The sequence below is a fragment of the Lytechinus variegatus genome, chromosome 3 (genome assembly GCF_018143015.1).
Source record: "Lytechinus variegatus isolate NC3 chromosome 3, Lvar_3.0, whole genome shotgun sequence".
In the NCBI taxonomy this organism is placed as follows: Eukaryota; Metazoa; Echinodermata; class Echinoidea; order Temnopleuroida; family Toxopneustidae; genus Lytechinus; species Lytechinus variegatus.
The window spans coordinates 29472486-29595921 of NC_054742.1; the positions used below are offsets into that span (position 1 = coordinate 29472486).

The 123436-nt window shown below is 36.0% G+C and overlaps 3 protein-coding genes across 3 annotated transcripts; 2 read left to right on the plus strand and 1 right to left on the minus strand.

Annotated features, from left to right (window-relative positions):
- The first annotated feature begins 7204 nt into the window (after positions 1-7204).
- LOC121410714 (ankyrin repeat domain-containing protein 6-like) lies at positions 7205-19258 on the plus strand. Its single transcript, XM_041602969.1, has 4 exons — positions 7205-10054; positions 11767-12241; positions 17099-17328; positions 18197-19258. The coding sequence occupies exons 2-4, from the start codon at positions 11979-11981 to the stop codon at positions 19027-19029; spliced, it is 1326 nt and encodes a 441-aa protein (XP_041458903.1). The 5' UTR covers positions 7205-10054; positions 11767-11978; the 3' UTR covers positions 19030-19258.
- A 3294-nt stretch (positions 19259-22552) lies between these two features.
- LOC121410715 (calcium-binding protein P-like) lies at positions 22553-55119 on the minus strand. The gene is made up of 4 exons (XM_041602970.1): positions 54906-55119; positions 32628-32917; positions 30919-30997; positions 22553-27827 (listed from the first exon to the last, which is right to left on the minus strand). The coding sequence occupies exons 1-4, from the start codon at positions 54933-54935 to the stop codon at positions 27807-27809; spliced, it is 420 nt and encodes a 139-aa protein (XP_041458904.1). The 5' UTR covers positions 54936-55119; the 3' UTR covers positions 22553-27806.
- Positions 55120-67724: 12605 nt separating this feature from the next.
- On the plus strand, positions 67725-71938 carry LOC121410717 (ankyrin repeat domain-containing protein 34C-like). The gene has a single exon (XM_041602971.1). The coding sequence runs from the start codon at positions 69504-69506 to the stop codon at positions 71157-71159; it is 1656 nt and encodes a 551-aa protein (XP_041458905.1). The 5' UTR covers positions 67725-69503; the 3' UTR covers positions 71160-71938.
- Positions 71939-123436: the final 51498 nt, after the last annotated feature.

A 123436-nucleotide genomic window follows, 5' to 3' on the forward strand; every position in this document is an offset into this window, starting at 1 on the left:
CATTTACCCAGCTATTCGAGGCACAGTTTAAAAAATATCTTTTTATAAAACCCTATCATGCCAAGCTTCATATAGCAGGGGGGAAAATTAGGCACATGATCATTATGGAAGAAACAAAAAGTTCTATTAAAAAAGAAAGAAATAAGAAAGAAAGAAAGAGAAAAAAGAAAAAAAGGAAGAGAAAGAAAGAAGAAATGACCCCCACAATACTAAGAAGAACGAAAAAAAAGTGGAGAGAGGAGGAAGTAAAAAGGAGACATAACATAGAAGTTTTTTTATACCTGAAATTGGTATTTGTTTCATTTTATTTTATTTTATTTGCATTGATCTATGTTTTTCTTTCTTTGTATTACTTTGGCTTTTTTAATTTACTCGATTTAAGCTGACATCGACGTAAGAATGAAGATGTGTGTAGATGACCAAAATATGTATTAATGTATAATTTATGTAGGCTATTATGTATACCCTACATACGCGGCTAAGTGGGGGCGATGTATAGGCTGTATGATAATGCATGTAGCTTACACTTCTGTTCCTTTTTATATTTTGTGGTTTTTTTTATTTTCTGTGGTTTTGCCATATTTGTATTTTAACCTGTATTCTTTCTACTGAATTCCGTCTTTTGCTTTTGTTTGTTATGAAAAAGGAAAAATGAAGAAAAAAGGCCTGAATAACCGAGATAAAAATAATAAGAAAAGGAGTGAATATTATTTTAGAAAGAATGCAAACGCCGTTACAATAAACACCAACCAACCATCCATATAGTTGGACTGGCAAGTGATTTTTTTTCAACAAGTGGAACGCCCTTGGCAGTCTCGCCTGCATTACGCAATTTGATAAAGCAGCAGTGCTACCTTTGAAACAGCTAATGAATAATTATTCAAAGAAGAAAACACTATATACATGATAATATGATAAGAAAATATTATGTCAATCGACCCAAAATGACCCTTGGCCAAGATCATGTGACCTAAGACATGTGCAAAGCAATCATTCATACTTGATTACACTTATGTCGATGTTTCATGAGCGAGATCCATTCAGCACATACTCAGAACACCACCAAGAGTTCATTGACCTTTAAATGGCCTTTGATATTGGCAATGTTCCTGAAACGCGCACAAGTTATGATGACAATTCCTCAAATACCCCCAACATGGCCAAAGTTCATTGACCCTTAAGTGGCCTTTGACCTTGATCATGTGACCTGAAACACGCACATGCATGGTTGCTCTTATGTCCAAGTTTCATGAACTAGATCCATAAACTTTTAAATTATGATGACAATTCCTCAAATAACACCAAAATTGCCAAAGTTCGTTGATCCTTAGCGACCTTTGACCTTAATCATGTGACCTGAAACTTAGGCAGGATCTTTAGTAGTAATACAACGTTACCCTTATGTCCAAGTTTTATGAACTTGGTCGATATACTTTTGAAGTTAAAACAACATTTCAAAAACTTAACCTTGGTTAAGATTTCGATATTGATTCCCCAACAAGGTTAATTTCATTGACCCTAAATGACCTTTTACCTTGGTCATATGAACTGAACTGCAGGCAGGATGTTCAATAATACTTGATTACCCTTATATCCAAGTTTCATGAACTACAGGGCCCACTTACTTTTTAAGTTATGATGACATTTCAAAAACTTATCTTTGGTTAAGATTTCAATGTTGACGACGCCGTCGCCGTCGCCGCCGTCAGAAAAGCGGCACCTAGAGCCACGCTCTGCTATGCAGGCGAGACTATAAAACAACTGCCAGTCTACCGGAGGAGTACTGAATTCAAATATGTTATAATTCATAAAATACCCCCCAAAATGTGATTGACATCATCAACATCGTTATCTCATTCCTTTCAATATCAAAATGTGTAACATTATGTATTTTGGTGAAAGATAAATGCAATTAAAAAAAAACTTTCTTCTCTTGTATCTGATCCTGATGAAATTTTTAGCCTATTGTTTGTTTGATTTCTCTCCTTTTATTCCAGTCAAGATTTGATAACAGCTAAAATCCATTTAAAAAATATGTAGACCTATATTATCGTCAGTGAAATGAGTGAATCACCTCCCCTGAATTTCATTTTAATTGTGCGTATATTCCAAGTGTAGTGAATGTGATCAAAATTAATGATGGGTATGTGAATTAAAAGATACAAAGGCAAACTGATTTTTTTTGTAAGGAACTACTGTTCTCTGTGCTTTATTTTGATTATGACCTGGCATAAATTGTATCGAATCTTATCTATGATAACCATCATAACAATAACACTTGTAATTGTACTTTTAGTTTTACAGGACTGTCGGAAATTGATATGCCATATGAAAGTTCTTTAAAACTTCCACAGAGAGTTCAAGGCAAATACTTATACTCTAACCGCACTAGGAAGTGGTTAAAACAATTAGGAAATAGTTGAATAAAATAAAATATCCTTCTATGGAGACTAACTCCAAATGACAACGGGAATTCCCCTCTGCTTGATCGTGTCATGTTCTTGAACGTTCAGGAGGCAGAAGGTTTCCACTGAAGCGATTTCACCCTTAGATACCTTCCCGATAAATTTCCACTGATATTCGACAACTTTCGAATCCAGAAATTGATGATTTCGCTACTAATGTTCTCGTTGTTACATTTTTAATGTATCATCACATTTTTATAATCAGAGTGGTTCTTTAAGGGGGGGGGGTAATAAATCACAGACGTATCTGCCATCAGTTTGACATGCATGAACTTTGCCACTGATAAGGCTTCTATTAAATGCAAAATTATCAAAAATAAAATGAACTACCGGGCTCGAATTGGCGGGAAAGAGTGCCGCAGGACTTGCCAAAGAGGATGTGGTATCGTTGAATTCAACAATGCATGGAAACACCTTGATACTTCCTCTGATGTTCATATTCTTGAGAAAACATCAAAACTTTAAGATCGTTTCCCACAACGATGTTGTTTATGATAATGTTATTGGCTTTAAGATTGTCAAGAAGTGGTAGATATTATGGATTAAATCCTTCTTAGCCATGTTAGTGACCAGAAATACTTGAGTCAAAGAACCTCACTTTGAGCTTTAACCTCCAGGTCAATGACCGTTCAGTGCATTCGTTCATAGTATTACAATGATTGTTTTCCATCACGATAAATTAAATGGTGGAAATGATGATTTATTATCGTCATATACCATCATCATCCTCACCCTCATCATCATCATCTACATCATCATCCTCATCATCATCAGCAGCAGCAGCATCATCGTCATCATCACCATTTCCCTAATCCTCCTCCTCATCGCCATCATCATTCTCCCCCTCCTCTTGTTCCTTCCCATTTTCATCCCCTTTATCACAACCCACCTCCAATACCACCAGCAACACCATCACCACCATCAAAATCATCATCATCATCATTAGTATTAGCATTACTATATATCTTGCCTTTTTCTTAAATCATTATCTTTATACTTTCTTAAATTTTGCTTCATTACCATCATTGTCGTCGTTATCGTTTGTGTCATCATAATCATTTTGTCAAATTATCTTACCATTTTGTCAAATTATCTTATCAGCAAAAGGAAACAACCAATGAACATTTGAATAATGATGATCGACATTGCAGTAGCACAGATGCAAGTGAGTGAGCAAAGCGAGCAACCCACATCAGTGATTATGATAAAAGTGTGAATCATCCAACTGGCCTGTATGCACTTTTTGTGCTTTAAATGTAGCCCACTTTTTTTTCTACTTCCATTATTCATGTTATTATTTGCACGTCGCAAGAGCAACACAAAGTGTACGATATTCAATAATGTTTAATTTATATGATGATATTGAAATAGCACTTGATGTAATCGACCTTCTGTAGAGGCACCCCTAGCCTACATGTCCCTGTTATTGAAATAATTGCTGAATTAAAGGATAGAGTTATCTTATTTATAAGAGATCCTGTTTGATTCTCCTATAACAATATATAATATCAATGTTTATATCTCTCTTAATATCACACTCACTCAATCAAAGAATGATCCGGGTTCCTCAACAATAACAAGTTGGAATATCAGCGGAATGTCTGGTCTTAAACACACCATTCATTAATAAAAATCTATTTAACTTGAAATCATTTTGCCCGTTTTTGTCCGTTCTCCCCACCCCCCTCTATCCTTCGCTCTCTCTCTCTCTCTCTTTTCTTTTGTCTCTTCCTACCAATGTTTTTTTAAGGGGGGGGGGCAGAAATAACGTAAACGATCAACCCTGCACGTATTCACTTAATTGCAAAACGGACTGTGAGAAAGCTTTATGTCATCGGTATTTTGGACTTTCTGTACACAGTAAATAGAAGACTGAAGCTTTACAGACTGTTTTTCAGAGGTGTAGCAAACTTATTACATTCTAAACATCTTATCATGCTTATAGAACATCACAACTTCTGCATCTTAATCGAACTTTATATTAACGTGTCATTGGAACGAACGTTAAAGCTTTGTTTGGTCTGTTGTCTGTTGATCAGATAATAATATTTAATTCGTTGGCTTGCATGCCTGTATAGGCCTACTGATCCTGTGCTCTCTGTCAGTAAACGTTTGAAGAGAATAAACACTTAAAGGGATGGTCCGGGTTGGAAATATTAATATCTAAATAAGTAGAATAAAATTCACAGTGCAAAATGCTGAACTTTTTTCGAAATCGGATAACAAATAACAAAGTTTTTTCATTTTTAAGCACATCGTCATGAATATTCATTAGATGAGCTGATGATGTCACATCCCCACTTCCCCTTTTCTTGAGTTATTACATGAAATCATAAATGCTTCATTGTTTCATACATTTGTAAATGATGCATGTGTCTCCGTTATGATGAAATAAGATGTGACAACAAATAACTAATGCACTTAATCAGTTGTCAATCCAATCGTTTTTAAAACGATTGGATTGACAATTCCTTTTTTTCTACCAAGAACTAAATTAGTTCTTGGTAGAAAAAATGGAATAAACCTAATTTCATATAATAAAGCACAAAAGAACAGTGATGATATGACATCATCAGTCCACATAAGGAATTTTCATAAAGATATGCCTAGAACTGTTTCATCGGAATAATGCAAATTTTGAAATTCAATAACTTTGTTACTTGTTACCAGATTTTGATCAAATTTTCAGCATTTTGCTCTGTGAATTTTACTCTATTTATTGATATATGAATATTTCCAGCCTAGACCATTCCTTTAACAAGGACATTATCGTTAAAACGATAAGGCAGTAAGCTTAACCAAATTGTTTGAAATCCTGAATTTTACAAAATAAACCAAATAAACGTCCTAGCTGGATGCGACATCCGTATTTGCTGAATAAACCGACACAATGGACAACAATTATTTTGTCTCCTTTCATTCGTGATGTTATGACAAATATTCACTTGTAAAAGTCATTATGTTATAGTAATGTCCCTCCTTATTTGTTCACTTCATATCTTGTGTTATATATACTCACGACTATAATGGGATTTCGGGTATGTGCAGCCAACACCCTTTTCACGCCTTGTCAGCAGGATATCATTCTCAACATATCGAGTTTTATTGAAGAAATCGTTCTCCTCCATTGTCCGGGCTGAAAGTATTTAGATATTGAGTAGAATTCGCTGAACAAAATGCAGAAAATGTCATCAAATTTGGATAACAAATAACAACGTTATTGAATTTTAAAGTTTAGCAATATTTTGTGAAAACAGTCGTCATGAATATTCATTAGCTGGGCTGATGATGTCACATCCCTACTTGTTCTTTTGTATTTTATTATATGAAATTAGGTTTATTCAAATTTTTTCCTCCGCGAACTAGAAAATTGGATTGACGACTGGTTTAGTGTATTAGATATTTATTGCTATAACTTATTTCATTATAAGGGAGACATATTATTCACACAAGTAATACAGATATATGAAATAATGAAAAAATATGATTTTATGTAACAAAATAAGAAAACGGAAAGTTAAGTGGAGATGTTATATCATCAGACCACCTATGAGTATTCATGACGACTGTTTTCACAAAAATTGCTAAACTTCAATAACTTTATCATCAATTTTGTTATCTGATTTTGATGAAATTTTTGGCATTTTGCTTAGTGAATTCTACTCAATGTCAATATCTAAATATTTTAAGCCCGGACCATCCCTTTAAGCCCCTCATTTCAGGTTCCAGTCCTCGAAGTCACACATAGGCCTTATTTCAGGTTAAATTTCAGTTGCAAAGCACCCCCATTTGCAGACAGACTCGAGCCATTTATTTCTCAAGCCCCTCATTTCACATCAACTTCTCACTGGTTCTTCAAGGTATTGTTCCGTACACCCCAACACCTTATTTAGATCCATAAGCCCCCGGCCAACGACTTTCTCCACACACAATCACTGTACAGGCAACACCGTAATACCTTTTCCCATTTTTTTTTACCATTTCCGGTTTCATGAAATTACATTTTAGTACATGCAGCTCAATGGCATTCTGTAATGAATCATTTAATTTACAACTCCATTCATTCAGTTCCAATTAAAAACTATATCACTAAAAGTATTTTTATTCGGTACTCAAAACTGATTCACAATATACAAAATACAGGTTTATGAAAGATAATTAAAAACAATTATTAATGGAATACATGCATATGAACACCGATTATAATATTGCTTTGAAAAACTCCTTGTTTGTTCGCGAACGTAGATCTATGACTACTGTAGTGGAAATGAAGATAATGTGGGCCAACTTAAGACATAGTACTCTTTCCCCTTCCCAAACAGAACAAGATGTTATTTTCCTATAAACATAAAAAACATGGTAGTTTATGAATTCATCTGATGTTGAATCACCAGGGAATGATAATAGAACATTATATCAAATACAGTTATGCATGCAGCGCCATCTGAATTTTAATTTATATTTACCATACGAATATCTTATCACAGCCCCTTATTATCTACTAAGTTTCAAGTGACTGTCATGCTTATCATCCTAGTATTACCGGGAATTCCCCCTCACACCCCCTGGCAAGGTTGCATGCTATGTATTGACAGAAGTTATCTTGTTTGCTCCAGGATTTACTAACCACTATTGAACATTTTGTATTTTGTTACTATCAGACTATGTATTGGATGAAAGTCATTCAAGATGCAAAGAAGGTTGTAACCAATAACTACATTCGTTGCTTCACATTAAAAATGTGTGTGCACTCTGCCCTATATGGAATACCTGCTATTACAGTGCACCGGCTTTTATTATTATTGTTATTGTTATCCTTATTATTTTGAGAAACATGCATACGCTTAATGCATTCTGAAAAGAATAACATGTTTTGAAAATAGCACGTTGTCTTTTCACATTTTCTTCCCATTGTAGTGTCCATATAAGTACAGTGATATCAACAAAAGCACTTTCAAATTATGGAGCGGCGATAGGGAATTTCGAAAGCGAAAAAATATCAGAAAATAAAGGGAACTGGCGGTTGGATAATGACATGTTGTGATTCTGCCTTTTCTTTCTTAATATTAATTTTATTCCTGCTTTCTCTCATTTTCTCCTTTTTATTCTTCTTTGATCAATGTGGAAATTCACATGGGACAGTCTCCTCATGTCCCCGCATTATACAACTAATTTGAGTTGAAAAAAAACTACACAGTTCTGTTATTTTTTCATGGATTCTCACCAATCCTTACGTTTCTATCATTTGAATACGGTACGGACTTCCCTGTATAAGGAATAAACTTTAAAGAAAAAAAGTACTTTGGGACGAAATTGAAATTAGTTTTTATAATTCACCTCTTTCCCTTATCCACTGCTTTTAATGTGAAAGTGCTATCATCTTAGATTAATAAAGTCATTTTTATAAAGATATAGCACATAGTTTCATTTTTAAGTATTTTTGGAAAATAAATTTGATTTCCATGGATCAAATGTCAAATTATGAAGTGGTAAGGTGAGGTGAAATCATAAACTAACACATAGCAAGATAGTCCCAACTATCTGACTCTGATGGAATTGTCAATATTTTTCTTTCTATTTTAATTCAGGCCGATGTCATGCCCTATTACTAGTAATTTACATGCCGTTTTTATTGCAATTCATGAAACTTTTTATTTCAATTAAAAGTCACAACCATTCCTGTAAACAATGAAAAAATCTTGGAAAATTATGTTCCAAAACAATGCGATTTTAGAAAGTGAATCCACCCCCTTCCCTCTTCCATAAATCAGCCTCAGACCACAAAGAGTTGCGACGAATTTCTGCACACAAAGATAATACAGAAAGGCAGAAAAAAATGAATTATAACTTTTATATATCATCTTTCATTCACATCCCGTTTGCCAAGTCCCTGGAATTTGTTTAGAGCCCCCCCCCCCCACCAGAGTAATTTCTACAGGCACAATAAACCATAGAGTTTATATAACTCTATGCAATAAACTGATTGTTGCGCGTGCGCCTCGCTCGGATTTCCCCCATATTAGAGGATGACGTCATTATAAAAGACGGGAATTCCCCCCACTCATTCTTCTAAGCGTCACACGCAAAGGGATGTTTCAGGGGAAACGAAAGTCAGTTATGGTCATTGCGGACGTGTCTGTGCAATCAGGTAGCAATTAAAATATCACTTCACTCTTTTGCAAGGCTGTCAAATTGTAAATTGGAAAAGAGAAAGCGGTCTTCAAAGAATTTTCCCCAACCTTTTCCCTGCATTATTTTCAATCTGTGTTAGTGAATTATATATCCAGCAGAATCAGTTCAATGTAGACATGTCGGAAACATTGGCACTGAATTATGAAAGACAATAAAACATTTTTTTCGTCTCCCCGTTAGCTTCAAGTATACATAATTTTAAATTCAAGCTCATGTAACTCAAAACGATTTCATATTTTAGTGATAGGCCTTCAGTAGCATGTTGCATACACTTTAAGACATACAGTGTGCGATTAAAGCAGAATTAGAAATAATATCATGGATGCTATCTGTAAATACATTTCAAAACCTATTCCTTTTAGTAATGTTTTCAGGCACTTTGTATTTGGATGGTAACATTTGTACTAAAATATTTCGAGAAATATTATCATATAAGTTTCATCAAAATAATGCAGAAGAAGGAAACTAAAAATTGTAAGAGATTTTAGTCATTGTGATCAAAATTAAATGATATTTCTAAATATTTTACAATTTCCCACATTACAGTCCCACCTTTAAATTTAATCGTATACTTACTAAACAACATGCAACGAGGATATGACCCTTGTGTGTGATACTCAGCTGACTATGGACAAACCCGGTCGCAAGTCATGAGTGGTAGACGGGAAAATAGGGGAAAATACCTTGTAATCAGCTTCATCGCGGAAAAAATGCCTGATGTGACCCATTGCGGGCAGTTCATATCTAGGATCTATAGACCTTTTCCAGTTAAAGGTCACATGATCAAACCAACAATAAACCCGTATAAATCACAAGGATGTTTGTAAATATTCATTTACTTGGCAAAGTCAGCACTTGTCCGCCTCTGTATCAGTCGTATATACCGGATTTCAAAAATCGTATTTTGTCTCCTTATTATGAGTTTGGGTATGAGTTGCAACATTTCGATAACAACCGTTCTGGTTCTGGTTATTGTTTTATCATTAACGAACCGATGACATGTAAATGTTCATTATGGGGTAATGTTCTAAAACCAGACAAAGGAGAATAGAATGAGGTCGGGAGATTGTCTGCCTTTTCAATTCTGAAGTTGCAATGTATACGGCTTCAACATCTGATTTCAGAATCATCTTTTTCTGACCATACTTCGAAGGACCAGTGGACCGTGTGAAATAATCCGGACTTTCGTTGACAAACGGAAGACAAGACAAAACTCGTTTAAAATCGGCAGGGCAATCCCGTCAACCTGCCATTTCTGTATTTTGAATTGTTCGATAAGATTAATGTGTGTTTCTCCCTGTGATTTTTTTTCCTGCGATGCATGACAAGAGGTGGAATTGTTTGATGCAGTGCTTAATTGTCCAAAGTACTTCCTTCGGTGACAAGTAGGCCTATTGGTGAGTGTCTGTCATATTTTTATAAAGCGTAATTTTAGCCCCCACACGCTTTCACAACATACAGTTTGATGATATGCCTTATGTAATAGGTCTTGCATGGTAGGTGTGAAGGAACGATAAATACTAGACTTGCATTGCTGGTCAGAAAATGTTTCAATCCCATAATCGTGGTCCACTGTATGATTTCTCCGTTTTTTGAACTTTCATGGGCCGAAATCTGACCCAACTTGAAGGTACTGTAGGGGACCAGGGGCTGGAAAATTTGAAAGGTTTTCACCCAAAATGTAAGGTCATTTTAGTCCAAAATACATGTATTATTTTGATTGTGGATGATGAATTTTCTCCATCATAAAAGACCAAAAATAGTAGGGGGGACATTCGATCACACTGGTCGTGTGGTCCAGTGGTTAGAGTATTGGACTCATAATCGCAAGGTTGTGAGTTCGAATCCCAACTCTGCCATTATCTCCACTTTGATAAAAAGGCCCAAGAGTGATATCTGTCGTCTATTACGTCAGCCACTATGACTGATTAACCTAGACGTAAAATGTTTCCAAGGTAATTGGTTATATACCAGCTTGGCGTTTACCAGCAAAAAAATGCTGTCCTGCCGAGTTCCTACGGGAGTTACCACAAACAGAAAACAGATATTGTCCCCCTGCATGAGATTTACGCCCACGGGAACTGTACTGATTTATAATTTTAATCATTCATATTTGACACTATTAATATGAACTGGTCCTATGATTCTAATCCTTCAATCAAATTATTGAATAAGAAGCAGAAATTGAGCCAAATAAAGTCTGTAAATTCTCACCATACGTAGCAAAGATTGAATATCAATGGACCAAATTGCCTAACTCGACATGCAATTATTCTATATTACAAGTCTAACCATGACCGGCCACAGAATCCCTTGCACAAACATGACCAATCAATTATTGTTCAAAGTATACTTCTTTCACTTTTCTTCATAACACGCATTTTGTAATAGTTATTTCTATATACCACGTACTACGAGTTATGACTAACATGCATACAGTCCATTTCATGATTCAATGAAAAGCGGAACTTATATAATAGGCTTTATTTTTTTCATTACATTTTGTTTGAAACATCCGATGATCTAATTTCAATGACCTTATCACAAGTATAATGTCTTCTCAGGTCTGTTACATGTATAAACAACAACAAAGAACCACCCACTCACACGTCGTGTCACCATACTAGTACTGTTCTAAAAATCGGTGACCGATGACAAATCAAATATATTATAATGGGGGTAAATATATGTGTGTGTGTGTGTTTTAGTGTTGTCAGACGTGTATCAATCAGATATGATTATTTACGTCTGGGACCGACCTTGTAACGTCACCATCCGAAAGATGTGACCATGCAGGGCTCGAACCTCTGCATCAATAAATTTGTAACTTCCCCACATAGCTTGGATTACAGGCGCACGCCACAACGCCCAAAAAATATACGTTAAACCACCAATAGGCCTAAATGGTTTTCGTATGATTATATAGGACTGTTATTAGTATTTATGTTGTGGTAGTCACATTGATGTAACTTGTGGTAGCCTCAACAAGATGGATACCTCGCTCGAACTTTTCACTCGTTTGAGATACGTGCAAAGTGATGATTATTGCCTTTTTTATGGGGAAGGGTATTGATGATTACTCTAATTATTGAAATCTCTGTACACACAGGTTCATGATTGTCATCGTTTGATAATTAAGATAAGACGAATGCGTGGGAGTTTGTGGATCACGTGACTAGAAAAAAAGCAGACGACATTCGAGTTGTAGTCCGCGAGGGATCGAGTCAGCAAGTCAGTCAATGAGCTCTCGCAAGACGATAATTTCGACGTACAAACTGGGGCTCCTAAACATCAGATCACATCTGCATTTCGACTGGGACAATGAATTCTCTTCTGCTTGCCGTGAAGGCCAACGATGTCAGCGAAATCCAGCGTCTCTTGACATTCTCTCCTATTTGTCGTAAACTTGTCAACTACCAAGCACCGCAGAACCATGAAACACCAATTTTCGTCGCCAGCGTACGGGGCTACACCGGCGTGGTACATTGGCTGCTCAACAGAGGGGCTCGGGTCGATGTAACAACAAGCTGGGGTGCGACTGCCCTTCATGCTGCAGCCGAAAGGGGTCACGATTCAATTGTCAAGTAAGAATGATATTTGACTTTTATTGTCATAATACTGTTGTAAAACGGGTACTATAAACATTAAAAAAGGTGCTATGTGCGTAAAAAATATATTTTAAGTATTCCTAAGTTTCATTATCATAATATATAAATAGATGTTCAATCAATTTTAAATACACACATTAATCTGTTGAACTCTAGGTGGAGCTAGGTAAATTGTCAATAAACTGGCTTTTGTAAAATCTTTGTCAATCTTGTGATTTTTTTGTTATTGAAAGAAAATAATAGAAATGCAGAATTAAAGCTAAATCTGTGGAGAATGCATTGATAATGAATTGGAGAATGCTATACAACAATGATATTTATACATTGTACGATCAAACAACCAGTCAATCACTTTCTTTACAGTAATAGATTATATACATATTAATCTACACCCTAAAAACACTGAGTAAAAATTTACCTAATATTGGGTAGAAAGGGAGCATGTTTTCTTGATAATATTGGGTAACCTTTTTTTTTTTAGAATGTAGCCAAAAATAGATTTGTAAATAATGACAAAATACCAATATAAGTAATAGAAACAAATTAATGACAAAATCCTTTAATTAGACTCCTTTTATCATGGTTCACTATATGCACTCGCTTTACAGGAATTTTATGGGATGGGATGCAGGGGTGGCGAAGCGCGAAAGCTTTGATATTTAAAAAGGGAAAATGGTGTCTCGTTTATGGCTTTCTGTTAAGAAAAATTATCAGTCACTTGAAGCTTTATTTTTTTCATATTTCCTCCTCTGCTCCTATCAACGTTTATACTTTTCAATCAATGATTCTTGGGTGTTTTATGTGTGCGGTTGGGCAAACCCTTTACAGTCTCATCAATCTATCATAGCAGTGGTATAACATATAGTCCTACTGCATAGAAGACCAGTATAATTTATTCTTACAATGACACATAATGTGTCACTGATCAACTGGAAACGAGAACCGGGATTAGAGACAATGAGTTGATTAATTTAACCAATTAACACAGTGTCTATAATTATATCTCTCCACTCATAATGAGACTGATGTCATTCGTGTAGAGACAGACTTATAGTCTATTATATAAATAACCTATTGTCATATAAGTTTTCATTTCAAAATAGTCGAATGACCAAGAGGTTATGTCATGAAACTCGGAGTGAATACCAACTGAAATATTGTACATTTAATTTTGTAAGCCGAAATTCCTTTACAAAATAATGATTTTATCTATGAATGATATTAGAGATAATCGTTGGATTCATTGATCAAGATTAGGTCGAGCAGCAGCTGCATTGATTTCTGGACGAGGGGGGGGGGGGCAAAACACAAAGGACTCATTTTCGTATTGAAAGGGGGCTCATGTCACTAATTTTTGGCGTCACATAATATTATGTCAAGGTGGTCAGAGATGTGTAATACAGTTCAAAGAAACTATAAAGCAATGAGACGAAGCAATTAAATTGTGCCCAGTTTTTAATTTTGATAAACTTTAGCCCATAACGCGTAAGCTTGCACTATTTAGATTTTAGTCATTTATTATTCTTATTATTACTTTAGATTGTTTTACCATCATGATTATTATTATTGTCATTATTTTTATTATTATTATTATTTTTTTTTTTGGGGGGCTGCCTTCTTTCCCCATCCAACGCCGGAGATTGCTATGAATTTTATATAAATTAAGTTCTTTTCCCCAAAATGTAGAAAAGGCGACTGCCCCTCCTACTTCTATAGTCATTAGTATAAATCATGGCCTTCAGAAAGCTGCAACATTGTTGAATGTTCTCTGAAAAAGATCTTTCTTGTGCGAAGTGTGCGGCGAAAAGAAAGTAGACACATTCTATACCCTATTTTCTTCTTTTTCTTATACACTTTTTCACTTTTCTCATTCTTATTTTCCCTCTTTATACTTTAAAGAGGGGGCGCAAAAATCAGTACAATTGTAGTTTATTGTAATCGATTTATATGATTTACAATTTCTGATATTTATAAAAGAAATAATTTCATGTACATTTATTTCAAATAAAATATGGAAATTGCAAAAATATGGTTTCTAATCACTATATCAGTTCTAATACTATTATGCAATGTTGAAGTGGACTTGGTATGGCATATTGGAAGTGTATGTATTTCCCGAAGTATCCAGTTTTACGGATGTTCCCTTTTCCTACGAAAGGAGCACTCATTCATCATAAATATACCATTTTGACATGTCACTATTATATAGTAAGGGATCCAGGATTTTTCGAAAATCGAAGGGCAAGTTTCATCGTATAACTGAGTAAAAATAAAAACAGCAAACAAAAACCCCGAAAATTAAAAAGAAAATAATAAGACATGGAAATGATAATCTCTATATACCGAAACTTGAGAAGGAATCCTGCCCTATATACCACCAGTGGCGTATATAACTCAAACATTTTTAGGGGATGCATCGTAAACTGGGGGGGGGGGCTAAAAAGTCGCGAGCGAGCCAGATTTTGTGTCAGGTTTAAAATAATATCCAGAAAATAATTTCACACCTTACACTTTCCCTTTAATTTCGTTTCTCTTTCCTTTTCTTCACTCGGTCGTGGAACCCCACTCCCATCACGAGCTGCTTCTACTGACTACATTACGCGTGATTGCCAACGTCCATTAAAATGAGTTCGGTAAACAGGCGAATTACCACCACCTTTCCCACCGTAATGAATTAAACTCAATAGATAAGACAATGAAATATTACACTAAAAAAGGGATTTTAATAGTGTTTGATGACAAAAAAGCACAGGAAACATGATAGTTGGGTAAAATGGTGTGAGCATCATAATTACGCAAACTCGTAAAACACGAAATTGTACACGACAAACCGATGTCCTCTCTATATTATAGATCAGTTTTCACTCAACTTTTTTTAAAAGAGAATTGCGCGTTTATTTCGATAAGCATAAAGTGCCTTGGGATTTTTTTATACAGATATGAACACAATATCGCTATCTTTTCCCACGCCTTGATCTTTCACCTGCTTATATTGGATTGAAACAAATTCATTTAGTTTGTTTGGTATATTAAACAATAATTGTCTTTTCTGAAAATTTTACACAAATCCCGGATAGTAATGTTTATCTTTCAGTGCCATTCTTTATATCAGCTCATGACAATTGACATACCTGCTTGACAATAATGAAAACTAGAGAACTTTCAAAATACAAAAGAATTAATTCAAAGGCATATCCTCTTTTCCAGGTATACCCGGTTTTAGTTCCGCATATCATGTGGAGCTGTCATGACCCGTACCTTTACGCTCTGTAAAGTAACCCGGTATCTCTTTAGTTGAATCATCTTATTTCATCATCTAATATATTGTCATACCTTTATCTAACCTTCGGTTCGTTATTGGTAAAGTGCCATTATTAACATCCTTGAAGCAAGGCACTTGAATAAAAAAGGAAGGACACCATTATCATTAAAAGAGGAGGTCGGACAAACGAGTTTCAGAATAATTAGAATATTGAAAAATAAAATTCCGCAAAAATGGTATGTGTCTTTGAGGGCAGGATGTGCCACTGATAATAAACATTGAAAATAGATTTATTTAAAATACTTCAAAAAATTTTATGATGAATCATTAAATGTTTTAAGAAGAATTGATACACGGATGGAAATGACTGGCAAGACCCACATTTTTAATGGCAATAGAGCATTTAGAAATTTTGCCATAATGCCCAATTTTATTTTCTCCACACCTCCCTCTTTTCTCTCCTCTCCCCTTTTCAACCCTTCACACGCCCCTCTCGTACATGGGTATTTGCATGATGGAGCAGCCTGTCGATTTTCTGATAACTTGTGCTATTTTTGAAGATTTATCAGCAAAGCAAAGTGAAAGCGCAAACAATCAAAATAATGTAATCAAATCTCTCATTTGGTATTCATAAGATTCGATTCGATCAGAATTTGTTTGCCGTGATGATATTCAATACGATACAGCGGTTTATTAGCAAATACAAATAAACGAAATATTAGCATGATTGGGGCCCTGGGCCCCATCCCCAACCAGTACGCCAGAATAAATAATTGTTTCTGCATTTTCCCTTGATCTATTGGATTGATGAGATGTCTGCTTACCATCAATACAATGTATGAGATGTTTTAGAGTGAAGGTTAAACCGAACGATAAATAATATTCATTCTTGTATTCAAACTATTGATAGGACAGGATAATGCATCGATTTTAATTGCTTGACGAGCATGAAAAACGAATTATGAAGGGTTTGGGGAGTTTCAGGCGATTGGCGTACGTTTAGAGTCTTTAGGCGGTCAAAAATAAGGCAAATACATGCGAATCGAATTGAATTTAAATATTAATCGTAAAATTTTTCACTTTAATTTGGTTGTTCGAAAGATTAGGTTTCCCCTGTTTATAGTAATTCCCCTTTTTCTGAAAGTGGCACCAAGGGCACGTATCCTTCTTATCCCCGCTATTATGATGGCAGCGATAGGATTTATGATTTGGTAACGAACAAAATCAAATATATTGGATAATTGGATTGATCTGTGTTTGAACAAGATCATTTTTGTAAAAACTAAATACTATTGACTTGAAGTGAGTGTATGTCACCTCGAAGTGATTATACAATGACAGGTAATTTGAACAAAAATATTTTGAAAAAAGGGAGAATGCATATTATATGTTTTGCAATAAATCAAAAGGAGATACGAGTAGTTTTGTCATAACACTTATGATCCATGTAGGCACAATGGCAAAAGTTGATAATGAAGGGGTATTATTCACCCTTTGTGTAGTCTTAATATCAAATACCCCCCCTCGAATTTCGATTGCTCCTGTAACCGACTTCTCTCCATTTGATACAGGCTTCTTGTTGAGCAGAAAGCACCCCTCCACATCCAGACACAGTATGGAGACACTGCCCTCCATCTTGCAGCCTATAGGGGCCATCATAGGGTCATCTTACTCCTCCTCGCTGCGGGAATAGACACCACGATCACCAATTCAAAGGGTAGGACAGCCGTGGACGAAGCCGAGCTCGCTGGTCATCACATCATCTCAAAGCGGCTGAGATGCGAGAGACCCTCGCGATCAGGTCAGTTGAGCAGAAGAGAGACGAGCCACCTTGTATCAATGAACCATTTATCATGGATTTTCATTCTATCATTGATGTATGTTACAAGCTACTGAAATCATTAAAAAGTCAGTCTTCATGGATGGGGGAGGGGGGTGTTAGTCATCAGGAGTCAACAAGATGATTTCGGGTTTTGTATACCAATGATCGATCCCCAGCCGACCCCCTCCTTCCACATGTTTGTTTGCCATAACTGGAGAAAAAAAATAGGGTTGGTCTGTTGGTATTTTTTTTTGGGGGGGTATACATCTATAGATCTATGAATATCATTCTCCTTCTATCTCCCGTCTGTTATTATTTCTCCCAATCACTCCCATTCATATCACCCTTTACTTTTTTACTTGCCCTGTCTTCATCTGTTTCTGGTATTTCTGATATCGGTACGACTCTATATGAAAGCCATCTTCTTCATGCTTATTACCATGCGACCACGCCCTCATGAATGATACATCGGATTTACCTGATAATTGAAAAAAATACATACATAATTTATTTTTACAACAAATATTACTGAACCCAATAACAAATGGATATCCAGATAAACAGTTGACATTTGTCCTATGTGATCAAACAACATCGTGTTTATAGGTTCAATTTTTGGATTGGGCGTAAACAAATATTGTGATTGCGTCCCGTAAAGCTGCTTTATAGACCCTGCACATATTTAGGGAATTTCCCTTGACAGGATCGGCGCCAAGCATTATTGGCTCCATATGAAAGAAGGAAGTAATATGTTTCCCCTCCCGATCCCCGGGAGACTAAGGAAAATACTTATTTTGACAATCTAGGTCCGTTCTTGATTGCATTTTTTAAATGCCTTTCTTTTCAGGTGAAAATCTGGAGGGAGATAGGTACCCAACTGCGTTTGGATCTTCGAGAACAGAACTACTAAAAAATAAACCAGCACCGCAAAAGACAAACGTGACGGCGTGGGTAGACAACATTCCTGGCGAATTTTTACCGTGTAACCCTCCTTGTGATATCGGGTTACCTGACGAGAAATATCCTGGTCAACTGGACACCCAAGCCCGCACGAAGAAATGGGTTCTAGACGCTTCGGCTGAACCAATGAAAACATCATCAAACGTCCAAGGTTTACAGACGAAGGTTGAGTTTCCCTGCGACGAGGAGACCGTGTTCACTCGTCCTACCCCAGTGACGTCATCTAATACCGGTTCCAAGGTGAAACCGATGAACTTCTCAAGGCGCAAGGCAGCCATGCTAAAAGACCTCGGAAAGAGCCATTCATGTGAAGGAATCTGTATGGAGACAAAGATTCCTCGTGAAATGCTGCTACCAGATATTGACGATGTCACGACAAGACCGCATGCACGATGTCGACGCGTCAACAGTCTAGAACGCGCCGTGGAGGAGCTCCAGGACGAGCTCAGAACGACACGTGATGAGATGGAGCGCGCCAAAGCCGACATCATTGACATCCAAGACATGATGAGGCTATGCTGGGCACGGGGTGGTGCTGGAGCGGTAATCAGCGATCGCGCTGCAGCCTTAGAAGCATCAAGGATAGGTCAACGATTTGTCATAAGCCCTCTGCCTAGTGACGTTATTGATCCATTTTCGTCAAGAAGGCATTCGAATCCATTTCAAATAGACCAAAGCAAAGAAGTTTCTCAAAGTGATGCCGAGTGCATGTCTGAATAAGATCCCAATTAAACACTCTTAATTGGGCAACATACTTTCCACAAAACAATTGGGTTAAAAATAAAATTTATCCAACTCTGGGTTGTTTTCAATCAATACTGTGTACATGGTGTAATTTGTAAAAAAAACTCCTAATTAAGATCACATGCTCGATCTTTAATGAAAATCATAAGTCAGAAAAATTGGAACCAGTTGGATTCGAACCTGCCATCTACTGCTTTCCGGGCAGCGACTTAACCACCATGCAGGCTATTCTGGTTCACGGCTAAATCACGATGAACTGGAATTCAAATACCCTCGATCCTGACTTATGATTTTCATTAAAGATCGAGCATGCGATCTTAATACATAGGAGTAATGCCGAAAATTTGTTTACATATTATGATTTCCTCTTATTAAAGCCTCTTTATTTACCAATACTGTGTAGTTTTTCACCCAAAGCACACATTATTGATTTAAAATTACCAAGAATTTGATAAAGTTTTAACCATTATTGTTGTGCGGACTGTACATGCTGTATGTTGCCCAACAATTTTAAGAGTGAAGCCTTCACTAACACATTGGAAAATTACATAAAAACAACACATTATGGTAACCACATAATTATTATGGAACTTCAGAGGACCCTAGTTTTGTTAAATATCGCTTCGAATACTTCTATCTTTTGTTGGTGATAATCGAAACATTTCATTTGGGCTATTTGCCATATAGCTTTTGAACGTACGGCAGAATCATTCATGTCCCTGTATGATATGTTATTATCTATGCAGGGTTTTTTTTTCAAGCAAATAATCTTTTTATTTTCTAATATTGAATAAAGTCTACTAATTTTCGGGGGTTGTTTTTTAATACTGAGCATGCTGAATGGTGATGGAATAAACTGAGCAGAACCATGGAAATGGTATGAAAAATGCAATACATGTAATTGGATAAAAATAAGTGAGGTTATTAATATGCTAGTTATATTATTAGGTAAAACTGTATGATCATGAAATTTTAGTTTTTAAAGACGGTCTTGAATAAGCCTTTTATTATATACGTTTGTTGAGGGTTTTTATGGGGGGGGGGGGGTCAACTCTTATTAGTCGTTTACACATGTAGTTAGAATGTATATTCTTGAATTAGAGGAATAGCATAGGGTATTATAAACCTATATAGAAGAACGATGGGACCTCTTTTAATTGGAATATTAAGTGAATTCTGAAATAAGTATTTCAGAATTCATGACAAAGTCAGGGGGTAGCGAAACTGGATGGTAGAACTTAACTTTCTTTCAATAAACTTGTACAACACCGTAAAAATTGCAAAAATACGGTATGTTTTTTCATGGTCAGCCCCCCCCCCCCCATTTCAAAACCGTTCCGCGCTCCCTGAAAGTTGGCCTCTAAAAAAATCGCGGCGAAGGAGAGTGAATACATAATGAGTACTTATTCAACCGAAATATTATTCAAGATGGACTTATGAATTTGGTAACACACGATGTGAACGTATAAAGAATGGCATAACTCTTCCAGTCTTTGAGTAAAAACATGGGATGATATCAAAAATACATGACAAAGTTCTTGCGAAAATGGGATCCCATCCTATTCGTAAACCGGGTTCATAAACCAATGGACACCAATGAACCGGACTCTTTCCACATTAATTTTGGATCGAACCTCCTCAATCAGTCTCTACACATTGATTTAATCAACCAATAGGCATATTTTTGTTCAGATATATATTTTTTATTTGCATTGTTTCTATGGTCTATACTACATTAATATGAAAAAATGTGTGAGTGTTGTTTTATATATACATAATGAGCGTGTGTGAATATAATTATAATGCAACAGATTATTAAATTGAACATTTAAAACACTATTATAACGAGTGTTGGATGCAGTATTATGATGTCTCATGGAGAAAGACGGATTGGCTGATATTAGAAGGGTGAGAGTGTAATGGAACAAAGGATATACAATAAGAAAGAGAAAAGATAGAAATGTCAAATAATGTGGTTATTGATAAACTCGCCCCCATTAATTTGGCCTGCTGTGAATAGGGACATCTTCGATAGCAGTTTTGCTTGGTTTTATGTCGATAATATGCCCCTCAGTCCACGATATGTTCAGATAGTATTCTGAGAAAGTAATAAAGGTCGATCTATCCCAACAATATTTTTTTGACTTCAATAAAGAGAGAAAACACAAATGGGCGATTCCATACGGGACATTTCGACAACAATCTCTTAGCTGAATGCTAGAGTGATAAAATTTTCCTTTTCAGTTGTCAGTGATAAAGTTTTAGGGGTTAGTCATGTGAAAAACCGATAACCAACAAAAATGTTTGGTTATGGGTAAATTACAAGTGAAGGTGTTGTGTATCGTACGGGACTCAGAAATGTCCCGTACGACACACAACATTTTCATCTCTAATTCACCCATGGACGACATATTTGTTGTCATATTTTTACATGACTACCCCATAGTACTTTATTATTATTGCCACATAACAAATTGAAGTTTCTCATTTGTTTAGACAACAGGATGACAAATGTGAAATTGTTGATTTTTCTAGCATGAAATCGCCAAATTAAGCATAATCGCTGACATTTCTGATCAAAATCTGAATTAAAATTGGAGAGTTATGACATTTCTAAATTTTCACAGAACAGTTATTCTTTTGCCCATCCTGGACTGTATGCTAATTATGAGCACCTATTATTGTATTTTATTGATATTAAGTGATACAAAATGTTTAAATTTTGTATCTTTGGTGAAAAGAGGGTCGTCGAAGAACCAAAATAAACCAAATAATGATGACTAGCATGTTCAATGAAGAGTCAAAGTAAGTTTTACATCGTAAAAGAAATTATGGAAATGTTTGATTAGATAATAAAACATGTGTTACATCGCCGTTTCCCTGATTTGTAAACACTTGATACATTACAGTAATGTGACATTAATTAAAGATTTAGAAGAAACCGTATAGGCCTAAGTTTCTTATTTCACATCCAATATTGATGAATTCTCAGTATTGGACCTGTTTTCATGTTTTAAATTCAACAATTTTTTGATAGGGTAGAGTTGACCTTTAACGAACACCAAAGCTCTAATTATTTGTTTTCTATTCCTAATTATTGTTATAAAATAATAGTAGCAAAACTGAGTTTAAGTAATTGTCTTGGTAATTATTACTTTTTAGCAAAACAAGTAAAATCTCCGGAGTCCCCGCGTCTACCCCCCCCCCCCCCCTCTTTCTCCCTCGGCATGGACCTGTAGGTCCATGCTCTCGGGCATATCAACCACATGATACGAACCAACCCCTTGATCGCTTTCATGCTAATTAAATACATCATCAGAAGAGGGCGACATTGCGATATTAACTTTGTTCAAGTTGATGACCAAAATCTATTCCAAATTTCCATTCTTTTCCCCGACTTCAATCCTCCAATACAGATGGTGTTCAAAACCCCTTTCAATTGATAACACGAATACGAATGAATAGAACTATAAAAAAAGACAATTCGACACATTAATAGTTAGATGCTAGTGAAAATACATTTATTTCACAAATAGATTATGATTCTGCATTATAACAGAATATCCTCCTTTCTTGAATAATACATGATCAAAATAGTACAAAGAAATCAATTCAGATATTTCTATTTAGGAATGCTCATAATATAATTCCAAATAAAAGAATCAAATCAGTATTTTCTTTAAAAATGTGCAGACAACTGAGGTTGCTAGTTTTCACTACACATTTACAAGGCATTATCAAGAATATTAATGGAATGCAAAACTGCAGAAATTAAAGGTCAAGTCCACCTCAGAAAAATGTTGATTTGAATCAATAGAGAAAAATCAGACAAGCACAATGCTGAAAATTTCATCAAAATCGGATGTAAAATAAGAAAGTTATGACATTTCAAAGTTTCGCTTATTTTCAACAAAATAGTTATATGAACGAGCCAGTTACATCCAAATGAGAGAGTCGATGATGTCACTCACTATTTCTTTTGTTTTTTATTGTTTGAATTATACAATATTTCAATTTTTACGAATTTGACGATTAGGACCTCCTTGCCTGAAGCACAACATGTTAAACTAATGGAATTCCACCTGTTCAGGGCAAAATAAAACTTTGTTTCACAGGACAATGAGGAGAAAATTAGAATATTTCATATTTCATATAATAAAATACAAAAGAAATAGTGAGTGATGTCATAAAATATAAAATATTTTTCTCTCAACCCACCCTTATCATTTTCACTAATTTCAAAATAAAAACAAAAGTTGTGTAGTAAAAGATTTTGAAGCTCTTATTTTGTTAAAATTCTATGTTCTCCAGTTATTATGAGCTATATTAGAACCTACCGTAAATAACTGAATAAAGGAGCAAAAAAAATTACTGGGTATTATTATTTTAAAAAACCCCTCATAGTTTTGTATTTTTCTTGTACTATTTTTCAAGTTTCACTTAAATATAGTTGTGTAGGTTTTATAGCCTTTAATTGATATAGAAGGCTCATGAGTAAATATTCAACATTGAGTACAGCAAAATACCTTGGGTATAAACACATCAAGCACTACGTGACACTACAAGATGAACCATACATTTATGATTTACATTGGACCTCCTCAGCAAACATACATTGTATACTACCTCCATTTCATTCAGGAACCTCACATACAATCATACAATTTGCAAGAATTTTACTAGAATTGAAATATTTTGCAAAGATGAAAGACAGCTGAATACATTTCTCACAATCAAACCTAGGCTTAACTCCAGACCAAACAATTTAAGTCCACACTTCCATGAAATGTAGTGTTTTATACATATATTCATTAACATTCATGACAAGCAAAGTACCAAAGAATTTAATCAATTCAATTATAGTCCAATGCTGTTATTCATTTCATGTTTACTACAAAGATAAATGAAAGGAATTGTAGTAAACAATGATTTCATGAAAGTCTCTAAGCTAATGTTAATTGCGTGCACCATCTCATCCTAGACCTAGATCTGGTACAGTTACATAAAATGAACTTAATAAAGCCATGAAATATAAAAAACCACTTACACTGAAGATTTCTTACGCAGGAAAGCACATGTGGGACATTGCATTATTGCTTGAAAAATACATGACAGTCTGGTGAAATGTCATGATTATTTAACTTATTTCTCAGTTTTTGTTCCAGAACACTTTGGTATATATTTCTTATTCATAACATACAGATACTTGGGTGGAAATTTCATAATATTAACTAATTTAATTACAAAATTATTTTGAGTTATTTCGATGAGTTAACAGTTGGCACTCCATAAAAGTGTGGTGTAAGTTAACTTAAGAAATACTCACCAATGTGTTTATCATGTTTGAAGTAATCTACACACTTTGCAAAATATGTCAAGTCATTGAAATTTCAATATCCTGAGGTTTGATAACTAATTACCATGTCACCATTGGATAATATTTAGTATTGAAAACATTTTTCAAAAATACAGTATATAAAATGCATAATCATCTGAAATACAAAAGTTCTCTCATTTCCAAACGTTTCAGTTTAATCAGCATAATGATTTTCATTTATTTTTCATCTAGAATGAATCTTAATGACACAAACTGTTCTCAATCAAATTTTCATTAATTTTTAAGGAGGTTTATCACATGTGAAAATATATATAAAATATAGTAGTATATGCACTATCACATACAAGCAAAGGACAGAATTAGAAAACGGTTTCAGCTATGTTATAATTACTTATCCATACAACCTAACTAAAAACATAAAGTGACACATAGAAACTGGGTATCAGATCTCTTTCAATATTAAAGCTCTCAATGGACAGAGTAATTGTGCTCTCTTCACATATATCATTGCATAATACTATATATGTTTGACTTTAAGCTCTCTTACATCACAAATAGTATATCACAAATATTACTATTCATATTTCATACAAGTAAAGTTTGACTTTATAACATCGGCTACTTTATACATACACTCTACTGTACTAATAAAACCAAAGCAAGATTAAAGAAGGCAAGTCTACAATGTTTTTTCCTTAATGTACAATCAACCGTGTGTATATAGTTCCATTGTTCATATTTTGTGTGACCAATAAAATCTAATAATAATCTACTTTCTTTTTCAAGTACAGTGAAATTACCTATGCATGCATACACCATAACAACCATCTTTTAATAGTCAACAACCTCCTTTAAAGCAAACGATGCACCTGCTATTAGAAGTCATTTCGTTTAAAATTTTGCATCATCCATGATTTGTAAAAAAAAACTGATTAGATGCTTCATGATTCATTAACATTATCATAGTACTGTCTCACTTATGACTACTGATGAATTGGAGGCCAGACTGTATCTTTGCTTTTATTTGATCATCATTCTAATCTACATGGGTTGGGAGAGGGGGTGATCCAGCCTCCATGGTGCTAAAAAAAAAGAATTTGAAGTTTTAAGTCTGAAAGGAACCTCATTACTACTTGTGACAATACTAAACAACAGACAATTATTTTACATCCTTCAAAAATATTGCCCCCAAACAAAAAGGTAAATGAAAAGTAACAATAAACGATTCAATTTTCTATAACCTCATAAGAATAACTGCAAGAAAGTGAATTTGAGTAAGACAGTGTGACTACAAGCTTGCTCTTTTAAAATCTTTACATATAGTCTTCATGCAGGAAAACATGGAAATGTACATTTTGGCCACTTATGAAGAGTTAGACTTTGGAACCAAAACCACTGTATCTTCCTGAACTAGTGTAGTGTATTTGTACTAAAAGGCCAGAAACCTATTCTGTGGTATCATAATCAAACAATTTTACTACTTCACACTATGAATACAATAATTGTATAATTTGGTGTCAATATCATGCGATATCAAAACTAATAAATTTACTGGTTGTTTCTTTGGACACATGTACATGTATAATGCTATCATGCTGATCAAATCATCATTTCCTCATATGTGTAATGCTGAATTAATGTAAGGTGGGGGGAATTGACAATAAATGAACTGCAATAAAGTTCAATATTATCATATCTTGGCTTTTTGTTTCAATCTATGTTATTCACCTTAAGATCTAACAAAGGCTATTCATAAAGTTCAATATTACATGGCAGTTGAATTTCAATATCAAAAACATTTCTTTTAACTTCAGAAGGTGATCACAGTGGAGGGTACCGGCAATTTTAACTGAAAATTTAAAAATTAAATTTCACCATCCAAGAAGACATGATTAAGAAAAGCATATACGTATTGATAAAAATACATGTTGTGAAACATGGCACATTTTATGATCTCAATAAGGATCTCTTTGAGGTGTCTTTATTGCAGATATATATTTTCTTTAAACCGCAGTAATTTCTCAACCTCTTTTTTCATAATTTTTCTTGATAATAGTTGTATCTACTAGTCATGGGGAAGGGGGGGACAGGATGGGTCATGTTAATGTGCTACAAACGTAAATGTACCTTTGCTTGGTATACTGTGTGCTAAAAACTAAAGAAAAAGCCTACAAAATAAGTACTGACATAAAGAACAAAATAAGAATGTTAAACAAAAAGGCAGCAGATTCCTGTTACTAGTTTCAAAATATACAACATTTATAAAACTTCAGCCAAACATTTATCAATTTTTAGATTTCATAATGAGCTCAGCTTTTATCTTTATTTTGGCAACAATTAACTTTATATCCATATTATTGCAACCTTTATGTCTGAGAAGCTTCTCACTAGTAAATAAAGTCTTCGTGTTTTTTTAATTTGTATAACTTACTACTTACTGCTTCCCAAAAAATAGATATCTAGAGCTCATAAATCAAAATGATAGAGTTAAATTTTTCACAGAAGACAAAAAAAAACGAGATGGTAAGAATAGAGGGAATTTTTGTATGATGTCCATGTATGCAAGTATTTACATGTGCAGATGTATTCTTTAGCCTCTCTTACCATGATTGAACAAATACAATGGGGCTGTGGCCAATTTATACACTGTATATAACCACTGGGTTATAACTATATACAAACATGAATTACTATAGAGAGAAAGAGGAAACATAGCCCAGTACAGAAAATATTCATCTCCCACTGACATCATTAAACAATTATACTTGTATATATTGAATGGAAATGAAATTGATACCAAAACCTGTTTTAAGAGTAAATGGAGAATTCTCCATGTGACATACAACATTTTAAAAGCTAAGCTACATGTAGCTTTCAGTTTACTGTAATAAAAAATATGAGTGCTATAAAAGTGGTTGTCATCATCATTGTTATTCCTGCTAGACCTGCTGATCTCAATACATACTCCAAGCACAGAGTCAGTGAAAATAAAAGTGAAAGCAAACCATTAAACAAAGTACTTGGATTTAAGTATGATTTCGAAAGTACTCATATGATCATTCAGCATATCAACTTTTGAACAGTCCTTGACAGCAGGCAGCCGCTACAAAAGGATCGAGACCTACTTAAATATGATTCCTTTGTCGGTAATACATAAATCATGAAGCATACCTGAACTAATAACAGAAAATGGTACTTTAAAATTAACAGTAAATAATTATAAAATGACCAATCAATTACCACAGAAATCATTTTTCATCTTCATACTTTCCAAGATACCAGGAGCAACTAAAGGCACATACCAGTCTTGGAAAGACAAAAGATTAACTGCATAAATGAAAAAGAGGTAAAAGGTGAAAGATTGTGTGGTGACATGATCTGTCTTTGTCTTAGCCAAGGTGCTCCAATCAGATTTCTAGGCCCCCTCAGTGATGCACTGTAAAAATGATACAAAAGAGATGATTTGAAGTAATTATTAATAATTTTCATGTTGATTCAGAACATTTGGAGCAATTTTTGAAATATCATATTCACATTCCAACTTTACTAAACATATATCCCGGGGGAGGGGGGGGGGGGGCACTCAGTATATAATGCATATTGGTCGGGTGGGTACCGGCATGTGTCGCAGATGGGACCCCCATTTTTACACTCAAATTTCCGTTCCACGGCATATAATTTTTGTCATATTGAGAAAAAGAACAAAGAAAGCCGCTCCAAAACATAGCATTTTCTTCGAATCGAGAAAAAAGAAGAAAGAAATCCACTCCAAAGCTTTGCATATTTTCCGACTGCATTGATCTGCTACGAGCCGCAATTTTGGTGAAAAGCGGCTGCATAGGGTAGCATACACACTCACACGTTGGTGACCCGTTCCAAGGACCCTATTTTCACAAACATTTGTAGTTCTGAAGCCCGTTCTAGGAACCTCATTTTTACAATAAGCCTGTTCCAAGGCCCTCGTTTTTTGTCTCGCCCGCGGCACATACCTACTACTTTTTTGGTCGAGTACCCCCCCCCCCCGGGACATAAATAGAGTAAATAGAAATTATTTAGCAAGAAAATGACAATGAATATTTACTGGATTCTGGTAATCTAAAAGAAAAACACATAAAAAACTGTATGATTAAAAATAAAATCTTAAGAACTAGAAATGTGTGTAATTTTACAACACAAAACCTGCCTTTGCATCTTTTACAGAAAACGGAATGCACTATGATAAAAAACATGTGATTTTAATTTCAATTATGGTTAACATGACCCATTAACTAATACCCTTTTTAGACAGGCTAAAATTTCCTTAACCCCGTACTATTGGTGGGGCTAAATGGCAATTTAGCCCCACCTATAGTACGGGGTTAAGCTTAGCCCACTTTCGTTTTACACAGCGTTTTTGCAAAGTGGGCTAACCCCACCTATAGTACGGGATTATTTGGCCCTGCAAAAAAGCAGGGTTATCCCACCAATTGCGGTGCTAAGAGCAATAGTACGGGGTTAAGATCGCATGTGTAAAACGAAAGTGGGCTAAGCTTAAATAGTACGGGGTTAAGGAAATTGCGAGTGAAGCACTTGTACTACGAATGATCGACAAAAACCACTAGTCCGGGGTTAGCGAGTTTCGTGTGTAAAAAGCAAGCATTCCTTATCCGGGGTTAGCAATAACAATTTGGCATGTGTGAAAAGGAAAAAAAATAGTACGGGGTTAAGGATAGTACGGGGTTAGCGATAGTCCGGGGTTAAGAAAATCCTGTGTAAAAAGGGCATAAATTTGATACAGCAAAACAATGTAGCACTGAAGTCTCTTTACCAAATAATGTATGTGATTTTAATTTCAATTATGGTTAACATGACCCATTAACTAAATTTGATACAGCAAAACAATGTAGCACTGAAGTCTCTTTACCAAATAATGTACATGCAGAATATAATAATAATAATCTCATATACTACCCAGGGTAGCCACTTCATTCCAAAACTGTTCTACCAGCGGGCCCTGCTTAATATGATAATGTTATTACACCAGAATAAAACTAAGTTATTCTTTACAACAGAGATGGATCCAGGATTTTTTTTACAAAGGGGGGCGGGGGCATTTTGTACAGGAAAATTTTGTCAACCAAAACAAAAAAAGGTCTTTATTACCAAATCAAGGTTATTTGTTCCAGGAAGAATTCAAGCAATAAAAAAAGTCCTTACTGGCATAGCAATGTTTTAGCCTCACAAAGGGGGGGGGCATAGGCTGGATGTGCCCCACACCTTTGATCCACCACCATTGGCAGTGGAAGCCAAAAAATTTAGGGGGAGTCCACCTGAAATTTTGGGATGGACACAGGTAAAAAATTGGACAAGCCCCCCCCCCAAAAAAAAAGGTTATCAACCTAAATTTTAGGAGTGGCTAACCAAAATATTTTGACAAGCAAAAAAAAAAAAAAAAAAAGGTCATCAACCTAAATTTTAGGGGGGGGGGACAACACACGTTTCAGGGGAGGGGTCCACGTGAATTTAGGGGGGACGCAGGAAACAATATTGACAAGCCCCAAACAAAAGTTATCAAAAAAATTTTTAGGGGTGACCGTCCCCCCCACCTAAAATTTAGGGGGGAGGGACACGTCCCCCCCCCATCCCCCCTGCCTCCTCCGCCTATGTCCACCACTGCTTTTGAATAACATAAATGTACTTTGTTTCAATCTGATTCCCCCCAAAACACCCTTGATGTTTATTTTTTGGGGGTTGGTTTTTGCATTTATCTTGTCAGCAACCATACATGTAAGGGAAACACACTCTATTGTATGTATCAATTTCTCATTGAAATCTGTACAAAATATTGCATTTGTTCCAAATGGATATTTCTAGTCTGGTAAACAATGATAACCTCTTTGAACCGAGGTCTTTATAATAGAACAGACGCAATAACAATCACATGTAATAAAGAAATACTCCCCATGAGTTCTGCCTCTATAAAGCACAGATTCATGATTCTTCTCAATTGTGTACAGTACATTATAAGACCTGTATTGGCTACCATCCATGGTTACAAAATCAAATAGTTATCTGCTATTCTTCATGTACGTGGGTAAACACCAAGATTTTAAATGTATGTAAACTTTGATCTCTCTGGTCTATTACATGTATAATCAAACTTTAAATTCTTATGCCTATGTTTGGCACAGGTACTAGGGCAGAGCCAGAGGGGCAGTTGCCCCTCCTATGATTTATCAAAGGATGAAAAATAAATAATATCAAACAGAAGAGGGGGGGGATTGGAAAAATGAGGAGGAACTAAAAGAAAAGAGAGGGCTAGGTTGTGGAACAATCAATTACCCCTATATTTCTTTCAGAAACAAAAAGTGTCAATTTCCTTTTAATTTGCCCTTCATATGTAATTAATTTAACCACAACGCAGATTGCACAATGAAATATAATCTGTAGAAAGGGTCCAAACAACAATTATTAAAGTCAACATTCCAATATATGTATTCATATAAGAAAGATTTGAAGTGATTGAACTTTTGAAGAGTATTTCTTACCAGGATGATCCAGACGAATACCCATGGCCAGAAAAAGAATGTAATGATGCAGTGCAATACATGGTTCACACCACGACGTCTGCAAAGAAAGAAAAACAGTAAAAATTACAAATATGACACCATAAGAAAACAAAGTGAGACATCATATGTTCAATATTCAAGAAGCAACCAAGCTTATCTATAGCACCTTTTTCATGAAATCAAATGAACTGGTGCACACTTGATTTTGGTTTAATAAATTTTCAATAAAAGAAAGGGCTTTGAAAGAAAAATGGAGAGGGGAAAGGGGTAACTTGCTAACTGCTTCCCTGCCTCCAGGCTATGTAAGACCATTATTTGATAAGGATAGTTTTCTAGACTTCCCTAATAGTCCATGCTAGAAGAGGCATGACCTTGATTTTTCATATATAGCCATGTGTCATGAGATGGTCAACTTTTGCATTTCATGGTAATTTTTGCTTTTGTGTTGCCTTTTTAAATTCAAAAGTGTTTATCTCACTAAGTATGCACCATATCTTTGTAAAAGTATATATTTTCTGAAAGGAAATTGCTCAATGAACTTAAATCGTCGCACGCACCACGAACCGTCCTCTCTGCACACTTCGATGAGTGATAGCGCACTGTATCTATTCCACGAACCGTCCTCTCTGTTACGATGCCCACTGTGGCGTAAATAATTAATTTAAAGAAAATATAAAGATACGGGATGAAACCTTAGAACCTGAACTTTTGAACGAAGACACCGGTAAACAAGTGGCTCTCCTTGTAGGTGCACTTATTGCTGGTTTTAAAAAGCTTTCTTTAAATGCGTTTTCTGCAAAACTAACTTTCGCCTCAAAGTGCGCAGAGAGGACGGTTCGTGGTGTGTGCGACGAAATATGCACTCAGATAAATAGCATTTGGAGTAAGGCATAAGTGTTATATACTGTTGAATAGAAAAATATTAATAATTGTTTAAATATCATATTTGTGATCATAATAATGTGTATAGTCCCCCTATAACCTCCCCCTCAAAAAAAAATCATATTTCTGTACAGTACAGAGTCAGACCTTTCTAACAATGTATAATTTTATTGGGTTCATCATCAAGAAATTACTTAGAAATCAGCCAGAACTTATTTACTCCAATTTTTTTAAGAAAAAAAGTTTGTTATTGTTTGTATTACCATTTAAATGTGGTGGGTACCAGTATCTGCTTTGTACATCTGATTTAAAGTATGAACCAATTTAACAGACATAACAACATTTGACCAAACAATGCTTCTAAGCTTCTTCAAATATTGTTGGTCTGAATGTCTCTGAACTGTGTCTGACCTATAAGATCTGTAACAAAACCAAGTATTGCTTTAATCCTACAGAACAGTAAATCACTTCTTTTTTTACACTAAAGGTACATGAAAATGAAGAGTAACTAAAGAAAATATGCATCAATATGGAAGAATTGTTGTGAAAGTGAAAATTTTTGACAAGTGTTCTTTCCTTTTTTAATGTTTTTGACCTTGTTTTTCATTTTACATGACAATGACATTGTCAAACTTATTTATCAATCAATTAATAGCAATAAGAATGTTTTGGCTTTGATTTGCCACCAGATTTGCAGTTGGAAGTCAAGTTTTCCTTAAAAAAATATTGTATACATGTATATGAAAACACCAAGGTTTGGTCCATTTTCTATGGGGCCTAGCCTGGACTATAATAAAGATACTCACTGCTGCTGATGAACCACTACAGTGCTCTGTTGAACAGGTGGTGGTTGTGCTACAACAACTGTGTTAGTGGCCATCATTTGATTCTGAGGAGGGGGTGCATAACCAGGTTGAGCTGGTGGGTAACCAGGCTGAGGTGCATATCCTGGTTGAGGAGCATATCCTGGCTGAGGAGCATAGCCAGGCTGCTGCTGCGGAGGGTATCCTTGTTGCGGAGCATATCCAGGGGCAGGCTGGCCTTGGGGTGGAGGATAGCCTTGCTGGGGTGGATAACCGGGTGCAGGAGCTGCACTCTGAAAAATTACACAAAATTGCATAAAATTGCAAAAAAATTCTGCATGTCAATCATTATCTGTTTATGATTCATGTCTTTGAATAACCAAAAAACTCATAATCATGATCATGATTTAAGAGAAATGCCAGTAGTTTCAGTAAACACTGATTTCATGAGAAAGTCTGTAAAACCAGGCTTAATTGTCAGTATATCTTTGAGGATCAAGATCTGGTACAGTTACATAAACTGAACTTTGTGAAATCTTGAAATCTACACTGAAAAATGTTCACACTGAAGATTACTAACACACATAAGCGCACGTGGGACAGTGTATTACTATTGCTTTGAATGTCAGCCCGACGCTTGACCCGAATCCTGTGCTTATTTGCTAATTTCTCAGCAATTACCCAATATCTTCCAGAATCCTTTGGCAGTTTTTATTTATACAAACAGACACTTTGGTGGCCTTTTCATTGGATTCTGTACAAACTCATTTTGATATCGTTACCATAACTGGCATTTGCCTTTAATTGTTTTTGAGCCCCATTACACAACTATTTGCAATAAATTAAGACATTACAAGGAATTAATCTGATTGGTCAGTCTTACGTATGTTGAACAAAATGAGTATACAGCTACAAATTTTATTGGCTGATCTGTGACAGATGGCACCATTTTTGTGTTTCAGAACCCAGAAGGGTGTTTCGCAAGACACAACGTTACAAAATAATGTTTATAATTGACTACTGCTTGCATTGCCATGGATAGATAAATAGCAAGAATAAGACCCTAGTACATGTACCTGTACATCTAGAATATATTGCTTACACACTAGTTACTGTTTAGTGTTAGAAGCCAGCAGGAAGACTCTTAAGTACCTTACAGTCACACTTGCCAACTTAAATACATGTACCTACAAAAGATTTCATATACTGCAATTTTTTAAACTAAGTTTTGCATGTACCATGTTTTGCTTCGACAATTTATGGCAAAACACCCCCCCCCCCAGCCAGGCCTAGCTACTCATGAATAGATGTATTGTACAACTCAATCTATAATTAGCTTGGGGAATTCCAGAGCATAATTTGAAGAAGAATGGCTGTGCAGGGCTTCACATTTGGGTATGCACATGAAGGCTATTCAAAAATTCATACTCATGACCAAGTACAGTACACACAAATAGAAAAGTTGTTATCACCATATATCGCAATACATTTATACTTAAAAATTTATCAACTCAAAATTCTACATGTAATTTTATTAGTATTTCATTTTTTAAGCAGCCACAATTTTTTTGTTTCTCATCTGGTCTTATTTAAAAAAAAAAAAACTTTCACCATTCCATTCTTCTCATATCTTCCTTCCAAATCATTTTAATACAAAGTCCCCTTTACTATAGTACATGTAAATATTGAAATATGCATACAAGGTAAAAGGGGGAAGAGGACGAAAACAGAAAAAAACAAAACAAAAAGGCAATATTGACATAGATTATGAACGTGTAATAACTCCTGGTACTACAATAATTCCCTGCTGGGTTCTGACATTTTTTTAAACAATACATATTTTGTTTCTCGAATATGGTGTCTCAAAATAATATACATGCATAGTAAAAGGGATCTACCCCCCTCCTTTTGCCCACTAAGAAAGTGGGTTTTGCCCCCTCCAAGACTGGAATCTTTAAATAGTTTGTGAGAGAGTATGTTGTTGATCATGTGAATAGACAGGGGTAGATGGCAGGGAAGAGAGAGAGAGGGGGAAAGACTAAAAGGGAGAGAGAAGTGGAAAAAACAAATTAACATGAACAAGAGCAAAAGGAAAGAAGTGGAAATAATGAATTAGCATGCTATACTTGAAGAGTGAAAAAGAGATGGAACGAGTTCAGGCAATTGTGCGTCATATTGAATGTGATTGCCCTTCATTTAAAAACTCCTGCTAAAACCATTATCTGCAGACTGTAACCTCACAAATTAGAATTCAAAAGAAGATTATAATTTACATACACAGACAAAATGATAATCTTAATTTAAAAGTCATCATGTTGGAAAAAAAGGATTTGCATGTATGCTGTGTATAGTTACTTTGAAATTCTAATTGATATATTATGCAATTGTGTTTGAAATCAACTATCCATAATACATGTATTTATGAGATTTCTTTATCAAAACAAATAAAATTCCAAATTTAAGAACTGATACAGTGTGTGATAACAGTGAAATGCAGGTCACTTTTCCTTTACATGTAGGTCATATATTTTAGGACCATTCAAATTGACTTAGGTTGTGCTCATGCTTCCATTGCAGAGACAGCATCAGCATTTTTAAACGTTGTTTCAGATCGCCGATCGCAAACATGGTTCTGGGACTTTTATTCTGGGACTTTTATTCTTTGTTTTCAGAGGCGAAATCGCAAGTTTTTTTCCAAGTGAGGTTATGGTTAACTATTATTTAAACTTCGAAGAATTTCTGATCTTTTAGTAATTGCATGGAGCTACTTGACATAGCCCTAGAATTTCCACCATGGTGAGGATAATAATAAGACAAAATAAGAATATTAAAGTACACATAAGAAAATAACAAGACATCTTTTTGTTCATGCTACTGGGGCTTTTGGCTCAGTGATGTCTCCTCACCATAACTCATGTTCCGGGGATTTTTTGTAAATCCCTCAATAGTATACATGTTGATGACAAATTCATGAGTAGTAATTTTATAGTACTTAACCTTATATTCACAAATGCAAATTATACACAATTGGTAATGATTAGAAACAAGGAGATGAGAGGTAATTCCGTGGAGGTAAGTCCCTGATTGCCTGATTTCCTCTCACCAAAAGCACATACATGTACCAAATGATGTCATTTAAACATATTGTTACTGGGGTTCTGTTTATACTTCCACAGAAACCCTTATTCTGGTCAAACAACATTTTGAAACATGAATTTTTGTGAGTTTACGCTCAACATTCTGAAACATTGATAAATGAAAGTAATCATGGACGCAATCATGTTTTGGACTAAATATGTATGAAAATGCTGACTTTAGCCTGAAAATGGAAACATAAACACGCCCTTAGATGAGGTAACAAATGGTTTGCATGGAAGAAGTTTAAATTCAAATTCAAGCTAGCCCTATAGTGCAATGCAAAGCATATGAGAGTATGCATTGTTCCATTAGTCATTCAGTGATGTTTTCTAATTCAAGGATTGAATCCAATTAGTCGAAAGTTATGTGTAGTTTTTTTTTCAATCTCAATTGTTTTTTCTTAGGACATTCAGTTATAGTGTTTTGGCCCAAAGCTGAATTTTTTTCTGTGATTTTTTTGAAGAAATAAAAAAAAAGTTTGTGCACTCCACAAATCTGAGCATTATCATCAATATATAGTACCAGTTCACTCACTGCTGTTAGTTTATCAGTGCAGGTAAAATCCTTCCAGTGAGTCGACTTCCACCCTAATAATACCATGGACCTTCTAGCAAAACACACATACATGTACACAACAAGGAAACAAATTTCAAAATAACGCCCAATGTTTTCACCACCAGCACAGGGTTCATGACAACTGCTCCGGTGACAATTGATCCGATGGAAAACATACACGTTAAGCCAAATATAAAACCTTACCTCCAAAACTAAATAAACCCTAATCCTTATCTTTGAATTATTCTGAACCAAAAACTCTATAACAATCCTTATTCCTGACTCTAACCCTATAGTACCCTCTCAGATATTACGACCATGTTACGACCATAGCAAATGTCATGTCACCCACCAGGGACCCACAAAAATCAATCCAAAAAGAACATCATGTTGAGTGTTTCAGCAGAAGATATTCAAGAACTCTCATAGGTTTAAAAAATCACCACAAACTTAACAAGACTGATTGTAATCTATATACATTCCACTCTGTAGAGTACCCAAGACAAAAGGGGGGGGGGGTGGAAATCAGGCTGGTGTTGGATTGACCTCGGAAACTAAGACGTTTTTCTGGCAGTTCTATTTGCAATTTCCCTATTCACCAACCAACACCAACCCATAGGGATTGGAAAAATCGTGATTTCAAGTTCAGTGTTGGTGTTAGTGTTGGTGATCTCAATCTCAAACTCGCGAACAGGCGGCAAACACGATGAAACATCCCGTAAAATTAGCGTTTACAGTTAAGATGAGTACAAATCATTTGAGCTTTATATATTTTGATGAAGAATGTTTACTCTTGGATTCTTGAATTAATTAAAGTATTGGTATTCTGTATGATGAGAATTTAATGATTTCTCTCCGATTTCATTTTCGTCGTTGAGACTTCTTGCGTGAAGTTGAGATGATTGAGCAGCACAGCGCAGAAGCATGACATCATACATGTAGGCTATCGATAATGCAATTGGTATTGTTCCTCTGAACCCAGCTCGGTGTTGGAACTTGGTCCAGTGGCCTTTTTATGCTCTCAACACCAACACCGAACTTGAAATCACCCACTGTGTGTAGAATGCCTACGCTGCTTTTTCAAATTTCACCCAGAACATGAGAACCCACTGAGAGCATTCCTATGGTAACAATTGCCCACTTTACATGTAATGTACATGAAGTGGTTTTGAAAACCTATTTTTGCTGATCAAATGGGAACACTAGCAAAGCAATCTTCCAAACTGGTTTCCTGAACCGATTTCCTAGTGTAAATTAGTTTTAGAAAGTGTAATGAGAATGGTCTCATACATCATTCTTCACAAATATGACCCTGATGTTGTTGCCCTATGTTTGCAACGTTCAAACCAACACCCCAAGGGGTCATGCCACTGGCGTATATCCGGTCCAAGAAGTGGGGGGGGATGAGAGCAATATCTTTCGTTACCTGAAATTCAAAACTTTTGGAGACACCCTCAAAACCAAGGGCTATGTATACGGGGGTATATCTGTTCATACCTTCTTTCAGTTAAAGCCCATAACAATTTTTAATGGAGTGATATGAATCAAAGTTAATTACAATATGCGAGCAAGCAAATTTTCAGCCGTTAGAAGACAGAATGGTGTCCAAAAACCTCTTCATAGTGCTTCCACAAAGATGGAGATATGACCCCCCCATTCACACCAGTGTTTATTAAGATATTTTGATTGGTTTATGATCAAAGTCATAACCATACTTAAAAGCACATGGTATCATACAATCTATAAACTGACATATCATAACCATACTCTCATGATACAGCAGATCACCTTTGCAATAACGTGGGGATTGGTTATGGCCAGATTCTTCTAAGAATAGACTCCTCACGTGGATGCTCCGCTGTTGTTTTTGTCTTGAAAAATGGGGGGGGGGGATAAATGCCACTCCCCCCCCCTCTCCAAAAAGTGGGGGGGGGGGAACTTCCAATCCCCCTACCAGGGCTTTACAGCATGCATACGAATAGTAGATCAAGTCTTCCTAAGCTTGTAAGCTGGCACAATAATGCTGAAAATAGAATTGTTTTGTGGTAACATAATGAAGAATATAAATTCTATCATGATTGTGTTAACACTTAGGTCCCTCTGATCCCCCGGGCCCTCCAACTCTTCAGATGTCTTTACCACCATGAGCTGATCAGTCATTGGCTGCGTTTATGTGACCTCAACCCAGAATCATGATTGGAATCACGATTTGAATCATGATTCAAAACAGCAACATGAATCACGATCCGACAGAATCAGCGTTCATACGACCATCTTTTTAACGCTGTTTCTCCCTGAACTCGGGCCGATCCAGTGCGCATCACAGTGCGCAGTTTGACACAGGAAGTATAGTTGCCTAAGGAACTTGAAGACAAGATTGATGAAAACAATGAAATATACAAATGATGCTACAGTACAACCCCGGGGGTACAAATGATAATTCCTAAATGCACGTGACAATTGGCATATACCGGTACTACACTGGCAATACTGCTCCACGAAAATTAACCTGCACGAAACACAGCGCGCGCCTTTGTTTCGAACCCGGAAGAAGCACGACACAATGACATCATAGAATCATGATTCAAATCACGATATCGTTCATACGACCTCTTTCGTTCGTGATTCTACAGAAACGTCTTTCAAAACGCCCCTTTTTCCGTGTTACATGTTTGTGATTTGAAAGGGGTTTATTTCCACTTTTGACTAAACGCATTCGTGATTCTGCAGAATCGTGATTTGAATCATGATTCTAATCATGATTCTAGGGTAAAAAAGTGTCGAATAAACGCACCCTTTGATAGAAGAGCATTACGAAAATTTCCCGTTTGATTCTCGACCGCACTTCGGACTGCAAACTGCGGTCGGATACCCCGTTTTTCGTTTGGAAACTCTCAAACAACATTTCCAACCCCGATAAACCCATCTTGGCCAGGTAATCCCCTTGCCTCAATTTCACCACCATCGGCCAGCCAAACGAGCGTTGAGCCAAGGACGAAATGATAAACAACAGCTGTGCTATTACGTAAGACTTGTCTGCCTGTAGAAGGATCTTCGGAATGAAATGATTGTATTCGATATTAATCACGTTTTCAAAGGCATATTACATTCAGACATCCAATACTAGTCCATTTTCAATTTCGAACGAAGAAAATCGACCTCGAAATAAGGAAAGAAAGCGAATAAAAATGACGGCATGTTTTGCAGAAACCGAGCTCAGCGCTGCGCATGCATCCCGTCGTGTGTGGCCCCCTACTGTGACTGTATATGCCGTGCTCTTGCGTTATCTTCGGACCGACGTCAAGAAACAGGTGTTTTGAAACTTAAATTGCTTGCTTTGGGCATGTTAGGGTTTGTTGTATTTGGAGAAGAGAATTGATGAGAAGGGAAACCAGGGTATAGTGATCTCAAATGGAAGTTTTTCGTCATGAGTATGTATGTACCACTCATTCAATGAACAAGGTTATGATATAACCTTGTTCTCACCTATATCTCCATGTGTGGCAAAATAAGTGTGGCAATGTTTGGCTCAGTTATTTTCTCTTTTTCTTTGGAGCAAATGCTTGATTTTTTTTACTCTGAAAGTTTCCATTACACCTATTATTCATACAACTTGACTCTTATTTAAATTTGATTCTTTAAATTATTTTTTTCTTAATTAAAAATAGAGATCAAAAAATGAAAATTTTCTAGCCATATTACTTTCCACCAATAGAGGGCGTACAAAAAATATCCCCAAAATTCATGTTTTTGAGCGCTCTGGTAAATACAAAAATTATTCCAAGTTACTAATGAAAAATAAATTGCAACTGTATGGAAATTAGTAATTCGGTTCACAAAAGTGATATTTTAATGTTTTAAAGTGTGTGCTATGTACAACATTGGCATACCATAGTCCTACCTGTAGATTCCCCACAGGCAGGGTGGTAGCAGTGAACAAGTGGTATGTACAAGAGAAGAGCTAACCCAGATGAATGCCTGGGCTTAATTTTCTCATTCTTTTCGGTTAGAGTCTTTGACAAGAGCCTGCATCTTAAACTGAACCTTGGCTTAAAGAATTTTTACAAAATAATGATTGGGATGTGGAATATACAGTGGGGGCAGCGATCCTAAGGGGTCAAGGGGGGCATTGCCCGCCACTTTTTGAAGCACTGAAAAATTGCCCTTTTTTATGCAAGTAAAATGCCCCTCATGAACGTATTATGTGCCCCTTTCACCTGAGGAGGACCCGTTTCAGGTGTTTCAACGTGCCCTTTCTCATACAAATGCCAATTTTTATTTTAAAAATGCCCCCTCTCGATTCTCAAATGTGTTCTGTGCCCCTTTCATATAAGAAGGGCCTGTTTTATGTGTTAGCAAGTGCCATTTCTTGCATCAGTGACAATTAAAAAAAAATGCCCCCTAACGAACATGTTCAGTGCCCCGTTCACCCAACGACCTATTTTATGTGAGCAAGTGCCCCCTTGCCTTCTAGTACATGTACCTTTCTTGCATCATTGCCACTTTTTACCCAAGAATAGTGCCCCTCATCGTCTCTACGAATGTGTTCTGTGCCCCTTTCACCTAAGGACCTGTTTTATGCCGTTAGCAAGTGCCACTTTGCCTTCTTATAGGTTGCCCAACCCTTTTACCAAAGAAAAGTGCCCCTTACAAACTAGACCAAAAGCTTCAGTCTCTGTATCTTGGTTGTTCCGCTGAACTGCGTTGGGTTGGCTCACTCACCAATACATAGACTGAAGAGCTTGGAGGATCATACGTACAGACAACTTATTAGCAGTAACGTTAGATCTAACATTCGGCGGAAACCCGATTTTCCGATCGTTTTTTGTGCATGAAATGTCACATTATGAAAAAGAAATCACATCCATATTTACGAAAAAATGTTTAAATTCAGAAATATCGTACCTTAGACCGCAGTTACCGCTAATTCCTTTCAAATGATGATCGAAACATCGTCATCTTCGATCCTTTCGTCGGCAACGTAAGTTGCGATCTTGAATGACGTCATCATCCTTACAGACGTATTTACCAGTCGCTATATATCGCGATTTGTGCCGCTGCTTTGCGCTTGTACATGTAGATGTGCGTGCATTTGGAACTTGTTGCTCGCATTGATTGGCCAAGATATCGAAAATTTAATCGGAAAGCCTTGATAAAAGCACAACTCGTTGACGGCTGCCATATTTTCCTCTCCGGCAGAAAATTAAAAAATAAGGAATAACCCGGGGAATAACTCATCGGTAACGTATATTTTTGATATTTTATATATTTTACATAGTATTGTTGCATAAAGGGTCGTTAAACAATGTCGCCTGGGTTTAACCGGCCATATAGACGATTAATAGCCCTTAACTCACCTCCGTGCATGAATGAACATTACGCACGGCGCGCCCGCAATACCCCCAAAATCAACCCCCGACGATCGACAAGTGTCAAGGTTAACCAGTGAGAGTTCTGTGTCTGGAGACTGAAGGTCAAGTCAAGTACGTGTTCAGCCGCAACAAACAGGACCTCTAGACTTTCGCTGGACACCACGTACTACCGAGGGATATTATACACCTTGGAGCTCAGGGGCATTTATTCAGTAAGTGCCTCAATCATACTTAAATAATACATTAATGGCGCTGTCCGAGCAGCTCCAGCATTTTGGTGATCAAATGTTAAACACTGCTCACCATTTTGAACCCGTTTAAGGAACACGTTTTCTGCACGGGATACCGGATAGAATTAAAACTTGTGTTAGGAACTTAGGAGTTAGGTAGGGTCTAATATAAATACGGTACGTTAGTAGTAGGCCAATAATAATTAGTTTGTGTACATATTAAATAGTTATTGCTGTCACTGGCTAGATAAAGGGCGTAAATTGCTTAAACTAGCTATTTATCTAAACGCAAAACATTCCGCCCTAACGTAGCTGCCGCCATTACGTGTGGCTGCCTTTGTCTTTTGTGAATAGCCTATTGAATTCGGGCGTGACTCACATGATTCGAATTTCGCGCCAGCGGTAAAAAACGCGGCTCGAATGATAATTGTTGCCAATTTACAATTGGAGGCAAAGTATAAATCTGTTAAATAAATTTTCCCTTTCTCATATTGGCATCCTTTTAAATAAAATTTAATATTGGTCGAGTAATTTAAATATAACTTTCCCTTACTGTTCTCTATAAGTAAATATAAAAGGAAAACCTGTAGTTTAAATTCTTTATGCTTATTTAGGTTCTCTGCTATCACAGGCGGTCTCATTTAGCATTTAATGTAGATTTAATTGTTCTCTTTTTGCAATTAAATTTTGTGACCCGATTATTGTTTCCATTTCATGATATTTGCTCTTATTTTTGGAATCAATATTGTTTCCTGATACTTCTAAATCGGAAACATTGGCAGTGGTAAAGATCAATTTATCACACTGCACCAGAAAGATTACAATAAATAAGTTGATGAATGATAGATAGGAAATTTGCAATTAATTATTGTTATTTTGTCATTCTCTACTTTAGGAAATAATTGCAGATAATTGTTAATTGGAGAATCCGCTCTATTGTCACCAATTATTTGATGTTAACTTCATAACTTGCAAATAATTGATAATATAATTGGATGTAATTTTCTATTTGTATTTGCAATAGTTGAATGAATGCTTACAGCTTCAATTTGCAAATAATTGATTAACTGTTAAATTGCAAATCATTTGAATTTGCGATTGGTTTACTGAATTAAGTGGATAAATTTTAAATGATTATAGCTGAATGTAATTGATGTATTTCTCCACTATTTTCTAGCGAATATTCATCAATTGTCTTTGAATTAATTTTATTTGCGGATTTTAATTTCAATTTTCTTCGCAATGGATAAGATCCGTATTAATTCTTGTGATAGGGATGACTTGTTACGAGTACCAGGCATTGGCTCCGCCACTGCCGATCGCATTCTTGCGTTACGCGAAGCTACCGAAAACATCACTCCCGAATTATTAGCTTCGGTCCCGCATATTCGTAACTTAAACGAAGTGATAGATGCTTTTGATTTTACACCTGCTGGTGCAGATGCACTCGCGCATATTTCACCGGTGCCTCAGGCACGGAGGAGAACTCCTCCACCGCCTATTGCCCCGTATCCTTATGATCGTTTTCCGGCACCAGGACATCCTAGGGCTGCATCCCTCCCGATAAGACTCTCTGACTCTACTGTGTCATATGGTCAGCAGGGACAATCCCTACCACTTGACATCGGTAGACCTCAAGCTACTAGGCCCATTGCGACACCGCGGGCCACAGTAGCTAAACAATTACAGGGTGCTCAGCAAGGAGCCTCCACACCCCAGAGGAATAAGGTTGAACAGCCCTTAATGGGAGAGGGGGGAAGGCAAACCCAGGGCGTGCCGAGAGATCATCTTGAAACAATCCCCGATTGCGGGGTACAACCGCACATCAGTGGCGATCCCAACGAGCGCCATCGCACTGTCTCCATGGACGAGCTACAGCATATGTATGGCGAGCCAAAGCATATGTATGGCGAGCCAAGTGGTCCCATGGACGAGCCACTGCATTCATATGGCGAGCCAATTGGTCCATCTGCCTTCCAGACTGTAAAACAGTCTCGCCTTCCAAGGGAGCACTCCATCCAGGAGGCTTCACATCTTTTGAGAGAGTTACTTTCTCTGTTTCAGATGGAAGTGCCCCCAAGGCAGCTGAAAGAGGATCAATTTAATGGGTCGTTTCCCCGAAGACCAAGGGATGATCTCTATTATGATCGATGTACTCATATTCGTGATCGATATCTCCCTGACGATCGTGATTGTTATCATACTCGTCAGACTTACGATCGGACCCCAACTCATGCTCTAAGGGATGATGATTTTTATCCCAATCAGGGTGGAAACCAGAGGGGATATTCAGCATCAGTAAAGGTGTCGCCGCCACCTGTTCGCCGGCTCTCACCACTGCCTCATCCCGAACTGAATCAGCCTCCTAAGCCGGCTCCTAGGTCCAATCAATTTAAGCTGGGTTCTGGACCTACCCGACAGAAGAATGTCTCTTCCGTTACAGTTCCAAAGTTCAACCAGCCAGAGCCAAGGCCTTCACCCAAACTTCAGGGCCATAGTTCAAACCGGCCCGAGATAGTTCCCCCCACCATTTCCTCAGGAAATTCAGGAATGCCTCCCAAGCCCGCTCCCAGGACATATTTACCTAGAACAATTGTTTTTAATGGTTCAGGGAGCTGGCACGCATTTTTTGCCAAGTTTACATCATTTGCCAATGATAGTAATTGGGATGAACAACATAGGCAAAACCAACTGTGTTGGGCATTAGATGGGAAAGCCAGCGAGTACTACGCCTCACTGATTAGACGTGAACCTGCCATAAGCTACTATGATGTAGTTCTGAAGTTGGAGAAACGATTTGCTCCACAGGAACTCCCGGAAGTCGCCCAGGTGCATTTTAATTATGCAAGGCAAACTTCCGAAGAATCATGTGTAGAGTGGGCCGAGCGACTACAGGCTTTAGCATCTCAGGCATTCCCCAATCTGCCCGATAGTTACGTGCAGAAGCAGCTTGTGCTGCGCTTCTGTCAGGGATCGACTGATCGCGAAGCGGGGCAGCACACACTAAATCATCAACCCCTAAATCTTGATGATGCCTTACGAGTTTCCCGAATGTTCCAGCATGCCAGACAGGCCATGCAAGGCAAACCTCGGAAGGACATCAGACAGTTATCTACCTGTGTAGACCCCTTTGAGAAGAAAGTGCGGAAGATGGAAATACCTGTCCCATCTTCACTTACTTCTCACTGTTCCGATCTTAGCCTCGAAACTCGAGTCTCCCAACTAGAACAGAAATTTGATTCGTTTCAGAACTCTGTCAAAGGGCAGCTAGACTCAGTCGAAGCAAAGGTGGGAACACTTCACTCTTTGGTGCAAGGGCTCATCACAACCCTTCAAATGAGGAGTGATCCTCCTAAACCCAGATCGTCCCCAGGAAGGACGTCCCCGGCCAGAGGAAAACTGAGGTCACCTGGCCCAGACAATCCTTGCTTCAAATGTGGCAAATCCGGCCATTTTAAACGGGACTGTCCAGAAGTTGAACAAGTGAAGACTATTTCATTTGTTGGTGACGAACCGGGAAACGAGTTGGGATCGGAGGAACTAGCCCGACCCCGATCCACATAGCCCAGGGCACTAGTCAGAATTCTTCGCAGGTTCGTACACTAGTCCAGAAAGATGGAGTGCCCCCATTCCCTGCCTTACATAAAGTGACTGACGCAACTGTTGAATATAAGTCGGTAGTGTGCCCCACTTCTACTTCACCTACTCTTGCTTCCTCAGCAAAGGTAACTGAAGAGTTGAGGAGTAATACTGGTGCAGACTTCCGAGGACATACTCAGTTGCAGTCTACCCTGGTAGAAAGGAAGGGACAGCCTTCATCTAGTATAACCTGCCCATGGGTGCTACCTCCATGGCCCCCACCAGCTGAACCAAAATCGGATCACAGTTCATGAAACAGCAGGAGCCATTGAACTTTTGTATTTAATGCCACTGGCCGAAACCTAAGTTGGAAATAAGGCATGGTAATTGGGGAAGCCTTAGGAGCTACCGCCATTAAACCAGACTTGGATCCACCAAATCCACCAACCTAGGACAGTAAGCAAGTGCGGGGTGTCGGTTTATCTTCGCCGACTCCAATCCCTGCTCACTTACAGGGTCTTTGGGAACAGTCTATCGAACTCTCAAGGAATTACTGTTATAATTCTTTGCCAGAGATAAATTTGACCTCGGGAAATTTACCGAGATAGAACATTACATTAACACGGGAAACGTAGCGCCAATCAAACAAAGAATGAGGCGCAACCTTATCACACCTTATCGGCCATCTGCTAACCGACAAGCTGGGCGGATTAACCAAAATCTAATGCAGGCTATAAGGTGTTCCATTGGAAAGTCAATTGGAAAAGTAAGTCTTTCAAATAGCAAGGCCTATCACATCCACCCCAAACATGTTCATGCTTTGCCGAAAGACGAGCTAGCCATCGGATCTGATCTTCCGTCCGCAGCAGAATCAGGCTCAACGGAGGAGTTTGTTTTTCAGCTCAAACAGACTCTTATCCAAGCCCATGAAACTGCAAGGACTAAGCTCCGGACAACCCAGGAGCGCTTAAAAAGAGAATAAGATGTCAGAGTTTATTGTCGTGAATTCCAAAAGGGGGACCGAGTTTACTTACTCGACACGGCCACTCAAAAAGGGGAAGACAAAGAAACTGTCTCCTCCCTGGAAAGGCCTATACCGACCAGGCTTATAAAACTCCCTCCCTACCTCTATTGCAACTCATATAGGAATTCCACGTCCGTTGTTAATCATGACAGGCTAAAGAAATGCCATAAGTAAACAAACGGACAATTGGATATTGATAATTAGTCCGATTGATCATAACAGGGGAAATCATGAGTAATTTACAGGTATTTCCACCTAATTTTTATCCATCTCAGGGAAACTGAGGAGGAAGTCATTGTAAATATTGTATATAAAAGCATTGAACTTTGTTTTTGTTTACAATTGGGGATTATGTGAATTTGTTTTGATTTGGTTTGTTTTTATTCGATTTTATATCTAGAGATTGGCAATTTAGAATTCACAATTTCAAAATATTTGCCAATCTATAGGGCCGGGGGGTGTGTTGCATAAAGGGTCGTTAAACAATGTCGCCTGGGTTTAACCGGCCATATAGACGATTAATAGCCCTTCACTCACCTCCGTGCATGAATGAACATTACGCACGGCGCGCCCGCAATACCCCCAAAATCAACCCCCGACGATCGACAAGTGTCAAGGTTAACCAGTGAGAGTTCTGTGTCTGGAGACTGAAGGTCAAGTCAAGTACGTGTTCAGCCGCAACAAACAGGACCTCTAGACTTTCGCTGGACACCACGTACTACCGAGGGATATTATACACCTTGGAGCTCAGGGGCATTTATTCAGTAAGTGCCTCAATCATACTTAAATAGCGGGCCTTCGTTCAAGATAATAATGTCATTTAGAATCTAAAAGAAATAAAAAATCTGGATGAATCCCTTTCACCTGAAATTTAGGACACGTTACGAGTGCCCCTTTGTAACAAGAAACAATATATTCCCATTTCTATATGTTACTACTTATGAAGGAAGAAATTGCAAGAGTGCAATTCCACAAAATTGGATTTTCATTATATCAAGTGTCAAATTTTTTGCTTGCTCGCAACTTCTTACAAATATTACATGATGCAACATATCTAGCCCCCTAAGAATTTAGGGCCCAAGTTACGCCACTGTAGATAAGTCATTTTTTCTTTGTTTTCAAATACTAAAATAGTGCCTTTTTCAAAAGAAGGAAAGGCTTCCATATGTCCCCTCCACTAAGTTTTAAAAATACTTCTCCAAAACCCCCTTCTGTCTTTCTCTTTTTAGGTGGTCTGTCTTTGACAGATCACCTCTTAATTTCGTCAGGATTTTTTTTATTTATTTATTTTTAACGATTTTTTTGTCGCCAAGTTATCTCAAAATAGACTTGATCAATTTCATTGAATTTCATATCATTTATAGGATCTGTCATGGACACGTCAAAATAAGCTTTTCAAGGTCATCAAGTTATGATGACGTCATCTAGGCGCCATTTTGTAAAATCACATTATCAATCATATCTCCATTATCAATTAACAAAAATCAATCAAATAAACATCACATCAACTTCAGGTCAAGGGTCATCAGGTCATGTCATCAAAGGTCACCTGGAGGTCACGACGCGCGCGTATGCGCGCGTCAAAATTTTAAAATGCTCAAAATCACTTTTTGACCAAACGAGAGTACGTTTCAGGTCATTTTAAGCATTTCGAAATCGCGCGCGCATTTCCGCGCGTAACGCCTTAACGCAACGCAAAAACACCGTTTTTTTACATCATTGCATTGATAATAAAATTCTGAACAATTTGATACCTTGATCAACCTTCTACGACCATTAATAACGAAATTAACACCCGTTAAAGTTTGCAGCACGTGTGCGCGCGAGCTCTCACTATAGGCCATATATGGGCAAAAACATGCCTATTGAAAATTCACTGTAGCTCTTTAAATAGTCCATTGACCCCCAATTTTTTTTTCATATATCGATAGAGTATGAGTTGTAGATTTGATTTCATGTCACCATTGTCCCTAAATTATATCGTGACGTCATCAAAATGGCGCCTAAACTAAAAATTTCATTTTTTAAAAAATGACGTCATCAAATTTATGCAAATTTGGTTGTAACTTCTCGAATATAGATCATTTTCGATATGTTGTAGTTTAGAATGTATTCTTTCTCCTCAGTAAACATAAATTTTCGTTTTGAGAAACGCATCATTGCGTAAAACAGCGATGAAAAGAGGCATGTCATTTTTCCTCATTTTGCGTGTAATCTCTATGGGACATGACTTTTTCTCAAAACTAGATTCGACATTCCTCTATTTCGTGAGCCATATCTCCATTTTTTCTTGTCGGTTTTCCCTGAGCTTTTAGTATGTTGTAGCTGAGATTCTAAGCTTTCGCAAGTGTGCCCTCCATTTTTTGATCAGATGCCGGGATCATGCCCGTATTTCGCTTGCAAAATTGGACTTGTAATTCTCAAAATTGCTTACGTGTAATCTCTATGGGGAATATCGTGGCTCAATGGATAACGCATTTGACTTGCTTTCTCGAGGGCGGAGGTTCGAGTCCTGGGGTAGACAAGATGATTTTTTTTTCAATTTTTTTTTTCTTTTTACCACCTCGTACATGATCCTTTATGATGATTTAATGGTATAAAAGTTAAAATTGAGCAAGATAAAACAGATTATAATTACTTTTTTCATATCACATGTATTGTCATACATCAAAGAGACCCTTTTCACAGTGCTTTATCATCTCCCGTCTTTCACAAGTATTCAATCCATAATGAGCATTCCGTTGTCATCATGAAGATCATATTGATATGCATGGACATGGTAATAGTAATCATGATGCCGAGAATAAAGACAGACCACCTAATTCGTCCGCATGACGAATTAAATTCTAGTATTATTATTTGCCTGATAATTGGACTTTATTAACATCAGGGGCCGTCGAAAGTTTTGGGAGGGGGCGAGGTGACCGTGGAAGCAACTATCACAATCAGATGGTAGTCTATTTATTCCATCAAGTGTGTGTGGGTGTATGTGTGTGTAATTTTATTAGGTGGTCTGTCTTTGACAGATCACCTCTTAATTTCGTCAGGATTTTTTTTATTTATTTATTTTTAACGATTTTTTTGTCGCCAAGTTATCTCAAAATAGACTTGATCAATTTCATTGAATTTCATATCATTTATAGGATCTGTCATGGACACGTCAAAATAAGCTTTTCAAGGTCATCAAGTTATGATGACGTCATCTAGGCGCCATTTTGTAAAATCACATTATCAATCATATCTCCATTATCAATTAACAAAAATCAATCAAATAAACATCACATCAACTTCAGGTCAAGGGTCATCAGGTCATGTCATCAAAGGTCACCTGGAGGTCACGACGCGCGCGTATGCGCGCGTCAAAATTTTAAAATGCTCAAAATCACTTTTTGACCAAACGAGAGTACGTTTCAGGTCATTTTAAGCATTTCGAAATTTTGCGCGCGCGAATGCATGCGCGCGCGTTTCCACGCGTAACGCCTTAACGCAACGCAAAAACACCGTTTTTCTTACATCATTGCATTGATAATAAGATTCTGAACAATTTGATACCTTGATCAACCTTATACGACCATAAATAACGAAATTAACACCCGTTAAAGTTTGCAGCACGTGTGCGCGCGAGCTCTCACTATAGGCCATATATGGGCAAAAACATGCCTATTAAAAATTCACTGTAGCTCTTTAAATAGTCCATTGACCCCCAATTTTTTTTCATATATCGATAGAGTATGAGTTGTAGATTTGATTTCATGTCACCATTGTCCCTAAATTATATCGTGACGTCATCAAAATGGCGCCTAACCTAAAAATTTCATTTTTTCAAAAATGACGTCATCAAATTTATGCAAATTTGGCTATAACTTCTCGAATATATATTATTTTTCGCCCAGATTTCGATATGTTGTAGTTTAGAATGTACTCTTTCTCCTTCATTAACATGAATTTTCGTTTTGAGCAACGTATCATTGCGTAAAACAGCGATGAAAAGAGGTATGTCATTTTTCCTCATTTTGCGTGTAATCTCTATGGGACATGACTTTTTCCCAAAACTAGATTCGACATTCCTCTATTTCGTGAGCCATATCTCCATTTTTTCTTGTCAGCTTTCCCTGAGCTTTTCACGTGTTGTAGCTGAGATTCTGGGCTATAGGAAGTGTGCCCTTCATTTTTTGATCAGATGCCGGGATCATGCCCGTATTTCACTTGCAAAATTAGAATTGTAATTCTCAAAATTGCTTAGTGTAATCTCTATGGGGAATATCGTGGCTCAATGGATAACGCATTTGACTTGCTTTCTCGAGGGCGGAGGTTCGAGTCCTGGGGTAGACAAGATGATTTTTTTTTTTCCATTTTTTTTTTCTTTTTGCCACCTCTTACATGATCCTTTATGATAATTAAAAGGTATGAAAGTTAAAATTTAGCAAGATAAAACAGATAATCATTACTTTTTTCATATAACATGTATTGTCATACATCAAAGAGACCCTTTTAACAGTGCTTTATCATCTCCCGTCTTTCACAAGTATTCCATCCATAACGAGCATTCCGTTGTCATCATGAAGATCATATTGACATGCATGAACATGGTAATAGTGATCATGATGGCGAATATAAAGACAGACCACCTAATTCGTCCGCATGACGAATTAAATTCTAGTTTCTTCTTTTTTTCCTTTTTACTTCTGGTGGGAACTTGGGATTCAAACCTCTCGCTGCAGAACAAAGCATCTCCAATCTGTCGCCTTACTCACCGAACTAGCAGGAATTGTTGAAAGCCATGGGTTTCATAACGGTTATCGTGTGTGTGTGTATTTGAGTTTTGTCAGACGTGTATCAATCAGATATGATTATTTACGTCTGGGACCGACCTTTAACGTCACCATCCGAAAGACGTGACCAGGGCTCGAACCTCGAACCTCTGCATCAATTTGTAACTTCCCCACAGCTTGGATTACAGGCGCACGCCACAACGTCCAGTTATGGCGTTATTACGACTAGTCTACCGATATTACGACTAGTCTACTCTCCAAGAGTATTGGGTATTTATTTTTCTGACTAAATAAACCGATGCCATTGGGAATTACACACACTCAAATTTTTGACGGAATAAAGCCATATTTTGGTATGTATCCGACTTTTCCTTCTTAAATCTCTTAGATATATATGTTAGATAATTCTTGATAAGCCTTCTCCAGGCGCGTACGCAGGATTTTTGAAAGGGGGGGGGTTTTCGAGCTGATTTTTTTTTTTTTAATCTCCCGCCCAGTCTCTAAAAAGTGATGAGCGGGGGGAGGAGGTGATGATTTTTTTTTGCAGCGCTGCAAATAAGACAATAACATTTAAGTGGGGATGGGTATGTAACAGTGCGGTCATGACCCACGAGCGAGCAGAAATGTTCTCGTTTTTGCGTTGAAAACATAGCCTTTTTGTCAATAGTTTGTTGGTATCATAGTCGATGGTACATGTCCTTCGGATCGTAGCACTCATGATATGGCCAACCGCGTAGCCAGGATTTCATTTTGGAGGGGGCGGTAAATGCACGCAAAGCGTGCCAACACTTACAGAGCGCGCAAAGCGCGCTCCCTAGGGGGTGGGTGCAGGGAGGGGGAGTTTCCCCCTCCCTCGCGAAGCGCGAAGCTTTTAGTGTTTCATAAATTAAAATGAAAAGGAGCCGTTTCTCTTGTCTCTAGTACCTCCAACTCGGTTGACTATATTGCGATTTTGAACCTTGTTTTCAAAAGTGATTGTAAACGCACAAAAGAGGTATACAATGGAGGAAATTAAGATGATAATAACTCCGCGCGAAGCGCGGAAGCTAAAGTGATTTATCAATTTTTCTTGCCATAAAAAGGGTCCCGAGAAAAGGGTATTCTCAAAGATATATTGAAACTTTCTTTGGAAAGATCAGATTTGATTACAAACAATTTAGCATCAGTGCATATTTTTAACTCGCAAAACAGAGGAGAGGATTGGTAGAGGAAGATATTCCTCCCCGCGATGAGCAATGAAACTCTGAAATTTCAAAGGGCGGACGTTTCATCAAATGTAGATATCTCTAATACCCAATCGTCTCTAATTCAATAGATTTTCTACGATTATTGAACTTCATTACAAGGAAAATAGTGCGCATATAGTTGAAACTTCTGTGATTTATTGAAATTATATATCTATATAATAAAGAATGATTAATTTTTTTTTACTTATCCTGAAGCGCTTCATTTTGAATATAAAGAAACTTAAGTGTCATTCAAAATTTCAAACTGAGGGCGCAAAACAGGACAGGAGATGAATGTATACAGGGAAATGACATGAAGTATAATACAATTTGATAAAAAAATATTGTACTTTTTTATTTAATACGACACGAATTCCATACCTTCCTCTTTTTAAATTAGGAACCTGTTTGCCCCCAAATTATGGTTGTTTATAGTAATGAGCTGAAAAGCGGGAGAAGCTGACTTTATGGAGGTGACGGCAGAAACTGATATAAAGATTTTACCCGCTCGGAGCCGACCAGACCAGAAGTTGCGCGATCAATTGAAAAAAAAGATAACTTCATACATTTACTTCGGCCTAACCTTACTCAAATTCATGCCCTAATGTATACAATTTTAACTTTAACTGGCAAGAAGCACATAGCTGAGGTGGAAAAACAGGGTTAGAGAAAAGGTGGGGGAACAATGGAGAACTTCAATATTGTCATTTAACCGCGCGCAGCGCGGAAGCAATATTCATATATGAATTTAAAGCAAGAAGAGTGAAGGAGTTTCTCTTTTGAGAAAAAAATAAAGAATAAATAGAAAAAACACAAAGCTACCTTTCTTCCCTTTCCTTCCTTCCCTTTTCCTTTTCTCCTCTCCTTTTTTCCCTTCTTTTTTATTTCTTTTTGGGGACGTTTTTTTCTTTTGGGGGGCGACCGCCACCCCCCCCTGGCTACGCGCCTGGATATGGCCTTGATCAGAACACTAGAAATAATAAAATAATTACGAGCGAGCGGAGCAAACGAGCCGAAATGTTTTTCCGTCAAAACATACAATTCTTCTCAATAGCTTGTTGGTAATGATTACATATTAGTTGATGATACATGTCCTTCTGCTCGTAAGTCTCATGATATGGCCTTGATCAAGAGACTAGAAACTTAAGAAATTTCATAAATGATTACGAGCGAGCGGAGTGAGCGAGCCGAAATTTTCGCGTTTTCCTGTCAAAACATACATTTCTTGTCAATAGTTTGTTAGTAAATCAAGTACATGTATTAGTCGATACTACATGTCCTTCTATTCATAACACTCATAATACAGCCTTGAACAGGAGACTAGATACTTATGGAATTTCATAAATTATTACGAGCGAGCGGAGCGAGCTAACCGACATTTTAGCATTTTCCGTCTTTTTGGTTTTCATATTGGTAAAACATATTTTGTAAGAAAACGTATGTCTTTGTCTTGGTTCACTTGTATTCATAAGTATACATCATGATAATCATGTATGGCCTTGTTAATGGCGATACCGTGATCATGTCGGCGACATGCGGAAATAAAAAAAATAATAAAATGGAGCGAGCGAAGCGAGCGGAAATTTTTTTTGAACCCCCGAAACCCCCCCCCTTGCGTACGCGCCTGGCCTTCTCCATATTTTTTTTTTCAATTTTAGTGGAGGGGACATATGGAAGTCTTGCCCAAAAGCAGAGCTACCAAGTCTCACGCATTATGCGTGAGACTCAAGCATTTTGGACTCTTTTTCACTCCCTCAAATCTCTGTCTCACGCAACTTATCACAGCCTATCCCCATACATTTGTACACAATGTCTGTGATCTCACTCAGATTCACAGAAAATCTCACGCATAGCTGATATTTGAACTTGGCATCTCTGCAAAAGGGAAAGTGCCCATTTTTCCTTGGCCTTGTGCCCCCTCCCCCACTTTCAACTTCACTCCCACTCCGCCGCCCGTTTGTTATGCCATTGGAGTGAGCATGTGTGCTACATCATATACACACTAGTGTACCTAGTACAAGTCACTACCCATGCAAGGGATGTATCCCTGCCCCCCCCCCCCCCGAAGAGCTTGAAAGTTGAAGTCTGAAGACCTTTTTTTTTTGCTTGTCCAATTTTTTAGGCGAACGAATTTGCCACCCACCCCCCCCCCCCTGTGGAAAATCCTAGGTACGCCAATATACTTCATCACACTTCATCACACAATATCCTAGTATTCCTAGGTGATTTTAAATTCAAGAAGAAAGTGGCTCGCGATCGCGCTATCATCAATCTCGCTGTCGCATACCGGTATATCCCTTCGTATACGGTATGTGTATTGTCACTGAAAGTAAATTAGCATGATTAACGTTACCGTAGTGATCGCAAGCACTGAATCTCACTTACCGGGTTATATGGAGGTGGTTTATCAGTCATAATGGTAGTTTCCTCCAGGAGTTTCCTGCACTTTTACTAGAAGGGGCAAGTATATTCCCGATTCTACCAGAATCTGCAAACTACCGGGGCAAACGATACCTCGGAAAAGTAGACAGCTCAGACGTTCAAACGACGTGAATAGATCTACATGTACCTTCAATCCGGAAGCGCTGCCCGGAAAATCCACACACTCGTACTCGACTCGCATGCGTTGTGCTGTGTTATGTTGCGATGATAACCAATTTCGTTTTCCAGGGGCCGATTGCATGAAAGGGTCTTTCCAAGGACCGTCTTTCGTGTCGCCCATCTTTTATGATAAGCTATTAGCGGGGGTGTTTCTGAAATTTATGATAAAAAATAAGATTCGTTAGCTTGCTTTTAAATCAAATTTTATACAATTTCATAATTATATCACATCATTTTGACGAATAGAATATGTTTGCAGATGATTGGTTTCAAATGCGTTTCACAAAGCGCATCATAAAAGATGGGCGACACGAAAGACGGTCCTTGCAAAGACCCTTTCGTGCAATCGGCCCCAGGATACCACACTCCTTGCCAGCACCGTCGTCAAATTGCATAGAACTAAACCGTTATGATATCACCCCACCATTTCACACACGCACACACACACAAAAAAATCATATCTCTTATTGTAAGCTGTTCAGAACGGGTGAAAATATTCGCAAAGTATTATCATTATATCACGCAAACCGGCACGCAAATTGAAATAGGATCATATCTGACAGACACAGGTATTTAACTTCACAGGGAGGGGGTGGGGGAGGGGCAGATTAACCTGGCAGATTAATTGCTTCCAAGTTCCAAAACATTCAAATTTAGAAACAATGTAAGGCCATTGAGCTGACAACAGCAGCTTTTGCATCTCTTGATCTCAAATGGATTGATGTTGTTGAAATTTGCATAAAAAGTAGCCCGAGGTCTTGAATATGGTAAACAATTTGTATATTATTACTTATCTATAACCCAACGATAATTGGAAGCCTATATCTATTTCACAATAACAAGTTGCACGTGGAAAGAAAGGGCGTGGTTCAGACTTAAACAATACCACCTTGAAAATATTCTCTAAAAAGTAATTGGCCTAAATCGTATAAAAATAAAATGAACAATCTTCCATAAGCCTTGAAAATATACCATCCCCTGACAAGGTAGGAACCCTTGATATCTTGATGCAGATCAGACGCACTCTTCAAACCACGCCCCTTATGAATAAGCCCCTGCTCATTTTTCAGGAATAGGCTAGCCGTTATCTAGATGCAGCTCAGATGCCGAGTCAATAATGATCTCATCGCTGAATTCGCTTGATTTTCTCAATATCGCCGACAGCGGCAGCGATGCGATTAAAGGTAAATATTATTTATAATATATTGTTCCAATTCTAATTTTAAAAGTGTTGAAATTTGAAAAAAATTAAAAATAACATAATGCATATTAAAAGGACAAGTCCACCCTAACAAAAAGTTTATTTGAATAAAAAGAAAAAAAAAATCAAGCATGACTGAAAATTTCATCAAAATCGGATGTAGAATAACAGAGTTATAATATTTTTAAAGGTCAAGTCCACCTCAAAAAAATGTTGATTTGAATTAATAAAGAAAAATCAGACAAGCACAATGATGAAAATTTCATCAAAATCGGATGTAAAATAAGAAAGTTATGACATTTCAAAGTTTCGCTTATTTTCAACAAAATAGTCATATAAACGAGCCGGTTACATCCAAATGAGAGAGTCGATGATGTCACTCACTATTTCTTTTGTTTTTTATTGTTTTAATTATACAATATTTCAATTTTTACGAATTTGATGATTATAGGACCTCCTTGCCTGAAGCACAACATGTTAAAATAATGGAATTCCACGTGTTCAGGGAGGAATGAAACTTCATTTCACATGACAATGACGAGAAAATAAAAATATTCCATATTTCATATAATAAAATACAAAAGAAATAGTGAGTGAGTGATGTCATCAGTTCTCTCATTTGCATACCGAATGTGCATATAACTGTTTTGTGAAATGAAGCGAAACTTTATAATGTCATAACTTTCTTATTTTACATCCGATTTTGATGAAATTTTCAGTGTTACGCTTTTTGATTTTTTTTCTTTTTATTCAAATCAAGTTGTTGGGGTGGACGTGTCCTTTAAGTTTCGCTTGATTTCACAAAAGAGGCATATCCCGGTCGGTGTGCAAATGAGGGAACTGATGACATCACTATTTATTTTATATTTTATTTCATGAAATATGAAATATTTTAATTTTCTTTCTTATTTTACATCCGATTTTGATAAAATTTTCACCATTACGCTTATCTGATTATTCTCTAATGATTAAAATGAACATTTTTCTGAGGTGGACTTAACCTTTAATTTTTGAATAATTAATGTATGATCAATATATCATATTTCTTCATCATTATTTTGTTTCAAATTAAAAAAAAGTATAACCTTGGTCATTCTATGATTGAGCTTGCCGGTATATACTCTTCCTTAGATACTTACTGAATTATAAATACCTTGAGCCGAGAGTTGACAAGATTAATTTCATTGTCTTAAAACGGTCACTGTAAGGTACAGCTCTAATGCTAAATATTTCGGAAAGATTTATAAGGGGTAAAATAATCTCATTTTTTAAGAAGAGAGAAATTCGACAGAGAACAAAGGGACCATTGGAGTCGAATTTGTCTTGAGAAGAAGAGAAAGAGCGCCAGCCTTCGTCGAAAAACAGGACGATACCTCAGATATCGAGCAGTCACGTTGATGTCATTTATCTTTGTTTTTAACAATACAGTTGGAACTATTTGAGCTCTCCTTTGAATATGTCAATACAGTGGGGGCCTTCTAAAATAAAATGTAAACTGACAAATCGCATCAAATCGTATATTTTCGGTTACACTCTTGAAACAATATTTTGGAATATGAATAAGTTTTGATGGTTATTTTGATCTTCAATGATTTTGTTCCTTAGCAACATATTTGTTGTATGTAGAGTGTTACAAAGAGTTAAGTTACTTAAGTTAAATAGAGAGAGAGGGAGACAGAAAGACAGCCATAGAGATGGGGAGTGATAGAGAGAGAGAGAGAGAGCGAGGGGGAGAGAGAGATTTCAAGTAAATAAAATGCATGTATTAGCTATGTCCATTGCAATATTATTATGTTGCCATGCAGTTAAAATATATTTTTACGCTAATTGAAAATACGGTGCGGCATAATCTGAACGTCCTCAGCATCCGATGTTGTCACTATTCTTTTAGAATTTCATATACTCTGGAGATAATTATGATGAATTCCACTGTCTCCATCTTCGTAGACCATCCTTTGGGATACTGTTTCCATGGTGACAGCATCATGTAAAGAACATACGAGTGACCGGATCCTAGCGGCTCATAATGAACCTTTTATAGAAGAGAAGAACTGCTTATGCCAAAATCTTTCATCGAGACATAGCAGGAAGGAAATTAAACAAAATTTTACATTAATTATGACTAACTACATAATCTTCTTTCCTCTGTAAATATTTTGTGTGTGTGTGTGTGTGTGTGTATATATATATATTATATATATATATATATACATATACACCCTCTATCTCTGTTAGTCTCGTTACATCAAAGTACACATACATGATGAGAGGGGACTTCAAAGCTGAGTCCTTTCATCATAACTACACTGTCATGTAATTCTATATGCATCAGTCAAATTTTACATTATTAAAGACGTATTGTCGGCGTGAGGCAAATTGTAATTTCCGATAACCTTTAGCAACTACTAATGGAATTATCTACTACCTTGATTTATTGCCATGCTATATGGAGTCCGGACTCAATGAAATTTTATGTAGATTATCATTTCTGTAACACCAGTATAATGCACGCAGCATTTTTGGTCATATACATGTAAATATGAAATGACAGGAAGAACATATTTGCTAGTGATGAGTTGCAAATGTTAATATTTTTGTTTGTGTATAATTTATATTTCGGCCTACATTATTGTGTTTCTATACAGTACGTTCAAAATATGACTTCGCGCGGCGAACAAGAATATACTGATTTGCTTTTTTGTATATTTGGTAATGCATGAATAATATGAGTTTAGCTTTCTTTTACATACCAAATATTGAGATGGAATCTGCATGGGTTCTTATCCTAGTGAGATGGGGGCCTATTGAAAGTATAGGCCTCCAAATACTATTTCTTGAAGAGTGATACCCATTAACTCGCTGATGACTGAAAAAATTCCTCCTGGAAAGAACACAATATCCCAAAGTGTGTCTCACAGTGTACTCATACTGATGTTTCCATATTGTGAAATCACCTTCACGCTGTTAAAGGTCAAGTCCACCTCAGAAAAAATTGATTTCAATCAATAGAGAAAATCAGACAAGCACAATGCTGAAAATTTCATCAAAATCGGATGTAAAATAAGAAAGTTATGACATTTCAAATTTTCGCTTATTTTTCACAAAATAGTTATATGAACGAGTCAGTTACATCCAAATGACAGAGTCGATGATGTCACTCACTCACTATTTCTTTTGTTTTTTTATTGTTTGAATTATACAATATTTCAATTTTTACGAATTTGACAATTAGGATCTCCTTGCCTGAACCACAAGATGTTAAAATAATGGAATTCCACATGTTCAGGGAGGAATGAAACTTCATTTCACATAACGATGACAAGAAAATCAAAATATTTCATATTTCATATAATAAAAATACAAAAAAAATAGTGAGTGAGTGATGTCATCTGTTCCCTCATTTGCATACCGACCGAGATGTGCCTGTAACTGTTTTGTGAAATGAAGTGAAACTTTAAAATGTCATAACTTTCTTATTTTACATCGGATTCCGATTTTGATGAAATTTTCAGAGTTATGCTTGTTGAATTTTTCTATTTTTATTCAAATCAAGTTTTTGTTGGGGTAGACTTTTCCTTTAAATTTGAGCATTTCAAATGAGTGAATCACATCTATACATGGTATTTAAGAAAATCTGTGCTTCAAACATCTTTTGCATTCTCACCTATATGTTTATCAGCAAATGTATCAGTATATCATTGTAGATGTGAATACGTGAATACGTGAATATTAATTTTTCACGGTGAAATAAAGAAAATACAAGACATAAGCGATTTTGTGTCTCGCTCACTTATGCAAATACCCAGAAATATCGTGATATGTGAGGCCACGCAACAAAATGACTGGGATGGAATATAAACACTTGTCATAAGAGTCTTGCCCGTAAACTTTAATGTTGACCTCAAAATTAACTTTGACAATACTATGTGACCTGCGAACACAATAAAATGCAGGTCTCCTAACTACGTCTACAACCCAAGTTTGGTCGGAAAGTGACTTACAGTTGCAGAGTTATGTGTCATAAGAAAGTCTTGCACGTAAACTTTAACGTTGACCTGAAAATGGCCTTTGACCTTAACATATGACCTCTGACTGCAGCATAACATGCAAGCCCCTATGTATACCATCCAAGTTTGGTTGAAAAGTGACTAATGGTTGCAGAGTTATGTGTCATAAGGTTTGTGACGGACGGACGACATTTGGATCCCTAAGCCTCGCCTTCTGACCTCTGGTGGGCGAGACAAAAAACAAACAATGAAACTTTACTAGATATAATATGATTACACCACACTTTACGCAAGAAGATCAATAAACGTACAAAGTGTATGTTATATATATCATGACAAATATATATATATATATATATATATATATATATATATATATACTGTATATATTAAATATGTATATATATACACATACATATGATTTAATTTGGTAGAATGTATGAAAAAAAATATTGCCAATACCACAGCAACACCACATCAAGTAATCTCAACAACTCGTCATCCATCATTCATGTCATTTGAATACCACAATGAAAATAGAATGACGAGATTATTTCTCTCCAGATTTTTGTCTCAATGGGCAATAAAAGGATATGTCATAATGGAAGATATTGAATAAATGAATGAACAAAGGAATGAATGGGTGAGTGAGTACGTAAGTGAATGAATGAATGAACGTTGTTATTGTAGTCTATATTTCGGTTTAATTAGGTAGTCTTGTTCACCCTTGAGAAAATTAAGAAAAATAGATAGATTTTTTAGTAAAAAGTTATAGAGATAATTTGAGAGTGAATATGGGATGGGGCATATTTTCTACTTTATTACAATTTTTTAACAATTGGAATGACGAACATGATTTGCTATTGCCCCCAAAATTGATGAAAGCACAAATACGGGTAAAAAAGTGACACCTTCTAGAACAAACTGGTAATTTTTTTTACCTGGGGATGCTAATGTAAATTTGAAAAGCAAAAAAAAAAGTTTTCACTACAAAATGGATGTCAAATGGATCCCGAGAATTTAGAAAAGCGAAAACAAAAAGAAATCACTACAAAATGAAGGTGATTTCTTTTTGTTAATTTTTCCCGTATTTACTCATCTTCTAGAATACCTGGGATGCTGACTGTGGAGAATACACACAGCACCCCTGTTTTCTAGGGCCATGGCTGTCTATACAATGCGTATAAAAAAATCGGGACAGTTTTGAAAAGTCTATAAAAAATTTGTTTCAAATCATTATAACTATATTTTGATGTTAATAGATGCTCTAAGATCTTATCTTTGAAATGCCATTTAAAAATAAATTTTGTTCATGCTTCAGTGAACACAGGACGTTTTTGTCGGGGTTCAAAAAGAGCTTGCGCCAAAATCGCAGAAATAAAAATTTGATGATTAGAATTTTGGCTAATCAGCAGACTTCCTCTTAATGTTTTCATTATCTTTGCCATAATTTTCGAATTATGCTGTCAAATTTCATTTACAAATGTATTTATTTACCTGAATTATATTGTTTTTCATTTAAACTTCTTTTACCCTTGACTTTTCCTTCATAAGTAAGAAGAGACTTTTTGTCAACCCAAGTAAGAAGATTTGCATTATTAATTGGGAGATATTTGTAATTATTCAAATCCTTTTATTATGTGAAACAAATTATGTAATAGTACCTTTAATAACTATTAGGTGAAACAAATTATGCTATGGAACCTATAAAAGACATGAATCCTATTTTCAAGGGGTTATTGAATCCTTCACCAAGTTTAATTATGTGCTTCACAGGACAAACAGGAAAAGATTCATGTCTTTCAATGGCAATGGTGTATTGAGTCAATTTTGAAGGAGCAAGATATGACAGATCGGATAAAATGTATTAAAAAGTTGTGAAGCGAGCAAGCAAAAATTTCCACTTTTTATCAAAATATCCAATCTTGTGATTTTGACATAATATTCAGAAAATGATATCATATTTCACTTTCTATGTTTTCTGTGATTTTTCCTTGCCACTTTTTGTTCCTTGGTCATAATTTTTCATTTGGGGGGAGCCCCCACCCTCAGTATGCCACTGTTCATAGGCACCATAACTTTTGAAGCACACAATGAAAGGATTTGAAAAAAAAAACACGCTCTCCCATACTTTGGTTTAAAAAAAATGTTCTTGCCTAAAGAAGGAATATTCAAAGTTAAAAGAGAACATATTAAAAAGAAACAACAGAACTATTCAAGCAAATAAGTAGATTTGGAAATGAATTTTGACCGCATAATTCGAAAATTATGGCAAAGATAGTGAAAAGGTTAAGAGGAAGTCTGCTGATTAGCAAGAAGTCTGACCATCATATTTATCATTTTATGCCATTTTGGCGCAAGCCTCCTTTTTTCCCCCAGACAAAAACATTCCGTGTTCGCTCAAGCATGAACGAAACTAAATTATTTCAATGGTATTGGAAGGATAAGACTCCAAAGCACGTATTGACACCAAAATATAGAGATTATGATTTGAAACAAAAATTATACAGACTTTTCAAATCTGTCCCGTTTTTTTTATACGCACTGTATACACGTAGCACCCCCGAGGAAAATCTTGGGGTGCTTCAACACCCCCGCTTCCCAGGGCCATGATGGTACTGGAAAGATGGACCAACTAAAAAAAAAAAGTGAGTGAATTTAAAGGTCAAGTATACACCTAAATGAAAAGTTTATTTGAAAAAATAGGAAAAAAAAACAAACCTAATACGGAAAATTTCACCAAAACTGGGCGTAAAGTTATGACGTGTTAATGTTTCGCTTTCACAAAATAATTACATGCACAGCATTCAAGATGCAAATGAGTGAACTGATGACATAAACAGTGACTATTTCTTTTGCATGTACTCTATTATAGTCGGTAGTAAATATTTCATTTTTTTCTTCAATATATTGTAAAATAAAGTTATCTCCTCCCTGAACATGTGGAAATGCTATTGTTTATGATTTTTTTTAATTATGATTTGATAAAAAGTCTTCTTATATCAAATTGTAAAATTCAAATATTAAGATACATAAGAAAAAGTGAGTGAGTGACTTCATTGACTCTCTTATTTTAATATCACTGTGTTGTGCATAAGTAAACTGATTCGTGAAAATAAAAATTAGCACAATTTCAGCAGTGTCATCAGAAATTACAAAGGGGAAAACGAATGTATGCTTGCCTTGGGAGCTCTTTTACGTAGATATATGCCGTTGATGAGACACAAGTGCCCTTCGAGCTTTAACTTAAAAAAATTAGTGCGACTGAAAAGACCCTTACCAAATCATTAACCGATTTTTCAATCATTAATCGGTGCTCCAGAGCTCACTAATGATTCATTAATATATTATTCACAATTACAAACAGTGGATGGTTTATCAATAAAAGAAATAAGACGTATTGATATAAAGTGACATGTTGATCATCAACCTTGAAATCTCTCTCCCTCTCTCTCTCTCTCAGTCCCTCACTCTCTCCCACACTACACCTTTCTATTAATCTCACTCTTCGACAAAAAAAGTTTCTTGAGGGAGAAAAGAAGAAGAAGAGATGGATTATAATCATTATCACAATAATGATGATAAAAATAGTTTTAAAACCTGTTTAATTTTCACAAGAAAACATGGAACAAAAATCGAGCCAAAATAGAATACTGACATGAATGCATAGTTAATGAACAACAATGCCAAATTGATTATGTAAAATAAGTTTTAAAATACAATGATTTTTCAGAGGCAAGCAGGATGCATTGTCACAGAACCATGACGACCTCGTATGTGTCGAATACTGACAAAAGAAAGAGCCATGCTTAAGGAAGTTGATGATTTTAAGTGTTTCGGTTCATACATGCGACTTAAGAGAAACTTTCTATCTATGGAAGTTTAAAGGGATAGTCCGGGCTAAAAATATTACATCTTAATACATAAAGTAGAATTCACTGAGCAAAATGCCGAAAATTTCATCAAAATCGGATAACAAATAATAAAGTTATGGAAGTTTAAAGTTTAGCAATATTTTGTGAAAACAGTCGTCATGATATTCATTTGGTGGGCTGATGATGTCACATCTCCACTTTCCGTTTTCTTATGTTATTACATAAAATCATATTTTTTCTTTATTTCATATTTGTGCAAATAATATGTCTCCCTTATAATATTATATATATTTTTCTAGGTCTTGGAGGAAATATTTTGAATAAAACTAATTTCATATAATAAAATACAAGTGGAGATGTGACACCATTAGCCCACCTAATGAATATTCATGACGACTGTTTTCACAAAATATTGCTAAACTTTAAAATTCAATAACTTTGTTATTTGTTATCCAATTTTGATGAAATTTTCGGCATTTTGCTCTATTAATTAAGCTATTCATATTTTCAGCTCGGACCATCCCTTTAAAATCCCATAGATAGAAAGTTTTTCTTAAGTCGCATGTATGAACCTAAACACTTAAAATCATCAACTTCCTTCAGCATGGCTCTTTCTTTTGTCAGTATTCGACGCATACGAGGTCGTCATGGTTCTGTGAAAATGCATCCTGCTGGCCTCTGAATCCCTTTGAGGCATGTATAGAAAGAATCATTTTGTATGGTTAAGAAACATGGACAATCAAGAAGCCCTTAAAATAGACCATATATGGCACATATACTCGACTTTTAATTAGGGTACAAAATATTAATTGGAGATAATTTTATTACAAAACAAAAGATGAAATTCATGGAGATCTCCACCACGGTCACGTAGAATAAGATAAGCTGGTCACTGTGTCCGTAGTGAGAAGGAAGTTATTTATGAAGTACTTTTGTTACCTGTCCCTCATTGAACCAGAGGACGGAGAACTTTAGATTTTTTTTATTTCATAATTGTAGTAAGGATACAAAATTTGTTACATGATTTACCTACTCTCATGTCGGATCGCAAAGCCTGGCGTATTGTTGATTCATTCTCGGATGCGTCCGATTAGTAGTAGTATGACGACCTACCTACAAATAGACACGGTTAATTGGAAATCTACCCTGAAACGATCCCCTTGTGTTTTTTTTCTTCAACATTTTCAATTCATTCTTAACATCTTATTGTATTACGGTTTCTGTATCAATATGTACATTTTTAATCCAGTTCATGACTGTCTCCAAACTGACCGCAGTTGCGCATGCAGAAGTCTCCTCAACTGACTCTTTACAATACTACTTCCGTAATTCTTTTATGATTCCATTTTCATTGCTCCCATTGCTCCCATTTTTCTCTCGCACTTTTGTCTCATTCTTTTGCTTCTTCTCAACACGTTGTTATGGATACCAAGTGTTAATTGACTTTCTTCTGTAAGACATTACTTTTTTGTCCATGCATTTGGAGCTTGCAATTATTATTCAAAGCGGCGTATCTAGTTGGGAGGGGGTAGGAAAATCCACTAGGTGGAAAATTTAGGGGTGCATCAAAACCTAGTCTTTCAAATACTGTTAAAGTTTTTTAAGGGCAATTAAATTGTAATGCTCGGTCTCTTTGACTTCTTGCAGGATTCCACTCAAAGTTGCATAATTTCGCCTTAAAATAGTTCTGTTAACTATATCAATGAACGATTCGAGGTCAATACTAGTGTTTACAGCGTTGTAAAGGTTAATAAAAAAATTCAAAGTAATACACGCTCTGAGGTTGGCAATTAATAGGGGCAGAGAAAACATAAAAAGATATATAAAAGGGGGAATATTATTTTTTCTACATCCTGAAAAGGGTGTAAAACGCACAAAAGCTGGATATTTAAGTACGTTTTAAAAATAATATCTAGTTGTCTATCGTTTTACTAAAGTGTGTATTTTGGTGACACGACATTTGCTCCGAAGACAATTGCTCTTGGCTTTATTTTTTTCTAAGATATGCGTATTATGATTATCATTACGAAAATTTCCCGTTTGATTCTCGACCTCACTTCGGACTGCAAACTGCGGTTTCATACCCCGATTTATGTTTGGAATATCTCAAACAACTTTTCCAACCCCGATAAACCCATCTTGGCCAGGTTATCCCCTTGTCTCGATTTCACCACCACGGGCCAGCTAAATGAGCGTTGAGCCAAGGACGAAATGATAAACAACAGCTGTGCTATTACGTAAGACTTGTCTGCCTGTAGAAGGATCTTCGGTATGAAATTATTGTATTCGATATTAATCACGTTTTCAAAGGCATATTACATTCAGACATCCAATACTAGTCCATTTTCAATTTCGAACGAAGAAAATCGACCTTGAAATAAGGAAAGTAAGCGAATAAAAATTACGGTATGCTTAGCATGCAAGGACCGCGATGCATGCATAGTTTCTGTCCGTCCAGCAAGAAAATGGGTTCACTCGCGCAATGGTACAGTCTTAACGTTCGAAAAATAGAAGTAATTGCATACCAACATACAAAGTATAATAATCATGCTGCTGATATGCACAAAAATATGAAATCATTATTTTGTTTTACCCCAAAGTCTTATTCATAATTTAAATACAAACTATGCCTGTAACTATTTTTTTAATCGCAAACGTATTATCTATGTATAGGCCTACACCTCAACTTTGAGAAAAGGACATTTATAGGCCTCACTACAGATATGATTGGCAAATGCACGTTCTTTAGAGGTGTAGAAAGGGGGTGGATGAAGAAAAATAAGTCTAGAAAGAAAAAAATTAGACAGCCAGACAGAGAGAAAGAAAGAAAGGAAGGAAGAAAGAAAGAAAGAAAGAAAGAAAGGAAGGAAGAGAGAGAAAGAAAGAAAGAAAGAAAGGAAGGAAGAGAGAGAGAGAAAGAAAGAAAGAAAGAAAGAAGGAAGGAAGGAAGGAAGGAAAGAAAGAAAGAAAGAAAGGAAGAAAAACTTTCTATCAACGCGTGTATACATGGAACTCCATGCGCTCGCCGGAACACATTGCAATCCATCGTGTGTGGCCCCCTGCTGTGACCGTAGATGCTGGGGTGAATTATCTTCGGACCGAGGTCAAGAAACAGGTGTTTCTATACTTAAATTTCATGCCTGAGGGCAAGAGGATTTGTATTACTGGGAGAAGAGATTTGATGATAAGGAAAAATGGGGTATACAGCTCTCAAACGCGAGATTTTCGTCATGATGGTTATATGGTTGCAATACGTTTTTATGTTAGGTTTAGGGTTTAAAAAATCGACTTAAACAGCACCATGCTTCAGTTGGAAATGTAAATCTTTTTTTTGCAGTTTATAACTTGGTAATAAAGGAAAATCTGTAATTTTTTTATCTTGGGGTGATTCTCTTTTTCCTTTAAGTACAAAACAATCCAACTGAAAAACTTTCAGCAACAATTTGCTATTTAACATTCTTGGGAGAGTTTCATGAAAGGACCTTTCGGACGTTTTACCCGACAATATTACCACTGTAACAGTGCCTCTAAGCCAATCAAAATCAAGGAAAGTTGTCAGATCTGACAACTGGTCAGATATAAATGTTGATGAAAAGCTCTCCTGATCTAGCTATGACAAACAGCATTTCTATGTAAAAATATGTCTTTTTTTGCTTGCTCGTCTAACGCGTGTACCGAGTTATGCCCTTAAAAATTCCAGCTAATTATGCCACTGGATGAAACAAACATGCTTTAGATTCAATAGCAAAATAAAGTAGAAAATAACGATTGCAGTTATGTTAGGTGATTTTCACCTGCTAAGGTTTTTGTATTTTTTTCAGCTTGGACCTGCATGACAACACTGGCAACATGATCAACATCAATATACCGAAATTTATTTTAGATTAGATTAATACTTAGCCACCGACTTTTACGGTGAAAACCAGTCACTTCTTTATGGTCGTGTCAATGCCTAGTTACCACCAACCGAAAGCCAATCATGTGGCCGATCGTGACACTTGACTTTTTTCGCGCCAATAAATACCCATCGTCTACCGAGTCTATATAACTCCCATCAAACCACCGAGAGATTGTCATTTTATGTCCTACCGTAAAACCATGCACACACGGATGCATGCTCCCAATCGGATTTTAGGCTAGGACACTTAACCAGTGTCAGGGCTGTGTGTGTGACCCTGTGTGTGTACATAATATTCCAACAGCAGTTGAAGTAATCGGAATCCAGATCATAATAAAAAGATGAACGAACGTCAAGAGGACATTTATTTTGATCATATCATCATCAATGTGTCTGATAATTGTGATTGTTGAATTTCAAACACACCTGTGCCTCCAGATTAGCACCTGTTATAATTTATTCAAGCGGGAGATCAATCGACATCTTTTAATTAAATATCAGAAGGGAGATCGTAATAATTGCCTTCCAGAATCTGCAGATTTCACTTTGAACTGTTCCTCCTGTCGTGACTCAACTGTGCCTTTCAAGTTTAGATATCTCAGAATGATTCCCTTAGAAAGGACTGTGTTCTCTGAAATGTTCGTCTACAGAAGATCTTAACATGTTACGAATCTTTAATCGATAAGTCATACGACATTTCACAAGAAAATGCCTGGAATGTTCTATTGTTGAGTGAAGCTGTCAAATCCTTAGTTTATTCGTGAATTGCTTCAATATGCAAGCTCCACGCAGTCTCTGTACAGATCTCTTTTCCGTTTCTACATCATCAGAAATTGATATCGTAAAATTGCAATCAACCGATGACGCGCTCAGTACCTATACGAACCTTATCATATTTCTTTTCATAATAGATCGTTGAGTAGCAGAGTGACGATGGAACAAAATAACGAATGCCTCGTTCTTTCGGCGTGAACATAATGCACACCTGTTTACTTAATTGCCAAAAGTCTGATAATTCAACTGCTGTATTAATCAAAACGGATTTTTCGAGAATGACTGAAAGTGTATTTCGTAAACGAGACTAATATCGCAACGTATACTATGTGTATCAGGAGAATGTGCGGACACTCTGCATGGTCAGCTTATCATTGAAAGAATAGTTGGTGCGAATTACACAGACAAGCATGCATCAATTTATTGACCGGTTACCAGGAGACATCCCCCTGTCCTTTGCAAAAGACATTATCAACTGCAGTGTTATTACTCTGAAATGTCCAATCGTCTTGTGATATTTAACATTGAATTTTTTCTTCTCTAATATTTTCTCTGCATGGGATCTAAAATAAGAACGTGATATAGGACGTCATCTTTGACGGAGGACATTTTTGTTTGAGCTATCCAATGATCGGGTGCCTACCTCCTCGTTTGGCAATGGCCACTTTGCCGCGGTTTGAGACAGGACCCCTGACTGCGTCATTCGTTCATACCGATGGAAATGCACTTCAGAAAGCGGTGAGACTTGGGAAACTTCGCCTAACCCGTCTGCTTGTAGAAGGAGGAACAGATATACACAGTGTTGACGATAATGGTAGAACGGCTTTAATCATAGCGTGTATGACGCACTACGAAGATGATAAGGAAAATGTGACGAAGACGAAATTGGTGAAATACCTCTTGGAGAACAAAGCTAATGTAAACGCCCAGGATAAATGTGGCCGTACGTGTTTGATGTATGCATGTATGGAACTGGGTGGAAAGGAATTAATAAAGCTACTTCTCACCTACGAAGCAGACCCGAGAATAACGGATAAAAACGGATCATCAGCACTGGTGTATGCTGTCAACGCAGGGGATGCGTCGGTGCTGTCATCGCTTATCAATAACTGCAAGAACAAAGGAAAAGAAGTGATCATCATAACTACAAACGATCGTGGAAAGGAGAGAGAAACAAAACAGTATTTAGATGTCCCTCCTTCTCTAGCAACAAGTCCTCCACTGTATAAATGTATTAGTCCAGCTCAGATCGAGTTGAAGCCGCCAAATTCTTTGGACATTCCTAGTGCAACAAGTAAACTTAACGCAGAGATATCCTCGCCAAAGTCACATAGAAGACGAGAGAAACAGCTAGTAGTATTAGATTCACCATTATCGCCAGAGAGCTCACCGCGGTCACCGGGTAATTCGCCGCGCTCACAGCGGTTACAACCGTCGAAAGGACAATCATCGATACAGACTCGTCGCCTTGTCAGACGGGGTAGCATGGGCCTCTTGTACGACAATGGGTCTATATCACCTACAAGATCTCATCCAGATTTACCGGAAGAGTCCGAAGAGGAAGCTGCCCGAGAAAGTAGCGGAAGTGCACCTACTCTACCAGCAAACAGTAACGATTCGTTGCACAGATCACCGCGTTCTTTCAGACGTCCATTGATAAGACGGCAGAGCGCCGATGCATTTAATCCCTCATCATTGAATTCCGCCAATCATAAACTAATCACACATGCCTTTCATTCACCCCAATCAACTCCAGAGAAGAAACAAATACCCAGAGGCGTTGGTTCTAGCCGACGTGGCTCGTTACCTGCAATGCCACCACCTCTTAAGAAAAGTCAAACTGTTCATGCCATCAACGTGCCAAAGGCTTTACTTGAACTAAAAATGTCATCAGACTCCAATAATGGCAAAAATACTAATAGTTTAACCGATATTACTAATGAATCCAATCTTGTACCGTTCGAAAGTGGTAAGAAAAAGCCGTTATTGCGTCGAGGTTCTGCGCCATTTTTACTAGAAGATGAACTATCCTATACAAGACCCGGTACATTACCGCCATTGAACATCAACCCACGTCCTCCAATTCCAGACATCGGGTCAACGACGTCAAAACCGTCACCGCGGTTAGGGCGTCACTATGGTGGAATAACCGCCTCGCATGATCGTCGATATTCCATGCAAGCTGAAGATATCCGTCGCCTTACAGGACTGTACCAGCGAACAACCGACATTGCAGACTCGCAAATTGACTCTAGCGGAGACTCGGGAGCTGAAAGTAGCTGACTTTTAATTGAAACCAGCCAAAATAGTTTTGTCACATTGTGATTGAAATGTTTTGTGTTCATTGTTTGACATTATTTCTTTACTGCCTTGTAATTAGAAATTTTTGATGCCTTGCTACATGAAATTTATTGAAGTGCAATATATGTATGATCTCAAACAATATACTTGAAATCGTAATCGAAGCCAGCAGTAGACATAGTATGTGTGTAAAACAAACCAGTGTGTGAAATGTATTCTAACGTATAACGTTCTGTCATCTTTTGCTGGTCAAAGATCTAAATCCAAGAACGAGTCTCGTGTAAAATTCAGTATTTATTGACCTAAGTTTCAGAAATGTCATTGAGCTTTTATTTTATTACACATCTTTCATGCACTACATTGTGATTCCATTTAAACCCCAAAGAATTAAATGAATAAGATTATTCTACCCAGTCTCTAGATATTAAAAAAACATTAAAATATTGTATACGTAATACTCTTTGAGAAGAACAAAACCACTAAAAAATATTTCCGTTTTGATATGACCCAATTTATTATTTCTTTTTATAATTATGGTACTTGTTCTTACGAGTACCCCCCCCCCCGCGCATTCATATCGTCTTGTATGTGCAATAATATATACCGTGCTGCATTGATATTAAGAGAGTGTATCAACCAAAATTTTATTGATGGTATCATCGGTGCTTGTACAATTATTGAGTATACGTACGTCTTAAAGAAAAAAAAGAAACCTTTGGAATAAGATAGCTTATGTGAAAACAGGAAAAATCAAAGAAACAGAAAAAAAATCAAAAGAAATCAACGAAAGTTTGAGAAAACTTAAATAGATAACAAGTTATAAGCATTTGAATTTGAATATTATAATGTACATCCTCCTATTGGCAATGCGACAAGGATGTGTGATTTCACATGTGAACAGCTTTCCCATTACACATCAGTAGATTATTATTTTTTCTATAGGAGGGTTCGTAATGCAGATTTTCATAGAATATAATACGGATAAAGAGTTTGCATCACCATAAGATAGAGCAAAAAGAGATATTTTTGGGGTATTTTATAGTCTATCAAAGGGAAAGTTGTTCACATGTAACATTACACATTATTTGTCGCTTTGATAATAGGAGGATCTCCATATCATTAGTGATCGCAATATTCAAATGCTCATAACTTTCTCATTATTTATCCTATTTATCTCAAACCTTTTTTTTTATCTCATTCTTTGATTTTTCTATTTCCACACAAGCCCATTTGTTCCAAGGGTTTCATTCCCCTTTAAAGAAAATCCTTCATTTATTTTTGTTTGAATGATTTACACTATATCGGCCTTCAATTTCAGGCTAGTCTTTCCCGGAATAAAGGCCGATGAAAATCAAATGAATTTATTCATTAGTTCTTATTCGTGATTTATTTTGGCTATTCACGAACATTTTTGAAGGTTGCTTCGCTCATAATGTGACTACAGGGAATTCCGACGTTCCCATATGGCGCCAAAATCGCGTGTCCTACATGTCTTCATACGAGTTGACATTTAAAAATAATCTTTAGTACTGGAAATTAATTGGGACAAAAGAAAACAACCAATGAAGCAGAAAACATCATTTTTTTCATTGAATGATTAAAACAATAGGAACATGAATCGAAAATTGATTTGAAACGCCTATAATATATTATTGTGATAGATGCTGTAGTCTTTCTTCTTTGTTTTCGACAGGTCGGGTGTATCACTAAAGGTCAAGTGCACCCCAGAAAAATATTGAATTGAATAAATGGAGAAAAATCAAATATAGCATAACGCTGAAAATTTCATCAAAATCGGATGTAAAATAAGAAGGTTGTGACATTTTTAAATTTTGCTTACTTTTCACAAAATATAGTGATATACACAACTCAGTGACATGCAAATGAGACAGACGATGATGTCCCTCACTCACTATTTCTTTTGTTTTTTATTGTTTGAATTATACAATATTTATTTTTCTTAAAACATATTTGACAAAAGGGTCCAACTTGACTGAACTATATTGTATTAATTAATGTTAATTCCACATGTTCAAGAGGTATTCAATCGTTGTTTCACTTGGCGATGAGGAAAAATTAGAATATTTCATATTTCCTAATAAAAAAGCAAGGATTTCGTGAGTGGCTGACGTCATCAGTCTCCCAATTTGCATACCAACCAGGATGTGCATATGACTGTTTTGTGAAATTAAGCAAAACTTATAATTATAATTAAAATCATAATTATAACGATCTGAAGTATATCCACGATGCATAGAAAGAATGTGAACGCCATCATGACTAGTGTTGGACACCTGCTTTTCGTGATAGAATATGACCCGCCCCTAACATGGGCGGAAATCTCTACTCAAGGTGGAGGGGGGCAATAACCTTTTTTCCCCTGTTCTATAGAGTTACTAACTCAAACACACAGACCGACAGAAACCCACCTACACACCATGTATATTGGGCACTGGGAGTAACTGCTTACCTTGACCTACGTATATCATTCGTACTCCAGAACATGAGATTTGAATGAAAACAATCTAACTCGAAAGGAGTATGCCAGGAATCGCCTCTATTACTTATTTGCTCAGTTTCATCGGTCGTCCCTTAAATTGTAATCAAACTTTGAATTTTCATCCCCATTTTTATCACACATAATGTCAAAGCCCCCCCCCCCTCACCATGCCAACGAAATAAAGCAGATCATATGATATACATAGACTGCAGTATGGTGATAATTATGTGTAGACCTGCAATCAATTTAGAACAAAGTCAGGCGGAACCAAACAGTAATGTGATTTAATGACTGTGCTTTAAAGGTGACAAATAAACATCAAACAAAATATTAATTCTCCCTTATTTCGTTCGAAATACTATTACTTGTAATGAAACAGTTTTAGCAAAATAAATTGTCAGAGTGTTACTGCACTCACTGATTAACTTCTGTGCAAAGATGAGCATGAGTAAACGCACTAAAATAAATGCAATAGTTTAGCTTTTTTTAAGTCACAGGAGTCATTTCTGGACATGTGTTCGAGAATTAAAAAAAACGATTTATGTTTCGGGGGTGAGATCAAGATATAAAATTGTTAATCATTTATCATTTGACCAGTTCCTATTTCTAAAAACTAGGTTTTTTCGGTCACGAGCTCAAAGTTTTGTTGAGAATAGGCCTACGAATCTTTTCAATATTCTAACATTTAAATGCCAATAAACAGCTGATTAAATTGTTAAAGAAAAAATTAATATACATGCATTTTTTCAGCATAAAATGATTCACATGTTCTACTAAACACGAAGAGGTTGGACTCCATATCGTGGCTAAGTTGACACAATATGCAGAATGATAAAACACACATTATTTATTCATTTTTGTATTCATTATTGTATTTTAATAAGAGGGTTTTCTTAAGTTGCCAAGGATAAACATTTTTGTTTCTGTAAATATGTAATGACTGAATTAGATGAGTGAATGAAAGAAAACACTGTAGAAAATGTCTTTTTGCAATCATGGCGTTATTACAACAATTCCATCGTATGATTCGTAATCCATTTTCTTATAATGCCTTAAAACCTATTGCTTTCATCTCATGAAAGACCTTCTATTATACAATACTGTACACTGTAAAAAATATTGGGCAAAATTTTATCCAGCACGAGGGTAATTATGTATCCAACCAATTTGGGGCAGTATTTTACCCAATGCGGGAAACATATTGTCCAGTAAGGTTAAAAAATAAGCAGAAATAACTTTAGAATGAGCAAATTTTCATCACACTGGATAAATAATAATGCCCAAAAGAAGTGCCCAATGTTGGTTGGATACATAATTACCATCATGGAGCATTTTTACCCAATATTTTTAAGAGTGTACCATTAATGGCACAGTTGTACACATCTGTTGATATGCTTTAAATTTTTGAGCGCGTTTCTCAATAATTAAAAAAAATCTTAATTACCGTCCTTCTGTACTGTAGAATAACCATTGCTGAAAGATAACATTCATCAATCAATCAATCAATCAATCACTCAATCAATCAATCAAATACTCTGATCTAAATAGGAATAGGCATTGATAAACATCACTAGTATACGGTCACAAAGGTTTTTCTTCATACTCTTCTCTCAAAATCATATTGTTTTTTTCTATATATAAAAGTAAAGTGAGATTGACATGCATGTCACTGGCAAAATTCTCACTCACAAATGTGTTGAACATGAAATAAAGCTTTCAGATTAAAAGAAATCATTCCGTTGTCCAGTGCAATGATTTTTTTTAACATCTCATTTATCCCGCATTGTAAAAAAAAGTATTATTGCATCTTTCGTACATCATTATTTTGTAATGGAACCGGGGAACAGTAAATATGGAAAGATTCACTCTCGTTTTCATTAAAAGTTTGTGCAAATGATGATTCATCCGATACTCAAAAGAACGATGCTGTCTGAAATATAACTTTTTAGGTTGTCTTAGTCTTTTGGCTATATATATATATATATATATATATATATATATATATATATAAATGTGTGAAGCTATACATGTACAACAGCTTTGGCAACTCTTTTATTTAAATATTGTAAAGAAATGGATGAAGAGAACAATGGTAGACGTAGCTTAAATCAAGGTTCCCCAGAGCTATCTACCCTTTGGAAAAATTGGTTATGCCGAAAAAATGTCTCTGCCGGGAATCGAACCCGGGCACCCAGCTTTGAACGCCGGTGCCTTAACCACTAGACCACAGAGACGGTCTAGTGGCTAGGCCGACCGAGATCCGATTGACCGTCAGAAAGACAGATTTTCGACACTATACCAATTACCTTTGTCGGGTGAAGGTGGGTTTTGAACAATGACAAGCCGTCATGCCTCAGCTGGATCAAAGCTATTGCTTCGATACAGTACACGTATGTGAGAAAGTATACAAATGTGTGAAGCTATACATGTACAACAGCTTTGGCAACTCTTTTATTTAAATATTGTAAAGAAATGGATGAAGAGAACAATGGTGGACGTGGTCTAGTGGTTAAGGCACCGGCGTTCAAAGCTGGGGGCCCGGGTTCGATTCCCGGCAGAGACATTTTTTCGGCATACCCAATTTTTCCAAAGGGTAGATAGCTCTGGGGAACCTTGATTTAAGCTACGTCTACCATTGTTCTCTTCATCCAATTCTTTATATATAAATACATGTATATATATATATATATATATATATACATATATATATATATATATATATATATATATACTCGTAATTCGTAATATACATGCCTAAATTGCATGCTGGCAGTTCAGGGGGGGGCAGGGGTTGAGGTCACAGGCCTTTTAAAAAACATATTTCACAATGATTAGAACGCAGCAAAGAGTCTCACCTTTTTAAAAATATTTATCTCTTAGATAATAATTTTGCCTCCTTTTATTTTCCTCATGACACAAATTACAGTCATCACTACGTGTTTATCAAAAAGGTTCTAAACAGAAATCGAACCACTACCCTACCAATGTTCAAAACGACTACATTGACTACTCGTTCTCTACATCTGTCTATATATTATGTAGAGGGATCCATGCCACTGTAATTCATCTAGTGGCCGTAGTCGTGATCTAGAGATAGAAAGTGGTCAAAATGGATTCTTATCGATCGATTCAGAATTAAATAAAAGCTGACAATCGCATCACCAACCATGATAAGCATAGCAGGAGGTGATTCGAGAGGGTTGTGAGAGAGAAGAAGGAGGAGGGAAAGACAGTGGGAGAGGGGATATAGGAAAACGAGATGATATTAATAGAGAGAGATCATAATTTTCAAACGTCAGGATGTGAGAAATGGAAAGGGAGAAAGAGAGAGATAAAGAAGAAACTGGAAAAGGGGAAAAGGAAAGAGAGATAAAGAAAATTAGAGAATATAAATGTGAAATTTGGGAGGGATGTAAAGGAATTATGTACATATTTTTCTTGCTATTAAATTGTGGATTGGGAAAAAACCCTCCTGCAACAAAGACTTTGAAGTAAATTCCCCATAGTGACTCTTATACTTTTTAGAGCAACAGATTGGGCCATGCAATACACGAATATAAAATGCGTCATTTTAGTCGTTTGGAGATGGATCCATTATATCAATCATCCCCTCTCACATCCACCCTGTTCTCCTCTCACTTTCTTTCTGTCATATTCAATTCGATATCTTTTCCACTTTGTTCTCTGAAGAGCCTTCCCCTCTTCTATTTTATAAAGGAATCCAAATCGGTAAAAACCTTTTGTTGTCCTGACTCCACTATTTTACTCCTACTCCCTTCCTTCTATTGCGATATATTCTTTCTTCTTTCTCTCCCTTTTCCAAAAAAGAAAACGCTAAAGAGAAGATAGGATGGAGGATGAGAAGGAGGAAATTAAAAAGCAAACAGCAAAAAAAGATGAAGAAATAAGAGGAGAATGAGGTAAAGAAGAAAAAGAAAAATGGCAACAGAAGCATTATTATCATCATTATTATTAGTAGTAGAAGTATACTAGTAGTAGTAGTAGTAGTAGTAGCAGCAGTAGCAGCAGCATTAGTAGTACTACCACTACTACTACTACTAGTAGTAGTAGTAGAAGTAATAGTAATAGTAGTAGTAGTAGTAGTAAAAGCAGTAGTAGAAGTAGTAGTATAGTAGTAGTAGCAGCAGTAGCAGCAGCATCAGCATTAGTAGTACTACCACTACTACTACTACTACTACTACTACTACTACTACTACTACTACTACTACTACTACTACTACTAGTAGTAGTAGTAGTAGTAGTAGTAGTAGTAGAAGAAGTAGTAGTAATAGTAGAAGTAGTAATAGTAGTAGTAGTAGTAGTAGTAGTAGTAGTAGTAGTAGTAGTAGTAGTAGTAGTAGTAGTAGTAGTAGTAGTAGTAGTAAAAGTAGTATTAGAAGTAGTGGTAATAGAAGTAGTAGTATAGTAGTAGTAGTAGTAGTAGTAGTAGTAGTAGTAGCAGTAGGAGTAGTAGTAGTAGTAGTAGTAGTAGTAGTAGTAGTAGTAGTAGTAGTAGTAGTAGTAGTAGTAGTAGTAGTAGTAGTAGTAGTAGTAGTAGTAGTAGAAGTAGAAAATGAGGAGGATATTGTGAAGGGAAAAAGCCGATGAGATTCAGGTTTTGAAAGTGAGAGGAAAGGATGTAGGAGAGAAACGTAGGATAGCAAATTGACGATACTGATGATGATGATGATTAAAATGATTATGATGTGCTCACATTTTCTCAAATCCTGATCCGGTTGACTATAAAATGTGGATGTGTTTTCCTTATCATTTATATATATATATACATCTTGCAATGATATAAAAAAAAACAAGAAGATAATGAACGAAAAGACGGATAAAAAATCTCATGTAAAATATTAGGACCTGTTTTGGCCCTTTCACTCTTCCTGTCTACTTAAGTTCGACTGAAACGCGATCACCCTCATGCATTTTCATGAATGAATAAAACAGGATTTGGATGTATTATGCATCGAGCAGATCTCGTCGTGAGATGGTCCGACACAAAACGATTTCTAAAGCTTATTTCTTGCTATTCACGAGTAGCTACATGTATGCATGTATGTGTAGTTGTTGATATTGTTGTTTCTACATGCAGTATGTTGATTTTTTTTTGCAATGATGATGAGCTTATTTCGGCATTGCTGCTACTTCTCCAGTTTACCGTATGCTATTGAGTACGGTTACGGTGGTAATACTATATTTTACCCATGTTTATGCTACCCGTCTGTGTCCAATGACGAATTATTATAGTGCCTATTTTGACACTCTTCTTACGTGGCGCTTTTTATTTTTGAAAATGCAATGTCCCCATTCATTATGTTTATACCTATGTATGCAATCATGAGTCTGCATCATGGGTGTGGGTACAATGGGCCTTTTCACACGTGAATCTTGAATCATCATCGTAATGATGATTGCAATTCGTCATTAGAATTATCGGACCTTTCACACGTTCACTCGAAAACTGTGATTTGAATTCAAATTCTCGAGCGAGTGCGGTATGTGTCTTTGGTGACTTGTCAATCAAAGCACTGCTGCATCGCAAATAAAAACTACGATGGGCGCATGACGATTGTATTATCTTGAAAGTCACGTAAGCTCCGCCCCAAAAGATGTTTTGGAGGTCAAGCCTTTCACACGCAAAATTCGTACCGTAATTTGAGTGAAACTTAACTGAATGCGTGATTGCGATTAGCGTTCGTGATTCTAATCATGTTCTAATTTGGTTTCACACGTGCTGAAAATTCGTCATTAGCTTTCTTTTTCAATGGAATCATCATTCAAATTACGGGGTTTATTTACCGTGTGAAAGGGCGGTATATACCTCGTTGACATGGACCTACTTTAGACATGTATTGTTGCTCTCCTTCCACAAAATCAAGGAAAGACATAGGATGCCAAAGATGATTTGTCTTTGCTACATCGAAATGTGGGTAGCGCCAAAGCGAGGGAGCCAAATCTGCTTGTTATCTTTTAAATAATGATTAAAGAGGAAAGAAGAAAATAAGAACAATAAAAAAGGAAAATTCCCTTAATTGTTTTCCTTCACATCGAATACACCGGCACCGCCTCTGATAGCATTTGTATACCGTACCTGAAGAAGAATACAAATGATATTTCTTTAAAGTACTCATAATTGAGTTGCATGATCATGTTTTCTAATTTATTGAAGATGCAAAATTCAATGATGTATAATTATGTCCTATTAATATGCTAATGGGGTATTATTTTATTTTTGTTTTGTTCTGGTTTTTATTAATGCTTGTTTCGAGCCCCGTTTTAGTTTAACCAGTTACTTATCCCTACGATGTTATTTAAGGGACTCTGAGCGTCAAACATGCTTAGTTACTATTGTTAATGTGACATTATATTCTGTCAGTTTCTTTTTGTTTTGCATGATGACAAAATAACAAACGAATAAATGTGATTATCAAAATCACTCCACTGCTAATGAGAGATCGAGCCATTTTTACATGCAGACGCCCAATCAGCATAGAAAGGTTCATGTGTTAAACATTGTGGGGGCTGAATAAATACTATAATAGATACAGCATTTTAAGATAATTAGACTTTTCTTACCTTCAATGTTTTGTGAATGAAGAGTTTTTTAGAAGTCTTTCTTGACGTCAAGTGTGAAATTAACATTTTAGATAATGTGGTGTAATGGCTATTTCTTAATACAAATCACCTCATGAGGCAATATTGTGAGACATGCATGGACGTCATGTTAGCACCATTCAATGCCTTGGTATTTACACTCCTACGCGATGCAATGTATACCGTATATTTCTGTGGAGCATACAACTTTCCATCGGTTGGCCTGTATGATATTAGTATTATATGAAGCAGACGAGGTAATCCTCAATGCGACCGGAAGCTTGTCACCTGCGTCCATTAAAACCAATGACTTTCCTATTGCCTTCTCTCTCTGTTACCCCCCTCTCTCTATTTTAAATTTAAATTAACACTTGAATACGCACGAATGAATATCAAATCGTCTATTACTTAGTAACATTATAGGTGTTGATGGAGATACGATTTGAGTGATTTGTTATGGATACAACATAAAAGAAGCACCTGCTAGTCGTGTTGAGAACATGACTGGAATTAAAATGTGAAACGCAGGTGAAATAGAAATTACAAAATTTCATGAAAAGTTTGCATCACTGTGTCTCTCCAATATCTGTCTCTTATCCGCAGGCGCGCCGGAACACAAATCAATTTTAGGGGGGCAGAATCCCGAAGGGGGCACAATATTTTTGACATGAGATACCGAAGCGATCGAGAGGGAGAGGGTGTGAGAACCCCCACGGTAAGGACTTTGTGTAAAAATGGAGTAAAAAACTTGCGTTTCTAAGAGCATTCAAAAATAAATTTCTTAAGAATTAAACATAGAATTCACTACGAAAGACTATGCTCATAATTTATGAGAACCTATGAAATCTACGCGCAAAACAATTGCTTCGGAATGTGATTTTCATGTCTGATCAATTAAATTACGTATTACGCTTATATTGACTCAAAATACCAGAAATTACATTTTTCGAGCAATATCCTGTCAGAAACATTTATTTATGTACATTTACATACACGGACGAGAGAGCACAATCATCATAAGTTCCAAGTCATTCCTATCAGATCAAGGAGTGTATTAAGCAGAAGAAGCGTAACAACTGAAACAAAATAAATTCTAATGAATGTCTTTTCAAATTCAAAATGTCATACTGTTCTGACGTGGAAGACGTCGACAAGCACTTAAATCCCCATTCTATGCAAATCATTTTTGACATCAGCATTGGAGATAGTCCCTGATTATCCATGCATGGGCAATACGTTTCATATTTTGTAAATGGAGGAAAAAGAAATATGACAAGCTTAATTGTCTAACAATTTAAAACTTTTCTGAACATCATTAAAGTTAAAAACATTACTCGATTTATGTGTTTCCTTTTGCATGTTTTGTATGGCTGGGAAGCACTTTTGGATGGCTCCTTCAAAATCTTCTTTTTTCTTTACATATTTTCTGGGGAAAGTGTGACAATAACTAGGAAATGATGAATATCAAATTCCAGGAAATATTAATTTTTAAATAATCATGAACTGATGAACAAACTACCGCAGTTCATAATGTACATTATGTAACATTATTTAGAAGAAAACAATTACATTCCAATAGCGGATGTGGTTGACGGTATATACACCATGTGGAGTTTTCGAAAAAGTGTATAGAGGAAGAAGTGAAATTGATAGGGGAGGAAGTGGACAGTTGATAGTCGAGTATTTTTTTTTGTTCAAATGAGCGTAGTCCTGAAAAAGACAGTATACCAGAAAAGGTTGAAGAGTTGAAGAGGCTTGAGTAGTTGATAGATGAGTACTGCTCTGCACTCCATTCACCGACTGAAACTATAGCATCTTCTCATTTATCCAATAATCCAACTACTCAAGCCTCTTTAACTCTTTAACCTTTTCTGTTTTACAGTCATTTTCAGAACTACACAAATTTTCAAGAAATATGGTTATGGTTTTGGGCTTGACAGCAATGACATAGATTCCATGTTGCTTGAGTAACTAGCGTTCACGCGCGTTATATTGGGTCCGGTCTGAGCGTTTCTGGGCGACCGCGCGTTTGTTAGCCGACACAGCCTGCATGAATAATTGGTGAACCACTTTCAATTTGCCATTCGGTTTTAGTCTGAAATGTATTCATTAAAAGGTTAAACGTTATCACACTGTAATAAGATGGAAAAGGACTTATACCCCCGTCACACTTATTCGGAATCAGCAGGAATCGAGCAGAACCAGCCGGAATGAAGAACTTTCAAAATTCGTGCCACATTCGGGAGGGAATTTGAAATTTTCACTACTTTTGCAAAAATGTCTTCCTTTTTTGCGACATGTCCGGATGACTTCTACTGCCAAATGACGTTACAACAGCAGCTGGCCGCGTTGTATGCGATTCGGTTTTCTCTAGAATGCGATCAGAACCGGATCAGAATGCCTCGAATGCTCTTAGAATGTCATAAGAATATTTAGAATGCAGTCAGAGAGCAGTCAGAATGCACTTCGAATGTCGTTCGATATTTCTCCACTTCGAATGCACTTCGAAAGTTTTGAACATGAGCAAAACATTCGGGCCGGTCACAAGAATGGACCCGAATGTCTGGAATGCACTCAGAATGCAGTCAGAATTTTTAGAATGCGCTTCGAATATCCAGGAATGTACCAAGAATTTTCATTCCGACGGCATTCCGGCTCATTCCACCTCTAGTATGACGGGGGTTTTATCAAAGGTATGTTTCACAGAGGGACATGTTCGTCAAAAGACGCGAGGCTTACTATGATATGTAATTGCCTTGTCAGGGGCGATTTTTTTCATTTTTAACAATGGAAACGACAATTTTTAGGCAGAAAAGTGCCTTCATCGTTTAATTTTGTCCTTAAATAAAAAGAATGCCCCCTGCCCCCCCCCCCCCCGCTTCCGGCGCCCTTGTTATCCGTTTTTTTCTCGCCTGCATATACGAGCGAGACTACACTGTGAAAAAAAGAGTAAATTTACGTTGGTCATTTTTTTGTTGGGTAATATATACGTTGGTTATTGTTTTGTTGGGCATTATGTGCCCAATACTTAGGCAAATTTTTACTCTGCCGCTGCCAAAATACAGATGTCCAATTGTTGGGCTAGTAATTGCCCTGCTGAGTGGTAAATGTTGCGAAACTTTACGATCAAGAGTTGCGCTTGCAGCATGCTACACACGGTCGATAAGATATGGAGGAGCTTCTAGATGACTGGGGTTGGGGAGCCTCGCTGAATCTTTCATAGATGAGTTGCTTAAACGTTTTTTTAATTTTTTTATTTTGGACTTTACGTTAAGCATAATTTGTAAGGAATTTGTCAGAATAGGCCTACATACATGACATATATCTGACGCTGTTTTGTTTTTGCTTCACTCACTTGAGATATGCACTTGCACTTGTATGCAGCGTCATTGTGCATGCAAAGCACTTTCGGATAAGGTCTCCGGATCGACACGGACCAGGTACACGAAGTGAGTGTAGGCCTTGCCCAGATGTTGGGTTAATAACTTTATTAAAAAGTTGGGCAAATTAATGTCCCCCAAAATGTAGTTCAAAATATTACCCAACAGTTGGGCACATTAATGCCCCAACAACGTTGGGTAAAATATTGCCCAGTAGTTGGTAGGGTTGACTATCGGCCCAACGTTGGGCAAAATATTGGGTAAAATATTGCCCAATTTTTTCACAGTGTAGGCGCTTTTCCGACGGCGGCGGCTGCGTCAACATCAAATTTTAACCTAAGGTTAAGTTTTTGAAATGACATTATCACTTAGAAAGTATATGGACCTATCATGAAACTTGAACATAAGGGTAATCAAGTATTACTAATTATCCTGCCAGACTTTCAGGTCACATGATCATCGTCAAAGGTCTTTTAGGGCCAATTAACTTAGACCATGTTAGGGGAATCAATAAATCTTAAATTATGGTTAAGTTTTTGAAATATCATCATAACTTAAAAAGTATATAAACCTAGTTCGTGAAAATTGGACTTAAGGGTAAACATCCTGCCTGAGTCTTAGGTCACATGACCAAGGTAAAAGGTAAATTAGGGTCAATGAACTTTGGCCATGTTGGGGGTATTCGTTTTGAATTTTCATTGTAACTTAATAAAGTTTATCGAACTAGTCCAGAAAACGTGGACATAAGAATAACCAAGTATCACTGAACAAAGGTCATTTAAGGTCAATAAACTTTGGCCATGTTTGGGGTAATTGCCATCATAACTTTGAAAGTTTATGGATATAGTTAATGAAATGTGGACACATGGGTATTCAAATATCATTGCTCATCTTGCACTAGTCTTATGTTAAATGTCATTCAGGGTCAAATCTCATTTATGGTCAATGAACATATACTATTATATCATAATATGAATAGTGTGTTTGTGAATCATTGTTTTATCAAAGTCAGCACTGCTGTTATATCGAATCGCATGCTACCAGAGGCGCTCTTCTTGTTACATTCAATCCTTCATCACTCCCTTTGTCATATACACATTTCACAATAATGAGACTGCATCCACATACAACCTACCCTTTTTCTCTCCTACACTCGCCATGCTTGTGCCTTCATATTTTACGCTATATCTGTCTATATTTTTCTTTAACAATTTTAAATATATTGATGAATTTTGGTTTTAAAATATTATTTCCGTTTGGTTTTTATTAAAAATCACGATTACCTAGATGACCGGTGCAGAATGTTGTTAAAGACTAGCATAAATTAATATGTGTCATATCAGTAGGCATTGTGATCTCTATTAAGACTTTGTATTTAAGATATTGCACCTTCGGTAATGATTCGGGAACTCAGAATATATAGGTCTTTATCCGGTACTCTTTAAAACGACAGTGGAATATTCACTTTGATACCTCGCAATCCTTATAATTACATCCACACTTACACCCTTACCCACACACACGCCCTAACACACGCGCGCTGGCGCACCCTCCCTCCACCCCTCTCACTTTGCTCTGTCTCTTTATACATCCTTGCTTTCCCCCGCTCCCCTCTCTCTTATATCTCCCTCTATGTGTGTCCTTTTATCGATCATTCTGACCATGGATACGATTTATTGTTCAATTATTAAGATAGAGGTTGAATGCAATCTCCCTGTTATAAGATCAACATATAGTATTCATCTTGATGGATTGATACACCTGTTAGTGTAGGTGGTGTAAGGAGCACACCACGAACAGTGTTGTCTAACGTGCATGTTTACTTACCGTCAAAATAATATCCTTTTAATACTCCTCTCTATATTTTAAACCCTTAAAATCGAAGTTACTACGGGTTTTTGTTGTATTATTACTCATCAAAAAATAATAAATATAATGGAGTATAATTTACAAATTGTTGACAAAAAGTCAGCCATGTGATACATTCACATCTACTAAAGATAGTAATATCAAATAGTTTAGTAAATGCCTCCTAATTTTATCTCAAAATAAATATATAATTCTCTTTTTTATTTTAAAAATATTTTTTTGATTCATTTTCACTTATGATTCCATTCTTCTGCCTATCTCATCTTACGGCAACATAAAACAAACAAGGTTTGATATGAAAAATCGAGATTTCTTCTAAATCATTTTGTTAGACCAAATTCTTTCGTTTTCACCCTAATTACGTATGTATCTTTCTCTCTTCCTTGTTTGTTCTTCTTCTTTTGTTGTTTACTTTTTAATTATTCTCATATTCACATTGCCTTCTTTCTTTATCTACTTTCTTTCATTCTTATTAATAATTTAGTTTTTTTTTTCATTTTCCCTGTTATTATTCTCATCCTTGGACTTTGATATCCGTAATGAAACCGTGTTTTGAGTAATTCATACTGCAATAAACTGATCGAGATTTCTTTTTGAATTAATCTTCTTACTCGGATCAGTTTGGGCTAGATATAAATACCATGGTGCATGGTGAAATAATGAATATACATCCTTTCCAGTAACACATACTGACATGGTAATAAATCACAGAAGGTATACATTGCATCATGTGTGCCTTGTTAACTAAATTAAATCACGAAAGATGAATACATTATGTTCCTGATCTGGTTTGTAGAAAGCGTTGGCGTTTGATGTAAACATGCCAAAAATAACCATTTACAACCGTACAGGCTGGTGCCTATGATGAACTATTGAAACCGACTGTATAGTTTGATGCAAAAATAAAGCACATTCCTGCTGTTTTCCAACGAGGATCTCGGGGAGCGTAACAAAACAAGTGTGGTTTCTTTAAACATATGTTTATACGGAAGTGCATATATTTTCAAAGACAAAAAGAACTAACAATCATGGCACGTGAAGATCAAAATTGCAGGAGATCAGTTATAAGAATTATTTAACCAAGTAAGTAAATGATAATGATATACAATTATTTTACCAAGGACTAAGTCAAAATAATAAAAATTTAATGACACAATTTACAATTTAATAATCTGGCGAAAAGAAAGATTTAAATAATCATAGTAATCTGACACAGAGCATGTTTTTTCTTCGCAATGTTTTAGTACAAAATTCATAAATGTAATTTACATCCAGATCTTTTTGTATATATGCTATTCTAAAAAGAATCAAGCCCATGGACAGCGGGTAATCATAATAAAAACACTATGCCTACGAAAAAGAGATTGAATAACGTTAATACTTTGTTGAACTCTCGTTCAGATACTCTCTCATAGTTCACCTTGTTAATGTAAAATCGAATTGTCTATCCAATCATTATTTCATTAGTTCCTGCACACATTGTATCCATACACCGATGTCACTTCATTATATTCTACGAGTTTGTATCAGACGAGATTACCCACTAACAATATCATAGTCACACTAAACAAATACGACAGTATAAGATCGAAAACGAAAAGAATGAAAATATACATTTTTGGAATGATGTCGATATAAATAACTACATAAAGAATGCACATTGAGACAACGCCATTGTATTTTGAACGATCATCACCCACCTTCACGCTTCACACGAACAATGAGGATATCAGTTGGTTAATGTGCCGTGATCGTGTTTGCTGGTTTGTGTAACTGGGGTTATAATGGCAAACAGTGCAAAGATGAAGGCAAATATAAATTCTCCATTATCTAAAATTGATTCTCCGTCTATGGCTGTGACTGCATGCAATTGTCGACCGGGATACTAATTGGTGGCATAGATTCTATAGTCACATACAATGATGAAAAGGATTAACGTGGTTGAATGAAACGAGAGAGATAGAAGGAGATGGGGAAGGGAATAGGAGTGAAAATGATATCGGGTGTTTTTATTGGGTTGGCCAGAACAAGAGAACGGAAGCCTGCGGCAAATATTTGATATGAATGCTCGCGCCCTGTTATCACCAATGTTAATTGACTTATGGTGCAAATAGATTTCCACTAGTTTGGGCGTCAACTCAGTACTGCGTCTGACACCCATGCTTTAAACCTGTTGATTCATACATGTAGGACATTTCTAAATTACATTACATTTTATGATATCAACGGTATGACGAAAAATGCATGGTAACTGTCTTAGGACAATGCTGGCAATGATAATGGATGTATCGAATTAGCTTCATCTATTCTCAAGGTTAACGACAAATGCCATTATAATGAGTTCTGAGTAGATTATTTAGTGTTGGCTTAAACGTTTACCATGCCATATGAAAATAGAAGGAAATGATTTTGAAATACGACAGTGATACATGGATTAGACACACACACACCCACACACACATTCGCGGCGGAAGCAAAAAAAAAATGAAGGGGGTCCATCTGAAATTTTGTGATGGACAAATTTTGTGATGGACACCATTAACCACGATATCTTATATTACATAAACTTTCTCATTATGGTGTGCGCGGGAAGGCCTTGGAGTGGTTCAGAAGCTACTTGTCCGACAGACGTCAATTTGTATCTTTGAATGGTCATGCATCAAACATGCAATGCATTAATTGTGGAGTCCCGCAAGGCAGTCTGTTAGGCCCTTTATTATTTATCATTTATATTAATGACTTTTGTAAATCATCTGATATCCTTTCGTTCATTCTTTTAATATATTTTATTCCCATAAAAATCCATATACCTTAGTAAATACTGTTAATAATGAACTTTTAAAAGTCACACAATGGATAAGATCCAACAAATTGTCTCTTAATCTACCAACAAATTGTCTCTTAATATACTTAAAACTAAATATATTCTATTGAGCAATTCCATTGATACACTTCCCATGGACATTGTCTCAGATGACACTACTTTAGAAAGTGTCACATTCATTAAATTTCTCGGTGTTACCGTTGATAATAAGTTTCCCTGGAAATACCACATAGATTGTATATGTAAGATTATTTCGCGAAATATTGGTATTATCAATAAACTGAAATATCATTTTTCGTCGTCATCACTTTTAATGCTATATTCTTCCCTGATCTTGCCTTACTTGAATTATGGAATACTTGCCTGGGGCAGCACTCACCAAACCATTTTAGATAGACTGTTATTACTGCAAAAGAAGGCCTTCGTGTTATTCATAATTCAGCTTTTCGTTCACACACTGACCCACTATTTTTTGATAGCAAATTACTGAAGATAAGCGACCTATACTTATTTCATTTAGGACAATTTATGTTTAAATTTGACAAAAACACACTTCCACGTGTATTTGATTCTATGTTTCCTCTTAATCGGTCTTTTCATAATTACCCTACTAGGCAATCCAACGAATTTCATTTACCCAGTTTTAGAACTTTATTGGCAAAGAGTACATTTATGTTCGATGGCCCAGATTTTGGAACTCCCTCGACATTAACATAAAAAACAGCCCTTCCATACATTCTTTTAAAAGAAAACTGAAAAACTTCTTGCTTAAATCCTACCGAGGTCTTCATTACTAATACCCGCTCGTTATCATCTCCTCTCAGACTTCAAGTTATGTTTTTGTCTTTATCATTTTGTTTTATCCTCTCTTTTCGGTCGTAATTTGTCCTGATTCTATTTTACGTTTATTTCTCCTTTTGTCGTCCTGTTTTTTTTTATTATTATTATTTCGTTTTGTCTTGTTCTGTGAGTTATCCTGTTCTTTTTCATCTATTCTGTAAATCTCCGTAGGCAAATAGCAATCATTGCGCCTCTCTCTCTCTCTTTCTCCCTCTCTCCTCTTTTTTCTTCCTTTATGGGGGGTTCACATTATACAAGCTATGATTTTGAGTGAATCACCCATTTCCACTTTCTTCTATCCAATCTATTATAATTTTTCTACAAAATATTTTGTATTATTTTTTCTTTTATATGTTTTTTATCATGATTATCATTAATGTATTGTAAATATTTGTTAAAATGTATGAAAATTATTTGTATCAATATTTGTTATTTCTGTTGGAAATAAAATCTGAATCTGAAATGTAAAAAAATTAAGCAAAAAAAAAAGGTTATCAAGTTTAGGAGGGGACCGTTCCCCCACCTTAAATTAAGGGGAGACCTGTCCCCCCCGCTTCCGCCGCCTATGCACACACACACACGCGCAAATCTTCCCTCTCACACCTTGCGATTGGTCTGCGACTCAATTTTGGAAAACGTAGTAAAATTTGATGCTAATATTGGGACTTGGAATATCTTACTATGTAATGTTCGAAATCATCGTACGAATCCCTATTTTCAAATATGTGACTATACTAACATCCTTCTTAGAATAAAAGCAAATTTTATATCTAGTCGTAATGACGTCACAGCAGTCGTACGATTGGCTACGATTTGAAACTAATTTGGCCTTTACTCCAAAATAAAGGCTTACAATCTTACAAAATGGTTATATCAGTATTTTTTCAATTAATTTTAACCTCAGATAAAATGACATGTCCCATTCACATTTCCACAAAATGAGCAAAATGCGTTTTGTTCCAAAATCGGATCGCAAACAGTCGTAAGATGTGCGGTGGCATTTATGCATACAGAGAGAGGGAGAGAGAAAGAGAGAGGGGGGAGAAATTAATTTATATCATACATTATGATGTGATTGTGGTGTGGTGAATTTTTACCTGATTGTTAAGAAAGCATAAATGCTTGTACGCAAGCAATCAGAGGACCGAAGGCTAAAGGTCCTCTCCGAGGGACCTGATAATGAAGATTTAATGCTTTACCAAATGATACTAGCGTACCAAGTAGGAATCCATCCCCGCAGAAGTATATACAGGGAGATGGAATCTTAAATCAATGTGTACCTTCATACGATAAACCATTTCTCTTGTGATTTTTTAGGCCTATATTCACGTCACTAATCTGTTACTGTATGTCTTTCTAATTCCAAAGCAATGTAATACTATTCATAAAATAAAGTTAAGCTATATCACACAAGGTCTGCGTGTAATATCTCAGTATTCTGATAACTCACTAAAATGCATGTGCCCTTGTCTTTCTCGCAATTATTGTTCTTTCAGTCCATCCAGTGACGCTTGCTTTATTTGCTTTGATGAATGCGACGCACTTCAAAAATACGTAATGTAATTGAAGAGTAATTGCTTTAATTCCAAATACAAAATGATGAAACGAGGTGGCCATGAACTAAAATCCTATTTTCTAGAGCAGAATTATGATAGTTGATTCATTTCACTTATGAAGATATTATTATCCAACAGTTTATTAACTATGGTTATCGGAAGAGGTCGCAAATCAATGTTTGATGGGGAACATATTGGTCTCATATTGTTTTTTCCGCAAAGCGATTTAAATTTTTATCTACACTGTTTTATTAATAGAAGATGACCTGGTAAACACATATTTTATAGCTAAAATAATTTTTTAGGGAAAGAATTATCTGAGAGAAAGCATTAAATACTTTAGCAATGGGAATTCAGGCTATATGGGGGTCTGTCGAGTGATACATAAAAGAAAGTGACCATAATTGTAATTAAGAGCTTATATACATTCAGTAATAGAAACAAGGCAGTAAAATAACATGAATGTGCACTGTGTTTACAAGTTGGTATCAATTCTCATTTTACTGACCATGTTCAAACTGTTGTATTTTGAAGACGAAAAATAAATATGAAGTGGAGACACAATGAGACAAGATAGATCTTTGGAATTCCTGAAAGAGACTAACACAGTGAGACTGCAAGAAACAGACCTGATATCGTAATTTGTTGACCCAGATCTTACCGAAAGATGTTCATATAACCGCTGTCAAGAACGATTTGAGGAATATGATCACAATGATATTTAATACTATCATCAATCATTGTGATAATTAAGAATCATTACTGAGATATCTTTATTGTCAGTCAGTAATGATTGTTTTAGGGAGAAAAACAACTCCTTTTCACGAAAATGTCATAAACCCCAAATTAGATTAATATTGTTGTCACGTTTATTCTGACTAAGTGACAAAGTATAACAAGTCAAAAATGTCTATGTCGCCCAGCTTGTTTTCAGCTTAAAAAGCTATTTTAAATGTATTAAAAATAATGTTGTCTAAACCATTATTGTAATAGTGAAAGATGAAAACAAATTTAAAAGCATTCTGGCAGACTTAGCAATTGAGGTTCATTCAGATCATGCAAATAGATTTTGAAAAAGAACATTTCATTATTTAAATTTCAACAAAACGCTTTTAGGATGTAAATGTCAAAACGTCTCTCAAAAGCATTATGGATGCGTCATAAGTAGAGAACTACACCAGTCATTTTACTCTGGTGTTAGTCCGGTGTTGTGCTAGTTCAACACCAAAGGGGTTATTACAATACCTTTGATTATTACTTTAACACTCTGGCGTTATCTTTAGTTTAAGGTTGCTGTCCAATAGAAAGACAGACAGGTGTCAGTTCTAACTTCCCAGTGTCGATTTCTCTTTTGGCACATTATGCAATCCATTACAGTTCGTTAATAGGAAGCCCTTTCAATGCAGATGGAATTATTGTTCTTGAAAAATTATTTGATAGCCTAACTCAAATATTTGCAAGATATTCGTAGTGACAATCGGGAAAGTCCTTGTACCTCAAATAGGTCTACTATAAGTCAAATAAGCAAGTCAGAACTGCCATTAATTGAATTTAGTGAAACCGTTAGTCTATTGGGCAATCACTGGGTATTTGATGAATTGAAATTCCATATTGTACGTTCGAAAGAAAATGCAACAGTTTTGTTTCTGAGTTCGCTTTGCTAATCAAAGTGATGATCGATATGTTTTGTTTTTCTACCGGATAAAATTTCTTCTGAGCAGAGGATTTATATTTCGATTGACGGAGATTTCTATCGAGTAGAGACACAAACAGTGCATCGATCGAGGCTCAATCAAAACCATTCCCTCGAGCAATTATGACATAGAGAACAGAATAAAGGTAGACCTATCGATCTAACTTACAAAAGGGATATCCACTTGTTGTCTGCAGTACTATTTTTAGAACAAATCACTTCGCTTCTTTCGTCATAAACCGCGTGCCGAATGAGCTCCGTATTTTAACCTCAGATGACGTACATTGGGGAAGGGTTTATCAGAAAAGGTCCGCTCGAAAAGACATGAAACTTAGGGTGGGTAAGATGCAAGATGGAACAAATCGGGATTATATGGAAAGAGTGGAGGAAAGGGGGATAAGGGAGATTGTAGTGAAAGGTGAACTTATCTTCAAGAGAACGATGTACAAAATGAGCACTGCCAGTGGCGTATCTTTGACAAACGGCGCCCGGGGCAAGTGCTAAAATCGCGTCCTTTTCAGAGTGCATTATATAAATATAAATATCGGGATACATTTATAACTCAATGTGGGTGCAAACAATTTTCAATAGACATTAAGACGGAATATTCTTTGGTTTTTCTTTAATCATAAATGTGATTCGTATCTAACGTAACAATGAATGCGAGCGCGAAGCGCGAACTGAAAATTATTGATCTTCTGACCTGAAAAAGGAACATTTATCATAAATGAATTATGACAGGGAATCCGGGATCTCATTGAAAAAATCGACCTAATACGAGGGCAAAGCGCGAGCTTTTTTTTAAATTCAATATTAAGATTTTAAGACTGAATATTCTACACACTTAATGCGAGCGCGAAGCGCAAGCCGAAAATCATTAATATTTAGACCTGACATTTGTACATTCTAGGGAGAAGTAATCCAACGATGCAGATATATAAGCAATTAATGCAGGCACGAGCAATTAGCTGATTTTTTTTATATACTTACCTGAAAGGGGATAATTTTAAAGAGTACTCTTATGAATGAATGAACTTCCTGTACGTATCTCATCGGTGTAATGCGTGCGCGAAGCGCGAGATGATTTGTTGGTTTATTCTCTCCTAAAAAGAGTCGACTATTTGTAAAAAAAAAATAATGAAGAGAGTTTTTTATCTACCTTATCAAATCAGGGCGTTATTATAAGTCTTTGTTAATCAAACTAGAAAAAAGATCATTCAGAACTGTTTGAAAGAATTCATGAAGAGTAACATATCAAATGCTTATCAGCAGCTAGAGATGAAAGATTATATGATATGCTTTTGAAAAAGAAATATTTTTAGGACTGTTTGTTGGAATTCTTGGAAAGAATAAACATATGACTAATAAAAAATGGCACGGATACGGTGTATTCATCCTTCGGTAAAAACATGCAAGATTCTCTTTCCACATGGGTTCGATACTGCATTACCATGGTAATAACATAAGACGGGGGTATTAATCACCTTCAGTAGTCTTCCTTTTCTGCGACTTTACTCCTTAAGTTTGACTTTTCTGAATACAAAAAAAGTTGACCATATCTGTTCATTTTTTTCCTTTTTTCATTTGCGCCCCTTTCCCTTTTTTGCACCCCCCTAAAATTGGCTCCCGGGGCACGTTCCATAATGAAAAGTATGCAGCGCTTAGAATGAACTAGGAATGTTGGATTAAATTGCTGTTACACGGAAGAAGAAAGAATGAGCGATTAAAGAGTGACGAGACATGGACCTTTGGTATGAACCCGGGGGGGGGGGGGTGGATGGAAAGAGGAGGGAACGTGCTGATAAAGAGTTGCAACTAAGTTATGAAACTGATATGATTTTTAGACTACTTTTCTATAGTGATTCTCGAATTAGCAAATGATTTATCCAGGTTTGCAAACGTTTAAATATGCTTTGTATTATAGCCCCCTCCATAATATCTAAAGCTGCAGCTTATCTCTTATAACTCAAGATATATCATGGGAAACATATTTGACACAACAAAATGTTATTTTGATTTTAAAAATAAGTCACATTTTAAGAGATAATGAAGAAAATATGAAAATCTGTGTACAAAACATGATGATAGTTGTATTACTGAACGTGTAATTTTGAAGCATCTTTGCGAATTTGAGGATCGCTAAAGTATACAAGGTATTTGATTAGAATGAGATATGAGGGAGGATCGGGGTAGCAATGAGATGGATGGGATGATGAAATTTAAACGTCTAGGTGGTATGAGATTGGGAAAAGAAACATGATTTCGGAGAGAGAAGACGGGGGTTGGTGGGAGGGGGGTATAGGATGGTTTGACAGGCTTTTCGTTTGCCTGCACACGAAGAACCTACCTTATGAGACGAAAGGATAATGTTATGAAATTGATATGATATGGCTTGGGGTGATAATGGGGTGTTTAAAAACAATGCTTATAATCCGGCGGGAAACTTTTTGAAATAAAAGTGACCTTGACAATTTACGTAATGGAGAAGAAAAAGACAGATGAAGAAAGGAGGGGATGAATAAATAATGGCGGTTTATGCTATGGGTTATAGATGATAAACGACAAACAGAAGAGAGAGAAGTAATAGAGGGGAGGCAGAGAGGGGGATGGAGTCGGAGAGTGAGAAAGAGAGAGACAGGGAGGAGTAGAGAGAAGGGAAGATGGTGGGAACAGTGATAGACAGAGAGCAGAGGAAGAGTGGTGAGGAGGGAATATATCAGGGAGAGGTCCTTACCTGAATAGTTTAATCATTTAGACGAAGCAGTGGATGTCATAAACGAACACTGCTAAAAAAAACCTGATTTTACAGAAAAATGAAAGAAGATTTTGCAAAAAGCAGTAACAGAATCATTCTGTAAATTCATAGAACAGGAATTTTTCTGCAATTTAACAGAACAGGTCTGTTTAAAAAGGGGAAAAGAGTGTTTTATTAAAAGAAATTTGTAAGGTTCCATACACCAAATACCAATTTCCTGTAAGATTACGCAATCTGGTAAGATTACAGGTGTTCTCGAGACTCTGCTGCAGGAACTTCTTTTATTTTAGGGATAAATTTTTTAACAGTGAAGACAGTGTTGTTTGATTGTCAGCCTTGTGAAAAAAATATGAATTTTACATCGTTATATAGTAGTACCCAAATAAATCTATCAATTCCTTCAGTTTCATACGGGTAATACATAAGGTATCTAGTCAGATTCCTGTAGACTCATTCTATATTACACAGTAATGTTTGATTTGATTTATAAAATTGCATTTATTCATCAAGAAAGTAGACCTACTGAAGTATTTCTTATATAAATGCATAGAATATAATCAATACAATGATAATATTAATTGAAAAATAAAAATCACGCTTCCATACTTTACCTATTTACGAGTATACCAACGGAGAAGTTTATCCTCGTAAGATATGCATCTCAATACCATTATATAAAACACTTTTTTTTAATTAGTGGGAGAATGGTCTTACGTGTTCTGTTTTCAAATTTTCACCCCCCCCCCCCCCTTCGTTAGATTCTTAAAGCTAGATAGATATACATCAGATGTTCTCGGCAGCACTCAGGTTTTAAATATCACGCCAAGATAAAGGCCTTCGTTTTTAATACTAGTATCTTAGTTATTCTCTTGTGGCTATCACAGTGAAGGAAAAAAAACATAAATAAATAAGAGCAGTATGGTACCCTTGGCTCGTGCTATACCATTAACATTTTAGAAGACAATACCGGAAATGTGAAACGCGATTATTGTGCATTTTCTTCGAAATGTCTTAGTACGAAAAAAGACATTTCCGCACACAGTTCAATATATGATAGAATAAAATCCTTCGAGGCCATCAAGTAAATAGAAAGAAGAAGAGGTGATGTCTTTGTTGCCACTGTCATTAAGATTTATCTTGATAGAAAAGCGCGTGAATCGTATTACCAATGGTAATTGGAAAACATTTGACATCGATAGAGGGTAAAAGAGGAGATAGAGCGAAATTATAAAAAAGAGAAGAGAGAAATGGGGAGACAGATATCTGTTTTCTTGATACAGTATACTGGGAAAATTGTATTGTTAAGATATAAGATAATAGAAGTAGATTGATATCTACCTTAGATAAATACAAGTAGCTATGTTCTTTAATTTCTGCTAGAATATTTTACTTTTATACTAAAGATATTTTAATAATCGATTTCCTTTATTCATTTTAAAAAAACTTTTTCTTGGTTATTATTGTTGATATTCGCCTATTTCTCTTCCTCTTCTTCTTCATCGCCCTCCTCCTCTTCTTCTTCTGCTTCTTTTTCTTCTGCTACTCTTTTTTCTTCTTTTCTTTTTTTCTTCTTCTTCTTGTTTTTGTTGTTGTTGTTCGTATTCTTCTTCTTCTTTTTCTTCCTTCTTTCTTCTCCTGTATGTTTAAAGTGCTTCCATCAAATCTCCCCTCGGGGATCGACGAATTAACTTATTTTGACGATTTTTTTAAACCGCAGCTAACCATGGCGTGTTACGTACCGCTTTCATTGTGTTATTTGATGTTATAGCCATACGTGGCGTTCAATATTGTCTTGCTAAAGATAGTGGCGTACAGAGGGGGGGGGGGGGCTTTCATGACCAAGAAAAGGAGAGAAAGGAAAGGAAAAAGGTGAAATATTATATGTCAAAATATCACAAAATCTTATTTGTTTTTTAACAAAATGTCGAAATTTTTGCTCGCTCACTAGGCTTTTTCGCAACTCTTTTATGTAGGACATGTAGAGACTGTCTTTGATTAGTATTTCTAAACTCAGTTTTGGAGCAACCATAATAAAACATACTTTCAAATTATCATTTCTCACAGTGTCCTTTTTATAGGAGTAAAAAAAAATGTTTGGATGAGGAAAGCGAACATGAAGACACCACTCCATGATTCCTTCATGTTTATAGAAACAGTCACTCAAGGATACCATTCGACTAAAGAAAATGGAAATTCATGCATTTATACCATCGAGATAATCTCTATGATTTGTACTTAACGCATTCAGTTTGGTAATACATATATGAGTAACATAAAAATTGTTTGGAACTTCAAAATATAAAAATGGCGTTGAATAAAGACATGCGCGAGATTTTACAATTCGCACTCATCAAGAATTATGCAAAAATCCGAAAGCAAAATCAAAGTGAAAACCTAAAATGAAGAAACTTCTTAAATATAAAAAAATATACAAATTAGAAAGGTTTAGATTTTTTTTCTAAACCCAAACAGTTTTCACTTACATTTCCATACAGAAAGCACGAAATAAACATTGATGATTTTGAAAAAAAAATATTAAGATGTTCTGTATTACATAATTTTGAAAGAGCATGCCTCTACTTTCGACAATTTAAAATTGCCTTTAGAATAAAACCATATCGGATACGGAGTATCCTATATCATTCTGAACCGGAGGTCTCCTCTCAGATTTCAGTCAATGTATGAATAATCATAGAAAATTAACCCAGTATTAGGAAGGTTTAGCAACGATATCCGGCTTTAGATCAGCTTTTCCATGAAATACGAGATTTACATAAGTATTAAAACGTTCATTTTGAAAATAATGCATGCTGACGCGGGTAACATTAAAACGATAATACTTTCCGTTCTTGGGGGGGGGAGCATAAACATAAATGCGATAGAAAAAATGATAATCTATGTAGCATCTAAGAAATTCTGAAATAAATGACACAATCCCTGAATCATCCAAAGAACATGAATTTGAAAATTTTCTTGGATGAAATTTCATCATTCCCGTTGTCCCGGTGATGCCACTCTACATAGTGGAATTTTATACCCCACCGCCGTCCGATAAAAAATCTGAATATTTTAGAGGAAATCTGAAATTAAAAGAAAAGATTTTCTTGGAAATATAGACCTTTCGCAAAATTTAGACATGATTGCAGATATGAGTCTTGTATGGGACGATAAAACCCGTTATTGATATTCGAGAAATAAGCCTTCTGGTTCCTTTATATACATGTATAAGCTTCTTGTTAGGTTCAGTCCTTTATATATGGTGAAAGATTCTGCTTACATCAGCCTATGTAATATACGTAATATTGATCGACATCAGTTTAGTACGGAAATCATAATACAGTATTGAGTGTAAATTTCTACTTAACGAGACTTTTGTCAGTATGTTGTTTTCATTAAGTATTTCAGGACTATAATAGCGAGATGCTAATTAGTCTTCCCACTGTATGTCTCTGTGCTTCATGACATCTAAAATGTCATTCATCTCTCAATGACTGATGCTATACCCATTCAACAGATATTATAGATGTCGTCAATGTTTAGCAGTGGCGCCACCGTTTGTCCCCAAGAGTACAGGAAAACGATGCATTTAATCCTATGAAAAAATAAACATGACACAGTTCAACCGTTTGTTGTTTGGAATGTGTTTTGAATGAAGAGTTAGCAGTCATTCAGAGTATTTTTAGCTTCTTTCTCCTCAAGGTTGTAGGCCTAATAAGTCTAATGTTAGGCATTTAAACTTATTTTAATGCTGCTAGTAATGATGAATGAATCAGCAAAAAATCCTTCCTCGTTCTATTTCTATATATATTAACTGAATTTCTCTATATCTGAGACTCGATAATATATTATTTGCGTGACAAAAATCAATACTGAAAACGTATACTTTTAAACGTAAAGGTGAAAGCAGAATTAATGTTCATGAACAAAATCAAATGGAGCAACAAAACAACACACAAAGGCTTCAAATAACTTTGGGGATTTAATTTTTAAAATAATATCCCAATGGAGTAATAATGAAAGTCATACCTCCTTAAAATTTTTAGATTCAAAGAATTAAAAACAACTGTGGTGTGTGTTTCTACTCGCCTTTTGTACACTTTCCAAACATTGCTCGTGCGTTGTTATTAAAATAAGATTGAAATTTGTAGGGAAGTTTTCCTGCCATCTACATTCAGTTTGTAAAACACCTTATCATCGTTGCAAAGCTTTGAATCAAATCTCCTAAGTGAAAAGTAAAACAACTCTAAAATAAAACTGTCCTTTATCATTGCCTGACTTTAATTTTGCGTCACCGATATCAACAAAAAGCGAAGCCATTATGGAGGAGATGGTTGGAAGGCTTTAATATTGATCATTCAGGAACAAAATATGGAATGTGGATTTAGAAGCTAGAAGTTTGTAACTAAAGCTGAAACAAAATCAACACTGTACTTTTTTGGGGAAAAATATCATATTTTAATGTTCAATCTTTCGTATCGTATACCCATTCCGGAAATGCGAACGTTAACGATTGACAGCACATCTGCACACGTGAAGGCTGCTTCATAAGCGTCACTTCCCCTCAGTTCCTCCAATACCATGAAATATTCATGAACAAAAGGGCAAGATTCATATTTCAGTGAGAAAATTATTTGGTTCACCTTTTCCCGGCAGTACTCACGGCTTTTCCCCAATCTCCATCTTTTCTGCTTAAAGTGGTTTAGATAATGGGGGAATGATTATAGAAACGTGCGTTTAGTCGCCGTCAGATGAATTTCTGCACATGTAGGTTAATAATGATTGAAAAGTCATGATGTCCTGGGGCACCAGACATTCTCAACCAGGCATAAACGAAGCTAAGAAACGAGCCGAAAGCTTGATTGCTGAGTGTTCCATATTGGGTCTTAGTAAGTTGCCTTGTGGGATTCTTGCTATTTTAAAGTACAGTACTTGCATAACATTTTATGCATGTATTTCAGAAGTTAACTGAAGGCTGTCTGTATTAAAATCAGTTTACCTGTGTGCAAGGAATTAATTCGAATCATTTGAGATGAAAGGAAATAGAACGGTTGCTGTGACATACGTAATTCTTGATTGTCAAAGGTCCCTCTTTTTCAATGATTCGCTCACAAAATAATTACCGTTAACATTTTGTGAGGAAATCTGATAGAATATTGTTATTGCGCTATCAAAAAAATAATGTATGCAACATTAGTTTCTATCATGTAGGCTTTTTGATAAATAGGCCCACTTTTATGGTACTATTTAGAGATCCATATAGTAATATTTTTATAAGCCTCATACCTTTAAAGTAGGCCTATTAATGTTTGTTTAAAACAAAGATTAAAAAGTCATTATTTTAATTCTTGAAACCTCACTTTTCAATGTATTATGATTTTTTTTACCCCATGCATAAACGCTTATTTACATTTGATACGATACGGATAAGATTGGTTAGTTTATGAATCCTGTATAGTTGGCTACAATTCTTACACGTTCACAGTCATCCTATGATTTAATGCGTTGAGCTTTATAGAGGGCCAAATACTATGAGGTGTTGCAGTAAACTATTTATTTGATCGCAAGCCTGTTTCTAGAAACGCAAACTGTAAATTGATTGCTACTTGCAGTTGATCGGGATCAGCTCCAAATTCTGGCGAGAGCTATCCAACCCGCAATGTGAAGAACAAATGAATAATATAATTCGATGCGTTGAAGGGCTACGACCTTACGATTTCGAAAGAAAATAAGACATTATTGTGCAATCGAGCTTATGGGACATTAAACACGTCATGTTGGTAAATAATTGGTAAATAATTGGTAAATTTCATTCTATTGAGTCCGCGACCTCATGCATATATGCTTTCTTGATATATCAAGATGACAAACTGCGATCTATTACATTCACATAATATGTAATGGTTTTTAATCTATGTTAATCGATGAAGTATTTACTTTTTATTACATGTATTATCTTATGTAGATATTAAACTACTCCAATAATCTTATAGCTTGACAGTCTTTAAGTTATCTCCTTGCACGTCATTGTACACTTCCATGCTAATTTCGATGACGACGATAATAAGAGGGCACTAATTTTGGCTAGTAATCAGCCCCCCCAAAAAAAAAAAAACATAGGGACAAATCGAGGCGAATCTATGAAAATTTCTTTAAAAGTATAAAGAGCAAAAATTTTGTGATAAATTCTTAATTCGTGATACATTTTTTTAAACATAATATACCATTGTTCACCCCTGTTTCTGTCAAATTCATCATGTTCATGCCTTTTCTCATTCATTATTGGTCCCCCAGTGTACACGTGAGGTGGTTTTTGTTGTAATAATGTTGCCTCTTCAGGTGATGACAGAATAAAGACATTAGCGACATGTGCAAATAATTCATGAATGATATACGTAAATCACCGATATGAAGGTTCAGAATCTCTCAGGTTTATTATCTAACATTCAGCTTGGCATCCATAACTATTCACATCAATGTTGTGGTAGTCATATATTTCTCTGACAACCACGTAATGAAAAAAGGTTTAGAAATGTGTTAATCAAATATGTAATAATCATGTTCTTGAATTTGGAGTCAAAACCACTAGTATAAAACTAACATTCACTTTAGGTGATAATCTAACGTTTATTTTTTATCATTTCGTGTTGAAATAAACACAAGATGTCGATTTAAACAGAGTTGATATTTTTACACATCCTTACATCCTAACTGTTATTACATCTACACCCCTACCCCATCAACTCTTCTCTTGAGATATAAACACTCTATAATAAAGGACATAGCCTTCTTATTACAAACCGAGAAGTCGATTCCATCATCCCATTTCTCTCGCCATGAGACGAGATTTCCACGTCTCCCCAACTAGAGCCCTATCCATCTTATCATGAGTGAAAGTGTTAGGGTATTGTATCTCAGGGATAGATATTAAATGATCTTTAAAGACCTAAGAATGAAGATGTCATTCATTTTTCTAATGCATTCAGCCTCCCTGTTTTCCGATAATCATGAAATTTGCTCAAATTATAAACAGAATGTCATAAACACGATTATTTTAAAAAGTCACTATAATAGCCTCTAATTATTTCGCGAGCCTTGAGTATTGTGCTCATTAATATTGTCGAGAAAACACTAACAAGGTTACTGCAAGGCCACTTATTACAACCGATAATGTCGCACCAACGCATAATGTCACACCAACGCATTATGTCGCAGGAAATGACATTATGACAAGAGTGTCCAACACAAAGGCCCGAATTCACAAAGGTGGTTTCGTTTGAAACCATGGTTTTTAGAAACCGTGGGTTTTAGAGAAACAATGGTTTCTAAAATCTGCGATTCACAAACGATGGTTTTTAAAACTCACGGTTTCAACAGTGGTCTCGAATGAAACCATGGTCTCAACAGTGGACTCAAATGAAACCATGGTTTCAGTTGAAACCACCTTTGTGAATCGCAAAATCAGGAAAACCCACGGTTGAAACCATGGTTTCTGCAGAAACCACCTTTGTGAATTCGGGCCATAGGGGGTGTTGTAAAAAAATATTTGCGATAAATTGCAAATATTCTGCTGCAATTTTACAACTGATAGATCAATGTTAGCTGTAGCAAATCAGATTAAACTTCTTGTTTCAAGGAGCAGATTAGCAATTAATCACTGATTCGCAATCAACTACAAGACATATGATTGATTTATGGACCGAAAATTGACTTGCAATTGGTCGCAAGTTTCTTGCAACACCCCAATAATGTCACAGTCGACGCATAATGTCGCAGCTTGAACTATACTGACGCATAACGTCGCAAGTATTAACCATAATGTCGCAGCGGTATCTTCTTCAGGACTCGAGTCAAATATTAGACATGAAATATGTCTTCACTCATTAACTATTTTGTTGAAAATAAGCGAAACTTTGAAATGTCATAACTTTCTTATTTTACATCCGATTTTGATGAAATTTTCAGCATTGTGCTTGTCTGATTTTTCTCTATTGAATTAAATCAACATTTTTCTGAGGTGGACTTGACCTTTAAGTCACATGCAAATAAGAGAATCGATGATGTCCTTCACTCACTCTTTCTTTTGTTTTTATATTGTTTGAATTATACAATTTTTCAATTTTCAAAGATTTGACAACAATGTCCAACTTGAATGAACCATAAAATGTTATGAGTATGGTAATTCCACATGTTCAGGGATAAATAAAACTTTGTTTCAATGAGGAGATATTGACGGGGATGTGCGTGTAACTGTTTTGTGAAATTAATCATAACTTAAAAATGTCATAACGTTCTTATTTTACATCCGATTTTGATGGAATTTTCAGTGTTATGCTTGTTAGATGTGTCTCTTTTTATTCAAATCAACTCTTTGTTGGGGTGAAGTTGTCCTTTAATTATGGTAACTTTGCCATCCAATGGTAACTACCATGCTAACGCTGATCAACAACCAACTAAAATCAAGGTTTCCAGATTCAAGTTACCAGTAAGGTAATTTTAATTCAAAGGGGCCCTTATGATGCTTCTATAGATGTGTGACAAAATGATAATGTGATAAAGTAGCTCTATCGTTTTCTCCTGGGTATTTCCGCTTGTCTCCACGTCGTCTATCTATATCCATCATTCGATCTATCTAGCCATTCAATCCACTCCTTATCAATTCTATAAACCGAAACCATTGCGCAGTATTCCCCCGGCCTATATTTCCTTAATGCATGACAACAAGGAATATATGTATTCCTTTAAAGGGAGGGGGTGTGTTATTATAGTTAGTCTTGAAATATACCTTTTGAAATAACTATCTGTAATACGGTGGAAGAGCCGTGGTGTAGTGGTTCTGACTCTCGCCTTGTAAACAGAGGGTCGTGTGTTCGAATCCCACCGCGGATTAACGCCTTTGGCAAGGCGTTAATCCACACTTTGCCACTCTCGACCCAGGTGCTAAATGGGTACCCGGTAGGATGCGAAAGATATTGTATGTTTGATTTTGCCAGCGCCATAATGTGGCTGCGATGAATGCAAGGAATGCTCCCCAGGGAGTGGAAATTGTGCACTTTTCGTGCTTGATTGAAATGAATCCAATGACCGGGGTAATAATATGCTGTAACGCGCTTTGAGCCATTTTGGGAAAAGCGCTTTATAAAAATTGGCTATTATTATTATCAGTGGCGTACCGTGGGTCACGGCATTGGGGGGGCACCAGGAAAAATTTCGGGTCACTTAGGGAGCGCGCGAAGCGCGCTCAGTTGTCAGGTATACTGACCTAATAGAAATATTTTAAGGACATGCAGTGCCATCAAACGAATATGTATCTCACTGATTAAATAATGCGAGCGCGAAGCGCGAGCTGAAAATTTTTGATATTGAGGGCTAAAAATTGACATTATGAGCAAATTGTTTTGTAATCATGATACTTAACTGTCTCGTTAAGAAACAATGTGAGTGCGAAGCGCGAGCTAAAATTTTTGTATAAATTGACCCTAAACAAGGAAATTTTAAGGATTATATTTTAGAATCCATTAAGAGTATAAATATCTCATCATAGTCATCTAATGCTAGTGCCATCCTTTGCTGATTTTGTTAGAATTACATCTAAACACAGTCATGAAGCACCTTTTGTAGTCATGTAATTATGATTATCATACGTATCTTACTAACCAAATTCTGCAAGCGCAAAAGCGAGCTGAACATTTAGGAGATATAGACCCGAAGAGGGGCATTCTAAAGGTTGTTTGTATGAATTCTCTAAGACCCTACGTATTTGACTAACCATATGATGCGAGCGCGAAGCGCGAGCTGAAATTTTTGTATATATTGACCCCAAAACATGGATATTTTAAGGACTATAATTACGAATCCATGAAGTCAGAGTATACATATCTCACCATAGTCATCTAATGCGAGTGCCAAGCGCTTGCTGATTTTGTTAGAATCACATCTAAACACATGGAGCACTTTTTGAAGTCATTGTAATCATGATTATCATACGCATCTCACTAATGAAATACTGCGAGCGCGAGCTGAAAATCTAGGAAATTCAGACATGAAGAGGGCATTCCAAGGCTTAAATTGTTTGTAAGAATTCACTAAGACCCCACGTATTTCACTAACCAAATGATGCGAGCGCGAAGCGCAAGCTTAAATTTTTTGATATTCAGATCAGAAAAATTGACATTTTAAGGACTGATTTTAGGAGTTCATGAAGAGCAGAAATCTCACCAATCCACTAATGTGAACGTTAGCACGGACAGAAAATGTTTTATATTAACACCTTAAAATAGGGCAATAACTTTCAGTAGTCATGAAAAAGAAGAATATATCACTACTTAAAACAATAATAACTCTAACTGCGAGGAAATATATTATTTTGCTGTGTATTGATTTGAAAACGGGAGGCTTTAGTACAGCAGTTTTATATGTCTCGTTAAAAAGTCTATGCGAGCACCAGGAACAATGAAGACACAATTAAGCAAATAATGTTTCATAAAGTTGTGAAAAATGCTTCTTATGTTATATAACATAATATAACACTATGATAAACAACAATTTCTTCTTTCCCCCACTACGTTTCTCTTCCTTTTTCCTTCTTTTTCTCCTTTTCCCCGTTTTTTTTTTTTTTGGCCAGCCGATTGGGGGGGGGCACGTGCCCCCCCATGCCCCCCCCGTAGTTACGCCACTGATTATTATACAAAGAATTAAGAAGCCTATAATCTTATTTGGGTGGAGAAACTAGAGAAGGGTTATATTAGATGAAAAGATCCAGTTTTGCTATTCGATAACATTGTCACTGCAATAAGAACAGTAATGAATTATGTATTATCATTCAAATAGACCTATATTATAAAATTTAGCATTACAGGTAATGAACCTGGCTATAGTTAGGCAATAAGGCTCTTGATTGGTATGCCCTTTTAGACTCAATCGATGTGTTACAATCCTCGTTTCAATGACACCCCTGGGATTGCATCCATACTGATAAGCTTTTCATCAAGTACCATTCAAGATTACTCCAGGGAGAACCAACCTGTTCACACAATCAATCTATTCAAGCCTCTCTTAAAGCTTGGTAAATCCCTGAAAAGTGTTGTGGACACTATACAGCTTATGACTAGATTTGCATAAATCATGAATGCGTTGTGTTCTAAGAATGTGATCGTGTGGATTATATCAATAAATTTTTAAGAGTAGATCAGGGGCCGCGGAAGGGCCCCTGATGATAATTTTGTTTACAATTTTTGTACACGGTTTTGGAAAAAGTGGGACAAGGGGGGGGGACTGGAACCTATCCATCAGCCCCCCCCCCCCCGTTTTCGCGGCCCCTGTAGATGAGGTATTTTCCGATTTTGCATGAAAATTAATTTTGGTCGGGGTGTCGATCAAATATTAAATATTTTGTTCCCTTTTTTTGGTACAAAGACATTTTTCAAGCATGTAGGTTTTTAGGGTATTAGTTTTTTTGATATGCAATCACTAGTTTTGTAGGATGAGTTTTCCAAAGGCCATCTATTATAGTGTCAAATAGCTTTTAATATAGAATTCAAATTTTCATGAACGAAGAGATAGGCCAATTGGTCATTAGGCCCTACGCTATTAAGACTTGAATGTTGGATGACACTCATTCATTTCGATTGGCCCTTTGAATTAAAATTAACGAAATGAAAACCATTTTTCAAGAGTGAGTGAAAGCTTATATCGCAGAACTTGCCAACCCTATTTTGATGTCAACACTACATAGTAGAGTCCGGTGCTTTCACAACACCGGAGCGAAAATTTGAGTGGCGATGTGATATGAATTTGATTTAGTACATATGCATGAATTGCTTCGGAATCATGCATGCTGATATACATCATTATGAAAATTGATGAGATCGAAATGTGTGTATGTGTGTGTATGGATGATGGGGGTGAGGGTGTGTGTATGTGTATGTGTGGGTGTGTGTGTGTGTGAGAGAGAGAGAGAGGGGCGAGAGAGTGAGTAAGAGAGCGGTGTCAGAGGGGAGTGGATCCAATAACTCTATAGTTACCCGACCTCTCAATAGTATCTCTTCATTATTTTGACTCCAAAAGTAAAGGGGGAAATGAGAGGTGCATGTATACTAAACGTTTTCTTTTGTTTTCTTTCCTATATTTTCCTTTCTTTCATCTATATTATTTTCCTGCCTCCTCCTTCTTAACTTTTATCATTTCCCTTCTAATATTTTTCCGTTGTGAGGGTAAACCCTTTTTCTCTCGCTTTGCTCGCTCATGAATGTAAAGTAGGAGAGTTTCGGAAAATAAATCATAAATAATCAGGTCATATGACAATATAATTATGTTATTACTTAAAAGCTTAGTTTCCATGACCAATTAATGATGATCATTTGCCAAGTGATTGATTGATTTTTGAAAAGTACGATCCTCTCGAAAATAATCCTCTTTCTGTTATTATCATTATACCTATATAACTTTGGATTTTTTTGCTTGGTTCTTATCACTCTCGCAAACATAAAAAGTGAAAAGAGAGTGACAAAATCATTATGTCGGAAGCAACCCACAAACATATCAACGCATTTAACTTCATATTTAACTTATTGGAGTAGGGAGAAATAGTTTGAGACTTGTCGATATATATTTACTATGTATGACCAGCAATAGTGCCAATATCATCATGTCAGTGCCATCGTAATCCAATTAAATATACGAGTTTTTTGCGTAGAGCTTTTCATTCTCTAGGGTCACTAATAATCACCACTGATGAGGTTCATTGTATAGTGCACGATTACACAAGTCATGATAAAAACGAAATAATCTATAGTCCGTACTTCATGGAGCAGTAATTCCACAATAGAAACATCTCGTGAACTCGCTGAACGACTGTAATTGTATAAATATATCTGACGTTTTACGGCTATAAAAATCTAATAGAATGAAAGAATAATCAAGGGTCCAATCCCCATGTGCTTTAGATATCCATGCATGACGTACATGAACCTTCTCACTGAGACATGCATTGTCGTCAAAACATTAATACAGCATTTCCATTCTAGTAGTGCCACACATACCCTTTACAGGTAGTTAAAGCATGGAGCTATATTGTAGCTCCATGGTTAAAGTATCTACTTTATATAAATCTAATTTGTGAGATCATTTCTCAAGTTGAGAATGCCTAAATAAAATGATAAAATACCAATCTGGGTTAATGGCGGTTAGATGACAGGTGCATTCTATTAAAGAGTCATCATGATGGCTCGGACACAAATACCACTAAAAACTGCTACAAACGCTAAACGTACGATTTTTAGACCATTTCGGAATATCTTTTCAAGAAGGCCGTCCAAACCACAGTTCAAAGACCGTCCGAAGACGGTTCGTAGGTCTGCAGATTGGTCGACGGTTTTTTTTTTACATCGTACGAAACCGTCTCTTTGTAAGACGGCCTTAAGAACGACGTAAGAACATCGAAAGAACTACGCAAGATTTTGTAGGGTCGGGAGATAATTCTAGAAACCTTTAACTCTTACCGCAAGTTCTTCGCAGCGGGCTCTACGGATATTTGTAATGCGCTCCTATACAAACGACATGTGTGTTTGTGTTTGTGTTTGTAAGGCGTTCGTATAAAGACCCGTATGTAAGATGTACGTACAGAATTTTTTTCCGAAACAGAACAATTTTCAGAATATAGGCTGTAGAATTTTCTTCGATTTTACCTCTGTCAGAGAAGGTAGATATATATAGGGGCGGATCCAAAAGGGGGGCACATTTGCCCGACAAAGGATTTGACGAGCCACTCACCCCTCCAAAAAAAAAAAAAACACAAAACGGTTTTCACCCCAAATTTAAGGTAATTTCGTCTACAAAGAAATTTGACAAGCCCCCCCCCAAAAAAAAGTGCTTTCACCCCGATCCCCTCACACTGGAGTACATATAAAAAAATTACACTTTGAAAAATCCCTGGGAATTAAAAAATATACAACATAATTTTTTCACATATATTCTTGGGTTTGGGTCTCATCTACCCATTGAAAGTAAAAGTTTTGCCAGAATGTTACACTTGAGTGAGCACTGTCCTTTTTTGTAAAGCTCGCAGAAATCTGTTTGCGCAGAAATGCTTGTTTTCTCGCTGTGTCAAGGGGAAAGGGCGAAACCAAACTTGCCATGCGGAACATTTCTCATATATTTCCCTTGCATTTCAGTCAATTGAAATAAATGGATACATTCAAGCATTTTGTAACAATTTTGCCATCCAAATTGAAATTTCAACACTTAGTTGGCACAACCTTTACACTTTTTGTGCCAGCTAGATCTGAGGACATAACTAAATCTAAACAAAAGTTTATATCAAACATCTCCAGCATTTAAAGTGGGTTTACATTTCATTTTTCCTTTCATACTTGTTTCTCCACACTTTTCCCAAGTTTGACAATGAAGAACAAAATGAAAATCAATCCTAAGCCATTTCATGTAAATCACAGCTCAGTGTAAAGCAAATATCGTCACGATGGCCTCGGTGTGTGGGGAGTGGGGTGGGGCGCGATGCTTCGCCAAGTGTTTTGGGCAAGGAAACAAGTTAAAAAAGGTAAAAGATATCTTCAAATCAAGTTTACTAGCTAAATTCCATGTGTTCTTCTTGATTAAGGTCTACTTTTAATCGCATAACTATTTCAAAGTTCTGCGCAAATCATTTTTCACTAACTTTTCAAAAGTAAGTGGTGCTCACTCAAGCGGAAATATTTCTCGACAGTTATATCGTCATTTGCTTAAATGGATCTGTACCAATGTTAAAATGTGGAAAAATATTGCAAATGTCTAATTTTACAGGATTTTTTCTAAGTGTAATTTTTTTTTGATACGTACTGTATATACATTCCAATGATTCAAAATAAATCCAGATCAGCAGTGAATAGTGACCAGCCATATTTTGAATTTATTTTAAATCTTAAGGATTAACTTTAAAATCTCAAAAGATTTCACTTAAAATCTTTTAGATTTGATAATAATCAAACAGAATGAGTAAAATACAGAACAGGAAGAGTTGGTAGGGAGTAACTTAATTTATCGAGAATCTAATCTGTTTGTTTGATGTTTTTGCTTTTTAGTGATAATGATGATGGTGATGCTGCTGCTGCTGCTACTGCTGATGATGATAGTAATAATTTTAACATTTTGTAATGCGACCAATATGATCATGGTGCAGAAAATGAAGATAGTATACATAAAAATAGAGGAGATCACGTCTGAATAGCAAGGTTTTTAACAAGATTTTGAAAGTGCTAAGAGGAGAAATATCGTATAGTGTGTTCCTTTCTCTTCATATTATCATGACCTCTGATACATTTTAACTGTACAAATCGACCTTACGTTACTTTAAACATGCGTTGGGAATACTTCAGTGCGATTTTTCTTTGTAATTAGTCCAAATATTTTCAAAGGAAACCAAATGACGTTAAGAGAGCAAAGGTGATGATGTTCCTGGAAGATTCAACATAATGTGCAGTCTTATGAATTGTCGGAAGAAAGACAAAGAATCCATTACTAAAGAATTTACGAGAGTATATCAATCGTGTAAAATCATTTTAGGAGAAAAGTTACGAATAAAATATGTCCAGATGCAGTTACACCCTCTTCTACACAGTAATGGTTTGAAGAGGTCTATGGGCAGCACAAAAATGAGAGTGTGCTTAACAATCTCTGCTAGTGAGAAAAGCGAGCATCGTGTAATTAAAATCGATTTCGAACAATGATAATAATGACTTATCCTGAAACATATTAGCTTAATTACACATGAATCTTTACGAAGAGTTGAATCAACGTGAAGAAGATTTTTATAACAAAATTTCCAGCACAATAAAAGATCAAAATAAATTCAAATATGTTTTCATAGAACACAGCTTTTCAGCCTGCCATCATGCATTACACTTGTCTTTTGATATTGAATTCAAAGGAATAATTAATTTGTATCCAGCTGACATTTCAAAAAGGGACATAGTTGCTATAACCTGAAGGGTAAGGATGCTGAATCCAAGCTTCCTGTGCTGTCTTTAATGATTGATCACAATATTGGATTGTCAATGTAAAACCGTTTGAAATCGTTGGTTGCTCCGCACGCTTCTTAATCTTTAATTCATGAACCTCTATTTGGCCTGCAAAAGACAACACTTATCTTTCACTGCGTCTGAAAAGAGAAAGGACTAAAAGGTATTTCATGTCACGCGGATGCATGGACTTTCGTCTTATTCAAGGCCAATCTGTTTAATAGAGGATTGAAAGGCGGCCAGGAGGCGATAGGGCTACCCTCACTTCACTAGAGCAGAAAACGTGAAAAAAAATCCACTTATCAAAATCTTGGATTTTATCCATCAAAACAATGAGGCAATGGGTTTATCAGTCACTATCATATACGAAAAAATTCTTAAGCCTTAATTTATACACATGTATCAGTGAAAATATACGGCAGTTGTGAAACCATATACACTTTATCAAAGTACATTAGACTTTTCCTTAAGTCTCAGATTTCTTTTCAATATTTGCAGTCTTTTTTATTTTGGCCAGTCATTTATTCAATGGATGGAAAAACACTGTGTACTGTAGCATGGAAAGTTGTAATAAACGGATATTTCAATAATGGGAGAGGAGTCAAACATTCTCTTGCACCATTGCTATTAACCCTATAGGATTGGAAATTTTCTTTGAGACACTAAAAATAATGATAAAAGATGTTCTTGGCATTCAGGTAATTGGGATTAAAGTCAACTATACAGTTTATATTCTGTAGCATTAAAGAATCTACAGAAAATATGTTTCTTGAATTTTCAAGAATTCTGTAATACAATTTTATTATCAGGCCTCTGCGCTAGTATAAGGTATGTGGATTAGACCAAACAAACAAAATTAATGGGTGAACAAATAAAAGAAATATGACCAGAAAAGGGTATTAAAGTATTAGAAATATTTTACTCTTATCGCAAGAATAAGCACTGAGAAGGAAATATTGATAATAGGATAAAAGAAATGAAAACGGACGCTTGTAAGTGGGATAAAGGGAGACGTACTCTTTTAAGGAAAATTTTAGAGAACATACCATTACCCACTTTGAGAACATTCCATTAACCCACTTATTCAATCAAAGAATTAAAAATGTTGATGACAATTTCTGAAATGAGTTCAGAGGTATTTCCACAAAACAAATCATAATTAGATTGGTGGCTTTGAATATGTCTTTAATAATTTGGCTGGAAAATTATCATCAAATGCAATAATGATATAAATACCTTGATAAAAGGGCGGTGAATGACTCTAAACAAAGTGGGAATTAAGCAGCGGCGAACCGTGGGTCACGGCATTGGGGGGGGGGGGGACTAGCAAAAATTTGGAGTCACTCAGTGAGGGCGCGAAGCGCGCTCAATTGCCAGGTATACTGGCCTTAATTAGGGATATTTAAGGACTGTACCGTTAAAGGGATATGTATCTCACTGATTAAATAATGCGAGCGCGAAGCGCGAGCTGAACATTTTTAAGAAGGGACATTATAAGCACATTTTTAAAAATCATGATACGTACCCGTATCGCTAAACAAACAATGCGAGCGTACGTGCCAAGCGCTTGGTGATATGTTAGAATATTCTGAACACATGAAGCACTTTTTGTAGTCATTGTAATCGTGATTTTCATACGCATCTCACTAATCAAATATTGTGAGCGCGAAGAGCGAGCAGAAAATTTTGGAAAATTCAGCCCTGAAGAGGGGCATTCTAAGGCTTGTTTGTAGGAATTTACTAAGATCATACGTATTTCACTATGGCAAATGATGCGAGCGCGAAGTGCGAGCTGAAAAATTTTCAGATTTAGATTTTAAAAAAGGTCATTTTAATGACTGATTTTTGGTATTCATGAAAAGCAGACATATCTCACCAATCTACTATTGCAAACGTAAGCACGAAAGGAAATGTTTCATATGCAGACCTTAAAATGGGGGCAATCACTTTAAGTAGTCATGAAAAAGAAGCTTATGTCACTATATAAAAAAATAATAACTCGAAGTGCGAGGAAATATATTTGGTGTATATTGACTTGAAAACAGGATGTTTTAGTACAACAGGATTATATATCTCGTTAAACAGACAATGCGAGCTCCAGGAATGGTGAACACATAGGCCCTGAGGAAATTATGTTTTATAGAGTTATGAAAAAACATATTTCTTATGTAATATTGCATAATATATATAATTATAGAGGTGTTCCCCCTCTTTTGAAATTGAAAACATTTTTGGGGGGTTTGTTTTTTGCTTGTAAAACTTTTTGGGTACGAAATACCCTTAATTTGTTGTTGAAAACCATTTTTTTTTTGCTATTCAATTATTTTTATGGTAAGAAATATCCTTTATTTCTGGTTGAAGACTTTTTTATTTTATATTTGTGTTCCTCTGAAAAAAAATTGCCCACCCCCTTGGGAAAATGCTGGATCCGCCCCTGGCAATACACGAGAACCAATGTACTATTTTCATCCTGTATAATAGATATCAGTATTCTAAAAGGTGTTTTACGAAGCCGGACTGAACTCTGCGTACCAAATATTTCTCAGAAGTCGAACGGGATAAATTCTGCTTCTGATACCTATCAGAAGTAGAAGCCGAATGCAAATATTCATGAAATGTTCTTTTTATATTCGAAAACCAAGCCACCGAAAATTCAAAAGACATGTGTATAGACAAACCACAGGAGATAAATTTCTCCTTCTTATTTGCATGGACGGTGACCGCATACTTGTAATGTAAGCTCTTTATTTTGACCACTATGGCTATCACATGTCCACTATGAAAACACAATGAACCAGCGGTGTCCTAAATATAACTCAGTTGCTGTGACTATCAGTTCTTTCGTTCACTGTTTCGTAACACGGAACCTTTTTTAAAGTATAACACAGTTTTGGTTGTGAATATATATGTGGTATATTCCCCAACCCAGCCCTCTACATGTATACGTTATTGATATCTTAGACAAAGTGTAAAAGACAACTCATGCGAGGCAAAGAATGAAATTAAGGTTTGATTCATTAATGGTTGAGAAAATTTTCGTTAGAGGCGTTTTTAGCATTATAAGAATATTTTGAAGGGGTTCAAAAACCTGAATAAGGTCGACAAACATTTCGATGATTGTGGTAAATTATTAAACGCTGAATGATAATAATCTACCTCTCCCTCGTCCTTGTCCCCAAAGCACCTGTGCGCTTGTTTTTTTTAAACAAGTGCACATCTAGTTTGCCAATAATGCATATAGCATTTCCATTTATTTGAAAGCAGGATAAAAGAGCATTGGATATTAAATGCCTTACTCACGGGCATAGGTGCCGCGTCCGAGGATCGAACTCCGGACTTTCCATGTATAGCCAGGCGCCTTAGACCACTCGGCCACGGCACATCCTCTCTCTCTCACACACTTTTTTTTTTTAAAACAATTTCACACCTTGTTACCAATAATGCATATAGCATTTCCATTTATTTGAAAACAGGATAAAAGAGCATTGCAGATTAAATGACTTGCTCGCAGGCATAGGTGCTGCGGCCGGGGATCGAACCCCGGACTCTTTTATGTATAGCCAGGCGCTTTAGACCACTCGGCCAGGGCACCTCCACACACACACACACACACGCGCGCGCGCGCACCCTCTCACACACACCCTCTCTCTCTCTCACACATACAAACCCCCCACACACACCCAATACCTACTCACCCACCCCATCTACACCCGAAAACACAATATGTAAAAATTTGATTATAGATTTAATTACTTATACCTATGATACTTTGTATCGTTTAATCTGTCATGCTATAGATTTGAGCTGTATTATTTTTTTTATTAAACACCCTCTTTTGTGTTTTTATCCAACTTATTTACATTTTGTCATATTGATATTTTGTATTTTGGTATTTTGTAACATATTGCTGTATATTTTAAGTACTTTGCATTTTACAAAGGCTCCGATGAAAACCAGTGTCTCTGCTGATGAGGTTTTCCCTTCTTAGAAGGAAAAACCAGGAAAAACCAGTAATTTTTTTTTACTGGTTTCCAGTATAATTTTACTGGTTTCCAGTATATTTTTACTGGGCCAATTAATTTTTAACTGGACCAGTAAAAATCGACTGGAGACCATACAGTTCCAACAATTGCATTCCAGTTGAAGCAATTAGTAATACCAGTTAAATTGTTTTTCATTAAACTGGTGTTACTGGTCCAATAAATGGTTTCCAGTAGATTTTTACTGGTTTCCAGTATATGTTTACTGGACCAGTTGATTTTTAACTGGACCAGTAAAAATGAACTGGAGACCAGTTCAAACAATTGCATTCTGTTTACTGGTCAAATAAATAATGACTTATCGAGTCATATCATTTAATAAAATTATGAAAAATGAATCTTGCAATTCAGAGAAAGTTATTATCGTTATCATTTATCATTGTTATCATCATTGCTAATATAATTATCACAATTATTTTTATTATGATCATTGTTGTAATAATTCTTATTACTGTTATTATTGTTATTGATATTGTAATTATTATTATAAATATTATCATAATTACCAAGTATTAATATTATCATTAAAATAATTATTTCCTCTAATTATGATTAAGATAAAAGCAAGATGTATTCCTCTGATATAGTCAACTGGTCTAAAGTAATTCAATGTTTGAAATTAAACTGGTCAAGACCAGTAATACCAGTAATTCTGATGATGCTGATCACGTGGTTTTGCATATTTCCTGTTTTTTAAAGAAAAATCAGGATTTATTATGGAATATCCTTGCAATAGCACTCATTGTTGTTTAAAAACTTTCAAAATAAGTGTGTGAACTAATTAACAATGAACATGTGTAATTTCATACATCACATTCAAAATAACAGGAGAAAGATTAATTTACTAACCATCTTTTCCATCACATTTCACTGGCCATGGTATATAACAAACCAAATGCATGATATAAACTGATCCAGTAAGACCAGTATGAGGACCAGTTCGACCAGTAAGAGGACCAGTTCGACCAGTTAGAGGACCAGTGTGAAGACCAAGACCAGTGAGACCAGAACAACCACCAGTAACAAGACCAGTATAAAATTCCAGTAGATCAAGACCAGTTTAATTTTAACTGGACCAGTATGACCAGTAAACCCATGTTCCGATAACCAGAGTTAAAATTATACTGGTTAAAATAATACTGGTCTAACTGGTCCAGTGAATTCTGAAATGTAATGAATAAAAAGAATGAATAAAAATACATTGTTGTTGTTATTGATTTATTTCTCCATTCATTCATACAGTAAAAACTAGGGTGTTGAGAAATGAACATTTCGGCCGTGATCTGGCAAAACCATGTAAGTCATTTTTTGTGTTTTTCTGTTTCTTAGAGTTTTTTTTTTTTTATAGTTCTGAATATGCTCTTTCATCTGGCAAGATGTCAAGTTCTAACTCTAACCATTTTTTGAGATTCGAAAACCAGTTTTTGTAAAATTGTCTTAAAAAATTAAAAGGCAGAACTATGTAAGTCGTTGTTCAATTTTTTAGGCTAATGAAAAGGCAAAACTACGTAAGTCTATTTACAAAGTTTTATTAGAACAATATAGCTTCGAAAGTAGAAGTTTATTAATCAGGCAAAACTACGTTACTTTATTGTAAGATATCAGTCGTACAAGACCTTTCAGAAAACGCTCCTATGACTTAACATCCAATGCAGACAAGACATGATCTCAGCTCTCGTCATGTCTATATACCAGTGGGAGGCATGATCTCTGTTCTCGTTACGTCTACATATTAAAGAAGAGATGATCAGATCACAATTAACTTGGATTCATGATATCACCCGATCATCTTTTTCTCAGGATGTACAGATTGTAGACATAACAAGGTGTAATTCTATTTTATCATTCTATCTTCTACCATGGACCTACTAGTAGGTCAATGCTTATACAGTCGTGAAATAGTAGACTGACATGACGAGATCCGAGATCTTGTCATCTGATCATCTCTTTCACTCTGTCCAAAGTATGTCGGCATGACGAGATCTAAGAATACGTCGTCTGATGATTTTTAAGTGATCTTTTATTCATAACGAGATGATTGTCTGTGCAATTTTAAGCTTTCATATACCCCCCTCCCCCGTCATTTTGAGATCCAGATTCGCCAGGAACTGGGGAAAGATTTTTTTCTGGGGATGCTAATGTATATATTAAAAGCAAAAAAAAAGAAGAAGAAGAAGGGTTTTCGCTACAATATCGAGGTCATTATGGTTCGAAGAAATTTGAAAAGCAAAATAATAAATGAGAAAAAAAGGGTTTCACCACGAAATGAAGGTCATTTGGGTTACATTTCCATTTTTACCCACCTTCCAGAATACCCATAGTGGTGCTGCGTATGGAGAATAATACACGCAGTACCCCTGCTCCTAGTATTATAGCCATGGTCGCGAGATTCGCCCGTCAAACACAGTCACATCCACACGCTTGGCAGTAAAATCTCTTCTTGTCTGTCCCTAAATATCAGGAACTAATAATGCTTGAGTTCTGAGAATGGCAAACATGCAATACCATACTGTCTGACAATATGAGGGTGTGAAGGTAAAGTTCAGTGGGTTCAAATTTCATAAGTGTCCTTTAGTAAACGAACATGTTGATGATTTAAGTCCATTCCATAGGCTCGTATTCTTAACTCCAGTAAGGTTATGGTGTGTCTCACTACTACACTCATGGAAAGCCACAAATGTCAAATTATGTTTACACTGTATATTTCTTATTTCCATGTGCTCTTTCCCATACTTTTATTTCAGAGAAAGCTTTTTTTCATTTGTTCATATAAGATTTTAATATCAAATGAGCTGTTGAATGAAATCTGAGCTGATAGGGATTCGTGTCACCAAAAGCTATCCATAGTTCAACCACAACTTTTGACCAATGTTTAAATTATTTCCGAGTTCAGAATAGGGACCACATGTCTTGTCTAACTCTGTACTAAACAATTATTTGTTTTTAATTTTATTAAAGTTTTATTTCCAAATTAATTCAATTCAATTCAATTTATTTTTCTCAGTATAAAAACAATACAAATAGTACAAACATGAAATAAATCAGACATGGATATAAATAAAGTATTATACTGAAAGGGTAGCAGCCAAAAAGAAGTTAACCTTATGTACGGCCGACCCAAATAAAATAATACATTATTTGAACAATTAAAGTAGAAAGGGGGAAAGAATTACCTAACTAACCCAAACACACAATCAGAATAATAATTGCGTAAAAAATGAATAAGTAGTGATGATTTTATATTTACAATTTCTCCTAAAAACATAAAGAGAGCAACTATCCTTAAGATCCTTTGATAAACTATTCCAAATTAATGGTCCCTTGTAAAAAAATTGAGTTTTGAAATAATTTTGTTCTTACTTTAGGTATATGAAAATCATTATTGCCCCTGGTTGTATAATTATGTACATTACGATTTAAAACAAAATAATTACATATTGACTAAGGAAAAAAATATTTATAACACTTGTACATAAAAATTGCAGTCACATAATTGTAAAAGTCATAAAATTTCAAAGTCCTCTGAGACTTAAAAATTGGTTCTGTATGAGCATAAAAAGACGAATGATTAACAATTCTTATTGCACGTTTTTGAAGTTTAAAAATTCTATCCTGGGCTCCGTAACACAAAGGTTTGCGATGAATTGCAAATATGAAAGAACCTCACTGATTGGTTCCTGGTCAGTATCTTAAACCAAATGCGCGTGTAACATTGAACTTTATTGGCCAGTCCATTTAGCGATTGATCGCAAACCTTTGTGTTACGGAGCCCAGGTGTGAATGAGAAGCACTGACCCAGGCAAGAATACCGTAACTTAAAAAAGGTGCAACAAGTGCGTGATGAATATTTCGTAAAACAGTGATTTGAAAATTGCATAATCTGTACAAAATGCCTATGATTTTGGAAATTCTATTACAAATCAAATCAATATGAGGAACCCATAGCAATTTACTATCAATTATAATATCAAGAAATTTGACTTGCGATGCCTTTGCTACACTACAATTTGCTAATTGCACCTGCAGATTGTCAATGCATATTTTTTATTTGTAAAAACCATATACTGTGTTTTAGAAAAAGAATGGCAAAAAGAAGTTGCTGAAAACTGCTTATCTAAAAAAAATTCAAGATATGAGGCAGGCAACATCAAACAGGATCTATAACAAAACAGTGATAGAGGGTATGAGGAAGAGATGGATAACAAGAGAAAAACAGGTAACAAAGAAAGGCATAATAAACTGGTGCATAAGAGTGGGGGAAAAGGGAAAGAATGAGGAACAACTGATTATGTGCAAAAGACATAAGTATGTATAATAGAGCATTAAACAAACTAAGAGAAGAATGTAAGTGTAAAAATAAATCTGTAAGTATATAAGTATATAAATATATCCAAAAAGAAATGTATATGAAAAAATATATACATATGATGTAACTGATATTGTAATCCGCTGGGTGTGGGGGAAAAAAATAGAAGACTATAAAGGTAGAAGAAAAAAACACACCTGTATATATGGAAGGGAAGCAAATTGCCTAAAAGGGAAAAAGCAAATAAAGAAGCTGATGCTGTATGAGAGAGGGGGTGTATTAAGAAAAAAACCAAAGTAAACATGAAAAAAAGCAAAATAATTATGTGGTAAATCTAAGAGGTGAGTGGAGAGAAAAAAATATACAATTATTATTGTATCGCCTAAAAAGGGAGGAAAATTGGAGCTAAGCTTGTATGAGATTCGGGAGGAAAGTAGAGGAAGAAACTATAATGTAACTTATCTAAAAGAGCTGAGGGGAAAATTATAGGTGTATACAAATGGAAAGTGGATAATAAGGATTAATCAGTCGTTCCCCTCTTGGATGTTCAGGCCATGAGGTTGGATGGTGCGAAGTCGTCTCATCCAGGGGCCGTATTCTTAAAATTGTCTTAAGAGAAATATTCTTGTATCTTTAGAGTTACAATAAAATCCGTATTCCGAAAATTGTCTTAACTTTTCTTGTAATTTTTCTTGTAACTTTCACTGAGTGCGTATGATGTCAGAGATATAATGATGCGTAAATATTTAATCGGCGCACATTGTGTCTGTGCGCAAGATAAAATATCGAGTTACAAGGTATTCTGAAAATTCTCTTATTTTTGCATTCTCTTAACTTCCTTGGAAAATACAATGAAATTTACAAGAGGTGGGGGGCTATTGCAACTTATTGTTGCATGCGATATTTGTCCGTCTGCAAAAAATATTTCTTGCTGCATCCCGCAAGAACATCATGTTTTACAAAAGGAGACATTCCAAAGACATTATAACGACGGATTGGTAGAAATTTTTTTAGCGATTAAAAATTGGTGTTCGAGACTTTGGCCCGTATTCTGAAGTCGGGTTTAAAGTTGTGGTTTAAGTACGGACAGCAAATTGGTACATAATCACTAACAGTAGAGACATCATACTTCTGGGGCCGTATTCTGAAAATTGTCTTAAGAGAAATATTCTTGTATCTTTAGAGTCACAATAAAATCCGTATTCCGAAAATTGTCTTAACTTTTCTTGTAACTTTTCTTGTAACTTTCACTGAGCGCGTATAATGTCAGAGATATGAAAATGCGTAATTATACACCTGTTGCTGGTGCATTTGAAGGTGCCATGCTGTATGGGAGAATGGTTAGTGAGGGAGGGCAATTCAGCACGAACAATGAAGTCCCTGAGATTCGATGGGCGTCGGTATGCTAGAAGGGAAGTATCGGGAACGGCCTGTTGGAGACGATCAGAAGTGTGTAAAATGTGGTGGTTATCACACAGGATTGTGCGGAGAGGGGGTATAGATTGGGATGGGAGGTGGTCACAAGCGGTATTCTGTCGGTAGTCTTCTTGTCACTTTTAGGTTTGAAAACTTCAGATCTGGGGAGAGAACGAACTTTGTTGATTGCCAGTTGGACTCCCCAGGTTTGATTTAAACTCTATTTCATTGGGAATAATAAATCATTTTTGGGGTCATTATAGCATGTTTAAATTGCACAGTGAAAAAAGAAATATACAATGTTAACAAATTAATGTTGCCATTAATTGGAGTTAAACCGGCTTCATTTGAGTTCTTCCGGCCGATTCCTATCAAAGTTGGATGTGGGATATTTTTTATCATGCTCATCGAAGACATGAAATTAAAAAAAAAGGAATCTCTTTGTAGCATTCGAACTTCAATTTCACTTTTTAATTCAAAATTTCAGTTGATTAGTTTCTCTTCATTTTCGTCTTAGGTCGATTTTTTTTAATTGGCTTACATTTCAGCACTTTGTTTACCCGGCAAATGAAAATATATTTTCAATTTAAAAACTTTATTGTAATCTGTTACTAGTAGGATGGGGGGTCGGGTGTCCGGACACTTATCTTTTTGAAGCCTTCTTTTTTGTCTGTGGATTACACTAAAAATATGAATTCATTACTTGTAATCATTATCTATTTTGTTCTTTATAATATTTCCGAACGTTTTGTACTAAAAATTGATGAAACTTCGCTTGTAAATTTTTCCAAATGACATTCTAAAATTGATCGTCCGGACACACAACCTGTCCGGATACACAACAACTGGGTATACCTCCTATGTAACTTACAGGCAAAAAAATACGATGTAGAATAACGAAAATTCTATCATCTCGAGAATCATTTCGCGTAAAAATATATTAAGCGCGCTGTATAAAAGCGCATAAAGCGCACTTGTAGTGCGCGTCATTAACCACGTGTATGCAAAAAAGGGGAATTCCTCTTGACGTGTCGACAATTCAATCATGATCATGATGATAATGGCTAGTCTAGATGGATCTCATCCACCGCAAGATGCCAGTTATTCTTTTCATCATAATTTTGTTCACAATAACTTCAATAAAACGTAAGTATCTGCACTAATTTTGATGATGTAGTGGGGTCATATTTCTTTTTTTTTTTTTTTTAGCTCTGAAGCACAAAATAATGTGCCTCAACAGGTGCCCGTTTTCAGGGGGGTCGGGTGTCCGGACACTTTAGATTTTTAAAGCCTTCTTTTTTTTATTACACTAAAAATATGAATTCAATAGTTTTAAATCATCTTCCATTTCGCTCTCTATAATAATTATTTCATAACATTTTGTACTAAAAATTGATGATACTTTGCTTGTAAAATTTTCCAAATGACAACTAAAATTGATCGTCCGGACACAAAACAACTGGGTAAACATTTTATAATTGTGATGGAGTGACCAAAATGATTACGCATATTAAAAAGCTATAAACATGGGGGCGTTTCATGAAAGGACTTGTCGGACGTTTTATCCGACAGTTACGATAGGAACAGTGCCTCTCAGCCAATCAAAATCATGGAAAGATGGCAGATCTGGGGAGCGTTTCATGAAAGGACTTGTCGGACGTTTTATCCGACAGTTACCATAGTAACAGTGACTCTCAGCCAATCAGAATCAAGGACATTTGTCAGATCTGACAACTTGTCGGACAAAAATGTTGATGAAACACTCCCCCTGACAACTTGACGGATGAAAATATTGATGAAACGCTCCCATATAATAATAATATACAGTTCTTGTATAGCGGCGCATATCATAATGTCTCTTTGCGTTTCCAAAGGATTTGGATATTATCAACAAAGGTGAGATAATGATGTATTATGGAAGGTTAAAATGCACTGAAATTATCACATTTTACTTATTTGTTTGAATATCTCTGCTCTCAAAATGGCGATTTCTTGATGCTCGTCGGGAAGTTCGTTTTTTCGAAAGGCGGGCACAATTATTATCTTCAAGAAAATAACTCAGCCGGGTAATTTTAGATCGGTTTTTTTCTCTGTTGGAGTTATCACATTTTTAAGATTAGGAAGGGAGCCCCGTGTTTCAAATTTATACAATATCATGATGCTTGTTTTATTTTCCATCCATGCTAGTTGTGTTCTCTGGTGATGATCTTTTCAAGGGAGAAAAACAGGAACGGTGTAAGTTAAATTTCTTTGATTTTAAAGTTGAAAATAAGTTGATTATATCTGCTGACATGTTTGGATTATAATGAGATCTCATGTGTTAACTTTTTGTCTTTTGTAAACGTTTCTATGAATTATGTTATGGTCCAGTGAACGTCAAATGTGACGTACATGTATGGGATAATAAAGTTTTCAATTCAGTTCGAATGAACTGTGAACTAGGATTATAATGAACTAGGTAATAATATTTCCT

What these genes read in the sequence shown, in the direction of transcription:
- LOC121410715 (XM_041602970.1), bottom strand. Translation starts at nt 54,935, where the DNA reads ATGACTGATAAACCACCTCCATATAACCCG. An exon ending in GTAGTGGTTCATCAGCAGCA is followed by an intron (nt 30,998 to 32,627) that starts GTGAGTATCTTT and finishes CTTTCTTTGCAG; the next exon opens with ACGTCGTGGTGTGAACCATG. An exon ending in TATTCGTCTGGATCATCCTG is followed by an intron (nt 27,828 to 30,918) that starts GTAAGAAATACT and finishes TCATTTTTACAG; the next exon opens with TGCATCACTGAGGGGGCCTA.
- LOC121410714 (XM_041602969.1), top strand. Translation starts at nt 11,979, where the DNA reads ATGAATTCTCTTCTGCTTGCCGTGAAGGCCAACGATGTCAGCGAAATC. An exon ending in GGTCACGATTCAATTGTCAA is followed by an intron (nt 12,242 to 17,098) that starts GTAAGAATGATA and finishes CATTTGATACAG; the next exon opens with GCTTCTTGTTGAGCAGAAAG. An exon ending in CGAGAGACCCTCGCGATCAG is followed by an intron (nt 17,329 to 18,196) that starts GTCAGTTGAGCA and finishes CTTTCTTTTCAG; the next exon opens with GTGAAAATCTGGAGGGAGAT.
- LOC121410717 (XM_041602971.1), top strand. Translation starts at nt 69,504, where the DNA reads ATGATCGGGTGCCTACCTCCTCGTTTGGCAATGGCCACTTTGCCGCGG.